General features: G+C 48.2%; 1 protein-coding gene across 4 annotated transcripts; it reads right to left on the minus strand.

Annotated features, from left to right (window-relative positions):
• Positions 1–16,534: 16,534 nt before the first annotated feature.
• ZNF516 (zinc finger protein 516) lies at positions 16,535–104,116 on the minus strand. Of its 4 annotated transcripts, none has more exons than XM_059706385.1 (6): positions 103,611–104,114; positions 63,226–65,120; positions 32,736–34,160; positions 26,612–26,716; positions 25,720–25,787; positions 16,535–20,635 (listed from the first exon to the last, which is right to left on the minus strand). In XM_059706385.1, exons 2-6 carry the CDS (start codon positions 64,943–64,945, stop codon positions 20,576–20,578), a joined length of 3,378 nt encoding a protein of 1,125 aa, XP_059562368.1. In that variant the 5' UTR covers positions 64,946–65,120; positions 103,611–104,114; the 3' UTR covers positions 16,535–20,575. The 4 variants fall into 4 exon arrangements, 3 of the variants coding, with proteins under 3 accessions (XP_059562368.1, XP_059562370.1, XP_059562369.1); XM_059706387.1 differs by lacking the exon at positions 103,611–104,114 and adding an exon at positions 103,206–103,314; XM_059706386.1 differs by lacking the exon at positions 103,611–104,114 and adding an exon at positions 100,009–100,113.
• Positions 104,117–144,179: the final 40,063 nt, after the last annotated feature.

The following is a 144,179-nucleotide window of genomic DNA, read 5'->3' on the forward strand; positions in this document are numbered from 1 at the left end:
TGACCAATCACCACGAGACAGTTCATCAGAAACCTCCGGACACGACCAGGACCCAGGAGAGTGTCTTGCCCTTAAATCTGGTGCGTGAGACCAAAGCAAGCTCAGGTCAAATGCTCTGAGCAACAAGAGGTAAAGAGGATGGACCCTTTACTAAGGCAAGCTGAGCTTACTCTGATTTTTTTAAGAAAAAACTATGAAAGACAGTCACGTGATGGGGGAAGAGGAGGGGAGATCTCCGTTATTTAATGTTGTTTTTTTGATCCAGCTGAAACCTGCGAAAATACCAGAACTTTCTGTGCATGGAAAGCAGCCTCCAGGAAAACAGGATCCCCTGGCAGGGCTTCTGAGCCGCTGAAACATCCCGTCCCCTGAAGAGACACAGATCTGACAGGCGAGAGGTCATGGACCGAGCGGGAGAGGTGGTCCCGGCGTTCCCGGGGAGTCCACACTCCCTGCCACGGAATGGGGTGGGTGCTTTAGGAAATGAAACACTCCCTTTAACGGCGTTGCACATGTTTGAGTTTCTGTCTCTTCCACTTGGAGCTCATTGGGAAGCCCCACCCCCCCACCCCCAAAAAAGAAAACAATGGAAAAGAAAAAACTGTTCCCTGCGATGAGTCCTCTACTCTCCATCTCCCTGAGTGGAAGCCAACCTCAGGAAGGCCTTCCTCTGTTTAAGGTGTAAATAGCAACGGGGTGCAGGCAGCTCCCCCTTTCCCACTCATTACTGTCACCCATTTGAAAAGAAAAAAGCAGAGGTCACTTATTAGAGGTTATTTTTTATGCAAAACACCCCATGTTAGCTGTCATTCAAAAGGAGTTCGTCTACACCCTCACTCGTATATTAATAGGGCTTCCGATCATAACCTTTTATGGCATTTGGAATTCCAGAACCTCTGATTAGTGCCATATTTACATATCCTTCCATTAAAATGCTCCTCCATAGGACGCATGAGGTTTTGTAAATTTGTTTGGCCTTTAGTCTAGACTCTGCCTGAACTCTGAATTCAAAGCACGGTGCATTGAACAGTATTACTTTGTTGGTGATAGTGTCCCATTCATGGGAGGCCAGTTAACCCTTTACCGATGGGCGAGGCTTTCACACGAGGGACAGTAATCAAGGGGGATCTTTCCAGTAACATTAATAGTGGCCACTTACCCAAGCTACCTCGGCCATCTGACCCCACATATATGTCCCCGTGTAAGGGAACTATTCCCGTTCAGTCAGCCCTGATCGAATGGCCTCAGTAGGACACGAAGTGGTGGAAATTTACTGGAACTGGGAAGGACACGCTGAATTACTGCATCGTCCCCTTCTAGGAGCAGGCCACCAGCCACGGGCGTCTCCATTTTGCATGAGTATCTCTTTATAATTTGCCAAATGACATTGTCCCACTGCCTGGGGTGTGGGCAGAGTCCTCACCTGGCCTGTGCATTAGCCAAGTGGGTAGATTGCCCCAGGCTGCCATCCTTCAGCGTTCGCATGTGGCCCAACAGGTCTGTCATCTCGATGCCAGTTTGCAGAGGGAATGTTTTAGATATAAAGTTGAAGCTAGAAAAGGTGTCTGTCACTATGGCAGAGGCCCACCAAAGAGCGGACTGCAGACTCCTCACTGGGATTCCTCTGCCAGTGAATCCAGGGGTTCTGAGACTTTGAGCATCATTTACAACACGTTTGCTGGAGTGGGGGGGGGGGGGTCAATGGAGAAATGGCATGTTAATTTTTTCTTTAAGCTACCCCCTCCACGCCAAATCATGAACATGGGATCCACCTTCCATGAGAAAAGTGCAGGACACGCTTTCTAAAAAATAGTTTCCTGTTTAACAGGTTGCTCTGCCTTTAAAATGTAATGTTCAGAGAGTTCATAAAAAACCACAGAGAGAAACTGAAACTTCCAAGAGGAATAGCTCAGTTTCTTCCAGTTTAACTCAAGCCTTTTTTAAATCATTTCCATCGATTCCATGGTGGTTTCATGCACAGGCTCTGGAATTACCCGACCAGCCACACTGATCCCAGGCTGATACCGCTCAGGACCTCAAATCTCAGACGTCCACTTGAAACGTAATGAAATATTAGGGCTTCACGTGATGTGTGTGTCATCACTCGACTTGTAACTTCTCTGCCACTCTCGGCCAGGAGATGGTGAACAAAAGCCTGCTGCTTTCATCTCGTTCCGTTACACTAAAAATGCAAAATTAAAGAAAAACGGGGAAAGTTTAATATCGCCAGGAGTGTGATTGATCACATTGTGTCACGTCGTGAGGTTTAATATTATACACTGAGTTTTATGTTACTCTCTTCTAATAGTGACATATTCAACATTTTCAGACTGCATATAATAATTTTATGGGGTGAAGTGGATATTATGAGATGATTATACTGTAGTGCTTTGTCAAATTCCTGTTTATTAAATACGAAAAAACTACAGTAACAATCAGAGGAAGCTCTGCCTCCAGTCGAGGGAAGAGGATAATCCTTTCCTGATCCGCACTCTGTGCTCAGCGCTCGCCGCCCACCTCAGGGAGCTGCGCCAGCGGCCGTGGCATCGGAGGGAAGTGCAGCAAAATTGTGCCGAGCAGTTTGAGTTGAAAATTACTTGGAAGTTTGTGTGAATATGTTCTACATTCTAAAGTATCCTTGGAATGGGATCTTCTCCCTCCCCCTTGTGAGATAAAAGTAATCAACACAGGTCCAGTCACGGGTTCCTAGACTGACTCCAGTGGGCCGACCAGGGTACCAAGATGTATTTGGGCTTGAAGAAGAGTTTATTTCTTCTTTACAGAAAACAATCTACCAAACAAAGAAAAAAAAAAGATGTTAGAAGTCAGAGCTTTGCTCAAAATCTTTGATGGATATTTTCTAAAGACTCAAACTGTTAGACTAACTTCTTGGGTGTACGGACTCCTCAAAATCCAACTATTGAAGCTTTCAAATGGCTACACTGAGTAATGATGAGGGGAAACAACTTGACATTTGTGCCCTGGCTTATGATCTTCAAAACCTGCTTCATCAGAAGCTTGGGCCCACCTCATTGGACTGCTGGGCTGCCCTGGAGGCCTGTGGTGTTCTTATGACTGCAGACTAGTTGGAGAGAGTGGGACACCACCTGTCCCCCCTTCACCATGGCTGACCTTTGCTCAACCCTCACCCTTCCACACCCCTGCCCAGTTAGCCTTTCTGGGGAAGACTTCCTGGAGAGGTTTGCTGATTCTAGTGACCCACCACCTCCTACCCTCCCATCCACACATCCCAACCTGTACTAATTGCAAGCCCGTTTGTCCACCGGCAGCCTTGGCTCCCTGAGTCAGAAAAACACCTTTCTGATCTTCATGTATGCAATCTCTTAATGAAGGGATGGGGCCACCACTACCTACAGGGGCCTGACACCCTGTCCCCACACAAGGACTGGTATGTGGTGGGTGCTCATTGAACTTGCCTGCAAAATAAATGGCAAAGTGGGCAAGGCTTCTGTGGTGGCATCGATTTGCAAGGACTTTTCTCGTTCGCAGTATTCGCGTTGTCTGAGATCTGGCCTGTCCCAGCTGTCCCAGTTGTGGAGTCTGATGCACCCAGCGCATTAGAACAGCAGACTCCAGGGCCAGACAGACCCAAGTTCAAATCCTAGTTCTGCCACTTCTTAATTGAGTGACATCTGGTAAGTTAACCTCTCTCAGCCTCAGAGTGGAGATGTTAATATCTCCAAATCTCCAAAGTGCAAATAATACCGTCATGCTGCCAAGGTTGTTGGTAGATATAAAGAAGATGTGTCTATGAAGAACACAACAATAGTGTTTAGACTAAAATAAGTCATTGAAATGCCACACACACACAAAAAAAGAGCAAGTGGGGGAGGAGGGAGGAAAAGCCAGCTTCGAACTCGGTGGGAGAGAAACGGTCAGAAGACATTTCACGATGCAGCTGCTCTATTGTTAATGCTACTATTTACAAGCATGTTAAGTGAGGAAGACATATACCGAACACAGACAATACATGGTCTCTATTTTTACTTAACAATTGCAAAGAAGTAAAGCAAGCCTCCTAGTGGTCTGACAGAGCATGGCGTTTCTGTGGGGTTGAGAGCAAATGCAGAATCGTGTTGCTGTTCCCGCTCCTTCCTGATGCAGGTGATTTATGTTTGCAAAGTTATCACATGCATCCTCCAAAAGTCCTGGGGAGTCTTAGAAAAAAGAGAAGATGTGCTGTTGCCTATATCTTTATCCCATAACTTAACATTTTTTTTCTTAAAACATCTGATTGCTAAAATGGCACCAGAAATGTCAAGAAATACACAAAATAATTACTAGTCTCAAAGAAATTACTAGAACTCCTCGTACGTATATATTTCAGACCTAAGTCCAAATCTGGGCTGAGAGACGGAAGAGGCAGGACTTCAATGGCTGGTTCCTGGTGTCCCTCTCGGGCAGTAGCGCCAGATAAGGCATCAGAATGCTGAGCAGGGCAGTCTCCTTCTACCCCACCATCCTTTCTGAGGACGTTCTGTGTCCAACCCCTGCAGGGGTGCTCTCTACATTGCTGCCTGTGATGGGTAGAGACGGAGGTTTATCTTGGCTCCTGCCCTATTGAAACCAAAGAAACATCATCTCATAAACGAGGGTGTTGGTAGGGAGCACTTGGTTGAATTTCAAATTGTCAAAAATTATAAAGCAGTCATTTTCCAAGTCATAGTACCACTGAGCTAATTGCAGGGACTATTTTATATTATGACATGGCACAACATGATGGTGGCACCGGGGCTTGTCAAAACAAATAAACCTTTTTTTTTTTCAATAAAATCTATTGCAGAGAACACTAAACAAATTACAGGGAGAGGCTCAGATCGCCAGCACCATGGGCAGTTGATACCTGGAGGAAAGAGTGGAAACTTGCAGGCACTGAGGAACACTTAACCGAGCACAATGAAAGGCTCTGTGAAGGGTGGAAGGGGAGGAGACGGCAGACGGAGATGTGCTCCTTGCTCCTTGGTTACCCAGATCCAAGGTGCGACAGAGATATGGAGAGGAGATCATTCGAGGGCTCCTGGGCTGGGCTCATTCAAGGTCACTAAAACGCACAGATTGGTTTACATTCCAAGCTGTTACCTTCTTGTTTTTAACCAGAGATGAGAGAATGGCCCAAAACCAGAACAGCAAATAGACAATACGTGATATCATCAATAAAAACAAAATTTAAAAGAAGGGGCCTGCTCTGCTCTGGCCGGCATGCTCAGTGGTGAGAGTGTCAGCCGCATACCAAAGGGTCTCGGGTTCAATTCCCAGTCAAGGGCACATACCAGGGTTGCAGTTTTGATCCCCAGCCCCAGTCAGGGTGAATGCAGAAGGCAACCAATCAATTGATGTGTCTCTCTCATATCGATGTTTCTCTCTCCCTCTCTCTCTCCCCTCCCTCCTTTCCACTCCCTCTAAAAAAATCAATGGAAAAAATATCCTCAGGTGAGGGTTAACCCCCCCAAAAAGGACCTGCTTTAAAAGGAAATGCATGAAATGTTTGGGGAGACATTTAGGAGGGCAAATGGGGCCACCACACTCAGAGCAGAGGCTGGTGAGCAGAGCCTTTCTCAGGGGCCAGTGGACAGGGGCTCAACAGCCTTTTAAAGGGTGGCCGTTTCAAATTCAGGTACAGACCGAAGAAGGGATGAAATATAAACCATATTATTTTTCAATGGAAAATAACCTCTAGGCCCATCCAAACAGATCGGGTTAAGTAAAGGACACACCCACACCCAGAAGGCTCTGCAACACTGCACAGGCACTGCAGGGGAGCATGGGTTGGCATGGAAGATGCTCACACAATAGATTTAAAAACAGTATAAAACGGTGTGCCAAATGGAACCCTTCAGAGGATATAACACATCCCGTTAGCTTAGTATCATGTCACATATAAAAACCCTTTGGAGTTAGAGTCCTAAAATGCTCACAATTACCCCTTCAGGTGGGATTACAGATTCAGAGCACTACTTTTCTTTTGGCTTACCTTCCTTTATTAACTTTTTTTAAAAAAACTAACATGTTTAGTCTAATATTAAAGAAAAGTCATTTGGAATAAAAATAAATAAATAAAGACACTAGTGCAAACTGAAAAAGAAGAAAGAAAACACTAAGGAGATCCCCAAACTCAGAGCAGAGGAGGCCAGAGGCAGAAAGGCGGCGGCTGTGGCTGCCGCTGTGGCTGTGGCTGTGGCTGTGGCTGTGGCTGTGGCTGTGGCTGTGGACGGGCTCCCTTCCTTCCATCGGTGATCAGCCTGTTCATGTGTTTCCAATGTGCAGAGCCAGCCCTGGCCACAGCCTCCTTCTCTGTTTCCAAACTTCATAGGAAACGCGGTGCCGAAGCGGCCACGGGGAGGCAGAGCTGCTCCACTTCCAGAGGCACATTGAGAGGGTTGAACTGTCCGTCGTTAGCTGGAGACACAGCACACAGAACACTCTCCATTGTTTCTTTCCCACCACTTCATTTAAAAGAACAGTGTTACTCAATCTAAAACTAGGCGACCGCCTATAGCACAGTAATTCATTAGACAGGCTAGCATTCACCATGGCGACATGGCTTTAAGGTAAACATGGTGTGAGACGCCAAAACCACCACATAAGGGTTCATGATTATGCTGTTTCTGGCGGGACAATGGAGATGCTTGGGTAAGTGATGCCAGGTGCTTTATCCACTCAGGACACTGAGTGACTTCCCCGGGGCCGGGGTGGTGCTTGAAGATGGGGCCCCTCCCCAGTGTGAGAGGTGTTCCTCTTCCGGGAACCCTGACGTAGCAGGTGAGGACAAGCAGAGGTTCCGGCCACGCGGGCAGGGGCTGGTGACAGCAGCTCCGCTCCGAGAACTCGGCTGCCTGGCGAGCTTCCTCTCATCACTCTTATACCTCATCAATATTAAGGCCATTTTGATGACATCTCCCCATGTGAAAGTCTTTCTTTCATTAACCTCATTTCTATGGTGAAGTTGAGTCAATTGAAAGCAGCCGGGTGTCATCTTGCTTCTCCGAACCAGATTACTGGAAATGCCCACTTTTTCTTTTTTTCCAAAAATCACTTGCACAGTTTGAGTGTTGCTGCCAAGACAAACCTATAAAAGGATCATTTTTCAAGAGAAAAAAGGGTTGAACTCTATAACAGTGACATGGGTTTCTTCCCGGGGAACTCCTCCCGAGCCTGCCCGCCCACTGCAGACCTGAGGGCAGCTCTGACCTAGATCCCCTTGTGGGGATGGTGCCTGTCTTTGTGTTGCTGTCTGCACCACTTATGTGTTCTTGTGTGTGTTAGCTGACAATCCCAACCCCTAAAAGCATTATCCCAGTTCCAGAGAGATGTCCTGCTCCAATCATGACACCAAATCACTCTCACGTGGGGGAAAAACAGAGAACGTATGACAACATGTGAAGGACACACATGGTTTTCATCCCAAGGTCTGAGGGCTGCACCAATGGCTTCAGCTACACACTTACTTTTTGGTTATTTCAGGTTGAGTTCAGGTGAATGCTTCACAAGGACACACTATCTCAAAAGAGTCATACACATCACCCATAGCATTTAGTCAAAACAGTTTCCTTCCCTATAGGTGGAGGATGGGAGATATGGACATGAATGTCAAACTATGCACACACATGTAACATGTCCATCTCCTGAGTGAGGTGTGCAGACAATGAGTTACCCTCTTCACTGAATCTTGGGTGCTGGCTATGCATGGGCCCCTAGAATCAACAGCACCTGCCAATCCAACCTGGCATAGCTGAGGTTTAAAGGTGATATCAGAGCAGAAACTTGAGAGAAGAGAACAGGGGAACCTGCCAGCCCTGCTCCAGGTCAAGGGGCTGTGTCAGCAAAGCCCCCGTCCCCACGTGTCCAGTTTTCAAAGCCATAAAACATATAGAAATACTCCACTGCCGCACCTCCCGGAGGCCTTGCAACAATCCAGGTGAGAGCTTAGTGAAGAGCGTGTAGTGAGTGCCAGAAAACACTCAATGTAGTTCCTCCATCTCCATGTGTTCACACGAATGCCCATGTGCCATGACATTGGAAGATGGAAAGCTCTGGAGATCCTCCCCTTAATGAAACTTCACGCTCTGGAAGTCCCACTGGCCTGCCCCTAACAAACACCTGGGTTGTTCAGCCAGTGTCATGGGTCCTCCTACATTAGGGTGAAACTCTTGGTGTGAGCAATAACAGAAACCAAGGCTTCTTTTCTTTCCATTTTCTTTTCTTTCCTTCTCCATTACAGAGCACTAAGGTGACATTTATGGGATGGAGACAGGGGCTGGAAGTCAGAGAAGATCCCACTTGGAAGTTTGCCTTTGGATGAGCCAGCAAAGGGCCAAGAGCAAGGTGTTTTGTCCTCAAATTGTTTGCCACCAGGGCGATGGTGATGGTGGTGATGGTGGTGATGGTGGTGGTGATGATGGTGATGGCGATGATGGTGATGATGATGATGGTGGTGGTGATGATTGGAGATGCTGGTGGTGGTGATGGTGATAGTGGTGGTGATGGTGGTGGTAATGATGATGGTGATGTGATGATGATGGTGATGGTACTGGTGATGGTGATGATAGTGATAGTGAAATTATCAGGGCCTTACCCCCTCCTGGACAGAATCTCTGCCTCTGGAGAAGATGGTCATAGAGGAGATAATTTAGAGGGGGAAAAAAGGACAAATCTACTCTAATAAATTTGCAGATCCATGAAAAATAAAAGATATAGACACCCTAGTGGAAAACAAATACAATAAACAATAAATGTATGCATATACACATATGCATGCATATATAAATATATATATATATGATATATAGTGGTAAGCACTATGGAGAAAAACAGAGTAGGTGAGTGAATAGGAATACTCTAGAGCAGTGGTTCTCAACCTTCTGGCCCTTTAAATACAGTTCCTCATGTTGTGACCCAACCATAAAATTATTTTCGTTGCTACTTCATAACTATAATGTTGCTACTGTTATGAATCGTAATGTAAATATCTGATATGCAGGATGGTCTTAGGCGACCCCTGTGAAAGAGTCGTTCGACCGCCAAAGGGGTCGTAACTCACAGGTTGAGAACCGCTGCTCTAGAGAATGAGGGATGGCTCCATTTTAGATAAGACAGTGTGGGGAGGCCCCTCAGAGGCAGGCATTTGAGCTGAGAGCTGAATGAAACGAGAGAACAAACTGAGCAAAGATCTAGGAAAGACAGTCCAAGAGGCACAAATGTCTTGTCAAGGATAATATTTTATCCACCACAGTACATAGCCCACTTCCCAGGACATTGATGATGTTGCATATTTTTTTACCAGAATAGAGAAAAATACAGGATTTAATGGGGCTTCAGAAATATTTTCAAGTGATAACCAAAAATAGTAGATGTCTTTCCCAAAATGAGCACTAGTTCTAGCACAAGTGAAATTAATTGTATTTGTAGATGGAGTCACTGTCAAGCTTTAATCTAGAAAAATACTTAAATTTGAAAATCTAGGAAGCCCTTATAGCTTACTCACCTACATTTGACTTGTTCTTCAAGAGCTGTTTTCCAGAATCTTCTCATTATTTTATTATGTAATAAAGTGGAGAAAACCCACGGTGTCTGGCGTCATTCACAACAGATGAATGGGCTTGCTCAGAAGAGGGGGCTGTGTCCTGCCCCCGGACCTTCCACCACGTGTCTGGGATTGTGGTCCTGGGATGCCAACTGTCCTTCCTGCCTTACCTTGGCCACGTTCTGAGAGACTTATAAGCTCTCACCTAGTCTGCCCTGCCCGGTCCCAGGTCGCTGACCAGAGCTGAGTGGCAGGCCCATCAGGAAAGGGCTGAGTTCATGTGCCGCACGCTCTTGGCCCTGCAGGAAGAGCAGACAAGCTGGGGCCTCACACTCCTGCCTGGTGCCGGAGATCTGATTCACAACAGTCAATTCTCATCTTCTCTCCTTTAAGGCAATTCATGAACTCACACATTCCCCATGAAACATTTCTAGAGTGACTATGATGGGATGAGCCCCAAAGCCTCGAGACAAGCCTGTCAGTTGCCCCCTCTGCCCCCTGGCCCCTGTCAGGCCAACACCAACTCTCCACCCAGTGGAGGGGATGCTAACCCAGCCCCCTGCGTGCTGTCATTCAAATCCGGGGATGGGAGGCCTGGAGCACTGCCTCCCGGCCTAGACCAGCTGGGCCCAGCTTTTGTCAAGGCTGGTCTTCAGAGAGCAAACCCCAGGCCAAGGGAAGGCAGTGCCTCTGTCTGCCTCCATTTCCCCTCACACTGTCCCTGGGCCATGTCTCAGCGGGCCACCCTCTCCTCTTCCAGTGTCTGCCCCTCCCAGACTCTCTAGCCTCCTCTCCGGGAGATACTCATCATTATGGACTGGATTGTGTCCCCCCAAATCTGTGTCCTCAAGCTATAATCCTCAGTGTAACTGTGTTTGAAGATGGAGCCCCTAGCCTGAACCCGGCAAGCCTGCTCCCCACTGCTGTGTGGCCTCACGTCCAAGGAGGGAGGAATGCCATCCCCGGTCCCGTGCCGAGGACTCCACACCCCTCGCACGCCTTCCCATGTCTTTACCTTGGTAGTCCCCGGCTGGAAGCAAGCCCGCACTGCCCGGCATGCAGCAGGTGCTCAATACATGTTTACTGACAAAAGTAATGAATGAGGTGAGTGAATTCAAAATTGGAGTCACTCTGCATTCACGTCTGGCCACTGTCTGCCATCTAGTGGCGGGAGAGAGTAAGTTCAGGATGGGAAGATTCTGGAGGAGACATCAGGGACAAAGCTCATCAGAGCCCAGGAGGTAGGCTGGGTCCTTCACCTCCAGGCTGCTTCCTGCAGTGGGAGTTCTGAGACCACCACTGTGTGGCCAGAGCTTGCACGTTATTGGGGAGTAAAAGGGAATGAATGGAAGAGAAACCGTGGTGTGAAATATGAGGGTGAGCTTTTGGGCCTCACGTCCAGGAGGGAGGAATGCCATCCCTTGTCCTGTGCCAAGGACTGCACACGCCTGAGGACTGTGCACTCCTGGTCGCGTCTACACTTCAGGGGACAATCTTAGGACTTTGCTTCTGACTTTGTTAGGAGCCAGACACACACCGAAGCTTTAACAAGGATCTAGGGTCAGTGTGTTTCATATTTCCTTAGGAAAGAACCCAGGGATAATTTGGGGAAAGTTGGAGTGAACTAAGAAAAATGAAGAGTGTGCAACTGAGGGAAAAGGTGAAGAGAATGCACTAGAAATGGCAAAGATGCCCAAAGTACAAAACCTGAAAGACAGACGTAACACTTAGTGGGTAATATTATAAAAATACAGTAAAGTTGCAGACCATAGTTTCCCTCCATATAAGGAGAATGTTGGAGGGCGTGGTCTCTCGGGGGGTTCCAACCTTCAAGTTTTATAACTGTCTGATTTTAAAACGAACTTAAGTAAATTGCTAGACAAAACCTCGATGTACATTTCATGGAAGGTATACAACTTCTAGATTTTTCCTTGTTTTCTTGCTTGCCATTGGAGGATCAAGGAACATAAGGGATGCTACATGCCTGTTATGTTTTTAAATATATATAACACTCAGAGATTGCACATTGGAGTATTTACATTGAAATGTCATGTCTGGAATTACTTAAAATATTCCAACTCAAAACAATCATAACAACAAAGTGAAAGTAACAACAAATGTGGCAAACTGTAATTGTTGAATCTGGATGAAGAGAAAGAGAGAGAGAGAGAGAGAGAGAGAGAGAGAGAGAGAGAGAGAGAGGAGAGAGAGAGAGAGAGAGATTTTCCATAGGAAAAAAGTTAGAATAAAATGTAGAATAAAAGGAAAAAATAATGATATTCAACTATAGGTCCTTGCTAACCTTAACACGAGGCATTTCCATGAAGTAGGTGGTGGTATGCAAAGCTGCCTGGGAAGGGAGAAAGCAATGGTGGGCCACTCTTTCAGAAAGGTTGACTTTGAACCACACGATGGGACACACTGATGGGAGACATCAGAGGACCCAAGGAAGGTGTGTCCATGGCGGCGTTTTGGGGACAAGGACGTCTCAAGCATGAAAGAAAGGACCAAACAGAGAAGGAATCTGGAGAAACTGGCTCAGGGACCCATGCGTTCAGGTTGCGACATGCCTGGAACTCACACCCAGGTCTTCAGGAATCCCAACCAGTATGTTAGTTCCTAACTAACAGAAGGTCAGCCAAGCGAAACGTTGATCCCTCTGACACAAGGGCTCAGAAGTCCCAGTAGTCTCCTGACGCAGTGGTGGTCCCTGCCCATCTCTTGGGCAGGGGCGGCAGCATCTACACCCCTCACCCCACAGGCCTCTGCTGTGATCCACAGGGTAAGGGGTGTCCAGGCATTCTGGAAGCGTAACATGTCACCCAGAGACCACCATGGCTACTGACCTGCTGGCCCTGTTTCAAAGCAGAACAAGAGCAGGGGGTGCTATCCCAGCACCCTCAATTCCAGTGGTGTGCCTGCAAGTTACTGGCTGTGTCTCTTTGGGTGAGCAGCCCTGCCCTCACCTTCTATACTTTTCACCTGTGATGTGAGTTAATAAGCCTCCTTTGAAGAGTGCTGTGAGGCGTGAGGGATAAAACAGCTGAGAACCTCTACCCCAGTTCCTGGCACCCAGGCAGCCCTTAGCTTCCTGTGGTTGTTCCAAATTCACCTCTCAAGACTGGATCCAGAGCAGTGGTTCTCAACCTTGGCTGCACATTAGAATCACCTGGGAATCTTTTTAAAATCCTAATTTCTGGGCCTCATCCTCCGGAAATTCTGTTTCTTTGTTATTAATCTGGCCCCACCCCATAAGAAAGAAACAGAATTTCCGGAGGATGAGGCCCAGAAATCAGGATTTTAAATAGATTCCCAGGTGATTCTAATGTGCAGCCAAGGTTGAGAACCACTGATCTAGAGCAGTGGTCGGCAAACCGCGGCTCGCAAGCCACATGCGGCTCTTTGGCCTCTTGAGTGTGGCTCTTCCACAAAATACCGACTTCTGCACATGGGCCACGAAGTTTCAATCGCACTGTATGTGTGCACCCGCACGTGGTATTTTGTGGAAGAGCCACACTCAAGGGGCCAAAGAGCCACATGTGGCTCACGAGCCGTGGTTTGCCAACCACAGATCTAGAGTAAGACACTTCACCCTGGTGGTTTTGGCTCAGTGGATAGAGCATCAGCCTGCAGACTGAAGGGTCCCGGGTTTGATTCTGGTCAAGGGCATATGCCAGGGTTGTGGTCTCGATCCCCACTAGGGGGCGTGCAGGAAGCAGCTGATTTATGATTCTCATCATTGATGATTCTCTCTCTCCCTCTCCCTTCCTCTCTGAAATCAAGTTTTAAAAATGTAAAAAACATGAGTAAGACACTTCACTGTACAGATCCTCTGTATGACCATGCCCTTCCTGTCTGCCTTAACTAAGAGGTTCCCCCTCACCCCTGGACTCTCCCCTCGGGCTTGCCTCTGGTTCTCTGAGGACAGGGCACACCACAGCTCAGGCAGGTGCACACACCTCTCCACAATGTAGCCACTAGGCAGATGCGGGGCTTTCTCGCGCTATCTTGCCTGTTGATACTCGCTGTTGGCCTCTGCCTGAAGCCTCACTTTGAGTTAGTGTCATCAAGGAATAATTGATCATGATTTCGGTCCCTTTCTTCTGTCAGATGTGACAACTCAAAATATGTTCTAAACGTGCCCCGGGGGTTTCCCAAAATACATTTCCTCAGGCTTTTCCTCACTAAAATGCACGTCAGTTTTCTCACCCAAATCAAGATCTTATAGAATATCTAAGCCAACCAAGGTTTGTTATCAGGTACAAATTTTATTTTAATTGCAAGTATTTACCCAAATCATTTTATAAAATAAAAGTGTTTCAAAAGTTTCAGGCAGGTGGCACCTGGGCTTGGTGACGCTGGGCACTTGGGTGATGTCATTGCACCCTTGACCTCTTTCCCCAGTGAGCACGATCCCTCCTCCAGCCACATCCCTGCAGCCTGCATCCATCTGAACGGGGACTCACTGTGATGTCTGCCTTGCTCCTCCACGGTGAGAGCACAAAGAGCAGGTTCCAGAAGTCTGTCCTCTTTCTATCCCAGGATCCAGGGCCATACTCAGCGAAGGCGGGCACCCAGAACTTGTTGAATGAATGAATAATGTCAGAAACTTTCTATACAATTTCTACAATTCAGAGAAGCCTGAAATCTTTGATCAGATGAGACCTGCATGCTCCTCTGGTTCCTAATGGCCCCCACGGGCAAGGACCCTGATACCAATTTCCTCTAAAATGAACTTGAGCTTCTGTGGGCCTCCCCAAGGTCAGGGAGCCGGTCAGTTCCAAGGGCAGCTCCTCCCATTGTTGCCTGGCCTGGGCCTCACTAATTCTGTGTGTGAAGCCCAAGGCAGCTGTGCCTTCCACCCACCAGCCGCAGTTCTGTGATGCAAACCTCCACAAGTTTCCACTTGCTGCTGCTTCTGGTAGACCTGCAAATACCCACCTGCTTGCCTGGCCCGTGTGGGGCCTCTCTTCCCTAAAAGGACCCCCTGTCCATGCCTGGCACCCTGTCCTGGGAACGTTCTCATTTGTCCTGGCCCCTCTTTCAATGTAATTCCAGGACCAGGCAGAACGTGACATAGGAGATGGTGAGGCATAAAGAGAAATGGACATGGCTGTTGTGACCTGAATATTGACAAGCCTGGGTACAAAAAAAGTGAGAGTCCTCTGGCCCTTTAAAAGCTGGATCTTCCCTGGCCAGGTAGTTGATTAGAGTGTCATCCCCATACACCAAGGTTTCCGGTTCGAGGCCCGGTCAGGGCACATACGTAAAACCAATGAATGCATAAATATGTGGAACAACAAATCTCTCTCTCTTTCTCTCTCTCTCTCTCTGCTCCCTTCCTCTCTCTTAAATAAATAAATAAACAATTTTTAAAAAATAAAAGCTGAAACTGTTGGCTCCCAAGCCAGGGGATTGTTCCAATGCCTGACTCTCAGCAGACGCCCCATGAAGAGGTAGCTTGGAGGAGCCTCTCTGTAAGATCTTCTCTTGAAAAAGCAGGGAAAGCAGAGAGCCCACTCCCCAAAATCCTCATTTCACTCCGCCTTAACTCTTCAGGTCAAGGACACGAGTGGAGGGCTGTGTGACTGTCCTACCCTCCGGGTTCCCGCAGGGGATCCCCAACCCAAGAGCCCACTTGGCCTGGGCACCCTCTGGGGGAGGGACAGGGACTCTTCACACAGGCAGAGGCCAGGGCACGTCACCTTTTCTATCAATGATTGTGCTTATCTCTTGAATAACAAGCCCCCTTTTAGAAAGGTAAGATGGATGCACACAATAGAACAGATGAGAAATGCCACTGTTGTTTTCCAACAAGACAGCAGAGGGGAAAGGCAGGGCTGTGTGGACTGACTCCCATGCGTGCAGGCCTGAGGTTTGGTGCATCAGGCCACGGCCAATCCCACGCTTGCATCCAGCACCATCCCTGACATCACAGCCACAGGGAGCTCTCAGCGCCACCTCCTCCTAATTCCCAACAGCCAGGGGCCCTCAGGGCCTGGCCACGCATCATGTGCTCACCATGGGGCCAGGAGGCACAGGGAGGAAGGAAACTGCCTTCTTGAAGGAGGGGCATGGTGCTTGTAGGACCCCAGGGACTGGGGGAGGTGTCTGCTGGGGCTTGAACACACGACCATCATGGGCCCACGTCACCTGAGAGCAATGCCCCGCGTCAGGTGACACACGGCGATTTGGGCAGGGATTCTGTTTTGTCACCCACATGCGATCAGGGCTGCAGACAAAGGGCGCGGTGTCTCCACTTCCTTTTTGGGAGAGAGGCTCTCAGTCCCAGGAGCAGTAGCCTCTCTCCCGACGAGGACAGCTGGTTCTGCGGTTCCCACGAGTGGCCGGCCTTCGGGCCACCCGCACTGTGGAGCGCGGAGGTGAGCTCAGTGCACCAGCCAGCTCAGGAGCAGACTGGGGCACAGGCCTGGCTGCTATCCACACCAAGCCCTCCGCTTCCTCCCCGGACACCGTGAAAGCCACATCCCAGTACTTACCTTTGCCCTTCTTTTCTCTGCCAGTTGAGACAGAGATTATACCTTTTAAATGCATTTTATCTATTTAAATGAAAGCTCGGTCAGTTCACCTGAGGCCTCCAAGTCCTGTTACTGCTCTCTACTCAGAGAGCCCTGGCAACCCCAGCCCAGCCCGCCCCAAGGTTTTGGTACTTTCTCCTTGGATTCAGTGTAAGAGCCGTGTGCGGGCTTTGTGTGGGGAATAAGGTGGCCTGGGGAAAATGAGAAACACAGAGTCGCCCTCCAAAAACTCTGTTTAAGCGTGTGTCTATCCTGGGGTCCACAGAAGACTTGAAGAAAGTGCTCCGGCCACCTTGGCACTCTTCTCGATGAACCAGTCTGTGAGTCATCCTGAAAAGGCGTCTGCCCAAAGAAAGACCACTGTCCCTTCAGTGCCTGTTCAGCCAACAACAACAACAAAACCACAGAGGAGTTAAGCCACCTCCTAAAGTAGGGGAAAAAGGTCTAACAAGTCTCAAGAACTCCAAGATGTTTTTATTGATTTCAAATTCCAATAGAATATGTTTTATCTAAATATTTTATCACACAACTGAAACATTGAACTTTTTTTTCAGAAATAGTTAAATACATCAATCTAGTTACAAATTCTAATATAAAGAGTACAAAATATAATGTTATAAATTGCCTTTAAAAAAAGAAGTACAAATTCTATGGTCTTTTGCATTTTACTGCCTCAAAGTATCATTAGCAAGACTGATGAAGAATGAACATTCTCCCCGTCACTGCCCACGGGCACGCGGGGCTCTGGGTGTGCGGGGACCCTCCCTTGACGCCCTGGCCTGTTGCTGTTTCCTTTCTTTGCTCAGTGAAGTAAATATTCTGCAATTAGAACTCGGCAAAGGCAAAATCAGCAAAGCAGCGCGTGCGCTCCCTGCAGGTAGACACCTTCAGAGGGGAAGGTACACTGGTTCAAAGACAAGGCCCCTCTCCTGGGCACAGGCCTGAAACCTCTGCGGTGGGGGCGGGGGACGGGGGAGGGGCTTTGTTTTCAAGAAGGAATGTGTCTGTGAAAGTGCGGGAAGTGCTCGGACAGGCTGCGGTCCCTTCTGTGATGCAGCCCGCACTCATCCTCAGAGCCACACTCTCTCTGTTGGAAGAAGGGACGCTCCCAGAGCCGGCCGGCGCCCTAGGGAGGTGCCACCTGCTCCCTGCAGCACCCGACAGTCCACCCTCATGGGTGCTGAGTGAGTTACTAGGCCCACCTGCCTTGGCATGGCTGTCTGTGGGACGTCGGAGGCCCTGTGGCAGAGCGGCCAGGCTGGGCAAGATCCACCTTCCTTCTCTCACCAGGTGGCCACAGGTGGATTCCCAGTGCAATCTCTGTGAAAACCTTCTCAGGAAACCAGTGTCTCTCTTGGTTCAAAAAATAAATAACTATTGGGGGGACCCCTTAAAGCACTTAATGCGTTCCAAAACCAAAATGGCCAAAAACCACGTGGGCCTGAAAATGCGTGTTGTGTTTTGACCAAGGTGGAAGCTGTCCACCTAAGATTGCTCTACGCACGCCCGGGAAGCAGGCGGAAAAGTGACCGAGCCGTGGACGTGCCCAAAAGCCAATTCTTCGGGCAACTGAAATGTTCATTCTTCAAATTAAGGAGGACGAGTGAGTAACCTGAAAGATCTCTATCAGCTCATCCATCTGTGTGTTATCTGAAGGCGACAATGAGTAGGAGACATGAACGGGAGAAGCAGAGCGAGTGGCAGCCACGCCAGGAGCCACTGGTGGCGCCGGGGACACACACGGAGAAGCTGCAAGTAGACAACCAAACCCTTTATTGTCCAAGTCACATTAGACGCCAACACTGTAAAATCCTGTGAAGAATCGAGGAAACAGCAGATCGGTAGAGGTAGTAGAAAAGGCTGGAACAGTCAGAGGTGACTTACAGGAGAGATCACGCGGAAATCATCGTTCGAAGGAAAGCAAATTGAAACACATTGGCTAAATAAATAAGAAAACATAAATCATATTAAATACTACGGCAGGGATGACAGGAAGGCATTCACAAACCAATACAATACTGATGATCAGTGGAAGAAGGAACCACAGTCAGGCTGGAAACGGTGTGTCTCAGAGGGGGGCGTCCTCAGGGGTCCCCTCCCGTCTCTGTCATTAAGTAGAAACCTCATTTCTGCTTAATGCTCACAATTATTTGCCCTGACTATGGTTTCACCCTCTGCCGACGCCCACCCCTCAGCCCGCCAGGCTCCCCAGAGAGGAGTCTCCGTGAAGACACGCCCAGCTCGGAGTGCCAGCTGGGCTCCTGGGTGCTGCTTCCTGACAGTAAGAAGGGACACGACGCCTCCATGTCACTTTGGGTACAGACTTTCTTTAATAACTAAAACTCAGAGAAACAGACCAGGACTAAGTCACTAGCCCCTGTGTGTTCCTAAACTGTCATCTTTCACTTTCAGCCAAGAAACGAAAAGCCAGAAAATGCAGAGATGGTCACTTTGGGAAAAGTATCGAAATGATCCAACAAAAGTCAACAGAAAGGCATTGTGGTTTCTAAGGTGAACAGAGGAATGTATCTGCTCAAAATAACTTTACAGAACAGTCGGTCACAGTCGCTTAACCGTATTTGCAAGGACATTCCCAATTACACCGACAAGACGGGTCATTCTGGTGCATATCCGGTGTAAGAATATCAGGAAAACCAAGTAAAAAATTAGATATACATACACACATATACATATGTGTATGTGCTGTATATATGTGCATATATATGCACATATACATATATATATATATAAACTAGCCAGTTACATTGCATCGTTTCCAAGTGTTGCAAAGTAACCTGAACCGTCAAGTAATTTAAATTCAGTAACAAGTAGAATCCAGAACCAAACACTAACTAATAACAATAACAACAATAATAATAATATAATAATTCAACAAATCATTAGAACAAAAAAAACCCCCACACTTTAGGGTATGTATGTGTGTGTGTGTTTGTGTGTGTTTAAACAACTCTTTGTATCAGAAGCCCATTTTCTACAAAAACTGCGCTAACCCATTACGGTATGAAGTAAACTGTCGCTCTCACCAGTATTAAAGGTTAAGGATAATTTCTGTACATGTAAAATTATTGCTTTTTTGAAAAATATATGTAGCATGCTCATTTTAATCCACTTCCTGCCTTTACAAAATTTCACAATTAAAAAAAACCTAGTAAAGCTTTTGCAAAAAATTTCACAGAACATTTTCATTCAAGGCAGCAGTAACTTTTGATAATGCATAAAATCCTATGTGCAAACGTCTGAAACTCTCAGAAAGGTTACCGTCATCACCCAAGTGTCACGGTACCAAGGAAAGAAACTATTTGTATCTGTGGACTAGGATCTTCACTGTGTACACTGCAGGATTTAAGATCCTCTGTTGGGGGCCTTAACCCCACCACGAAAACTTACATTTGCCTGACTGAGGAAGAGGTATATAGAGCCGCCCACCCCACCCAGGGGCCTGGGGACCTCCATGCTCTGGGAACGAGGACGCTCGCTCATCCTGTGGGGGGCACCAGGAGGGCACCAGGCCCGCGGAGAAACAGGCCTACTTGCTGGGGTGGGGCAGGGAGAGAGAGCAGAAGGTTCCAGAGCACCAGCTCAGGGTGATGGGCCCCCAAGTCTCCCAGGGCTCTCCTGCACGACCAAAATGGTCCAGACCTGGATGGCGTTAAGACGGGAAGCCTTCCTTTGTGAGCAGTTTGCAGAATGTAGCCCTGTTACAAGAGGTCCTGAGAATAAACAAAGAAGCCTGCTTTTCTTAGTGTTCAACTCGCTCTGTTCCAGAAGCAGAACAGAAACATCCCCATGGCCATGTCCCCACCCACACGCTGAGCACAGACGTGGGGGGAAGGAAAGGAGCAATGGGGATGCAGAGGGCCCCGGGGAGGCGGCCTAACCTAACGGTGGGACAGGGGGAGTTTGCCATCACCCCACCCCACCCAGCCTGGTACGCCACAGCACCTGCACGCCCCCTCCTTCCTGTCTCATTCACCACATAAATACCCACTAAGAGGGGAGAGGCCATAGCAGTAACACTGTCAGCTCAACCCCAGCCCCACCATCGCCCCACAGTCCTGCACACACGGCTTCACTCGGTCCCACACGCGCGAGCAGCTCTTTTCCAGTGTCTCCACTCGTTGTGAGCAGCACAGACGTGTGCTCCCGCTGTGCCTGCCAACGCCACCATCTATCACAGGAAGCGTGGGACCATGGTCGACGAGCACGCATACGTGTTCGGAACATCTGCATGGAGTTCTAGAGTTCAGCGTCTTTATTTATTCCTCAACGTCCGGCCAGGAGAGGCCTGGCCCTGCAGCTTCCGGGCCAGCACAGCGATCTAAGATGAGGGGTGGCGGGTGGGGAGGGCGGCCACTCTTCCTCCTCTTCCTCGCGCGGGCGGTCAGGATCTCTGCTGGGAGGCAGCTGGGACATCCAGGAGGGGACTGCGAACGGCTGTCATGGGCACCGGGGTTCGCTGGAGACGGGGTTCGCTTTAGGTGCCCTTTCTGAGAGGCACTGTCTGGACGGCATCTGGGTTAGAAAGGTCTCTCCCCTGGATGAGAAAAGGAGACAACAGAACAGCTCATTTCTGCCCTTTGGGTTTCTGAGTGCGTATTTCCTATGGATCTTCTTACCCACACCCAAGAACATAAACCATGACTTTTGCGGAGCAACCTCGGTGGGTTGGCAAAGACCCTGACTTTAGCTGTAGCTCCCTGCACACCAGAAGGATGCATTTTAAAATATGTCTTCACTGATCTTTAGAGAGAGAGGAAGTGAGGGGGGAAGGGAGAGAGACATTGATGAGAAACATCTATAGGCTGCCTCCTGCATGCCCCCTACTGGGCACAGAGCCCGAAACTCCGGCATGTGCCCTGACCACGAATCGAACCCAAAACCCAGGTATGTGCCCTGATCAGGAATGAAACCGGCAACCTTTCAGTGCACAGGACAATGCTCAACCAACTGAGCCACACCAGCCAGGGCTACAAACATTTGGTTTAGGAAGACTGCAGAACCTAGGTAAGCTGAGGAATGAGGCTGTTAAATTTAGCCCCCAAATCTAGATGCACAGGTGCCCATTTCTCTTTATAATTGAAGGGAGGTGCTCAAATAGCATCTCATTGTTTGAGAAAGTCGTTTTCACATGTTGATTCCCAAAAACTCACACTTTACTACTGAACATTGCAGTCCTACAGGGTTTTTAAGGCATGGATGGAATTCACCTGAGAAATCAGGCAAAGGGGGAAACACAGCTGTGGGACAGGAGTCAGAAACACAGGCACAAAGAGGACACGGGGTATTCTGAGCACGCACACAGAGTTTTGGGTTTTCCCTCCTATAAACAGTCATCAGAGAACGAGAAGAGTGCTTTTAGAGAAGCGGGTGTTTCTTCTGTCTTTGCAGTGTTGTTGAAAGAAATACGCCCTTTCTCTGAGGCATTTTAGTGTTCTAGGGATGGATGCTGACTTCTGGAACTCTATGAGGTCTGCTCCTCCCCTTCTGTCTTTATAAGGAAGGGACCCTGTCTGTGCTCACGTTGGGGGTTGACAGCACGCGTACAAGAAAGCCTGTCCCCCAGCACACACAGGGACCCCTCAGCCCTCAGAGGGTGGTCGGCCTTCAGAAGAGGCGCCCATTGGCACAGGTGGTGTCAGGCTGCCTAACAAGTCTGCACGCAGCACCTTACTGATCATGGCCTAGACCCAACAAGCCAGACACAGGCAGGGCTCCTGTCACTGTGGGTCACCTTGGATGACTCACCAGTGACCGTTGTGACGTTTGCAGTTTGTCATTCTTAGAGAAAAACGGCCCGTGTGTTTCAAGATGTTTGTTGGGTTTTATGACGAAGAAAACTGCAAAGACAAATGAACTGAATTCTGGAATTGGATCTGAGAATCCAACAGTGATACTGAAAAGAGATTGTGCCTACGTCCAAATACTCCAACCTATGTGAGTCCCATCATCCACATTATAATACCCGCCGCTGAAAACGAGACAAATTAGGTTGCCATTGTTTTCTCATTTCCTGTTATTTTGATTAATGAAATTATTTCCCCAGCTTAACTGTTTTAAAATAACACTTAGAATAATAAGAAATCATGTATTAATCATAGTCTTTAAACTTTAGCAAAGAATCTAAACCAATCAAAACTCCAGTTTTCACATTTTAGCAAAAACCAGTCTGGTCTTTTAAACCCCCAACCCAGGAGGTTGGGGAGAGAGGGTTAATTTTTTTCTTGGTTTTAAACTTTAATTTCTAATGTTTCACAACCAGTTATAATGAAAAAACCATTTCTCCACAACACTAAGAAACCCTTAGTTGTGTTTGTTTTTTTTCTAACATCCTAGGACAATGATACCCGCTTTGCAGCATATTATTTTCACAAAGGTTCTTTCTAATGATGACTACTGGTGATTATGAGAAATTAATCATGCTAAACATATGTCAAGTGACAACAGGCATAAACTGCTCCCCCATTTAGAAGTGTGCTTGAACTCTTAGCTACCTTTGTGAATAGAATTATCATCAAAACACAAGCACAGTGAGTGGCTTCATGCCCAAGAACTGGAAGAATTATCCCCACAGCTATGGATGCTTCACCATAAAGACAGCCCTCCCCTCCAGTGCCCAAGTCCTCTCACAACAGAGCAAAAGGATGAGACACCCAGAGAACAGACAGTGTGCCCACTAGCCACCCACCGGCAGCCCCACTACTGAATCCACAACTTGAACTTCCGTCTCAGTGACCCTCCCACACTGTCCATCAGAGGAGTGTGTTATGAAGCAATGACTACACTTCTGGGAGCCCCACATCAAGGGCGTGCTTGTAACCCAGCAGAGGCTTAACCAGAGGACGTACAGAAGAGAAATCACAGCGGAAACCACATCCAAAGGAAGTCCCTTCACCTCTCCTCGGAGCTCGTGTTCATTCTGATCTGGCTGACTTCTGTCAGTTTCTGCCCATGTGCCTGGACCTCCTGCCAGGACCCGTCTCACTGAGGTGCAGGTGTGTGAGGACCCATCTCAATTATCCAGCACAGAAGGCTCAGGTGTTAGGGCAAAGGCAGCTGTCCTCTGGGTGCCCATGTAATGATGACGCCTCCACCGACATGCGGTCTTCTGAACAGAGAGCCATGCAAGGAAACGACGTCTAAGCTGACAACACTGTTCCCAAACTAATCTTTCACTGTCCCCTCCCAATAAGGGGCAACTAGCTTACAGCCTGCAAAACAAAACAAGACCAAGCATGCTGCTAGGTTCTGACAGGCGAGGACACCCAGGAAAGCACAGCGGCATGGAGGGGAGTCCCAGCTCGTCCGGCAGCAGCGACGGGCACGCATACAGAGGGAAAGGTGTGCGTCCTCCTATTCACCCACACGCACGGCCCCCGAGGACTCACCCTGCACACGAGTCTCCCCCCTTAGTAAGGACGGTCATTCGTTTTCAGAATAACTGACAAGAGCTATGACTGAAGTGTGCCGGGCACGGCCCACTTTCTATGTTGGTTTTCACAGTAAGAATACAGGAAGTGTCCCTGTGGTCCTTATTGTATAGATGGCAGGCTCGGGCGAAGTTAACAGGCGGAAGGTCAGAGTTAGGGCCGACCCTGCCATCACCCCATCTCTCGGGTGACACTTCAATCCTGGCAGACACTGCAATTCCAAAGCAGGTTAAGGAAAATGGAATTTCCCTAAAGGACCAGAACAGGCAGTGATTAGCCAACAAAAGCTACTTCACACACAAGGACCCGAAGTGCTCTCAGAGCCGGGATCTCGAATGCGTCACTGAGCCAGCGAGCTGCCCGCACAGGAGGGGCGTGTGAACCCGGCTCGGCCTTCCCAACGGCGGCCTGAGCTGCCCCTGTCCTGAGCCCGAGGAGGACAGCTGATCATGAGGGCCTCCCACCAACAGTCCCTGCATCACTGTGGGCAGGAACCGGGAGGTCAGTGGGGAGTGAGTATAAAATAGCAGAACGGAGTTTATAGAGACAATGTAAATGCATCTTTTCTCCGTCAGAGTCCAGGGTGACTAACGCCGCTAAGAATTCTCAGCATAACTATAAGCAACACAGAAATGATTTAAAACACAGGCCGGGTGGTTGGCTTTACTGAGCTACTTCTCCCCATGACAGAAGCATTTTAAAGAGGCTCCCGCAGAATTAATAGGCAGCAAATAAATGGATGTGTGTTCCCGGAGACTCGCTGCGTTACTCCTATCTGCCTGGGCTCCCACCCCTGTCAAACATGCATCGAAAAGCCACATCTCGGGTGGATTTAATGGGTCGTCTGTGCACGCAGGAACCCTCTGGACTGACTCATGGTGTCATCTCAATATGTAATTCTCCAATTATGGCACGACCTCGCTGAGACGCAGCCACAGACGCAACGGTGCCTCTTGTCACCGGGGCTGATTTCTGTTAAAAAGGACAGTGCTTCGAGCCGAGGTCACATGTGTTGGGAAATCTTCTCATTCGGCATTCTGCAAGCTGTTATTTATTTCATAAGTTGTCACAGCATCATGAAATAACTGCTTGACATTCTAAAACTATAGTTTTATTAAAGAGAGAAAAGTCACTTAGTAAAACATGGTAACAAACGGGAAGGCATTTTGTCAATGACATGGGAAGACAGGCTTTGAACAACAATAGGAATTCTAAAAATGCAGAAATAAATTTAAAAACGGGAGTCCCTGGGCAGGTCATCCCTCATTCACAGAAGGTTCTGGTGAGGTCCTGTCACCTCTTGCCATTCTCTTCCAGTGGAGAAGACTAGAGGATGCCTGCAGTCCCTCTGACATCCCATCCCCGTCATCGTCAGCAAGCAGGATGCCTCCAATGATTGGGTTTGCCGGGGCAGGGGCAGGGCAACCTTCGTCCCTCTCACCACCTGATGGGGCTTGATGTTTATCTGAGGGCAAACACACTCCTGTGCATTCACAACGGGAGCGTCTGCAGTTTCAGAACGTCCTAAGGCAAGAATGTTACACAGAAAATGCTGGTGGGAGAACAAGAGGGAGGCAGTGACTTTCTGTAGGAGGACAACAAGGAAGGAGAGCTTTAAAACCACGTGCTCTCAGCCCAGGATGGCACAGGGGACCACCGATGACGATGTCGAGTGCGTCCCCACTGCAGAGCAAGGCACACAGTCCCATCACCGCTGGTTCCAAGAGTTCCGCAAACATGCTGTGCAGACACCGAGTGGTTCGCATACAAAAGCCACAGGAGCATGGTCACATATGCATGGACACGGATGTTTTTACACACCACGGCCGTGCGGTAGAGTGCGTGATGTAGAGGACACAGAGTAACACAAAAATGTGGGTCTTGAGAGAGGAGGCTAAGCATAATTTCTTCTCAAGAAAACATATAAAAGCAGCCGGGGTGAGAGAGTGTGAATGTCAAAGGTCTTGGGCCCCACCAGTCTCTCCCAGTTCCCACAGCCCCAACAAGACCTTGAGCGGCTGGAATGACACTCCCAGTTTCCAGTCCCCTGCGCTGGGCTGTCCTGCAGGCCTAGGCTCCACGTCCAAGCCCAGCAGGTGTCTGCACGTCTGTCCCGAGAGAGCACCTCGGCTCATGCTCCCGCGACCGTGCTGCAACCCAAACCTCCCCTCACGCCCGCCGGGAGACCTACTTGTTTGGGGGCATCGGTGGAGGTGGCGTGGACGTCAGCACCTCGGAGGCCGTTGGACTCAAACACCACTGTGGGAACAAGGGGAGTGTTAGCGGCAATCGGGGCCATTACAGATCAAGCGCTCCACACAAAAAGACACCAGCGCCAAGCCCAGGGCTGGGAAACACCAATTTACCATCACACTTCCGAAGGGACTGTGATGCTGCCGCCCGGGGCCACTGCCCTTTTTAATTCGGACGCGGCTGCTGAAGAAAGCCTCACTGACAACATTAATTACCAGCCTGTGGGAAGGGACCCTCCTCCTGCCTCACTTACCATTTGGCCCCTGTCATTTCACATCAGACCGGCTTACGTGTGATCCTTCACACTTCTGAGAATGGACCCTCCAGCCTCCCGCTCCCGGTGGGTGACACACGGCTTCTCAGCCTGACACGGTCTCGGGGCCGCGCGTTCCTATGGGCCCGGGGTCCGCATCCCTCCCGGGTGCCTCCAGAGGGTCCCAGCCACACCGTAGGGGCCCAGCGCCTGTCACACTGACAGCGGCTTTGATTTCCGTGGGTGCTGGTGGCAGCATAGCTCATTCGCATATTCATTTCTGGGGAGTCTACTCTCTAATTAAAACGAAACATTTGCAAACAGGCTGATCTCAAATTAAACCACATGGCACTTGATGCAAAGAAAAATCTGTTTCAGGAGAGTCTGGCGCACAGTCACAGAAGGGGATGCGTCACCCTCCCCCCCCTCCCCCCCCCCACAAGGACCTAGGTGTCCACATGTCAATGACGTGGGTGGGGGGGGGGAATGAACCCCTGCGGAGGACACCCACACCCCACAGGGACAAGGAAGGGAGGGGTGGAGGGACAGAGGGATGGAGGGACAGGGCGAGCCGTACCTGAGTGAGCCCGCATGTGTGCCCGCAGGTGGCTGGGCTGGTGGAAGCACTTCCCGCACTCCACGCAGACGAAGTCTCCTTGGCGGGCCTGCGTCCGGGGCGTCCCTGGGTGGCAGTGGCCAAGGGGTGCAGATGCGGAAGGGGAGAGTAAACCATCATTAGTCTGTCTGATGCGACCTGAGGGGAGCTACCTTCCTTGAGGCTCCTCTGACAGAGCCAGGCACAGGCAGGGCCCCGAGCGAGCATGAATTACAGCGAATTAAACTCACTCCCGTGATGAGCCCGAATCGGCGGCTGTCAGGTGTGCGGCTCCGAGCAGCTGGATGCTCGCCCAGCCTTCCCAGGCTCTGTCAGCGGCACACCAAGCAAATCGGAGTGACACTGGGTGGCCAGACCAGGCGCCGGAACTCAGAGGCAGCAAGGCCGGCCCCGGCCCCGGTCGATGGGCTGGGCCACGGGCCAGGGGCGAGCCATCAACACCTCACCCACTGGGCCCACACCTGTGTGTCCCACGCTGTCCCCACGGAGCCCACAGGGAACACCTGGGAATGAGGCCCTGGGCCGAAGCACAGGCCTCAAGTTCCCTTCTGATCCTAAACGCAGTCAGCTATGCTCGGAAAAGGGAGGCCGATATGCTCACTCATCTGAATACCTTTCCTGTTATGGTGTCTTGAAGAAAAGGCTAATTTTCACAGCATGGTGGCTCCACAGAGACTTCCCTGAGCTCAATGGTAACTCAGCTCAATGGAGGAACAAGACACGAAACTACTCACTAGAGTTACCTCTGAAGCAACACATTTTTAAATGAAGCTCAGTGAGCTGTTTATGGACTGAACGTGTGACATTTTAGTGTGACAGGGTCTCAGTCAAATCAGCAGAACCCACGTCACGATTCCCAAATCAGATGCCTCCACAGATAAAACAACACACAATCGTTGATACGTTACAGGTAGCGTTCATGGAGAGAAGAAGCAAAGAAAGGCACGAACCGGCTGGCAGACCTGTCTGATTTCTCACGTTGACAAGTCATTAACCCGAGCCTCAGAGAAATTCAAGAACTTGCCCACCCAGTTCTCAGTTCAGGAACGCAAAAAGCATAAGACACATCATAACCAACACTTGTCCCACTGTCATTAATGGAAAACCACTCACTAATGTTGGCAAGGGGCCCGTGCAACGTACAAGAAAAGCATGACTCAGCAACTTCAGCTGTCACCCGCGGGCTCCTCTTCCCAAGAGTTTTCAGCAAGCGCATGGGTGGAGGGAAAGCTCAGGAGGGCTGCCCCTTCTGAGCGAGGCCCTCCTGCAGGGGCTGGCACCCACGCCCCCACGTCTCCACTGAGTCTGAGTACACACATCCAGTGTGAAAATGGCTACGCTGCTGGCTTTGTGTTCAGGGACGCCTTTCCTTCCTTATTTGGGTCCAGGAAACTCTCAGCTCAAAAAGCACTCTGTTCCCCACTCCCTTCCACCACCCAGAGGCGCTCCCATGGAAACCTCCTCTGACGGTCACCGTGGCAGTCCCGTTTTTCCAGGTACTATCAGACTGCTTCCCATGCACAGTCCCTGCCTACACGAGACACCTGCTAACGATGGTGACAGACAGCACGGCACTTGTGTCTGAAGTCACATTCAAACACAAGTCATTATAACACTTTTTCCCTGAGGAAATCTCTCAGCTGGCTACTTCCTATCCAAACTACTCCTCTACTCACCATTCTTACTTCCTCAATTAAGGATGCATAGGCATGCGTGCACACACACACACGTTTCCCTGCGCGTTCTGCCAGAGCATTTTATCTTTACTTCGTAAAGAAACGACCCTTGCCCTTTGTGGTCAATAATATTATGCCAAAGCTACTGCAAAATTCTGAGTTAATCAAAAGGTTATGAACTTCGTTCGAATTGAAGCCCACCTGGTGGGCGGCAGTGCTAACACTTAACCCAGAAACCAGAGGTGTGCCAAGTGGAGTCAGAAGGGAGGAAGCGGCCTGGCCAGCCTTCCAGGGATGCTAACCCTCGTCAGATGCTCACCCTTGTCTGAAAGATTCAGGCCAAGGAAGCACAGTCTTTCAAATCATCATATTACTGCATCCCTGGTAGAAAGGATCATTTTTAAGGGCCAATAAGAAAGACCTTCCCTAGTATTCTACCAGCACTATGTCATTCCCGTTAGCTTTAGTTTTTTTATTCTAAAACCCATACTATCATATACCATTGGCTAGCCACAAGTCTGGAAACACAGATGATTTGTTATTTTATTACTATTCTATCAACAAACCATTCATGTTATAGTCACGTTTCCAGACTTGGCAGCCACTCTGTGGAACAATGTTTTTTCCGTTCGTAACAGGTGAGTCGGCGAGCCCGAGGGAAGGGACAGCGTCACTGCCTCATAGCGCCTGCCTCTTTTGGCAGCACTTCCAGACTATCATTTCTTCACAAGCATCTTCCACCTGAAACATGTGTGGGGAAAGGTCTCTGAGAACTGTCTTCCCTCCTGAAAACACCTGATGTCTTCGAGACCCCGCCTCAGAGCAACGTGCTGTGTGAATGGAAACGTCACTGAAAAAAAAATCACAGAATCTCACTGGCAGCGCCAACTGCATCACAGACACAACAATGCAGTCCTCCTCCCCTGGAAGATTCTCTCCCGAGGCTTTCTCTTCCCCGGCTGCAGGCGACGCTACAGGTGTAATCGATGGCCAGCACGCCAAGGGGTGACCTTCCCTCGCAGATGACACCCCAGGAGGAGACATAAAGCGAATGCATCAGGCGACAAAATAAGAGCCAGGGTGCCCACAGACTCAGAGAATAAACGTGATTTGGACTCGAGATGAATTAGGAGAGAACCCAGATTCAGGATGCAAGGGTCCACTGCCCACAGGTTCGAGGAGGAGCAGGCGCAGCCACAGTGGACAGCAAACCTCAGAAGGGGCGGTTACTGGCACGTGGAGCGACATGTCTGTGATGATGCCCCTGCCCGAGCTGCAGCAACAGGCAGTCTCCCTAACAAGGACATTCACACGCTGGTCACCCCAGGGGCCTCTCACCTCTCAGTCAGACCACACCCAGGCTCTGGGCTGCCTTCTGCAGCAACAAACACCTCCAGAGCTTCCTAAACAAACTTGCAAAGGAGGAAAGGAATCAGCGAAGTACATAGGTCAGACTGTGGGAACATGTCCAGCTTAGGGTGCTTGGGCGGGAGCGGGGCCCCAGGAGGGGATGACAGCCGTGGCAGGAGGCAGCGCACTACCATGGGAAGGGTTCAGGCGGGTTCTCATCTGCCCCCGAGTTGAGACCAGGGCCCAGCAGAGGAAAAGGTCACCTGGGGGAGGCGGGTCCCTCCTTACCGGGCGGCTGCTCACATGGCAGCCTGCAGAAGCGGATCTCGGCCCCTCCCCACGCTCAGGAAGCTCTGATGCTCCAACTGCACTTGTTAGTGGAGAAGCACTCAAGAGCTGAAAACACCTCCCCTGAGCGACCCCCATAAGAGCGAAGGGGAACACTCAGTCCTGGCTATGTCAGTGTGAATGTGAGAAGGGTGATCGTCCAGGAGAGCACAGGTGCTCTACGGAAGGTTGAGCACTTTTCACATTTAAAAAGTAAACACTTAATTTCTTTTTTTTTTTTAAGCCTTAGGACCAATTATATTTTTAAATTTTAAGGAGAAAGGAAACTATGTCAAGCTCCTTTGTATTTCTATCTCTGTCATTTGAAATTCTTAAAACCTTGACTTCAAACTCACTTCTTTTGGGGGGAAAACAATAAAAGCCACAAGCAGGCCGCCGGGCAGCACGGGAGACCTGAGGGTGGGTGTGGTGTGTTGGTGTGGGTCTGGGTCACCCGTGCAGCCGTGGGGCTGGAACTAACTCAACTGCAGGTCGGGTTACGGGGCAGAGGTCACTGAAACACTGCGAACGTGTCGCTCACGCGCCGTGAGGGTGCAGTAGGGGAAGGACTGGACCGGCACCCGCCGACTCTCCCCTGTCACCTGGGTCCAGAGCGTCTCACTTTCGGGTCCAAGAAAATTTGTATCTAAAGAACTGAGGCCAGTATCAGATCCCAAAGTCTGACCTGTGTACTTCTGATCCGTTACACAGCAAATGACCTGCACGAGTGGAAACTACGGCTGACTGTGTCAAGCTTGCTCGATGGAACTGAGACCGGAAAAAGTGCAGCACTGAGCTGTGTGGACGCTATTTCACCACCTACCAGGAGGCTTATGCCCAGGCACGTGTTGGGCACAGAGCACCTCTGCCAGGAGACAGGGTGAGAACCTTAACCAGGACCCACGGGGTCTCACTGCTTCTTACGAACACTCAGCATAAAGCCTCGCAACACCTCTGGGCGCCCAGGCCCTCGGCTCCACTCCGCAAAGTTCACAGGGAGTGCTGACTGTGATGTGAGCAGGACCCACATGGCTCAGTACTTTTCAGAATGGGAGCCGAGGCTGAATGCAATGCGAGCTCCACCAGACAGTCTCCAAGGCTGTGCAACGCCCTAGTTTTCTCCTAGTCGAGAAACACCCCATGTTTTCTCTAAGGGTCCACGTGAAGTAGAGCATCACCGGCCAGACCGAGGTGGCTCAGGTGCCTGGGCACCTGGGCTGGTCCCAAAGTCACAGGAGAAGAGCAGGAACTTAGACTGGCACGTGTCTGCCCAGCGCCATCACACAGTGGATTCGGGGTGCCTCTCTGCTGACATGACCTCACCAACCCTGAGCCCCATCCCCCAAAGTGCTTCCAGCTTAATGGGTGCTGAGGGGCCAGTTCTCAAAGGTCACAGAACTCGGGAATCTGCTTTAAGAAAGGGCAGGTGTGAAAAGAGAAAGTGCAGGTGCCAGATGGACACTTCTGTCCAAGCCGGTGAGGACCGCCCAAGGTGAGAACTCAGGGACAGACCCCACAGGGCTGGGTTTGTCTGGGTGGTTTTCCACGGAAACACTCAGATTTCCCAGGGTGCTTGGTGCGCAGTGAGCGTGACCTTCAACTCACGATCAAGGGCATCATACCCAAATGGGGCACGTGAAAACCTGCTGGCGATTCCTTGTTATTACTGCTAGGTGTCCACACTGAGGGACTGGCAGGAAAGGAAATGGGCATTTAAGGAATATTTTTTCCAGAACTAGCGAAAGTCCATTCCCCAAACTTTAGAAGGAACATTTCTAGTCTACAGAGGCTTTGCTTACTAACGCTGGCACACTGATCTATATAGATTATATATATTTTTTTTAATTATATACAGTCAAACCTCGGTTCTCGAATGTCTCCCATCTTGAACAATTCGGTTCTCGACCAAGTTGTTCACGGGGAAAATGTCTCGGCTGTTGAACAAAACTTCGGTTCTCGACCCAACAACCCTTTCATGCTAATACCTGTATGATCAGTCACGTGTCTCTCAAGCTACAAACAAAGGAGAGAATGCACAAGTTGAGTCAATTTACCGCTACACCTCACGTTATTAGCATCTCGGGAAATTGTGCTGTGAAATATTTTCAGGGTATTTTTGCTTTTGTGGCTGCTCATTATTATTATTAAATATATACAGTAAGTCACCGTGGGTCCTAACAAGGTTAGTGATAGCAGCAAAGGGAAAATAAAAGTTGTGAAAACAGTGATAGAGCTTCAAAGAGAAATAATTGCAAAGTATGATAGAAGCTAATTTTCCAGAGTAATAAGAATAAGAAAGGTTAAAACAGGGAATCATTTAAGGGTCTGGAACAGATTAATTTAATTTACAATATTTCCAATGGGGGAAAAAATGATTTGGTTTTGAACAAATTGCTTCTTGAACAGCCTTCCAGAATGAATTAAGTTTGAGAACCGAGGGTCCACTGTATACGTATAAGAATAAAACTTAACAAGGGACAATGAACATCTGTCGAAACTTTGCTTAAAATATCAAAGAGGTGAAGTGCCATGGAGGCGGCCTGCTCCTGTCAACATCAGCGTGGAGGAGGTGGAACTGTTTCCAAACGAACATCCCGGGAGGCAGCCCCAGGGCCACAGCCTAGGTGCTGCCAGCAGGCGGCACTCCCAGCCAGAGGGGCACTCCCAGCCGGAGGGCGGGGGGAGCCAGCTGGGGCCACAGCTGGGACGAAGGGAGGGACGGCACAGCTTACCTCTGTGCTCGGGCGCAGGGCCGCTGGCCCCCCAGCTCTGGCAGAGCGTGGCCAAGTCCTTTGGAATGTAGGTCTTAAAGATATTGAGGATGTCTAGGCGCTTCTCATGGCCCTCGGGCGCCGGCTCCTGCTTGACGGCCTGCGGGGTGGGCTGGGCCTGCGGGGCGGTGTTCCCTCTGGAGCCCTGGCTGGCCTTGGAGGGGGGCTCTCGGGGAGGTAGGGCGGGGCCCCCGTCGTCTTTCACCTGCAGCTGACCCTGAGGCTGAGGGCTCAGTTTGGCTTTCGGTGGGTCCGGGGCACTGTGCTTATTTGGGGGGCCCAGGCCGGCCCCCACAGGGGCGATGACATACTTGTCCCCCAGCCTGCTGGTGGCCGGGGGCTGGGAGCCCACCCGGGCAATGACAGTGGGTGTGGGGGTGGCACTTCTGCTGAAGCTACCGCCCGCCGCAGGCCCAGGTCTGGGGCCGGCCTCCTGCTTCGGCCTGGGCGGAGGCGGCTGGACCAGGGCGCTGTGCTGCTCCGGGCCATGGCCCGGTTTGGTCTGCCGAGGCCCCTCAGAGCCAGCTGCCCAGAGAGCGCAGGGGCCCCCCGGATGGCCCTCCCGGCTCTTAGGCATGCCAGTGGCCTTTGGGGTCCCACCCAGGGGCAAGGAGCTGCCTTTGGGCCCTGGCGCGCCACCCGGCACCTGGGTGCGCGTGAACCTAGCGATGGGCAGAGGCTGGCAGTCTTTGCCCCCAAGGGCGGGCGGGGGGCCGGTGCGTCCGCTCCGGACGAGGAAAACCAAGTTGTTTCTGATGCTCTTGTAGCCGTTGGGCTGCGTCCACTGGGGGGCCATGGAGCTGCAGCTGACGCGGTGCCAGATCCGCTTGTGCATCCACAGCACCTCGGGGTAGTAGGTCTTGTGGCTGCAGTAGGGACACGGGTACACGGCCAGCGCCGCCTGCAGCGAGGAGGCCAGCTCCTTGTGGCTGGGGTCGTCCCGGGTCGACCTCTCGCTCAGGTCCAGCGGGATCAGGTCTGGGGCCAGCGCCCTCCTGCCCCCAGAATACTCCTTATTGTGCAGATCACAGGGCTTCTCTTTGGGGTGGCCAGCCGGGCTCTCCGAGGATAGCTGCAGGGCTGCGCCTTCTGGAAAAGCCTGACCTGCATTCGAAGGGAAGTCTACGGCGTCCCTAAAGCCACGGACCTCCTGCTTGGGGTGGCACGCAGGCATCTTCAAGTCCACAGAAAACCGAGGCAGCTCCGGTCTCCTGGAGGTCTCCCTGCTGCGGTCCTCACGTGCGGACACGGGGGCTGCCGTTTCCGCGCGGGGCCCGCCGGGGTCCTGTCCGGGCAGGGTGCGTCCAAGGCTGTGACTCTGGCCTCCATTGGAGAGCAGGAGCTGAGCCACGTCTTCGGAAAAGCGGCGGCTGTGTGGCTTTGCCCCTGAGGATCAAATGTAAAACGTGAAGTTACCATTTCTCATCAGAACAGAACAAGGTACAGAAGCACAACCAGGCGCTGGGTGCGCAGAGGGTGCCCGGCTGGAATCAGAGCACTCCAGAGTCTGGCTGGCTCCCCACCGCACTCTGCAAGCAGCCAAGGAGCTGGCCACCACCAAGGGCGAGGTGACGTTTGGGGCGGGGCGTCTTTTTTTCAATTGATTTAAATGATTTAGGCGACTGTAGAGGAAAATAAAAGCTGGATATTTAGTTACCTGTAACAACAGAGTCACTCGTTAACAGGGTGACTAGTTCATCCAACACCAGGAAATGCACTTTCTTACACACAGACTTCCCAGGCTCTCCGAACTGGGGCTACTGGGGGCTGCAGGATCATCTCCAGCCAGCTGTGTTAAGGTAGGAAAACTCAGAGAGGCCAATATGCAATCCATGGCCACACTGCACAGCCTGAAAACAGCTTAGTCTGCCCAAGGGGTCCTAGCTGCCTCCGAAATTGGGCCAGGACAACTGGCCCGATCCCAAAAGGGTCCCTAGAACTCTCTCCTGTATGGTCCGACGTTCAAGTCCAAAACCTCGACACCAAAACTCTCCTGCACAGGCATGAAGGAAAGGGGAGAGTCAAGCCACTCATCCCCACCCTTCTGGGGAGACACCTGCACACGTCCCCAGCTCTCTGCACCTGGAGGGTCCTGCCTGGGCGCACGTGGGCCGCCTGGCTCTGCGCGAGGACTTGGTGTGACCAACCTCGTCTCTCCCCAGGTGGATGCTACATATTGCGAGATCATGGCTGAGCGTGGCTGGTCTGGCCTCAAAGCTGAAGTTTTACAATTTCTGCAGCATCGGACTTGACGATGAGCAAGTAGATTTAACGGGACTTGAGAAAAATCCCGTCTTAAGTTTGCACTGGTGCCCTGGGTTTATTTAACTCTAGGAGTCAACATTCTAGAAGGTGTAAGAAATGTTTCTGGGTCCCTTTAACCTGCATTCTTCCTCCCTGGGAAGAATGTCATCTCGTTGCTGCCAGTGGGATGGGGATGGGTTAAGATCAGGCGTTCTCTCGTGAGAAGCCCAGGACTGTCAGTTGTGACACAGGCTGTTTTGGAGATTTTAACACTCTCTTGGAATGTAGGGGTCTGCTAACACAGAATGCTCTTTAAGTATCTGAGTATATTCTTGGAGTTGAGACGTGGGTACCCCACGCTCTTCAGAAGGGATCCTCAGGAGAGCACCCTTCTCAGAGGCTGTGTCCTCGGAGCTGAGGCTCATTTCCAACCAGCAGGTAAGTAGCGAGCCACTCGCAAGCAATTCGAAAGGATTATGTCCACGTAAAACATAGTGTTACCTGTATGTTGTCATCAGCAGAAATGGCGAGGAGCCAAGTCAAGGAGGGATGCTTTCTGCGGCTCCAAAAAGCTCACAGTGTAGTCAAGCGCGCTCGTCTGTCACAAGTGGTACCCGTGACCACTCAGAAGGTGGGCAGCCCTGGCAAGCCCTACTGATAGAAGGGGCCTTCACCTGGAACTAAAGGGGGGACCATGCTGGCCTTGGATTAACTCAGGCTGCTGCTTGTTGTGTCAAATTCACTTTTAAATGTTCACAGAGCAGCGTCTGGGGCTGGGAAGCTGGTGTTTCCCATACGGAAGGACCATGGACTCACGGGGGTGCTGTTGGTGGAGCCTCCAAACTGAGCGGTGAGACCGGTGCCATCTGACAGTGCACTTCTGGGGGGTCTGCAAAGCCCCTCCCAAGTCCCAAGCATCATGCTCCCAGAAAGTATCATCAAACCTCACAGGCGAACTCCCAGTGCCTCTGATGGAGACACGGAGGAAGAAACGGACAGCAAACAACAGACGGAACACACCAAGTCCCCCGCGAGGCTAGGCAGACTGTTACCTAAGGAAACTGGTCACCCGAAGAAAGACTCCTCCCCAGCGGCCAGCTACCTCCAGGGGGACAATCAGGAATGGGGACTATGGGTAATCTGAGGTCAGAATGAGCGAGAGGGGACGGCACGGGGTAGCTATGTGCTTCTTCATACCAGGCGGCCCGCTTACCACTCCCAGGGCCCTTTCTCATGGAGGTTCTCTGGTCAACAGGGCTGGTGAACCTGACCTCAATAGCGGACTCTGGTCAACTCAGAGAAGCACCTGAGGCCTGCCCCCTGCTCTCCCCCCACCCCCGACACCTGCGAGCCAGCAGCCCCTAAGGCACTGGAATAAACCCGCAAGTGAGGGGCTGAGAAGGGCTGCGAAGGGCTGCCCTCGGCACCCGCAGGTCCAGGCAGGCGGAGAGGAGTGCTGCCCTGCTGGCCCCCAGGGGACAGGATTCACAGGATTCAGGGCCTCTGCTCCAGGTTCTTCCGTGCCATCTCCAGTTTTATTCACGGTCATTTCATCTGCAAGGTGGACTTCCCAAAGAACTCCGTACCACCACTATCACCACCGAAAAGCAGGCCAGGCCCCCACCCACCAGCACAGAAGGGTCCCCTCCCTGCAGGACCCCAGCCCCCACCGCCATCCAGCCCTTCCTGCTGGTCACCAAGCTCCACGAACACACAGCTGCCCCAGAGGCGGCACGCAGCAAACACTTTATTAGATCACAAGGAAGACGGCTAGGAGTTTGAGCCGTCTTCCTTGTGATCAGACAATGCACTTGATCTTCACCGGGAGGCTGAGTGACACCCTAAGAACAGAGGCTCAGGAAGCCCCGCCAGTCACTGTGGGCACAGGGCGCCTCGAGGACCTGCACTGCTGTCCGGGTGCTGAAGCAGGTGCCGAGCCCGCAGGAAGCATGCGTGTGTGTGACCCCATACACAGGCATCACATGCGTGCACATCACATGCACACTCGCACACACAGTCACTTTTCCATGGCTGCTCTCTCTTTGGCCCAATAGTTTCTGTGACTCACACACACACCTTAAATTACTCCATTTCTTTCTAAATAGGACCTTCCTGGATGTGGTTGTAGCACTGACCAGACCCACATCCCAAGGCTGAGGGTGCCAGGCTTACCTTGCACACGCATCTCACATTGGAACCCCCACCAGCCCCGGAGGTTCGGGGGTGAGTTAGGAGCTTTCAATGTTTGGAACCCCTGAGGCAGCATCTCCAATGCACAAGCACAGTGCTGCCCCTGAGATACTGATAGGGTGATTACGGCACCTGGCAGGGGGAAAAATCACTCCCCTTTCAATTTTTATTAACTTTTTTTATTGTGATGAAGCATAAAGGAGGTGGCGGGAGGGGGAGGGCTGGACCCAGTGACTCGGATTCTCCAGGGACTCACCTCCCAGGCTACCCGTGAGCACGGAGCCCCCAGGACTGCCCCCCACCCTCCAGGGAACACCACCTGGCCAGGGTCCTGCTCAGAGGACGCAGAGGGACGTGGGGACATGAACAGCCAGGGAACCCAAGGAGACACAGCAAGACCTGCCCACACCCCCTCTACCACCGCCCAGTAAGCGCAGGTCAAACACGTGTCTTTTTCCTCCAGGCCCTTCATCGCGTAACAGAACATGGAGCCATGCAGCTGGCTGTGCACCACACCGAAGGGCAGGCTGGCACACCCGCGTGAGAGGGCTACCACCTTCCTGCACTTTTCACCACCGCACTGGGCACTTAAGTCACACTGAATAGCAAGACAAGTAGCTTGCAGAAACTGTAACACAAGTCAAAACATATTTTGTCACTGACCTGCTGGGGAAGCAGATTAGATCAATTCCGTGTGTCTCGGTGTTCTGGTTTATAAACTAAGAATAGTTTCAAAATATTTTATCCCAGGTTTGGGGGGGGGGTACCTAAGAGCAGTACAAAAGTCCCTCATCGTACAGTGTGATTCTATTTATTGAAAGGGTCCTTCAGGGGACCTTCTGACCGCCTTGGGGACAAGACGGGACATGGCTGGATTTGGAACACCGAGGAGAACTGGGAGCTGAGCCAGGGCCCGCCCAGGATGGAAGGGGAGGAAGGTCCCTGAAGGGTGCCACACGGTCTGTCCTCCCACAGCCCGCCATCATTTTTATCAGTGGCCTTGAGGAAAACCTGGGACTGGACGAGCTACTCAGACCCAGAACTGACACTCAGCTCAGAGGGACAGCCAAACCTTCATCAAAGATCAAAGTTTTCAACCGGGAACAAAGGCTCAAAACTAACAAGATAAGGGAGAACAGAAAGTGCAGGAAGAGAAAGGTATGCATTAAAGCTGTGCTTGAAAAAGACTCTAGGCCAGTGGTTGGCAAACTGCAGCTCGCGAGTCACATGCGGCTCTATGGCCCCTTGAGTGTGGCCACGAAGTTTCAATCGCACTGTACGTGCGCAACCGCACGTGGTATTTTGTGGAAGAGCCACACTCAAGGGGCCACAGTTTGCCGACCACTGCTCTAGGCTCCTAGGGGACCACAAGCTCAGAGGGAGCTGCCGCAGCGCAGGGTTTTAGATGGAGCCAAAGCATCCTTAGCCACAGCCAGGGAAGCAAGAGCACCGATGAGCACACGTAGTCAGAAGAGCCCAGATGCAGCTCTGAGACACACACACACTGAGGACAGGAGAGATGAGGGGCAGGGTGTGTGGAACAGGTTGCCCTGGGGGGTGGGGGGGCACTTCTGGAAACCAAGTAATATGAAGAATGACCTGGCCAGTGTGGCTCAGTGGTTGAACATTGACCTATGAACCAAGAGGTCACAGTTCAATTCCCGGTCAGGGCACATGCCCGGGTTGTGGGCTTGATCCCCAATGTGGGACGTGCAGGAGGCAGCCGATTGATGATTATATCTCATTGATGTTTTTATCTCTTTCTCCCTCTCCCTTCCTCTCTGAAATCAATAAAGATATATCTTAAAAAAATATGAAGAATGACTGCAGGGACTTGAACTTTCCTCTGTAAAGGGGGCTGGACTGCCATGAACTTTGCCTTTCACTCAGGACAGGAGGGAAGGATGGATAGGTGGGTGGGTGGACGGAAGAATAAATGAGTGGTTCCTGGAGGGCAGCACCTGGCTGCACACCAGAGTCATCTGGAAAGAGCATGAACCATCAACGACAAGAATTTCCAAAATCGGTGCCTAGACCAAGAACCAACCTTTGGGGGAGACGCCTGCTCACTCGACTTTTCTAAAAAACTCTGGGCAATTCTACTTGTGGCCAAGACTGAGGGGTGCTGGGGTCGCTACAGGACAAATACTAGTAACTAGAGTCACCGAGATCAGGTTTCTGGCGAGGCTGCCAGGAGAAAGCACTGCGGCAGAGCCAGCGAGCCCTTGTCACCGAGCGGCACGGGGAAATGGGCATCAGCCCCCAGGAACAGGGCCGACCGTCCACATCGCTGCCTGAGGTGGTCTCAGTCCTCCATCGCTATGGCCTGAGAATGAGCAGAGAAGTGACCCCACAACCCGGGGTTTCACACGACGCCTGCAATGCCGTCATTTCTCTTCTGTGCAATTTGCTATGCGTCAGTGGTGTTGCAGGTAGGCGAGAGGGGTGGAAGGTGGAAACACTTTCTCTAAAAGTGCTTTGTCATTGCTTCACTGTGAGGAGCCCTCTGCAGCTGCAGCAGGCACTGCGTGGCCGGGCGCGCAGGCTGCAGGCGGTTCTGGGTGGGAGGAGGCATTTGGGTAAGAAGAGCCTCATTCCTACTCCTCGCTTATCACGACCTCACTCCGGACAACCAGCTAGCACACTTCAGTTTGTCTGTCGATTATTATATTGCTACAGTTGTTTGTCTCCTTTTTATCTATAATAATAAAAAGCATAATATGCTAATTAGACCGGACGTCTTCCTGACGAAGCCAGGGCTGTGAGAGAAGCCTGGGTCCCAGGTGCCTGCTGGTGGCCAGAGGGAAGCCCGGTCCCAGGTGCCAGAGCAAAGCCAGTGCCAACAGCCGGGGGAAGGAAGGCCTACTCTTGCACAAATTTTGTGCATCGGGCCTCTAGTGTTTATTATGCTTTCGTAGATTCCCAGTCTTTCGGTTAAAACATAAAAACTAAAAGCAGAAAGGAACTTCTCACGAATGCGGCACACCAAGCACCCAGCCATGAACCTTTATCTGACGGTGGGTCTTCCCGTCTCCAAACACCCTCAGTAGGCCCTTTACGTTCACCCTGTGGTCCATAGCAGCTCTGTGTCCGCTGTTCGCAGAAGCTCTGCAGAGACTGACGTCTCCTGCCCCAGGTTCCCCATCCCTTACCCGGGGTTGTAAACACACGTGATGAATTCTGACGTGAACTCGAGCCGCACCTCACAGGAGCTGGGCCTGCCACCATGACTCCAACACAATGACCGGGAAGGCGGGAGGGCACCCAGGCCAGGCCGCAGGGGAGGGCAGGCCAGGGACAGGTGGTGAGTGTGGGGCCAAAGGTCAGTGTGCTGAACCCAAAGGGCAAACAGCGAGCAACCAGGGACCGTGGAAAACACATGCTTTCCCCGCTCTCTTGGTTGGGAGCATGCCACTCAACCCCCCCAAACAATTATATTTTGACCCAAAAAGTCAGCTGAGGGCTCAGATATGACACCTCTGCACAGAGACCCACAGTGCAACAAAGGTGAGGTTCACCCTTTGTTCTCAGTCCCCAGGAGAATGAGGAGACAGGTCAGAAAGGGAAAGAGCAGCATATAAGGACACAGAGCTAGTTTCCAGATGACGTGCAAACAGTGTGGCAAAGTGGACTCAGCCAACAAGGCCCTGGGGTTGGCGACGATGACTCTTCACCCAGGAAGTGGCATTCGGGGCTGAAAGGATGCTCCAGGTCACGCAAGGAAACGCTCTCCTGGGAGGCACTGAAGCGGGTTCAGAGCACAGAGGAAGGCTTGGAGGGAGAGGCGAGGAGGAGAGGAGGAGGCGCCAGGAGAGTGCCGACCCCACATGGCATCGCCAACACCAGGCTTCCTGCAGGCTGAACTGCAGGAAACTTGGGGGAACTCGGGGGACACTGGCAAAGGGACGGTTCCCCTGGTCACGCTGCAGCAGATGGGGCGGGCCACCCACCACCTCCTGGGGCCCACGTTTCAGAGACAGGCCCTCGCTGCTTCCCCTTCCTCCTGCCGCTGCCACTGACCCCGCTGGGCTGCAGGTGGAGTCGGAAGTGATGCTTCCCCCAAGCCCTCCTGACACAGGGCAGCTTCCATTAGCGGCCTACGCTCTCCATTCACGTCCCCAGGGACCCTTTGCACTGATGACCCGAGTGACAGCTGGCTCAGGGCTCACAGCAAACCCACGTTCAGGTACTCAGTTCTCCAGCCAGAGGAGCTGTCACTACTGGACATCTTCACGCCATTCCCACTCTCTGAGAAAGGTGCACTGGATGAACTCCCTACCTAAAAAACTCTCGTAATTAGCAGCTACGGGATTAAAGAGAAATTTGAGATGTCAGCAGTTAATTCTGGTGATTGTGAATTTCTAGCCACTCATGTCAAATATGTCCTGTTATCAAAGCTTGACATGACAGCGAGAACGTTACAGCTTTAAGTAGTGTTTCTCTGAAAAGCCTTCCTTTGTAATTTTTCAGCTGTCTTAGAAGGGGTGACTGGTAACCAAAAGATACAGGCCAGAATAAAGGTCTGATGTCTCGAGAGAAATGAGAACAATAGGCATCAAGATTTAGTTCAGCAAAAGTTTCGGCTTCGATATCCAGGTGACTTTTCCATTAGTCCACGCTGAACCACACCGCCCGCCCCGGGCTGGCTGCATCTGGACGCTCCCCTCCTGGAAATAAAAGGAGCCAGCCGAACTCGGTATCTGCCCTATTTACACAGAGGGATGCCCCGGGAAGCATGCTCCCCAGGGACCTAGGTTCAGGGGCTCCTGGTCCCGGGGGTTCCAGCAGACAAGGAAGTCTGAGGCTCCCAGACCAGGCCCCACTGCCACCAAAGTGAAACTAGCAGCAGGGTCAGCAGAGGACAGCTTTGGTCTCCAGGGAGGATGGGAAAAAAATTGCTTCTCATAATCCAGTACCATAGTTCAGCCCTATGGTCAGAAAAATTCCTCTTAAAGGAGTGTCTTAAAGTTCCCTCACTCATGCATGCAATGGAAACTACAAAAATAATGCGGATCAAGTCTGAGCGATGAGGAAAGGAAGCTCCCTGGCTTAGGTGACGATATATACCATTCCATGCACAACACAAGCAACGTGAACCACAGTAACAACAAGAGTAAAGTCTAAGTCATAAGAAAAATGATGGGATCAGCACACTGTGAAAACTGAGTCATCCTACATTAAAATGCTTACACATGAACGAGTATTTTGTTCCCCAAGTTGTTCCGGCTATTTCTTGTGTATAATAGACTACAGTATACACGTTTCCATTTTAAGTAATTATCGTATTAACATCCCTTGCAAAGCTGTAACATACTTACACTCATAGAAACCTTTATGAATATTTCATCACTTTGGAAGTCATATTTTGATTTCTCAAGAAAAAAGTTACAAATTAAATACTGAATTTCTAACTAAACAAAGTAACCTTGTTACACAAGGAAACCTAACGTTTAAAATCTGGGAAAGACATTTTTCGGTGACTATAAAATCAACATTTTTAAAGGTTTAATCAAATACCCAGTTCTACTCACAGCTCTCTGTTACGAACAGTAGTTCGCCCGCCATCAAACACAGTCACATTCTAGAAGCCTAGAACTTACTAATTGCTTCCTCATTGACTGGACCATAAAACCACATCACCGGGGGCTGTCGGGGTTGTTTTCCAACTCTAACCCAGGCTGAGTGAAGGAACACAAGTCTACTTTGAACGCGACTGTAACGTTTTATACACACTCCTTCACCCCCAAAATCTAATAGCAAACTGTAATTTGGCTGTTTGGGGGGGGGGGGGGGGGAACCAAAGACATGTGAAAAGAAAAGGAAAACTTTTCAAACCATGCTTTGAAGGAGGAGTGGTTCCAGTTTGCACAGGTAGAGAGAGCAGTCAGACCTTAAGAGACCAGGGTCCCAGAAAGACTTGGGAAGAGAAGTTAACACGGTAAGTCTCCAGCGTGACAACGATGAGTTCACACACAACACAGCCAGCCATATGTGGTTTCAAAGTTTTTCTGCTTGCTTAATTATCCGAAAATACAAAGCCCAAATTCTGTGCATGTACATGGAAATTATAATGATCCTTTCAAAAAAAAAAAAAGAAGATGATTTACTAGTAGAGTGTTCAGATTTAAAGTCAGGCACGTGTCTGACTTGCAGAACAAAGGCCATTTCATGAGGACGGGTCTGTGCTCAGTGTGAGGGCAGCAGGCCTCCAGCCCAGCAGCGCTGGCGCCGGCGCCATGCTTAGCCTCGGCCACGAGGTGGCGCCTGCGCACAATGTATAACCCTCTCCTGCCTGGAGCTATGTGGGTGGTCCTGGATTCCAGAAAGGGGATGGAAGAGGCATCTACTTTTGAACAACAGGTATTTATTAGTGAAAGACAGGCACCAAGAACTTGCTTTACGACCCATTAATACAATCGCGCGTATTTCTTTTGAAACACAGCTTCAGGCCATGCATCATCAGAATGGCGGTTCATCAGAGAGTCTTATGTTCCTTCATCAATATTTTAAGAGGATTAAAACATGGAGAGCTTTAAATTAATAATATACACTGTACTGGAATTATCTGGCAAAAATCCGTTTAGCTAAAAATAACACATTCACATGCGTTAGACTTTGGGGACCGGCATTCTAGTACCTCCAAAAGTGCAAAACTGCGAAAATTTATTCAATTTAGGACTCTAGTCACTGCCTGAAAGCATTCTAGTGACTTCGTAATAACTAACTTTAACATGTTTTCCAGTAGGTATTTTTACATTGGCTCCAAAGTAGTTCCTCTCAAAGTTAAAACAGGTATGTTCCAGGGGTGTGGACACCGTGTCCAGTCTAAGAAGGCAGGCTCATTTAATGAAGAACACTGTCGTGGGGAGACTCAAGTCTGTAGGTCTGAGTCCTAGTTCCAGGGCCACGTCTGATCCCAAGACTAATAGGGGAAATCACCTCATCCAGTTATGCCAGCTGGGGGAGCGTCCCTTCATTCGACGAGTGAGGGCTGCCCCCGTGTGCCCGACACTGCCCGGTTCCAGCGATGCACATTACTAGCCCTCCTGGGGCTTCCAGGCAGAAAACCAGGAGTAATAACTTAAGACTGTGTGTGAGGAGGAGGGAGGGAAAGGGAAGCCATTTCTACAGCTGGCTCTTCCCTCCAGCCTGCCCGGTGGCAGACGACACAGACGGGGCACTTCACAGGGTGCACGAGACACGGCGTGTGAGGTGTGGTGTTTACATCCCTTCACAAACAGAACTTTGTCAAAACTGAAATTATCTTCATTCCTTGAGTATTTTCACGTGTATCTTCTATCAAGCGGACTGGATGGGCTAGCCACAGCCCTTCTGAGCATTCGCCAGAACTTGCTAACCCCATGCCCACAAAGTGAAAACTATTATTTAACAGCTAAATTAGATCAAAGGAGCATCCCACCCTGCCTCATCCGACAGCCTCTCCCTCTGTCAGGGCTCCCGGTGGGGAGAGCATGGCCGGTCCCAGCCCAGCACCGAGTTGCCTGTGGGTTGCAGAGCCCTCAGCAGAGCAGTGGCTGTAGGGCCTTGTGAGCCAGGTTGGCCACCACATATCTGGCCAGTAATCTCTCCCACAAAAGGAGGCCAGGCACAGGTATGTTACCGCCTTTTATGGGTGTAAACGTATAAATGAGAATAAAATATGTAGATTTTCTGTCTCTCCAACATGGTAAGTTCAAACTATTATAGAAATATTAAATCTCAAACGTTCCACTTCATCAGAGACACTTAGTGGAAAGAACTGCTTTATATATTTTACTTAATAATTTAAGCAACTCTTCTCCAACTCCATCACTAAATGTTTCTGTAACCTCAGGCACGCTGCCTAAGCCACATACTATGCTGAAGAGGATTATAATTACAGTATTCTTTATTAAATGCGAAAAAAACAAGCACATACCAGTATACATTCTCGTATGTGAATGTCTTCATCCCTTAGTTTTCTCTCTCTATCTAAAGAGACAATACATGTATCCCCTTTGCTGTGTATCTTCAGTTTTGCCCCTAATTTGTAGCTCTCCTCCAATTTATGCAGTTTTGAAAATCAAGACAGAAAAATCACAAGCCCCAAGGCCACAATGCCATTCGGAGGCTCGGAGCATCTCTGGAAAGCCCCCGCTACTGACGTGGGTTTTCTCAATCACTGAGTCATAGTTCTATTTTGAGAAGGAGTTGCAAAATCTTATTTCTGTGACTGTTTTCCAGGAGGCCTTGGCTAAGCAGGAGCTCTGCATCTATGAATTAGAGGTTTGTAAAGCTATGTGAAGGGTTTTCCAACAAATCCTATTAGCTGGCCTGAAAAGGAAGTGCCCTCAGCCCGGTCCCTCTGCCCCCTCTGGCCTGGCGTCCCTTCCCTGGCTGTCTAAGAAGGGCCTGCAGCTGGCCGGCCAGCCTGAAATAACTCAGGGCTGCAGCTATCTGGGGCAAAGGTGAGGACCACGGGGCCAGGAAACAACGGGTCAACATGGCCGAGTCTGAAGAGTGACAAAGAAAACCAGCATTTCTGAGACTGACTGAGGCAATTCCTGGACAGCGAGGACATCACAGGGCCTGTGCGTGTGCCAGGGTGCACATGTGGATACATACATGCGGGGGAGATGACGGCGGCCCTCCCAGGGGGTGGGGCGGCTCTCTGAGGACATATTTTGAGGGCACAGGACATCTCAGCCCCATCTGCTACTTGCTAAGGATGCCATCATGTTTGATACTAATTAATTTATTCACTCTTTAAATAAAACCTTTCAAGGCAGGGCAACGCCTCCTGCTGACTTCAGTGAGCAAAGCACACACCACTGTTCTCGCAGGGGGAGACGGGTGCTAATCAAATAACCAAGAACAAACGTGACCTCCCAGAGACGAAGGCAGCAGGCCCAGTGCCTACCAGAAGGTTCCGCCACACAGCCTCGCTCTGCCTGCTCCACCGTCCACGTCCAGGATACCTCCCCGCGACCCGTGTGATCTGAGCTCTGCCTGTGCCCCCACGTGAGGGGACAGTGCCTTCAGGGACAGGGGCCGGGCTCCTCCGAGCACACGGAGGTCGCTAAGGCAACAAGCAAGAGGCACAACTGCAGAACCGGAGGTGCCTGCAAAAGCCGCAGCTGCTGTTCCCTAAACTCAATTTCAAGAACAGCAACCACTTAGCGACTCTGACATCTTACACTGTCTTCTCTCCAACCAAAAAAACACCTGGATCAGGCTGCTGCGTCCCTGTCCCCCTTCGTTTCCCACACATGCTGGCAGCTCACGACTGCACACAGGACTGGACAGCAGGTCTGCTGGCTGTGGTGGCCGAGTTGCACCACAGGGCGGAGAGTCGTAAACCACATCTGAAAACAGACTGTGCTCACAACGTCGGCGATCCACGCTGCTGAGTCATCCTGCCACCACCTGGACATCACGGCCACGCTCACTGGCCACGCCAACCTGCGGCATCTCATCCCCCTCACTGTCCAAGTCTGCCTGTCTGTCCTTATGCTTCTCTCCTCACACAGACACGTGTGCACATGTGTGCACACAGTCCCACGTGTGCTATCTCAATGCAGTCACACACAGGAAGTCGCATGGGTGCGCACCCGTTTTGCACACACAGTCATGCACACAGACAATTTCCCACAAGAGAGCCACAGGATTTAGACAGGGAGGACCGTGGGATCAGTAGTGTCCAGCCAGATAATTACACACATGACCCAGAGTCCTGAGAACTCGCTCACTCTCCCACAGCCAATTTCAAAGTCCAGAATGTCAACCAAAGGAATACACCATCCTTTAGAAGGAGAAAATGTGTGTGTGTGTGTGTGTGTGTGTTAAGGCTATTTTTAAAAGCTGAGGGCATCCGTCCATACCCTTAAAAGTGACAAATCTCACAGGCCACATGCGCTGAGCAGCACACACATGGGTTCTATCTTTTCCTGTATTCAGACTTCTATGGACTGTATGATTATATAACACACCACACCAAATCTACATGTAGCTGCAAAAATGAAACGGTTATTATTTTTAGAATCTGGGAAAAACTGTATTAGTCACACGCAACAGTCACCGTGACTTCCACACCACAGCTCCGCTGTGAGGACACAGGCAGAGGACGAGCGGCTCTCTGCAAGCGCCAACCGCTTCTGCTCGGCCATGTCTGGCACACCACACCCTGCGAGCTCTGCCCAGCGTCCCAGACCCCACACAGAGCCCAGCCCTGGGCAGGAATCACACAGGTCCTCCCGGTAGAGAATCAGGTCACCAGGGCGAGGACTGACCTCTAACAAGGCAAAGCTGAGGGAGAATACGAAGGCATGTGTGACGCAGTACAGTTGCATGAGCCCAGGTATCCACATGCTGGCCACTTAACCCTGATGCAATACAGCAGCCCGCGCTCTGGCGTGGGCACCTAGCCACGCCCACTACGTTTCCATTTCCCACCACCCAGAGCCCTTTTCTGCACCATCACCCTAGGCGAGCGGTCGCCAACCTTTCAAACCTCACGGACCACCAGAGGTCCACGGACCACCGGCTGGCGACCACTGCCCTAGACAACAGCCAGTAGGCTTCATCATCGAGGGACTACAGCGTGAGATGGCCAAGGTCGGGGGAAGTGGAGGTCCGTCCATCCGTCTGGTCCGTGAGGCAGGCCCCCCAGCTCCAGGCCCCTGCGGTTTCTGAAGCTGAGTCCGGGACCCAAGCTCTCAGGAACCTGCCGCTGGGGAAGGAACCGTGTGCCGGGCCCTCCGCCGCCCAGGGAAGAGCGTTCCCACAGAGCTCACGGGAAACTACACCTGTCATTTCACCCGCACGGAGAACCGTGGGGACAGCACCAGGAGTGTGAGTAACACGTCCTGAGGGGAGTTCCTGCAGAGCTCCTGCCTCCGCTCAGTCCCCACACTCCGCTCCCAGGCGGGCACGGAAGGAAGGCTGACCCTTCACACCCACCCCACCGAAGAGGAGCAGCTTCACACAGTCACTTCGGCTCCAACATCCAATGAGCTCTGTTTGCAAATGAGTCCAGATCCTGGCGGCCACTGTCCTCAGTCACTGGGAAGGAAACCGGCTAACTCACAGGAACAGCCGCGAACGGCCCGTCCTTCCCCACAACATGCACGCTGTTCTGAAGACACGGCCAGAGGCCGGCCTGCACATGGAGCCACTCAATCTCCCTGGAGGGAGGGAAGACGCAGAAAAGAGCAACGGTCACTCAGGAACGAAGCCTCCGTGCAGCAGCTTTCTATGAAGTAATAAAAGCCTCAGAGCCGGGACGGGGCGCTCCTGGAGGAACCCGTCCACAGGAAGCACAGTCGTTTTTGCGTCACACTCCAGCACTGTCACACTCCAGCCCTGTCACACTCCAGCCCTGTCACACTCCAGCACTGTCACACTCCAGCCCTGTCACACTCCAGCACTGTCACACTCCAGCACTGTCACACTCCAGCACTGTCACACTCCAGCACTGTCACACTCCAGCACTGTCACACTCCAGCACTGTCACACTCAGGCCACGCGCGCTCCCTCACAGAAGCTGCTGGCGCTCCCCAGATCCGTCTCCATGTCACAACGTGTCCTCGGGCACAGCCGACGGGGGAACGTTGAACGTGCTTTATCCAACGTCAAAAGCCATGAATTTTCCCATTAATAACCCCAGTAGAAGGTCCACAAGCTATCCACACTTGCTGCTTTGGGCTTTTTGGCTTATACTCAGAGAGCTGATCCAGTTTCAAACCCTAAAACTCGATCCAAGCCCAAAGGCCAGATCAGGACATTGTGCGTTCAAGAAACAGACACCAGCAGTTCTCACAATACTCACCACTCGGACTTCACCTGCAGCATCTGAGGAGTAAATGGAAGGTCATCTTTCTTGAGTACAACCACACACCTGAACCGCCACAATCACTGAGACCAAGGTTTAAAGTCTCAGCTGAAGTATAACTCTGAGTCTTGAGTTTTGCAAAAAAAAAAAAAAAAAAATATATATATATATATATATATATATATATATATATATTTTTTTTTTTTTTTTAAATACTGCCTCCCTCCTGGGTTGGTTCTAGATCAGTGATGGTGAACCTTTTGAGCTCGGCGTGTCAGCATTTTGAAAAGCCCTAACTTAACTCTGGTGCCGTGTCACGTATAGAAATTTTTTGATATTTGCAACCATAGTAAAACAAAGATTTATATTTTTGATATTTATTTTATATATTTAAATGCCATTTAACAAAGAAAAATCAACCAAAAAAATGAGTTCACGTGTCACCTCTGACACGCGTGTCATAGGTTCGCCATCACTGTTCTAGATAAAAGAACACATACTCCCTCATTTTTCCACTCTCTGCCTCCAAATTAAAGGGGGAGAGCAGCTTTCATTCCAAATTACAGCTGTTGTTAATAATCAAACCAAGAGGAAAGAAAGGCAGGAATATCGAGCCGTTCTCATGCTTGGCAGACGTGGCCCGAAAGACCTCCATAAATAACGGAGAATATGGGGTCAGGCCGGTCCAGGACACAGAAATAAACAGACTCTGCGATCTCCTCAGCGCGCAGCCGTTGCAGGCTGCCATGGAGCTCCAAGATGCGACTTGGCCGCGCTCGCTGGGAGCTGCTTTGAACTCGCGGGCTTCCACTCATAACAGCTACTGACGGCACATCCGGTCCCTGGTCCCCAACTTCAAAGGGCAGGCTCTCGGCCCAGCCAGGCGGAGACCGGGACCCAACCCAGCCTCAACTGTTCACTCTCTGTGCCTCCCGGCACTCTCGGCATTTAATTAACCCAGGAAAACGCAGAAACCGAAGCCCGAAGGAGGACTCCGGGAACCTGGAGAAACTTTCAAAATCTGAAAACACTTCTGCCTTGACCGGATTTGAAAACATGCATGACATTCTGTCCTGATGAGTGCATTTGCAAGCAGAGCATCAATTTCTGGAACACTTGCTTTGTTAAAATATGCAAATAGGTGCCAGATCCAAGGACCATTTTTTTACTACCTTACCCTATCACATGAAGTAATCCTCCATAAAAACCTGCCTTAGAATTTACATCTGCTAAAGCTTTGCTACTTAAAGCCAAGAAGTAATAAAACTAGAAAGGATTTTTTTTTCCCCTTCCTTTTTGGATGTAATTAATTATATGAACATGGGAGCTTTCAATTAGAGAAAATACTGCATCGAAGATTTTATTATTCCTAATACCAGAAATACATAGTCCATTTTATGGAATTACTGCTGGGTGAGGTTCTGCATAAGTTTTGGAAATTTCTAACTTTATTTACATCATCTCAACCTCTGAAGAGAGTGATATTTAAATAGTCAAAGGAGGGCTTACCTATTAAATGTGAACTCCCATAGTTTTGCTAGTTACCAAGTGGCAAAGGTTCCTCAGTCTAGTGGTTGAATACAACTGCGCCCTTTTAGAATCAAAGGATGAGCAGTTTGTTGGTGAAATAAATGTGTCAGTAAGATCACAGTAGTTTTAAACTGCTCTTTCCCAATGCTGTAGGAGTCCCCAACACACTGTATCGCTGCTGGGGACAGCGTCTCTCACTAGAAGTCACCCAGATCACTACCTGACATTCACTGGCCTAAGGTATTTTTTAAAAAAGAGGATAAAAAAGACTGTTTCTTGGATTATCCTTACATGTGACAAAAGAAGGGTAGAAACCAAATCTTCTAGCAATAACTTCATTTAATGTAATTAACCTCCCTCTCCCCTTTGGGAACCTATAATGCAGTGAGTGCTAAGCTACAAGAAAAAGAACCATCACTGTAAAACGCAGGTCGCACATTTCCACGGATGCTAACTAGCCTTGACTGACGGGAACTGGCCCCAAACGACAGGGAGCAACAAGACTTGTCAGAAAGTACCTTGGCAGAGGTGGCTCGCCTCCAGACCACTTCCAGGTGAAGCTGGGACCTTCAACTGACGCACCAACACCGCATCTCCCAGTGACCCCAGGATGCGGAACCTGTTCCAATTACAGACCAATCCATGCCAGCAAACTTGAGATCTCGTTGCATGTTTTCAGGCTGGGGGAGTGGGAGGAGCCACTGTTTTTATGACTTTTCTGTCTGCGTGGTGGAATCCACGACTAATACGTCAGTAATTCTTCAACAGTTCAAGCACGGGACAAAGATTCCCAAGAGAACAGTGATTTGCCATGGATTTTTTTCGCACATATTTGCTTAGCAGTTTTTTAAACCAAAACTACATAAGGATAGGCCATCCAGAGGCAAAATCAATTTAGAACCAGAAGAAATGGGGCCACTGATTTCCTCAGACTGCTAGGGGAGGGGAGGTGGGCAGAACAAGTCCTAGAAAACCTCAGCCACAGATAGAGGATGTACCACTGAGATCACAAAACCTGTCTCTATGTCTGGGCAGCCCATATGTCAAGTACGATTCCTGGGACTTTTTTGATTTTGGATTAAGGAGCGAGGTCTATGCATGTGACATAATTTTAGTGGTTAGGACTGGAGTCTTTCATTCACACCTTAACTCTTACCAGACTCGGGGGGGCATTTGCCAATGTCCCAAATATCAGGGAGAAACTGTGGCCCTCTGAAACACCAGGGACACTGGCATCCAGCACAGAACAACACCAACCTAAGGGAGGCCAACAGCCTCCACTCGGAAACGCCACCCACAGAACTCCAAACAAGACAGAACTTTCCAAAGCGATCTCCTAGCACCTTGCATAGTTATTATGATACTAGAGGCCTGGTGCACCCATGCACCGATGGGGTCCTTCGGCCTGGCCTGTGGGGATCGGGCCAAAACCAGCTCTCCAACATCCCCCAAGGGGTCCCAGATTGCAAGAGGGCACAGGCCAGGCCAAGGGACCCCACCAGTGCACAATCAGGGCCAGGGAGGGACCATGGAAGGGCTCCAGGGTGTATTCGGCCCATCTCGCCCAGTCCCAATCGGCCAGACCCCAGCAGCAAGCTAACCACCGGTCAGAGCGTCTGCCCCCTGGTGGTCAGTGCGCATCATAACGACTGGTCGAACAGTCGAACAGTCAGACACTTAGCATTAAACTTTTATTATATAGGATTATTGATTATATTCCCTATGCTGAACTTTACATCTCCATGACTATTCTGAAGCTAATCCTATATAATAAAAGGGTAATGTGCAAATTGACCCTAACGTCAGAACAACCAGTCGCTATGACATGCATTGACCACCAGGGGGCAGATGCTCAATGCAGGAGCTGCCCCCTGGTGGTCAGTGAGCTTCCACAGGGCGAGTGCCGCTCAGCCAGAAGCCAGCTCATGGCTGGCCAGCAAAGCGATGGTGGTGGGAGCCTCTCCCACCTCTGCAACAGCCCTAAGGATGTCCAACTAAGCTGTTAGTCCAGCTGTGGGCAAACTACGGCCCGCGGGCCGGATCCGGCCCGTTTGAAATGAATAAAACTAAAAAAAAAAAAAAAAAAAAAAAAGACCGTACCCTTTTATGTAATGATGTTTACTTTGGATTTATATTAGTTCACACAAACACTCCATCCATGCTTTTGTTCCGGCCCTCGGGTCCAGTTTAAGAACCCATTGTGGCCCTCGAGTCAAAAAGTTTGCCCACCCCTGTGTTAGTCAGACATCCCCCAAGGGCTCCTGGGCTGCCAGAGGGATGTCTGACTGCCAGTTTAGGCCTGATCCCCCAGGGAGCAGGCCTAAGCCGGCAGGTGGACATCCCCTGAGGGGTCCAGAACTGCAAGAGGGCACAGGCCAGGCTGAGGGACCCCCTGGAATGCACGAATTTTCCTGCACCGGGCCTCTAGTATAAAATAATACTGAATGTCAACTGTAGTTGGAAAGTAAAATATTAAAAAATAAAATCTGTATCAGCTGAAATGATGGCATGTAGTTAGTTCAAGCATCAAAGTTAACACAATAATTGTGTTCATTTACCAAGTTTAAGTTACTCATTAACAATTCCTAAAACATTTTGCACAAGACAGGCCTTTCCTCTCCAGTGACTGTCATCTGTGTCCGGGAGGCCATCCCTATAGCATCATCCTCCAGGACCCGCTTCAGAGACCGAAAGGAAACGTCAAGGTCAAGGTCCTCGGTGCTGTACAGAGCGCTCAAGTATCTCACACCACCCTGATACACTGTGTACAACTTAGAAAACGCTGAGTTATTTTTTAATCGAGCAACCAAACTAAAGGTAGTTTTTTATTCTTCTGAATCTCTTTTTCCACAGCACTGACCCTCAACAGAGTCTATATATGGACTTCAAGTTTTAGCAAATAAAACTAGAAAAAAAGAAACTCCACCAAAAGTTCCCCCTTTTCTTCCTCAGCTAATTGTTCTTGTAACGCTCACAGTGTGAGAGAACCAGAATCTCCCGTAGGCAGTAAATACACCAAGGACTGCTCAACAGGCTATAATCATCCAACCATAGACAGGCAACAAGACCAGACACTTCCACGTGCCTGAAGTGACATAAGCTTCCCACAGAGGCCTAACCGCGGAAACCCTTCCCTGAGAAAATATAGGATAGCCAGGTGATCTGAATTTCAGAAGCATCACAAATAATTTTGGGGGCATAAGTATGTCTCAAATATTACGAGACATACTTGTATTATTTATACACAAAGATATACACACCCCTATGTTCATTTCAGCATTATTCACAGTGGCCAAGAGTAGTTGGGAGCAGCCAAAGTGCCCAATCATAGAAGGCTAGATAAAGAAGATGTGGTTCATATACACAATGGAGTACTACACGGCCAGAAGAAAGGATGAAATAGCGTCATTTACAACAACATGGATGGACCTTGAGAACATTATGCGAAGTGAAATAAGTCAAACAGAAAAAGCTAAGAACTATATGATTTCACTCATATGTGGGATATAAAACTGAAAATTATGAACACAAACAGCAGTATAGTGGTTGCCAGAGGGAAGGAGGGTGGGGGAAGAAAGGGGTCCTAATATGAGGTGACAGGAGATTTGACTTTGGGTGGTGGGCACGTGGTCCTTATATGCAGATGTTGCAAATTAGTAATCCACACATGAAACCTATATGTTCATGCTGAGTGATGTCACCCCAATAAAATTAAAAAATAAAATGTAAAAAATTAATTAATTAAATAAATAAAAAGAAAGAAAGAAACAGGACTCATTGTTTACTCATTTGACAGGAATCCTGTACTGTTATTTACCAAATCGGGCAACTCTATAACTTGTTCTCAACTAAAATAAACACATTATTTGGATGAATTATGTCAAACAAAGGAACTGAGAAGTGACAGGGCACAGGGCTGTGAGGATGACAATGGCAACTCCAGGTGACCCTTCCTGGTGCTCCTGGGTCCAGGGGCCTCGGTCTGAGATTCTGTCTCTGGCCTTGGGACAGACGGCAGGAAGGAAAAGACCAGGCCCTCATCTCCACTGTAGCCGTGCACAGCTAGCTCACAGGTGTGTGGCACAGCTCTGAAAATGACAAACATCTACAGCAATACACCCTCCTCCCCAAAGAGCAGATCTTTAAGTTCTAAGAGAAAGATCTTTAACTTAAGAAAAAAAATCATGGAATTCTGACCCAGAATGGGAAACCAGTCCAGCCTGGGCGATCTTCTCTCTTCCTAACTTTCGAGCACATGCCCTTTCGTCACAGGGGCTCCTAAACAATCTCAGGAATCTGATTCTCGGTGGTGTGTGGGTGATCACCGTGGAAACTGCAGACTCTTCCTCCTGGTGAAGCACAACCTGTGCAGAAGCTTCCGGTTCAGCCTCCAAAATTCCCAAGTCAGAACTCTGTGACGGAGTCCCTCACCCTGGCATTCAAGAACTTTGCAAGTCATCTTCAGATGACATATATTTAACTGCATTTCTGGGGATACTGCTGACCCTGCTCTGTCAGTCGAGAAGGTTTTAGGGGTTTGTGCCTTGTTTCCAATCTCCATAGCCCTGCTCTGCCCTACCAAACATCATCATTTCTCAAAAAACAAAACAAAACAAGAAAACAGTGCCCAGGAACATTTCTTAGAAATTTTCAATCTACCCCCCGCCCCGGCTAGTCTAATACCAAAATAGTCTGTATAAATCCTATCTCATGAATCATGCAGCAATCATTGCTTAACCAATAATAATAATAATAATAATAATAATAATAATACAGGCGAGTTTTAAATCAAGGGAACCACAGTAACTAGACATCACGTTGGAAACCCGACCATCATTTAGGAATCAAACATGATGTTCTCCAACAGTCAGTCCAGTGAATGAATTGCTCCAATAATGCTAACATTGGACTCGGTCACTGGACTGGGTAACGATTATGGAGGCACCATTCTCTAGCAGGTTTCAGATATGAGAGGCAGGCACGCAGGGAATTTTCTAGAGGATGGTCAAGGCATCGGAGGGTCCCGCTGAATTATTGTTTCAAATTATACATTTCAATAGCCAACTGCATTTTTAGATGAAAACAGTACTTCTAGTACATTTGGAATGCAGTTTGTTCACCGTGCTGAAAGTCATTATTCTGCAGTCAGGAGAAAGAACATGAGTAATACTCTGATCTGCACATTTTTACGGGAACATATTTGGCAGCTAGCAGTCAGCCCAAATGTCTTACTAATCTGTGAGAATTCTTCCCTCAAATCAAAGGCTGCCTGTGTGAATACACCAGGATACTGGACACCACTGTGCTGACCATGCACACAGAATCTGGCAGCAGTGGAAGTATGGCCTTCTAATTTTTAACCCAGAGAAGAATACACCTCTTGCCTTTTTACTGCTAGTGAAATCTGAATCTAAAACCACAATCACTTTTAACATGCAGAGCTTATGCAAATTGTATGCAAATACTGGCTCCAGAGTTAGCCTACAGAGGTTTCATGAAAAACTGGCCTCAGATTCTGTCCAGCACACAGGACATTAAGAACCAAAAAAGAAAATAACCCTAGACTTCCAAGCGAAAAATTTAAAACATGTGCCAGAGATGCATACACAACAAAAACACCCAGCTAATAAAACCTAAGTGCTTGAAGAGTCTAAACTTACTAAATAATTCAGTGCACCCCCTGGGAGCAAGCAGGCCACGGTGGAGGCAAATGAAACAGCAGCCCACTGAGCAGAGCCTCTGACCCCAGAACACCAGGCTTGTGGGTGGGCATCCCAACTCGAGAGCAGCGGGGCGGGTTTCCTTCCGAGCTCCTGGACCTGGACCCTGCACTCCCACTCGCAGTGGGCTCGGCCCTGGTAGGGACGGGGGGGCCTGTTTTCCCAGCAGCCTGAGAATTCAGTTCCGGGCCACAGGTCACCTGGACCAGGGGCTGGAAGGGTCTCTGCAGTTTCTCCCCACTGCACAGAAGGCCTCCCTCTGGAGAGGACAGTCCGAGGGCCCCCTGGTGACATGGCACAAGACAAATGCCCCAAAACTGCAACAGACATACATGTCCCAGGAACAGAGAGGGCCGCTAAAAACGTCCTCAATCTGATTGAGGTACGTCGCTGAGGTCGACCCCTTCCAACTCTCCCATCCACACTCGTCTTGTATACTTGTTTCCTCTATCTCCTTTCTGAAAACCGACTTCTGCGCATGGGCCACGAAGTTTCAATCGCACTGTACGTGCGCGCCCGCACATGGTATTTTGTGGAAGAGCCACACTCAAGGGGCCAAAGAGCCACATGTGGCTCGCGAGCCGCGGTTTGCCGACCACTGCTCTAGGGTGACAAGGCAGAGGAAAGGATCGGCCAAGACAGCGGGAGAGGTGTCCAGTATGTGTGCCATGGAGACAGGATGCTCAGGTCACACAGAGGGCAAGTGGAGCATTCCAGAGAGGATACTGGAGGACAGTGAAGGTGCCGCAGGGGAGATGGGAGGGGTATCAGGGCCCCGGCTGTGTTCCTAGAAGGGCCCCCGTAAGGAGCCAGAACTCTCTCTTGCAGCCTGACAGTGTCTGGGCTTCAACAATACTGGCATGGCCTGAAGCAGATGCAGCCAGATGTGCCACATCCCAGGTACAGAGGAACAGACAGAATCACAGACAGGGCAGTGGTGGGAATATGGGTGAGAGTGACATGTGTCCGTCCAGAACAGCTCTGAGACAAGGCATCATCTTAGGGGCAATGCACCGGGAGGGGCCCCAGCTGCATAGACCAGATGTGAGCCCACGTCCACTGCAGGGTCTCTTCTTCCTCCAGGGCTGACCCTCAACCCCCCTCACCCCCCGATGGTATGCAGCCCATGGTTCAAAAGCGAGATCAGAGCAACTCGCTCTGCAGACACCCCCTGACCGGGCGCAATCCGCCCCTTCACAGGTAAGGTCACTCCTCTTGGGACTGGGGTGAAAGACCCAAACTCAGCTCTTTCTATTCACTATTGATGGATAAAATCTACAAAGAGGAGTACTGACGTTTCATGTCAGGAGCAACAAGTTCAAGTCCGAACTGGAGAAGGTCAAGTGCTCCTCTCCACACATAATAGCAAAGGTGACACTTAAAGGTGACACTCAGGGAAGGAGCTAAAATCACGGCCCCATCACCCATACTGCACACTGGGGAAAACGAAGTCTAGCAGGGCGTGGAGACGGACACAAAGGAATTCTGTATGTGAGCAAAGGCGGGAACGTTGTCACATCAAATAAGGCTCTGTCAACACAGCACACGTGTTTTATTGGAATCCAGGAAAACCATTAATTTCACCTTTAGAGAATGGCCACTCGGAGTCTCCCACAAGCAGCCTCCGGGACAGGATGACACCAGTACCCACCACGCAGAAGACCAGCTTTTGCAGAGCAAGCTGAGCTGCCTCCATCCCATCCTGCCCATGGATAGCATGAGAGCAAACGGGATCTGGACCAGCCTGTGACCATATGCCTCTACCCTCCAGTGACAAACGGGTACAGGAGCCCTTTCCCAGGCCGGGAATTGGACCCTGTGGACCTGTTCTGGTTCTAACTCTAGTGTCAGAAAGAGTGCCTACTGGATGCCCAGGATGCCAGGCACACACAGGAACACGTTAACAACAACCCCTTCAATGAGCACCATGGCCCCCACACTGTCACCATGGCAACTGGACACTCACAGGGCTGAAGAACTTACTGAAGACTCACTGCAAAAAAAAAGAATTACAACCTAGGCATCCACGCTCACGTGCCTTCCATCAACCACACTGTCCTTCGGAAATAAATACACCACTCGCTTTTGGGCAAATTATAAGGTTTCCCTGTGCCTCAGTTTCCTCACTGGTAAAATGGGAGGGGCATAACAAACATCTTGGAGTTTGCATCTCCCACATTAAATATTCTATGATTCTACTATATTGTGTCAAAAAAATTACAAGAGCCCTAGCCAGTTGCTCGCCCAGTGGTTAGAGCTCAGTGAACTGGAGGGTTGCAGGTTCGATTCCGGTCAAGGGCACGTACTTCAGTTGCAGACTCAATCCCCAGGCCCAGTAAGGGCACATGTGGGAGGCAAAGAATGGATGTGTCTCTCTCATATCAATGTTTCTCTCTGTCTCTCCCTCTCCCTCCCACTCTCTCTAAAAATCAATGGAAAAAATATCCTTGCGTGAGGATTAACAACAACAAAAATTACAAGAGAGAGAGAAAAAAATAAATGAAGTGTTTGAATTTTGCTAACATACCAAAATGTTTGCATGGTGTTTGTTTTACAGTTCTGAGTGCGCACATCCCATATGTGCCTCCTGGTGACAGGGAGAAAAATCCCAAAGCATAATCTCTAGAGTCTGATGTCTTTCACAGAATAATAAATTCATTCTGGAATGGCAGGGAACATGGTGTTCTGTTCAAGCAAATACTAGATTGCATGCCATGCATAGATGATCAGCATTGGAGAATCGGGATACAGTGAAGCACACTGTTCCCATCATAACTCAATTTTCCTGGGTAATTCAGAGCATCCAGGCTATGGCAGCGCCACATAAACAGTCGTCACCGGGCCTGTGTGCTTACGATGCTGACAGAGAGCCATTTCTGGTTGCTAAGATGCCGACTAAACCACCGGGCATTCTGCACTCCACAGTCAAGTACATCTGAGTGTTTTTCTTAAGAAATTTCTCTGCATTTGATAATGAATAAGAATTAAATATGAAGGTTTTCTACTCTTACTTCATCTATTCCCAACAAAATCAGTTCCTCAGTTTTCAGGGAAGTGTGAAACCATGAACACTGTCGTCACCAGTTACTTTTAGCTAGATTCATTCTAAATCCTCTTACAATGGGTGGACATACAGAAACATGTCCCCTAAGCTGTTCTGGTGACTGTCCATGCTACACAGAGATAAACAACAGTAGCTGTTCAACCTCTGTGCTGGCTGCATGACCCACCCTGGTCCTCCCCACTGGCCAGCGCACAATTGGGGACAAGTGGCCAGTCATAGAGCATGAACTCAGCTAACATTTTATAACCAAAGACTGGATCTTCTTTCAGTTAAGATGGTGCAGGAGTGTAGCCTGGAGGGAGGCAGCTGGCAGAGAAATAGGAAAATGCAGTAACCTCATTTCTCCCTTTAATTATCTTTCCTTCCCTTGACATACTGTCTATTTCTGAAACTATCTCCTTCATTGCTCCAACTGCATTTGATACTGTGGCCCTAGTTCTATTGTGCCATCTAGCTTGGCATCTTGTTCGGTCGAAAACAGTCACACAATGTCATCTAAAACTTGGGGGTTTACTATCAATTAAGTAACGGTGATTATTAAAAGATATATACAGAGGCGAACTCAATAGAGTATGAATTTGATGGGATGGGAGAGGTTAGAATAAGAAATGGTGCAAACCTGGGGTATTCACATAAATTTTAGCAGAAATGATAGGCAATTAAATCGTAGAGACGGGCTCTTGGGCGTTTTGCATTGATACAGGTTCAACACCTATGATGGCCCCCAGCACCAGGCAGGGCCGTTGGAAGGTGCTTCTCACCATGGCACCAGCTCTATCTAAGGGCACAGGTTCCGCGTGAGGTGGCCTTCCATCGTCCCTAAATCATCCATCCCCATGCTTTCTGGGCCTGATGGAATAGTCACTGTCCCCGGCAATGACCGCTAAGAACCTGATTCTGCTCTGTTTGAAAATGTTGATTTTTATAAACTTAAATTATATGCCTTCGCAAATGCTCCTCTTCCCTAATGAACAAAATTAATTTGTGTGAACTCCAAAAGTATACTTTCTACCTGGGCCCGGCCATTTTCTCAATGGAGTATTTCAATCTAGTTCAATAACATGTTTTATGTTCAATAACATGTTTTATGTTATTGAACCTCATTCCCAACTTTGCTCTTCTTATTAGAACTTGGTGATGAGAACTGCTGGGACCAGTCTTAAGTGAACACAAAAGCAATGTGACAATGGGAGCTCTCAGAAGGTCTAGGCAGCAACACTCAACAGATGGGGAGTATCTCATGGAAAAATATGTTTCTTTTAATCACTCTAATAGAGCAAATTAGCCCCAGATGCAAAGGCAATATTCCAATCCATTCCTGGATGTCAAAAAAAAAAATCTCTGGGTAAAAGCATGGCACAATGCACCATGGGGATCACTGGAAGGCTTGCAAAGATCAGAATGTCGATGTCAACTCTTGCCCCCACTGGCCAGGCTCGCTCCTGTGAAGACCACTGTGATCTTGGCTCTCCATTTCTCCATGTTCGCTCTCACAATCTTAACCAGTCGTCCCATCAAAGTTCTATGAGAATTTAAAGTCACTGAGATGTTTTAAAATCTAAGTGATCTTTTAGTAACAGGAAAGAAGAGCATTTCCCAAAGTTATTTGCATTTTTTTAGAAAAAAACAAACAAACACAAACTACAGATCATAATAGAGAATCCAAAATACCCATCTCCTTTTTCAGAGTAGCTTCTTCAGAGGCCTGAGCCAAACTCTGCAAGTGAGAGGGTTTGGTGAGTATTAAGTCCACATGGCACACATCTCTCTCCTAGAGGGCATCCACAAATCAGCAGTTTAATGCTACACTCAACCACCGAAGGGCACCAGGATTGAAAAGTTGGGGGTTTTAGGAGGAGAGATACTGTCCTCTGGGGTTACATGCAGACCTGCACTGTTCTTCACCATTTTACGCCTCTGTCATGCCATACATTTTTTTTTCAAGCTCTCAATAAGCTACAATATTCTGTTCATTCTACTGTCAACATGTTAAATTCAACTACCATCTATAATCTCGTTATAGAATCAAATGTCTCAAAAAATAGATTATGTACAGAGAAAATATATATCATCTTAGTAAGAAGCAAATGATAATCTTTAAAATTTAGTGAACCAGAGAAAAAGAATCATTTCTAATAGTGAAAATAATTTGACCTTTCCAACATCTTGCTCCTAAAAGCACTACCGAATTAGCTTATGATTAATTATTTGACTGCTATCATAACAGGTGGGGATCAGGCCTAAAAGCTTTCCAAGCATTCAAAATATCTGTCTTCAAAGTAAAAAATAAATAAGATTTAGGTCTAGCCTAATATTTTACCCATGCTCCAAAAAGTAGCCATAGTGTTATTACTAGAATGTGACCAAGTAAAACCTCTAGTTGTAAAAATTTTAAAAAGGGAACACCACAAATTAAAATGCCACCCAGGGGTCACAATTGGGTTCACCAGTTTTCTATTGTTTTGTGTTTTGTGTGTGTGTGTGTGTAACTGATAGAAGAATTAAAAAAAAAAATCTCAGGAAACAAGCAACACATTTTCAGAGAACAATGTATTCTCCTGCTCCTTCCAGGGCTAATGACTAAGCAGTGAGTGGGAAATGTGGGTCAATGCATAATGTATTATTATCCACTTACCTGTATATACACTTATACATGGTGTTTTCCTCCCTACAAAACATAAATAGCCCTGCGGAAGCGACCGGGTTTCCATCATCCCTGACCTTTCAGGTAAAGGCAACATCCATTATCCAGTTTTCAGGGAGAAGGAAAAAAACATTCCTGGCTATCTTTAGAAAGCGGCAAGTTCTGGAACTTGTAAAAATTACCCAAAACACAAATAATGAAGAAAGTATCAAAACTTTTAAGATTTATAAAAAGTAGGAAAATGATGAAAACAAAGTTAGCCAAGCATCTTTAAATGTTTACATAGCTGCTATTTGGAAAGTAACCCTTGCCAATTAGCTGCCTCTGAACCCATAGGGTTACCTGAATCCAGGGAGATTAATTATAACTGTAAACTGATTTGAAGTTACTCTTTTACTTGGCTGCCTGGTGCAGGGAAGAAGAGTCGTGGCGGAACATGCGTGTGCATGCATGTGTGTGCCCCCACGGGTCCCACCTTCTGTGCCTGCTCCTGTGTGCTCACTCCCATATGCACACTGTGGTGAGCGAACTAGGTCTGGGATTGCACAGGGAGAAAAGAGCACGCTCTCTGAGTAGCCTGCCACTTGTGGTCTGTCAAATGACTGAGGTCCCAGAGAGACTATCAATGCAGCGGGTCAAAGGTGTTCATTTATGCAAACACATATGGGCAATGAGCAAAATGGAGTCAGAAGGGGAGCACCAGGCACCTGCATCTGCACCATCAGCCAGAGTTCAGGGACACCCTGCTGGCCTACCTGAGCCCAGACTACCTGTGCATGAGGTGCCTGGTAAAGGGCTACCTGGGCACAGGGTTTTTTTTGGTGCAGGACATTGAACTACCTGGCTCTGGGGCTGCTGGGCCTGAGACACCTGGGTTCAGAGCTACCTAAACCCCAAACATATTGGCATGGATACTTGGGCATCAGGTCTATCTGGGCTCCTGAACTACCTGAGCCTGAGCCCCCTGGCTACATGGCTACGAGGCCTGGACCTCCTGGGTTCAGAAATACCTTGGGAAGAACTATTGGGGCACAGGGCTATCTGGGTACAAAACACTGGGCCAGGCAGATCTGGGCTCAGAGATACCTGGGATGGGGTCACCTGGGCAAGGGGCCACCTGGATACACATCACATGGGTATGGGGTTACCTGAGCTAGGAATACTGGGCCTGGGCCACCTGGGTGCAGGACTACCTGAGCCGAGACTACCTGGGCATGGGAAAACCTGGCAGCACAGGCGCATCCACTCACCTGGTGCAGGGTCTGTGGCACCCTCCTCTCCGCTCTCATCAGCACCCTCCTCTGCCAGGCCAGAGCCTGGGGAGTCAGTGGCTGCGCAGGCCGATCCAGGGCTGCTGGGCTGTGAGACCGAATCGCCCTCGCTGAGTGAGCCGCAGCGGGCGCGGGGCACGCGGTCCCCTGCACCCTCCTGGTCCCTGCGGGCACGGCGGTGCACCCGAGAGTGCAGCACCATCTGGTGGTAGGTGCGGAAGATCTTGCCGCACTCGAAGCACTCGGAGGACTTGCCTTGGCCGGCTGGGGTGGCAGCCCGGCGGCTGGGGCGTGAGGCGGGCCTAGGGTCCAGGGACCCGGGTGCAAGGTCCCCTGGTGCGCCTGCCCTCTTTCGTGGGGGGCCCTGCGCACCAGGCTCCAGCTCACGCTTGCGCTTCTCCTGGCTCACCAGGATGTACTCGCGCCGCTCCTTGTCAAAGGCCACATCCCCAGCCAGCGCCTCGTCCCATGTCCCATACTTGAGGTACTCGGCCGGCTCGACCACCTTGCCCCGGGTGGCCAGCTGCCAGGCCTGGTAGCTGTTGACCGGGTCCAGCTCGGCCACCCGCTGCCCGGTCTGTCCGTGGGCTGGTGCACCGGTCCCAACGGGGCACAAGTTCAGGCACTGGAGGAAGAGCTGCTGGGAGTCCGCAGGGCCGAGTTCGCCCTCCCCGCTCAGGGCCCGAGTTCTGCCCGCCTCCACCCTGCGGTGGACTGCGTTGTGGGCATTCAAGCTGTCCAGGTTTGTAAACAGGTTCCCGCACTTGGTGCAGACTTCATAGAGGGCCAGGCCGGCCACGATCGCCTCCTCCTGCACCACGTTGTTGATGGTGGCGATGGGGTCCAGCTCGCTCTTGGGCCTGTTCTTGCTCCCCGCCTTGGGGCCATGCGCCTTCATGTGGTTTTTCAGGAACCACGGCTCTTTGAACCTCCGGCCACAGATGTGGCAGCCGTGGTCGAAGGAGCCCCTGTGCTTCTTCATGTGCGCCTTCAGGAACCAGGTCTGGCTAAAGGCCTGGCCGCACACCTCGCACGGGAACTCCCCAGGCGGCAGCTCCGGCTTGCCGTTCACCACGCAGGCCTCCCCACTGGGCACCTGCGCGGTGATGTGGTCCTTCTCGATGTGGCTCAGCAGCGACTCCTCCCTCAGCGTCACGTAGCTGCACAGCCGGCACTTAAAGGGCTTGTGTGCCCGGTGCACGTGACGCTCCAGGTCCTTCTTGCGCTCGAACTTGCTCTTGCAGAAGGAGCACTGGGCCCCTGCGCCGCCGTCCTCCGCAGAGCATGCGGCCCCCTCCGCCTCCTTCCTGCTGCTCCTCAGCAGGATCTTGCTGTTGTCCAGCTGCGTGGCGCCATTCAGGATCCTGTTGCAGGCCGAAGTGCTTTTCGTGGGGCTGGTGCAGCCGTCCAGGCCCTCGGACACCCGCGTCTCGCCGGCCTCGGGCTCGTGGCCCTGGATCAGAGTCCCCGTGCGGTGGCTGCGAATGTGGATCTTGAGGTTGCCCTTCTGGGAAGCCCTGTGGTCACAGTAGGGGCACTTGTAGGGCTTCTCGCCCGTGTGCTTGCGCATGTGCTGCGACAGGGAGCTCTGGAAGGGAAAGCTTTTGCCGCAAATGCAGCAGCTGTGGCTCAGGGCCTTATCCCCGGCCACCTCGGGGCCCCTGCGCAGCTCCATCTCGGCCTCCTGGTGACGATCCATCTCAAGGACACGGGCAAGCTCAGCCAGGGTGGCAGGGCTCTCTGTCAGGCAGGCCTGCAGGACAAGGTCTTATCTCTCCATGTTCAGAGGAGCCTCCTGCTTCCCAGCTGCAGACGCGCCTGCCACCACAATGTGCATGTCCTACCTGGAGCACATGGTGGAGGGCAGCGAGCACCTGGAACAGAAAAGACACAGCGAAGAGCTTAGGAAGGAGGTGTGCAGGGGAACAGAGACCCGGTCACATCCACCAATGGATCCACATGGTCCTTAAAAACATCAATCCAATCCAAATTAAAGAAATGAGGCACCAACAAAAATTCAAACAGATGTATAAGCAGCTACTCTCCTTTCAAAGATCAACAATCAAGCAATTAATTATTGATAATGATCGTGTTAAATAATTAAAACAAACCAATGTAAATGATTATGCACTAAAATAATTTTTATCAGAAAGGTATAAAATCTTTAAGAAAAGACTGGTGAGAGTTTGTGGGCGTGAGACGCAGCTATAAAAGAGGAGAGCGTGGGAATAAGGAGCAAAGTGAGATGAGGGGGGAACGATGGCAAAGATGGGAGGCAGAGCTCCTGCTGGGCCGTGCAGCTGTGAACAGCACTTACAAAGGTGTGCAGACGGTAAGGAAACGAGTCTTCAGTTAAGAACTTGGATGATAGAGTAAAAGAGAAGCAACGCAGTGCAGAAAGGGAACCCTCAGCTGCTTCAAGGTCTGTGCCCTGAACCAACTACCCCAGGACTGGGTGGCCGATGCTGGCTACCCCACGGATACCACCCCCGGTGTGTGTGACCACAAGAGCATTTCCAGAGCAGCATTCGGTCCTTGCTGCCTCTTAAAGCCCAAACTCTTCAGCCCACCTTACAAAGTTCTTGCCATCCTGGTCCTGTCCTTTTTCCCCTGCACTCCTACCCCCGCTGTATCCCCAAAACCACCCGAAACTCTGGCCGCAGGGCTGAGTCCTAGGTGCAGAAAACCCTGCTGACTACAGGAGGTTGGGCAGCATCCCCACTTCTCCACAAGTCAGACCCCGCAGTGCCCTCCCGGGGAGGCCAGGTCCACCTCTCCCTGGTGACAGCAGATGTATCATCACTGTCACCTTCATGCCCATCTGCCTTCCAGAGAATGACGGACAGGCCCTGGTCTGAGCCGCTCCTCCAGGCACCTGGGCGTGTCCAGCACCCTGTGCACAATCCAAGGCGCACAGTGGGCAAGCCTCTACACTGTGGGAAACCCAACCAAACACCTGTACACCACCAATGGGCCCAAGACAGTCCACACTGAAAAGCAACCATGTGCCATAAAAACAGGAATTTCCTTCTGACTTGTGATAAGCAGAATGCAGACAAATAATGCACCAATTAGAATGCACGTGGGAGATACCGCATCTTTCAGGACAGAGTTCTGACAGGTTAGCTAGGGACGGAGGGCCCACCTGGCTCCCCTGGAACAGGGCTGGTTCTCCTCCTGCATTGAAGGAGGCCCACTCAGCAGCCCCTCCCGATGCACACAGTCCACTGATGATGTTTTTTGCAAACCTTTTAGCAATCAGTTAAAACGTAATTCTCTGCCACTGGCTCGCTTCAGTGGCCAAATCAACAGACCTCTGTGGCCATTCTTTTAGTTGTCAGCAAAAATTGCCGTTAAGACACAGTCATCCTTTCTTTTCCAAAAAAGAACAAGACCACTGTCCTCGGAACTTTGCACTTAAACATGGGCCCGGGGCAGCCACCCCAGTGACAGGGTCATGGGGACATTATCAGCCCTCCTGGCACTAAGGGCTTTGCTGTCCTATTTTTATAAGCCCCTCAGTCTCTGGGAGCCGGGGGGAGGAGGGGTCTCAAATACTTTCTCCCCATTTACCGTGGCCCCTGTGAGGCGTGACTCGCACTCCCAAACCTTCAGGTAACACAGACACTACGAGGAGGGCTGGGGGTAGAGAGCCAATGCACATCCATGTGTCTTAGCTGACATGCGACAAGTCACCACAGACATGCGCAAAGCACAAAGCACAGCCCCGCTGACCACATATTTTGCCCATAATGAATCAGAGTTCTGTTGTTACTGTCTGACACACTCTTCCCAAGGCTGTCACTGGGAACTTGCCAGAAGAGACTGTAATTTCATTGTTTAGGCATAAAAATGGCTTGCTGATTAGGGTTTTAAAATAGATTTCCAATGGATGTTCCCGTGTGTGTGTGTGTGTGTGTGTGTGTGTGTGTATGTGTGTGTGTTTCTCCAGAGATGAATAAAGAGTTGGAAGCTACTTTTTGAAAATGGCTTATGTAATTTTCAAAATAGATTTTATTTTGAAAAAGTTAATATTTATAAAAATTGAAAAAATTAAAATGTTTACTAAAGAAACTAAAAACGTAACATAAGAATGTTATGTGTGTTCATAACATAAGAATGCATTCTAATGGGCATGGGGAGGGGTTTAGGGGGACAGAACATAAAAGTCATGAAAATAACATGTTTAAGAAATCAGCATGTGAGCGCACAAAGAAAGGCAGCGGCAGGTCTGTGTGCGTATGTCAGGCCGCCGCCCTACCTGGAGACTTCCCTTCTTGGACTGCAGAGCACAATTGAAATAAAGAGACTTTCCCAAGACTGCTAACACTTAATGTAGGTAAATTTAATCTGTGGGTAACTGTTTCAACTAAAAAAAAAAAAACCCTTCTGTAAGTGAGGACCCTGGGAACGGCATCTTCGGCCTCAGCCCAGAGAGGTCACTTCCTGCAGGAGCACGCCCAGGTGACCCACTGCACGGGGACTGCTTCCCACACCTGTCCTAGGAACTCCTGTGAGAGCCAGTCCCGCAAAGCTAAGACCTGAGACACACACCACAGGGAGAAGCACTGTAACGTCGCCAGAGGGCCTATAGGAACCCTACGCAGCCTCTATCAACGTCTGATCCCCACAGGACCTGAGGCCCAGTGCTGCCTGCAGCCTCACACTGAACAACAGGGTTCATCACAATCCCTGAGGGCCTACTGTGCGACAGGTGACGTCTGGGAATTTAACAACCAACGGTGACTAAGAAACAGGCTTAGCTTCGAGGAACCCAAAAGTCAGAAAGGACACACAGTGGGAAAAGAGGATACTGGCGGTGCCCCAGCTGGGCAAGTGGAAGTTTCCGGAAGGGTAGAGAGGGAAGTGATGACCTGCATTGGCAAAGCCTGGCTGGTCCTCTCAGGGGAGTCCAGGGGAGTCTAGGAATAGATGGTCTCAGCTAAACTTTAGGGGTGAGAAGGACTGCCCAGTCCCGAGGACCCAACCCCAAACACTCAAGGTCTTCCCCAGCACTAACCTCTGTCTCCCAGCATCCCATAATAACATTCATCCTGCTCGCTGTATCTCCAATTCAGCCTTGAATCCACACCCCCTCCCATCTCAGCCAAAACTACAGTTCCAGAATGCATGTCTGGACAGCCTGAGACAGCAACCTGCACAGGTGTTCACACCTTTCAGATGAGGCCACACTCCCTACCTGGGCTTAAAGGGCTGTATCCTGCACCGAGGACACATGTCCCCTGGCCCCCCAGTTCATGACCTCGTGTCCTGCCCACACCCCAGCAGAACACACACTCACAGTACCTCTGGGCCCTGCCACACATCAGTCACTGACCTGCTCAGGGGCCTCACTTGAGCCCCTTTTAGCATGAGACTGAGTCGGGCCCCTGGAGTGGCCCTGCCCAGCACTCTACAGGGTCCAGCCCTATCTCAGCACACATCTGGACACATTACTATTCCCACTTCTTTAATCCCTCACACACTCGTATGTGAGACAATATATTTTGTGAGGGCAGGCCCACAAAATATCGAGCTTTCTCCCCACTAAATCCCATACCCTAGCACAGAACCAATCACACAGTGGGCCTCACAGTGCTGGGAAAGAAGGTCTCGACCTTGAGCCTCAAGGTCAGATACAACTGAGCTGGACTCCCATTCTGCCACTCACTTGGATCAACTGTGTGACCTTGAACAAGTGTCTTAACCTCTCTGCTCCCCAGCCCATCTCTTCATCTTTAAATGGGAATGATGGTCATGGTATCCATATTATAGTATTTTGTGAGGTTTAAATTAATGCAAGCAAGGTAGAGTGTTTAACACACAGTAAATGTTCCAGGTATTATAATTAGTTAATTATTATAGAATAAATGAATGAAATGTCAATTCAGTACCCAAAGATACATTGTCACTGGCAATGACAATATTTGATTTGATCAATTCAAAAGGGCAAACTAAGAGCTTAGGAAGCGAGCACAGAAACACTCTCCAGTAACACCTGGGCCCACAGCTTCACAAACGGTTTCAACACAAGGACCAAGTCTTCCACCAGCAGCTGCGGTCATCACAGCAGGCCCAGCTCCAGAACCTGCAGAAAAACTAACTTCACCGTGGACTGGACGGGACAGCAGACGATACTGAGAGCTACCATGACTTCTGTCCGGTCTCTCATGCCAGGTCGCTAATGTGGGAAAATGGGCTCGTTTTTTGGAGGCCTGTGATGAAGTAGTTTACAGACAGTTCATCAAAAGAGAGAAAGCAAATTGCTGCCTCTCCCAGTCGGGGGTGTGCACGTCTATTACTCTTTCTATTTTACTCTGCGGATTGTTGTCAACATTTTACACACACACACACACACACACACACACACACACACACACAAAATGATTCACATTTGGGACCCCAGTAACACAATCGAGTAACACAATTGAGAACCCCTGTGGGCCCCTTCTCCCACCTCTCCCCATCCACCACCTCTACAGCACCCCTAACCCCTCCCCAACTTACCCCACTCCCCCCACCCCCTACCCCTTCCCCTCCTCCACCCCTCTCTCTTCCCTCCCCAACTTGTCCTACCCCTCCTCCACTACTCCCCCATCCCTCCCACACCCACTTCCCCCTCTCCCTTCAGAGGCCCCCAGGAAGCTCAGAGGGCTCTAAGCAATGCAGTTAGAAAGTACCTTCTGTTCATTGGAGTGTGTGAAATTCAAAGAAAGTAAAAGCATCTGAGTAATAAGTAACTGTTTAAAAGCAAAGCAGGATTTTATTTTAGGAGATGGCTTGCTGACGTCTCAGGCTCGCCCAGAGACATCAAGGAAGCCACCCCGAGCTCCAGAGCTGCAGACAGCGCAGTGTGACTACCACCCGCCAAACTGGACCAGCCATGCTCACAGGGGCCTTCACTGGGATCCCTTCCATGGCTTCCCAAGGCAAAAACCAGCAATGCTGTTGAGGGTTTTCTTCCATATTTTAAACCACCATTTTCCAACCAGTTAAATATGATATTATCAGAAGACAAGGTAAATATCCTCTATTTTTAAACAGTAAGCATATTTTTGAATCTACACAAAATCTTGCCATCTTCTGCTCTGTAAACTAAACCAACACAAAGCCAAAGCCGACGGATTTTGTACTGATTTCCCCAAAACTATCAAAGCCAATTCTATCAAAATGTTATCCAGGGAACCAGAAGGCTGATTTTCAAATAACCTCTAACATTCAGAGTAATTTTCATTGCAAAGCCACTCTGCAAGTTTCCTGAAAGCAACCCAAGCAGAACTAGTAGACACAGCGGGGGGGGGGGGGGGGGGTGCGGGCAGGAGGGGTCCGTCGGAACAGGGGATGGCGCAGTTCTGCACCAAGTTCACTACTTTTCCGTTTAGGGAGCAAACCCGAAGCTCCTGTGGTTTTCCAAAGAGCTCTCCAGGTGGGTATTTTTTAGTTCCAGTTCATTAATGAACCATAGCATGATAGTAGGAAATAGTTTGGGTTTCCTCGAAGCTGTGTGGTCACTTCCCTTCTCTCCCCCTCTGGTCACCTGCTGGGGGACAATGGGCAGACTTGGCAAAGTCTGAGCCAGAGGCAGTGGGCCTGGGGACCTGTCCTCTCCAGAGCACTGGTAATAGGAGCAGTTGTGAAATGCAGGGAATGGGGGAGGTAGGGAGAGTGATGCCCTTATAGAGAAAACTGCTCACAGCACACAAGCAGAGGGCTCAGGACAGGGACAGGGGGTGTTATGGCTGCAAAGGCAAGCAACAGAATAAGAAGAGAAGTCTCCAGCTCGGCCTGGTGCATTTCTGAAGGGGACTCTGGCCACAGGGCATGCCCAGTGCTGGGGGCCCAGTGTGCTTAGTATACTGGGCGTTTGTTCTTCTGCAGACAATGAAGCGAGCTTTACTGGTTACACTGTAGTATTATGAGCCATGAATTAAAATACATCATTAACATCCTGCACCAGCTTATCAACTGCTGAGACAAAAAGCCTATTCTCTGAACAAATGGGGAGAAATTCCAGAACAACAATGAGGAGTTCCTCTCCCCACACACCAATCTGCCCGAGATTAACAATTCCAGGCTTATAGTCCCCAGACCAGGGTCCCAGTGGCTCCATGAAGTGAGGCTTTCACTGCCCGGAGAGTAAGGATCCTGATGACAGGGCCTTGAGGCCGCCTCGCTCAGACCAATCAATAATCCATTATGAGCAAACTACATTTCCACTCCAATAAGAAGAAATGAATAAAAGGCTACCAGATTCCCCCGCATTCACCTCCCCCAGAGAAGAAAAGGACACAAACCCAGTATCCCGGGGCCCAAGGACACACACTGCCCAGAACGGCCTCACCTCCCAGCTCCCAGAGAACAACGTGCTCCGCATTTCTGCCAAAAACACTGTAAGGGTGAGTCTCACACACTTTCTGTTCAGGACAAGAGGTACTGGGGAGGAACCATGGACAGGACGGTGACAAAGTTCCATTTTCTCAAACAAAAGGTCTCCTTTAAATTATTTGACACTGCCAAGTAAATCAGAGCAAACCTCACATTAGTCCCCAAGTGTAACGGTGACCCCTGTCCACCATCAGGTTTGATTACCCAAACTCCCTGACCACGTACGCAAGACTGGCCTCGGTGCTGCGAGCCTCGGACCACAGCTTTGGACTCAGCGCTCACTTAACAGCAAACACGCCTGGGTGACCTCAATGTGATCCTGCAGGCGGACTACCCTTTATGAAGCTGTTGACCACCATCTGTCAAGAACCCAAAGAAATTCCTGGCTCAGAAGAGAAAGGCTCCATCTTCACCTCCAGATAGAAGGTACAAACAGAAGGACGTTTATGGATAGGAAGAAGGTAGACCAATATATTTCCAAAGGAAAATATAAATGAGCATTCACACAGCAGCTGTCCTAATGCCCTTTTATTAAATACAAAGACTGGCAGTCCAGTCTGACCTTAACGGAGAAAAAAAAAAAGGCAGATGCGTGCACAATATAGTTACTATTCACTTTCAGAAAGTCCAAGAACAGACCAGGGAGGATGTGGGCATACGCTTTCCCCAGATGTTAACAACATCCTGAAAAATCCCGTTACGGAATTAGGGAGACTTTAATAAAGAGCTGTCCATGTGAAAATAAAGGAGGGGATTTTTATATCAAAAGGAGTGTCCTTGTACTTGCTTTTCTTTTGCTCTTCAAAATTAATGCCTCGTGTCACCTACTTTTCGCTATTTCCCATCCTGTTAAGCAGCGACTTTATCACAAAAGGGAAGGACCCAGAGCTTACTTCCTCATGTTCTGCAGCAACTGTCCTGTTAGGGCACCCTGGCCGGCCAGGAGAGGGGGCACCTGGTGGGACCCCTGCTCCCTGGAGGGAAGGCAGGGCTAGTGCTATGATCTTGGCAACGGTCCTATTAAAAGCCCCATTTCCCAGAAGCTGCATCTCCCCCAAACTGGGCAGCTCCAACGAAGACTGTCGTCACGGAGGCTGGCTGTTCAGCTTTTCACACAAACAGAGAACACATCCCTGGCTGCTCCCTCCATGAACCACAAAAGCAGCGAGTTTCTAGTTTTGACTCTTTTACGTCCTGCACCAAGATGATGACAGCCACCAGCCACATTCCGACTGAAAATTTGGGGGACACCAGTGAAAACGAAGGTGGGTAAATTTCTATTTTTAAAAACAAGCGTGGAAGGCCAGAGGCCTCAGATAAGCTTCAGGGGGGGGGAAATCCCATTGAAAAGTGGCTGCGAGGTTTTTTCTGGCCCTAAACCCAAAAGTGCTGAAACTATCACCAATTCAGTATCTAATATAATTTTTTTTTTAATTTCTTAAATTACCAGCAGTGAAAACAATCAATCATGTATGGAGACACTCACTATATTTCCTCACTATGCAACACTTCCTGGTCTACTGGACAAATCTTTTTGAAATTCCCATTAGCTGACTGCAAAACATATTTTAACTGAAATTTGTTTCTATAAGTAAACTGTATTTTATTCCATGTAAGCAAAGCAAAAGGCTGTATTGGCCCCTCACACAGGCACGCTGACCTATTTTCCAGCCTCTTATCCAAAACCAACGTTTCTCTCCCACTATAAGAAAACAGACTGCAATTAATACCAATCTCACATTATCTCTTTCTTCTGTGCGTTTTGTCAAAGAGCCTAGAAGTCCCCACCATCAAATGAAAGAAAGAATTGTGCCTGCGAATACAGAGAGAGATAATTATGTGCAGGAAGCCATAAACCGTTGTTAAACATTACCTCCCCAGTATACTGTTTGGCGCAGAACTCGGCCCCCAAGACCCCTTCATCAGGAGCACGCAGGGGAAACGCAAACACATCAATAACCAATCTCACTGAATTCTAACCAACGGCTCATACACACTTTCTGTAAAGACACCCTGAATTGAGTCTATTTTCACTGAAAGGCAAACCGTGCAAGAAATTATTCAAGATGTTGTTTGCCACTGTACAAACACCAAACAATACTTTAAGATGATCAAAAGCATACAAGGTCACAAACCTTCCCCAGATGCCTTCCTTCATACAAAGTGTACAGCATGCATACACTTTAGCCAGTTTAAATTTTCCAGACCCACTACCGCCAGTGACCACTGCAACGTGACCCAGTTTATCACTAATGCACGCAGCACCTTTGAAAGCCGCTGGGCTGTGCGCCTCCGAAGGACAGTGATCTATCAGAGCCTGTTTACGAAGAGCGGTTCCCCACAGAACATGATGTCACGTTGCCCCAGGATTTATGCGGCCTGCCTGCCTAACAATGTATTTTCAGGCACCGTCAGTGACCCATCGCTGCCAGTCCTGACTTCTGAAGATAACAGACCGCCTATACTTTTCTCCAAAGGAACAAAACAGAATCAACAAGCAAAATTCCACTCTCATTCCCTATAGTCATGGTTTTGTGTTACTCAGCCATCCACGTTAAGATAATGCTACTACACCGGAAGTGATCCTGCAGAAACGAGAAGGGACTTTTCCTAAACGAAAGCATCTTACCCAGCAACAGCTTCTGGTAAAAGTAAACATAAAATACAATGAGGCACGTTGTTGAATTTCAAAGCTTCCACCCCACCCCTGGTCCTCGAAGAGGACAAATAAGGACCCTGAAGCTTCCGATCTGCCAGCCAGCCCAGGCTGGACTGTCTGGGGACAGAGTGTGCGCTTAACGAGCTCAGCACGTCCGGTGGCCACCAGAGTGAGAGCAGCAGCAGCCACGCCAGGTGCCGCAAACATTTTCCAAAGACCCGAAGACCATGGCCCGGATCAAGCAACTACCTCTGCGTCATCCGTTCAGTTCCAGCTACGTCCATACTGACGATGAGAGTCGGAATGGTGGTGGGTATGCACTGTGAGCGGCTCACTCTGTCACTGCTGTCCCTTTCCTCGCTCGCGCTCTTCTCATACCCGCCCCCCAAGCACACAGCACACATCCAAATCCAGGTCCCCTTTCCCAGGTCTGTTCAAGGCAAATGCAGGGAGCAGATTGCCAGGCACTGCAGGCAGGCAGAGGGCGGTTCCCAAAGGCGGCAGTGCTTGTGCACACGTGTGCATGTACAGGCATGTGCATAACCCAGGGGTGGGCAAACTTTTTGACTCAAGGGCCACAATGGGTTCTTAAACTGGACCGGAGGGCCAGAACAAAAGCATGGATGGAGTGTTTGTGTGAACTAATATAAATTCAAAGTAAACATCAGCGCGCATTGGTGGTTCAGTGGTAGAATTCTCAAAGTAAACATCATTACATAAAAGGGTACGGTCTTTTTTCTTTTTAGTTTTATTCATTTCAAACGGGCCGGATCCGGCCCGCGGGCCGTAGTTTGCCTACAGCTGGCATAACCCAAAAACCCACTCGCTCAGAAACACACCACACATGGAAGGGAGCACTGTGTCCGGTTCCAACACCACCCCGGATAAAACACACCCTCCTCCTAGAAACACCAGCTTCCTAAAGGTTCCAGTACGTGGGCCACTGGCCCTCTGGGCCCCGCATACAGCATCCCTGCCCATGACCTGCCCATTGTGGACTCAGAGCATGCTCGGAGCGCCTTGCTGAACCCAGCCAGGACTGATAGTGTCCACTGTATTGTCTAAGGACAGCTGTCCATCCTTCCAGAAACAGGGTCACTCGTCACCAATAATGCACACAGGCACCCCATGAACCAGCTCAGGAAGGGCCTGCAGGTCAAGCTGGTGACCCCTGGAAATAGCAGCCCATCTGCCCCACTCGGGACCCTCCCTTTCGTCTGCACAGTCTCGGGGACCTAACGGGCAAAACCACCTTCCGTCCTCCCTCAGCATGTTCTAGCACTGACTTCCCTCGGGTCTGAAATAACACCGTCAGGACGCTCCACACACACACGACCTGTCATCGCCCTCTACAGCAGTGGTTCTCAACCTTCCTAATGCCGCGACCCTTTAATACAGTTGCTCATGTTGTGGTGACCCCCAACCATAAAATTATTTTCATTGCTACTTCATAACTGTAATTTTGCTACTGTTATGAATAGTAATGTAAATATCTGATATGTAGGATGTATTTTTATTGTTACAAATTGAACATAATTAAAGCACAGTGATTAATCACAAGAACAATATATAATTATATATGTGTTTTCTGATGGTCTTAGGCGACCCCTGTGAAAGGGTCGTTCGATCCCCCAAAAAGGTCGTGACCCACAGGTTGAGAACCATTGCTCTACAGCATTCTGGCCTCGGGCCGAGAGGATGTCACTGGGCAACAACCTGGCTTCATAGGGCTGCAGAACACCAAGCAGGGCTGGACGCTGTGCGGGACAGCAACAGTTTTCTCGGAGGGCAGGGGCTGTATCGAACAGGGAGGTCCTGGCAACTGCAGTCCTGTGTTGTCTAAGATGAGGACGGTGGGAGCAAAGTGCCGAGACCCCAGCAGATGACCACATTCGAGTGAATAAAGACATGGGGAAGGGGGCCCTGCCACCAGTCCCCAAAAATGAAATCACGTCCAAATCACTAGAGCCCCCTCTGTTCACGACCATCGGTGTAAGGCAAAGAACGAGTCCACTAACAACTGTGAGGTGATAATACCCAGACAAAGCCACCCTGAGCTTCTGTGCAGGTCATACCGGCCGTGAACATGACCCTCCCAGAAAGCAGGTGGCAAACTGCGCCCAAATGTTGAATGATGTTGAACTTCCATTTAGAAGTTACCAACTGCACTGCGACCTCCCAGTAAAAGGGCTGCACCCTAAGTACAAAATCACATCGGGGTCACAAGTGCGATCAGAACATCGCCATCAGCCAAGCAGGGAGGACCATGACCCTCTGGAGCCCAAATCCACATCCTGAAATGGGAGGCAAGGTTTCTGGCAGCTGGGCAGGTCGGCTGCTAGCCAGTAACAAAAACTGGGGCCCGATCGGACGGACTGCTTTTCTCTCCTTTGAATAAGCCTAGCAGAGCTCATGAAACACAGTGGATGGTCACCGTTATTACTCGGGCGAGAGTTTCCAGATTCGCATAACCAGTCTACCGTGTCTGGGCACAGCCCAAGAAAGAGATCTCTAAAAAAAGCTACGGGGAAAGAAAGAGACACACGTCCCCAACCACAAGCCCATGTGTCTCCTTGTTCACCAGGGATGTTTATTCCTGTGTTTTTCTGAAAGTAACAAAGAGGCAAGAATTGATTTTACAACCTACTGAACTTGTTGCGCCAGTGATGGTTCACGAGGACCACAGAACCAGGCACAGGCTGCGTTTCTAAGGGGACCCAGTCCCAAACATCAACGGGACAGCATCCTCCAGGGAACAGGCTGTGCTTTCCCACCTCTCTGTCCATTAAAAAAAGGACCATCCATGTGGCACGCGTGGGCGAGTGGACAAGGCTTCTGAGGCCTTCTCACCACAAAGAGGACCAAGGGGCCAGTGCCCCCGATGCCTGGGCCACACCTCCTCTGAGAAGCCCGAGGTCACCCCATGTAATGTGGCGAGTTCCCGGTGGGCTCACCTGGGCACCTGCACCTGCAAATGCAGGTGCCAACCTCATCCCTGCAGGTGATTCTCTGTCCCTATTGCTCTGACTCTAAAGTCAAGTGATTGTCACCAAATTTGGAGATGAAATATATAAGCTTTCTTTTTTGACCCTAGTTAGCATCAAAATAGCTTTCACATTAGTATCAAATTTAATGTTTTCCTTCCGGTTTCTATATTTGTTTTGAACGTGTTTTTGTCACCAAGGAACAGTTTTCCACACGACGTGACCACCATGACCTGCCCAGGCCGGGTGCTGGGAGGGGCCACACATACAGCAAGGCCACCGGCCGTTTCTCTAGCTCAGAGACTCCTTCCTTCCAAGGAAAGTCAAACCATCCCACCACTGTAACCGAATGACAATGCACACCACTGCAGGAGGAGAAGGCTGCACCACGTTCCTCTCCGTATAAGGAGCTGCGAGCCCAACACGCTCCAGCTTCCAGAATGTCCGCTGAGGTAGGAACTCAGAAGCCACACACAACTGGCAATACGCGGTATGCAGACAGGCTAGTGACCTCGCTCCTGAAAGACCTGCCCAACACACACCAAAACCTTTCCCTCTGCCCCTCTACCCGCACAGAGAGACCCACACACACACACACACAGGAAGGAGGGAACACTCAGAGGTTTGTGATCCATGGGCCCTGTCCCCAGGCAGCACCTCCATCCAGAAGGGACAGGGTGCTCCCTGCATCTCTGCAGCCCTCTGCCCAAAATCACTACAGAGGCGGGCGGGAGTGTGTGTGGGGGGGGGGGGGGAGGGGGGGACAACAGCATTAGTTTTACTTATATGCAAACTCATACCCTTCCACCAGCTCCTTCCCAGATAATAAAAATGAAAGTGCAAGCTCAGATCTGCTGACACAGCCGTCTCGTCTCTCAGGGGAAAGTTCCAAGGAGCTGGCTCTAATTCCCTCCATGACCCTGGGAGCTCATGAAAAGGGGGAACAGGGGGCCTCACAACGAATGTTCTTGTTCAGTTTTTTTTTTCTATTCATCATCCATCTCCACGAAACCCTTCTCCAGCTATGCCCGGAAAAGTGACCCTGCCCCAAGGTCAAGGGAAAACTGTTTTAACTCGATGCTTCCACCCCAGGTCTGCAATACTAACAGGAAGGCGTTCTCATGGAACCTGACCTGACCTTCCGGTGAACGTGTAAATGAGTAACAAGACCCTCCAGGTGTGTCCCCCTCAAAGCTGCTACGCTCAGGACCAGGGAGAACTCCACCCACCCCACCCCACCCCACCCCACCCAAGTCTGAAATGAGCAAAGTTCATATTTAAGTAATCACTTTTTCAAGAAAAGTTTGCTAATTATTTTCCTTTAAGAAAAAAGCAAATGGATGCGAATGCACCAGGCCTTTCTGGGGCTATGGAGATGTTTTACATTTTGTTTTGTGTTGTTGTTTTTTGGGTTGGTTGGTTGGTTGGTTTCTTTATTAAATTTATGGGGGGGTCACATTGGTTAATAAGATCATATAGGTTTCAAGTGTGCATTCTATGATACATGATCTGTCTATCGCATTGTGTGCCCACCACCCAAAGTCGAGATGTCTTCAGCATAAATAGAAGCACCCAGAGGACAGCTACGAGCAAAAACCTACAAAGTGAGTGCCTGCAGACAGGGGCTTCTCGTCCTATCTGTGAGTGACAGCCAACAGCAGCACAGACTCTGGAGGCAGCGAAGTAAGTACCAAGTCATCACCAGAGAGCGTGACCTGCTTCTCCACCCGGTCTCTCCCCCTCCCGTTCTTCAGCCCGCCCTCGAGGGTGACTGCAGCACGGCCCACAGCCCCGAGTGGGGACGAGAACTCCTGCAGTGATGCTGAACCCCAGCCCACACGCACCTGCCAACAGACCCTGCAGTGTCCGCAGACACCAGGTGCTCCCCGTGAAGGGGGAGGTCCCGGATCTGCCGTGACAACAGGAAAGCCAGAGCTGGCTCTGATGGACCGAAAGGTTGACAGAGACAGGGAACCCGCTTCCCACTTTCACAGAAATATGCTTCTTTATCTCAAACTAGAGATACCAAAATGAAGACTGGCCATGCCCTTCCACGCTGGTGATCTGGGCAGACCCAGGCCCACTGACTGGGAAAACCATCCATCACCGGAGCTGTTTTTGCAGCAAAAACTCTCACAGGAGCACAAACAGCAAGGTGGGCAGTGCTCCCATTAATGCTATGGGTGAGCCCTCAAGGCAAAGGAGAGCCCTGGGTATACAGACTGTCTTCTCGCCGCTGCACATATCCGCGTGCCTCTGAATCAGAGAGATCCGGAAGCGTGGACGTGCAGCACTGACGAAGAACATGTATTGGAAGGGACTTGAGGTCGGGAAGCGCAGTCGCAACACCGACTTCCTAGGCTGATTTTAAAGGCAGTTAAAGTCCATTCTTGAATAGTTTTGTGTGTTCTTTTAAATGAAGTTTTAGCGTTTCCACATGTTTCGTCCCGTATGCCTGAATATAAATAACTGATGTCAAATTAGGGTGTGCTAACGCTGCCCTGGCTGGAAGACAGCCTTTCCCTTCTCCCAGCAAAACGTAAAATTAGCAACCACGGCGCAGGGCTGAAGTCACCCGCCCGAAATTATACCCAAACTTATTATTATTAAGGACCTACTGTCCTGTTTTATATATATATATATAACTAAGAAAGCTCATTATGTCTTTATATGTAGTGGGCTTTTTAAAAGTAAGTTGTAGTAAAGGTCTATGAATGCGTGTGTTATACAGAGTGGACAGTGAAAAGAAAGTACTCATGATGTTAGGTCACAGGTTTTCCCTTCTGCGCTGAAATAACCAAGACCCTCGTCAGAGTTTCCACGGCTGCATCGCGGGGAGAGTGCCTTCTTTCAGTGTGAGAAGAAATTCAGTAACATTCCTGGGCCGGGCCAAGGGAGGAGATCCACACTGTGGATAAAAGGGATTATGGGAACTTTAGTCTCCTGACCAGACAGAAACTCTAATATGTTTTAACATAAAATTTCATGTTGGGATTAAACAGAGCCTTCACTTGATATTTTTACCTTGTGCCATTCCCAGCCCAGAACTCTGAAAGGTTAAGTCACACTGTACTCAGAACCTCAGACAGCTGCCCAATGTTTCTCTCAACGAATGTTCATTCATTATAAACACCAACATAGGCACTGACTTATACACTTAAAAGTCATCACAATGGCAAATTTTATGTTGGATATATTTTACCTCAATAAAAATTCAAAGTAAAATTCTATAGGTTTTAAATGTTTGCGATCATTTCAAATACTTTAACACTGTACCACCTTTTAAAAAAAGTCATAACACAAAATATAAATGAATACTACTTACAGGCTTCATTAGGTAAATAACCCAATATGAAAAGTACATGATATACGTTACTCTATTTTTTTTAAGGGGGAGTGGGGGGAGAGGGAGAGAGAGGGGGGGGGAGAGAAACATTGAGCCCGCAACCTGGGCACATGCCCTGACCGGGAATCGAACTGGTGACCTCTTGGTTCATGGGTCGACGCTCAACCACTGAAGCACACCAGCCGGGTGAAATATGTTACTCATGAAACAGTATAACCCAAATGCGGTCGTTAGACTTCTATGTGACCAAGGCCATCACTGGAATCCGAAACCGTTAAAAAAAATTTCCTTCTCTAGATGAGGCAGCCAATTTTCTTGTGCCAAATTCAGAGCAGCCTGTTGGTGGATTACCCTGTTCCACTTCGTGCTCTCTGCTATGAGTTCTCTGGGCCAAAAAACTTACAGAAAATGTCCCTTCCTGTGCTACCCCCCCCACCCCCACATTTAACTTAGCTCTTGATCCAAATCAAAAGTTTGGAGAATATCATTCTAACCCGTAGCTGTAAGGAAGAGGTCCAGAAAGGGTACCTTTCTGTCCAGCACAACCCTGCTTAACAGGGTTCCTCCTTTCGCACTAGCTGCTCCACAAATTCCAACTTCAAGGTATTTTAGATGCAGCGTTTACGTGACACTGTGGTGTGGGCTCCAAGGAGCCCTTTCTTTTATAACCCAGCTCTGGTACACCCCAGTGCTTCCCGGCTGGGAATCCCACACCAACCCCACTGTGCTCTCTGCTGTATCCTGAGACTTTTAATCCATTTCATTTTTTGTTACAAACATTTTACAACCACCCTCGGGCCAAACGCAGGGAATTCTGACTTAATTCATATTAAGGTTGTCCGATCTATGATTTTTCTGTCAGCCCCTCCTCTTGCAAGGCTTACCCTGCCCTTGAAAATGTTTCCATCAAGTTCGAGAAAACTGATTTTTTAAATTCCTTCCATATTCCTTTCTCCTCCTAAGCAGTCTTCCTTCCTTAAACGTATTTTTGTAAGCCGCTTAATTAAGAGACACCTTTCAGATGTTTTATTCTACTCACATCAAAGATACCGATTTCCATTATTCCTCACCATATCCACTGGCCAGAAGAAATAGGAAACAGAGTTAGAAATACTATTACTATTAAAAACATGCAAAGAACAATTTTATCAATAGGCAGGATGTATCATCAGTTCACGGTTACGACATTCAGCAAACCCTCAACCTTCTGCACTCAGGAGGGCACTGCCACTCGGGGCCCCGCCCCCCGGAAGGTGACAAGGCTGAGCTGCTTCCACGTGCCCCCGACACCCTCACACGGGGTGCTTCCCATCCTGGCCCTGTTCCCTGAACTACAGGAGGGGCCGCAACTCTGCAGGCTGAATTCTTTTCCCCTGACTTTTCCAGGTGAGACCCAAGTGCCTGTTCTGGGCAGCCAGAAAGGACCTGTCCCTTCCCACGGCCACAGTTCCATGGGAGCCACACCAAGTGTTGCTGGGGCCCGGGCAGCCTGGGCCACCGAGGCTGGAACATTCCATGCCAGGTGGTCAGGCCTCTTTGCACAAAGAATCGGCGGCCTCACTGGATTGTGTTATGTCTTTGACAGGAGATCCCACCCCTAGCAGACGCTCTGAGATCCTGGTTCAGCCCTGGTGACAGCTGGCTGGGTGACACTGCTGCTCTGGAAGCACATCCGGGTCTTGGTGGCACCTCTGCCCGGTGCCCCCACACTCACCATGTCCACATGCGCCTGCCCTCAGCCCTTGGGCTACGTCCCACAACCTGCAGCCCCTCTCAGGGACCCGACACCACGCTGGACCCCTCCATCTCTCACCGTGTCTAGGACATCACCTTTCCATGTGACCCAGCCCTTGGTCCCTCTTCTCCTGTCTCATGGCCACTCATCCAGGGGCAAGCACCACCCTCCCCCTGGACCACCTCCCCCGAACAGCCCCTTCTCAGTCACTCACTGGGAGCCCCCACTGTAGACCCTGAAGGGACCCCAGAACATGCACCTCAACTCTGCTGAGAGAATATCCCACCCGGAGTCCTTACCACATCTACAGTCCTGATGACCTGTCCTGGTGACCTCACAGACATCAGCCCTCACCTGCCTGCCACCCTGCACACACACACACACACACACACACACACACACACACACACCAAACTTCTGCTCTTGGGCTGGGACCATTTCCATCACCCGGATGCTTGCGCAGCACCTCCCGGCTCAGGGGGCTGATTGTCCACATGACTAGTGTCCTCACGAACTCATCCTTTCATCCTCCCAATCTATGTGAAAAGGTCATCAGGTCACTGCAAGAGGACTCAAAGAAAGCACAGCAAAAAAGTAAAAATTTAAGCATCTGGCAACAATCATTAAACCCAGTAAACAAAGTAAGCATAAACTGAGTAAAATCCACATACCCGTGCTGTACATGTAAAATAAACATATTATCACAGTTCTTGTAATTAAATATCTATAATGTAAAATAATAATTTAACCATAGTAGGCTAAAACAACCTTCAAAAAAGGAATTACAGTTGGGGAGACAGATGAAGACAGAAGAAGATGGTAACAGAAGGGCACTAATTTCTTCATCTTCCTTAAAGAGGAAGCTGGCTTAGAGTTACTGAAGTTGATAAATTGTGAAACACAGATTAAGCAAAAGTTATAAATATAATCACTAGAGGAACTATAAACATTAGACTGTCTACGGACCTTCTTGATTTCAAAAATTAAAAGAGAGGAGGCAAGTCAGAGACTTATAAGTAGGGGGGAAAAGGGAGAAAGAGTAAAAAAAGATAAAAGGTGTGTTTTTTAATTAGAAAAGAAGACAAAATAAGTCTTTTAGCATTAATATAAATTGACTATATTTATTTATTTATTTATTAAAAGAGACTCTGTGATAGGGTAAAAACTAAATCCAACTATGTCTTTTCTACAAAAGATACCTAAAACTAAGGAACTCAGAAAAGCTGGACCTGCAGACAAAATAAAGCAGGAAAATATTAATAAAAGCAATAGTGAAAGTAAAAATACCATTAACAGTTTAATGCATGGTTTTTAAAAGGCATTAAAATTACACAGTGTAATTATTAAGGGTAAAAAGGAGAAATCACAAATAAGGTTAATTGTCTTAATCCTTTATGTCCAATAACACAGAATAAAATCCATAAAACAAGCAAACCAGTGACCACATGGAAAGATCAGCAGAGAGGAAATGGCCTGGGAGAAGTGAAGCACCTCCCTCAAACCTGAGAAATTAAAAAGGCAAAAATATAGAAGACTCGGATTAAAAAGGAAGGTTTATGTCACAGCTAAGTATCAAACCCCCAAACTGGGCAACGACCACAATGATAGCCTCTTGAAAAGGTCATCAGAAAAAACAAACAAACTGATTAATAAAATCAGTAACTGGTTCTTTGATAACTCAATGAGATAAATAGCTGACCTGATGAAAAAAAAGCATAGATGGGGGGGAATTAGATTTACTGACCACCTACAGAAGGAAAATTAAAAGAATATATTTTTCAAAACTTTGGGTTAAGAAATTGGATAATATGGATGAAAGAAATGACTGATTTTCTGGTAAAATATAAATGTCCCAAATTTACTCAGGAATTGACAGAAAAAGTAAGCAGACCAAGAAGCATGTGAGAAATGGATGCCTCCACCCGCTCAAATGCACAAAGATCACTGACATTCAGACACCTTTTGAGAAATGGCTCAGATATAGGCAGTCTGAGTATTTCTGGAGCACAAAGAATTTACATATGACATAAGATACAAAACGATAAACATAAGGCAACAAACATAAAACGCAAGGCAATTATCCTAACAAACCAAATGTTTTTAAAAAGCAACAAATCAAGAAAAACTGAGTAGAAAAGTTGACCAAATAAATGAGCAGGTGATTCACCAGAAAAATAAAATGATCAGGAAACATAAGAATTGATCGACACCACTTGAAGATTTTTAAATACAGTGAGATAGTTTCCCGCTCAAGCTCGCTAAGTCATAAGAGACTAATAACACCAAGTGGTGACAAAAACAAGGCCATCACTCACATGGACTGGTGCTGGGTTTGTAAAATGTCATTTTGATATCTTAGTTGGGAAATTTGACAAGAATTATCAATTAAAATGCCCCTTCATTCCAAAAAATTCAATTTCTCCTAAAGAAATATTCCCACAAGAGCACAATATTGTATCACAGTCCATGAACTATGCCTTCCGCACACAAGGACAACTGCTAACAAGATAAATGTCCTCCAACCCCCTAACGGGGCAGAATAAATACAGGGCAGCTTCCTCTGGTCGATGTCAGCTCCAGGGTGCTGGCCCACTCCCCTGCTGGCTGCTCACAGCCAAAATTTTCCTGATGCATTGGAACTGGGCCACACTGAGGCTGTGTCCAAGCAAGTGCCCTCAACACATCCCTTAAAGAGAGTAAGTTGTGCTTGGCCAGTGTGGCTCAGTGGTTGTGTCAACCCATGAACCAAGAGGTCACCAGTTCTATTCCCCATCAGGGCACACACCTGGGTTGTGGGCTCAATCCCCAGTAGACAGCATGCAGGAGGCAGCTGATTGATGATTCTCTCTCATCATTGATGTTTCTATCTCTCTCCCTCTCCCTTTCTCTCTCTGAAAACAATAAAAACATATTTTCAAAAAAGAGAGTAAGGTGTGATGGCATGACACATGAGCCTTTCATTTTTTAAAGTGCAGAAACATTTTTATTTTTTAAACTTTATATATATTGAAAATCTTAGTAGTAGTCATTAAGTTAATGTATTTAAATGCCGAATATGGTGATTCGCATATCGCAGGCACTCAATACACAGTAGCTTGCATAAAATAAAACTAATCCATGTTGTGAAATGTCAAACAAGTTCTTTGATTCCAAAATGCAATTTCCTGTTTAGATTGTAAATATCTTTATGGCAATGATGAAGACTCTATAGTCCATGAACTATGCCTTCTGTATAATTATCTGAAAAGAGAGTTCAATTCAGGCAGAGCTCCCCGAAGTATCTGGCTATACCTACATTACTCAGACAAACGCTGGTGAAAATGAAGCGATGGATGTGTCCATCACTTACTGTTCCACCCACCCTCCCCAGCCCCCTTTGTGATCCTAAAGGGGAAGTGTGGTATCTTAGACTGTTTGTGAACTTCTACAGAACTTACTTTTGAAAACCTGTGTATATGCCTTACAAGGTAATACTCGTGCCTGTCTTTATCCCCTGCCACAAGAGAACAGACATCGGGTACCTGTTGTCAATGTTTAATTCTGATTCAATAATTACATTGTATAGCTTCCCATAATTCCCTGGAATAATGACATTTGGCTCAACTCCTTGCCAGCAAACAGAGTTCCACAGAAAAAAACAAAGTAGACATCACAGGGGTGGGGGAAGGAGCTGGCTTGTTTCAGCACTAAGATTCCTGTCATTTAAAACCAGGACACCACCCATATTATTAGCATGGACTTTAGACATCTCAAAGTGAATTAAGCAAAGTGACTTTCAAATGAATATGAAAGAAATAAATTCTGACCAGGGTGACTCAATGTAAACCTGCAGTTCCGTGTCTCTTTTCCACGAACCTCCAAAACCAGCCAAGGTCTGTGTAAAAAAGGGTTGTTTTCACCAGGACACTTTAATTTACTGTGATACCCAAGTGCCATCCGACAAGCAGAACCTCAGGCAACTGAGCACCTATAAATTTCACATGACGGGGTAGAAACCTAAGTTCCCCGCCCCCCGCCCCCATGGATGGCCAATAGGGGGTAACTGGCGATGGAGGCTTAAATCATGTTCAAGATAAAGGCCCACTTATGGAATCTAATTGGGTGAGACAAGTAGGATTTGCAAAACTCTCCGAAGAATTTTAGGTCACACACTAACCACGATCCCTACATCGAAGGCTCGCGTTTCTCCTTCAAACATAAATATCCATTTGCCTGTGTTCGCACACGTCCAAAGCACCGTTTGCTGAGCCACTGAAACTTTCAAGGATAAGCAGCACTCTTTATCACAGCTGAACAATGCCGATTTGGACTTTGCTATTACACCTGAACGCTGGTCGATCTTATTAAAAAATAAAAATCTGATAAGTTTCCTGTGAACATTGATACGGCAATTCCACAGGCAAGACAGTAAACAGAATTCTGGTCGGTTTCAACACCCGTCCACTATCAGAAGGAGCATTTCAGGGTAAGAAATGGAACTTGAACTTGACCCTCAATCACAATAATAAACATGTTGAGCTGAACGTCTAGATTTACAGGCAGGAAGAATAGGTGAGCCACGGCGTTGCCACAAAGAACAGGACCAGCCCCCGAATGAGGAAGCGGCTTAACTGTGTCTCACCTTGAAAATGGGACAAAACCGAACCACCAAACACACCAGCAGCCCTGAGCCACATGAGGACAAAGACTAGCTTAGCTCTGTCTCCTAAAACCAGGGCAGCGTGTGGTGCCTACCTTGAGGCACATATTAAATATACCAACACAACATGCTTCTCTTACAATTTTACACTAATGAATCTTTTCCCTTCCACCTGGCTTCCAGGCCACCCTAAACACACTCCCAGCACCCACAAAATAGTCCACTGTTACGCCCTTGAGGCAGAACCCATTACGTTCCTCTGTGTATCTCACTATAATACCTAGCAGCCCAGGAATAATACAGGAATCATACACAAAAAATACTGTGGATGTGAACGAAAACTCACTACAATGCATTCAGCCCTCATCTCCTTAAAATGAGCATCCTCTTGCCCAGCTGGAGTGGCTCAGTGGTTGAGCAGACCTACGAACCATGAGATCACCGTTAATTCCCTGCAGGGCACATGCCCAGGTTGTGGGCTTGATCCCCAGGAAGGGGCATGCAGGTGGCAGCCAATCAATGATTCTCTCTCATCATTGATGTTTCTCTATCTCCCACTCTCCCTTCCTCTCTAAAATCAATAAAAATATTTTTTTAAAAAGAAGCATCCTCTCAAAGGAGGTATGTTTGCTTTGACAAAGTTACTAACTTCCCTCCCTTCTGAGAAACAGCTTTTCTGAGCCATTACCATTACCCATTGTGTGTGGGGGTGGGGGTGGGGGGGGGAGGATCTTCATTTTTGTTATTATTCCTGTTATTATATTTAAATGACCTACTTAGAAAGGACTGATGGAACACATCTGTCCCAGATCCTTTCTGAGGAGGGGCAGTTTTGCCTTCCACGCTGCCCTCCTAAGTAAAAACCCCAACCGCAAGCCCTTCCTGGGCTGTCACTCAGAGTTGGAAGCGAACTACGACCCCCACGTCTCAGATCTCTGGGACCTGAGTGGAGAAACGCCAGCGGCACATTCATCCATGAATGTGGGAGGTGGGCCCCAGCCTCCATCATCTCACTCAAGTCCTCAGTTACTATTCCGCCACCACAACCACCACGTACAAAACAAGAAGTCAGGTCTGCCTGGCTCTCCCGGCGCGTATACCTTACGCCCAAGCCAACTGAACAGCGCCTACATTCTGTCAATTGGCTTTTTACACCGTGAGGTGAACCAAACTATAAATAACATCTAGCTCATTCAATTAGATCATAATCCTCATCTCTCCTATAACAAACAAGATGATATTTTTTAACTTGCAAAAATTAGAAATAACCAAATTTTGATTCTGGATGTTAGAATGATCACTGGATGAGACAGAATAAACTCAAACCATCCGACTTTGTTTTCCGAAACTCTCGGGGTAAGGGCCTCTGTCTGTAACTAGTTAGTTGCGAAGGACTCTGGTTCCTTTCCCCGGGTGCACGCTTGCCACCATCACTGGCCCTCAGGGAAGGCCTGGCCCATTTCTACAGGAAGGGGTGAAGAGCACAGACTCCAGGACATGCCCAGAAGCACCATGACTGCAGGCTGGGTTCCACCTCACTCAGTTCCTCTCTGCCTACCCCAGGCCCAGAGTTAGGCTCATTACCCGGTGCTGTATTGGAGGCGGCTCTGGCCTCAGGGAACTCGGAGAAAATCCTAGACAGGATGGGTCTTTTATCCAAGAGCACCCTCGGTCAACCTCCCTGGGCCTCCCAGGGGCAGACGTGCTAAGAGTGGACCCCAGCCTCCTGCCCAGTGCCCCACACTGCCACCACGGGCTCCTGGCACAGACCTCAGAGTGGTAAAAGGAACTTTTTCCCTTTAATTGCTAGGATTCGACTGAGATAGCTCCAAAGTAACATTGTTTCCCTCAAAATCCTTGTTTAAAAATAGCTGAACTTGGGGAATGGAGATTTCTGCCTCAACCCCGGCACCTGGCCGCAGGCTACAGAGGGGGCTTCCCAAACTGGGCCTGTCATTCTCCCCCCCCCCCGCCCCCCAACAGCTGCACCCACCTCTGGGGCCAACGGCACAAAGTCCGAATGGGGGCGGCTGTAAAATACATGCGATTTCACAGACTTAGTATGAAAAAGAACAAAAAACATCTTGGTAATAATTGGCATGTCATCTACATGTGCCAGTAAAGTTTTGGATCTATTGGGTTAAATAAAACATATTAGCATCACTTTTACCCACTTCTTTAACTTTTTTTCACGTGGTCACTGAAAAAATCTCCCATGACAGGTGCCTCGTATTTCCATGGGGCAGCACAGCCCCAGCGGGACAGCAAACTGCAGCTGTGGGCCAAACCCTGCCCGACACCTGTCTCTGTAAAGCTTGTCAGCTACAAATGGTTTGTACGTTCTTAAGTGGTTGGAACAAATCGAAAGAACAATATTTTGCGACACGTGAAATAATATGAAATTCAAGTTTGAGTCCATAAATGCAGTGCATCTAGTTGCTGCTGTTGGGTCGGGCTGTTCCTCCTGAGCTACAAGCCACAGCTAGGTGGTGCCCACAGAGACGAGGACTCGCAAGGCCCAAATACTCTCAGGCCCCTTACAGGAATAGTCTGTGACCCCTGCCCTAGAGTTTTAGAAATACAGACCCCGGGTTCAGGATCCTAGAGAGTGGACCCTCCCGAAGCGACCAGGAGAGAGAGGCAGAGGGTCAGGGAACCAGGGTAGGGCCAAGTCCCTCCAGTGGGCTGGAAGGCTAGATGGTTCCCTGCTTCAAACTCTCAGACTCCCCCTCCCACCCCCCCACCCTCAACATCTCTCTTTCTTGATGGATTACTCAAAACCTTGGCTTGTCTTCAGAGCAGACATGGCCATATACTGATTGGGTCCCCGCTCAGGGAACACTACACGCCAGCTCCCAGCTCCTCCAGGGGATTCAGCGGGATCCCAGGCGCCCAGCGAGGAAGGGGCAAGAGAGGGAACGCTGGTCTTCCATCATGTGATACAACGCCAGGGGGCTCAGACCGAGACACAAATAACTCGACACGTTTGAACAAGTGTGAGGAAGCCCACAAATTCGGGGCGACTGCCCAAAGAACGGGCCACTCAGGCAACCCAGCTATGGCACTGTGACCAGGTTGCTGAACTGTGTGGGTTCCCAGTGTTCCCATGGGTGAGAGGGACTAATGTGACTCCCTACCCTCTTAACTGGAATGATGCCCAGAAACAGGGAACATAAAGAAAGGCAGGCATCTGACCAGTGTTTGTGGACAGGGAGTGAGCTTCACAGAGTCATGTGGGACTGGCTATTGAGGCATTCGCCAAGGTTGAGTCCTATAGTAAGTCATCAGTAAAAAAAGTTAAACCTGTAACATAATGGGAAACTGTCATGCTCAATAACTTGGGTCATACTGCCATGGAGAGTCAAAAACTAGCTCTCCATGTCTCGCATTTTGCTCGTTTGCCGGTGGTTCTTTGTATCCAAATTGCCACCTTTTGAAAGGCCGCTGTGGCATGGGACTTGAGAATACTGTTGAAGACGTTGTCTATATAAAAATATGTATAAAATCAGCCGGTATAAAAATCAATGTAAAAAGTTTCCTTATGGTTACAAGCTTATAAAAGGCTTTTCTTTCATGGGATCACTGGTGAGTTTTACCCTTCTCATCAGTGCAGCATATAAATGGTCATGTTTCACTCTTGCTTTAATTGCCAGAAATTCAGATTCCAAATTTTGGTTCAAGTACACCCCCTGAAGGGGACATTATGATCTGGATATGTCCTATTTTCCCTTCGTTGTGACCTGTTAGTCCATTTTCTTCTTGGTTTTCATTTTTGTTTTACTGTCTATTTAACGTGTAACCTCTGCACCTCATGTCCTTTATGGAATGAGACGGGTACGCAGAAGCCAACTGCTGCGACCCACATGCAAATAGCAAGATTTCAATTCCCAGAACTCAAGTGAGCCTGCGAAAACCCTCACACACATCATTCTCACACAGGATGAAGGCCAGAGTCTTACACTGATGGCACCAATCTGGGCAATTCTTAGCTTACACTTGGTCATCCAAGAGTTTGAGAAATTTCTGGAAAGGTAGCAAATTACCTAGGATGTAATTTCAGATAAATAATGAAAACGTTCTCCATACTAGCTTCTTCAGAAAGGGGAAAGCATTCTAAATTTGGGTCTCAGCTTACTAGTTTTTCCTCTTCAGAGAAAACCTAGAATGTCAGCCACGTTTGCTCACACGGAGAATGCAAAAGGAGACAGGTTTTCTATGGGCCTCCGGCTGAGTGAAGAAAACCTCACTGCACCTGGCCCGGCTCCATGTCCCGGGAGCCAGCTGAGGGGACTGTCTGTCTGCCAGAGCCCATCCAGCAACCAGGAGCAGACCAGATGCCAATCAGCCAGCGCAGGGTTTCCCAAGAAAACTTGTATCCGAGCCCCCTGCTGAGCTAGAGCGCTGTGCAAACAGCTTCGGGGTCTTCGGTGACCTGGTCTGTCCTTGCAGTCTCCTTTGAATGGGACCATACATCCAGTTTTCACGCGGACACGATATCCTCGTTGAGAGATGCAAAACTTTAGTCAACATTTCTCCTCTCTGGAGCTCTAGCTAAGCATTAGAAGTGAAATAGATATGGGGACAGTACAATGTCCCCTTTCTAAATGCCCGATCACTGGCCAGGTCTGCATACTACAAAATGACCAGCTCTTAACAAGCTCATTTTTTTTTTTGACTCATTGATTTTAGAGAGCAAGAGGGAAGGAAGGAGAGAGAGAGAGAGAGAGAAACATCAGTTTGTTGTTCTGCTTATTTATGCATTCATTGGTTGATTCTTGTATGTGCCCTAACTGGGGATCGAACACACAACCTTGGCATATCAGGACGATGATCTAACCAACGGAGCTACCCAGCCAGGGCAACAACCTGGTCTTGAATGTGGACTGTTACCTCACCTGACTTCGTGTGTTCAGCCTAGTGTAAACTTTGGGGGAATCAAGAAAGCTGGCTTGGAGCCCTGTCCATCACTGAGTCACTAAATCCTTTATTTCAGTACCTGTAAAATGTCAGGATTTACCCAAAAACCAACTCTCAGTTTCCTGCCCATTATAACATATATATAGAACTCAATATTAAGCTTCTAAAACAGTGGTTCTCAAACCTTCCTAATGCCGCGACCCTTTAATACAGTTCCTCATGTTGTGGTGACCCCCCAACCATAAAATTATTTTCGTTGCTACTTCATAACTGTAATTTTGCTACTGTTATGAGTCGTAATGTAAGTATCTGATATGCAGGATGTATTTTCATTGTTACAAATTGAACATAATTAAAGCATAGTGATTAATCACAAAAACAATATGTAATTATATATGTGTTTTCCGATGGTCTTAGGCAACCCCTGTGAAAGGGTCGTTCGACCCCCAAAGGGGTCGCGACCCACAGGTTGAAAACCGCTGTTCTAAAACAAACCCAAATCGGCCCTAGCCAGTTTGGCTCAATGGATAGAGCGCCAGCCTGCGGACTGAAGGGTCCCAGGTTCCATTCTGGTCAAGGGCACAAGCTGGGGTTGCAAGCTCGATCCCCAGTAGGGGGCGTGCAAGAGACAGCCAATCAAAGATTCTCTCTCATGTTTCTATCTCTCTCTCCCTCTCCCTTCCTCTCTGAAATCAATAAAAATATATTTTAAAAATAAAACAAACCCAAATTGAAATAACTTAAATTCACAAAGAAAGGTAAATAATCATGAAAGTCAATGTTTTCCTTCCCAGTCATTCCACAGAATCAATATAATAATCCTAATCGATATGAAATCCATAGTCAGTCGTTCCACAGAATCTATTTAATACTCCTAACCGATATGAAATCCATACTCTGGGCCACATGTACTCTGATCCGGGCAAGGGGGTAATGTAAGCCACCACTTTGGAACCATCCAAAAGGTGCTTGTGCGGCCCAAAGGATCTAATGCATTTTCCTAAATGGTTGACAATTTCCAGGGACAGTTGGTAGACCTACCATAAAGACAGCCTGAAATGCACACTGGCACCTGTCCCTTCACAGGTTGTAAATCGTCTCCCACAGGCACATAAAATTTCAAATTCTTACTGCAATAAATTCCCTTTTTAACCAATTCCTACAGATATTGAAAAATGTGTAGCTAGGAAAATTAACCTTCCCATCTAAAGTTCAAATTCTAAGCAAGTCATAATCTTTCATCAACCTAGAAAATAACTGATCAGCCAATCTTCCCATAAAACCATCAATAGATTCTGCTTTTTTGTCACCAGGATAATTTACTGGGGACAATTTTAATCCTACCACAAATCCCAGGACTCCACAGAATTGTCCCCAAGTTTACGTGGCTACGGCAAGTACTTTCACATTCAAGATTCACTTATTAAGGGTCATATTCTCTAAGCTGGCTTCAGGAATGAGATCATCTTTCTTGCCTCTTCCTTTAAAAAGCCATTTTTGGAACAAGAAAGCCATGTGAGCACCTGGGCCATGCTGTACTACTTAACCACAATCATGGGAATCTAACGATGCTTGGCGTTACAAAGGGACAAATTATCACCATTATGCTAATGGTCACACTAACGACAGAGAAAGCTTTGGTGTGATGAATCTAAATCTGCCGGGATATAATTACCAATGTCAATGGTGATATTTTCTCAAATGGCACAAAAGTGTTCTCTCCATGTCACTGATAATGTCAATATAAATTATGCATCAACAAAAGCAGTGCTCCTGCCCATGGCTGCAGTTCTCTGTGCCACCCAAGCCCCCCTTTCTGTGCATGGAGGCCCTGCTGTGGGCACTCACAGGGATGAATACAAATATGTTTACTTTTTTTCCTTAAAATGGCACAATTCAAGCTAACAAGAGAGATACCTAGAGACACATGAGCATGTGTTAGCATTGTTAGCATGTATTGACATGGGTTCGCATGGGTTCGTATGGGTGGGCATGTGTTAGCATGGGTAGCAAGGCCACAGTCCTGCAGGATGCTAAAAATGAAGGCGGAATCTTCTACAATGCTCTGTATTCACTGATTCCCAAGATAGGGCTGAAGAAGCCGCCCCTTGTGAATTAAATACAAGTCAATCCAAAAAGCAAACGTAACACCATGTGTGAACAAAACAAATCCCTAAGTAGACACATTACAGATCTGCCTCCAGATCAGCGGTTGCCAACCTTTTGGACCTCATGGACCACCAGTGGTCCGCAGACCACTGGTTGGCAACCGCTGCTCTAGATAGTTCCAGAACAGCACCACAAAAGTTTGCACTATGAAACAGGATCGCAGGTACAGAATAGTCACAGGATGTAGAGTACCGCACAGGGAATAGAGTCAGTAATATTGAAACAACTGGTATGGTGTCAGATGGGCACAAGACATATCAGGACGATCACTTAGTAAGTTATATAATGTCTAATCGCTGGGTTGTACACCTGACATTAATATAATATTGTATGTCACCTATAACTGAAAAATAAAAGATTAAAAACTATGAAATAGGATCTGCTCACTGACTCATCCATCCATTTTAAAAAAATAGCCATGTCTTTAAGGAAAAAAACACACGTATTTTTAAGCTCTAGGTTAAAATCATTGGAGTAATCAGGAAGGAAGTAGTTATTGAAGGTCCCTCCTTACCAACCCAGCCTCAGCCTATTTGCAATCAGCAGATTGCAAATTTTAACTCACATTGGGCTCCATGCTTTCTGGAATTAACTCAGTCAACATTTAATGTTCAACTATTTCCCACAAAGATTAATGCAGGAACAAAAACAGTGAGACCAGCTCACTACCGCTGAATATAAGCTAAAGAAACTGCTAAAGCCAGGAACAGCCTCTCACACAACTTTCAATGCACCCTGCACTGTACATTTCAAAGAACATTCTCGAATACTGAAATAAATCAAGGCAAGCGCAGTGCCGAGTCAGCCTGAGCCACGTAGGTTAAATAGTGCCATATGGCAGAGACAGACACATGTTGCCCTTTTCTGAAACAAAGGGAAAAATTCCTAAACAAACACCCTTTCCTTTGACAGGGAAGAGTGAAGAGGAAAGGGTTTGTCAAGGGTTACTAAATAATGTTGAAAAAAATTTTACTAATTCTTAGCCATTAAGAAAAAACTACAGCGTTTTAACATACAACCTAAATTTCTAAGTCTCCCTTTCACAGGGCGCTGAAAGCCAACACCACATGTCGCCTGCACTCACTATCCCCTAAATGAGCAAGAAAATAGGAGGACAGCTGTATCCCAGGGCTGAGCTGACATCAGCAATTCCCTGGGGTGCCACACGGTGAGAGACAAGTCTACCTGCTTCTGAAGGAATAGAACACCAGATTCATTCTGTCTTGAAAACATACTAATATCTCACCCTATTCTCACCACTCCATCAAGGAACTATCTAAACTTCACCATCATGTACAGGGTGGGGCAAAAATAGGTTTACAGTTGTGAGTACACAAAACACAGTTTATTCTTGGATTATTATGTGCTATTATTTTCCCTACAAACAACTGTAAACCTATTTTTGCCCCACTCTGTATAATGCCTTTTTCTTAAAGTGGGTTTGAGAACTTAGCAACTAAATTGCTGAACACACACACACACACACACACACACACACACACACCAGGGGAAAAAATCAACCAGAATGAAGTAAACAGAAAAATGTATCTATATCTGACATAGCTGCTTTTTAAACTATTTATTTTTCTATTCCCCTGTGTAGTGTTCTGCTCATTACAGATATTCATATGTTTGCATGCTGAAAACAGCTGCATTTCTAATTATTGCTGCTTTGTCATTTTCGGTGCCATTGGAAGTGAAGCCTAAATGCCCGATCTTTTTTGAAAAATGACTTTTAAGAAAAGTGCAGAGCCATAGAATCACACTGCCTTACCAGTCGAATGCAGGCCACTAGAAAACATCTCATTTTGTACATAAATATGACAGCCAGGCGAGCTTCGGAAAGAAAAGCTTCAGCTGCTCAAATCACGTGTAGCCAGATTCGAGGGACAAAGACTACACAAACGGACAGTTACAACTGCTCCTTTCCCTGCTCAGACACACTTGATAGACCTGAGCCGCTCTCGGATCTCCAACACAAGCGGTGCATTCGCGGCGCCCTTATATGTACCCTTCCTACAGCCAAGTCATGCCCCTAAAATGGTCCTCTGCTGAAAAAAATTAATTCTAAATAAAGATGCTTTTTAAAGAAGTAGATGAGATTTCAAATGCATAAAGTTTTTCCATAGTCTTCTCATAAGGTTAATTTTAATAAATTCTTCATAAACATTTGATGTGATTCCTTCCTTAAAATGGTTTGTGATAATTTGCCAATATTCCTGAAAACTGTAAGATAACTCATAGCTAGAGTCCAGTGATAAAGAGGACTCCCCCTGTAAATCACTCCCCCACCTCTGGTGAGTGGGGAGGGGGTATGATCTCACCTTACTCAGGGCAGAGGTCATCCCTCCATCAAAGAGAACTGTCCACCTCCTGCACCCCAAACTCACTTGTCCTTGAGGCCAAAAAAGACTGAGGTCAAGGCCTGATTCTGGAAAATGCTGTCACTCCCAAGACACATTCAGTCCTTAACAAGCTGCTGCCAACACACTCGCTGTTGGCCATTGGATAGAAAGGTTGGGGGGTGAGAGCCCCAGGGAGGGGAGGAGGGAGAAGAGGACCAGTCACTTGGGTTAGCTCATGCTCCCAGTTAGCACCAAGCCCAACACAGAAAGAAGTCAAGTAATTGCTGCTCCCCAAACTTTCTGGCGAAGTGCACAAAGCTCGTGGATTCAAATCAGTCGTCCACACTTCCATCTGCCTCCTAGAAGCTGCATCCCATCATCCGTCTCCATGCCACATGGACATATCTTCCAACCAGCTCCTGGTCAGGCTTCAGAACACACCCACATCCCAACACTGCAATTCACTTGAAAAATGCAAACCCACATGACATGCAGTTTCCACCAGAGTAAGGGTCTGGGAGCTAAAGACAGTAATGCAATTAATTATTCACATTTAGATATTAATAATTCTGGAAGCGACCAAAGGTGCCACGTGGTAAGCCAGCCCAGGCAGCTCTAAGTGATGGGTGCTAGTTGGGCGGCAGGTGAGCCCACAATGAAGGAGAAACATGCTTTGGGGCCGGACCAGCACACACCAGGCCCCCCAGGGTGCCCAAGGGCCCAAAGGTATTGTCTGGACTATATTCACTAAGAGGAGGGCTCATCAGACTCTCCCACAGCCTCCGGGACTCTTGAGGAGGAGGGGTCAGGAAAGCCAAGAGATGCAGTTTTGAAAGGACTAATTGTGTCAGATTAGCTCTATACACATTTACTGCTGTAAATGTTTACACATTTACAACGGTAAGATGTCTGCCTTTGAAGAAGGAATGCTACTTCTGCATTTAAGTATTTATAATGCAAATATCTCATCAAATAAATTTAACATTCTTCTGCTTTCTTCCATTAGTTCTATGACTTCTGCTTAAATCTATGCCTATCACCTAGTGTAGATGTCTCCAGCTGAACTGGACTTCAAGTGCCAATGAAAAAGTTGTTTGTTTCCTTCCCGTGCAATAGAGAAGCCTTATTCACTCAGAAATCTAGTTACACTATAAGCAAAATTCCATTTTTAATTATATAATTAACACACGCCCTTTTCGCCAATGAAAATAGAATAAAAACCAAAACAGAGTACTGTCCTGAACATTTAAAGCAAGCATATTATATCAGGAAAGCGCACTGGTTTGGACAAGCTCCTTCCTGCTGAACGTAATCAGCTTATATTTCAGTTTCCTATTTCCATGGCATTAAGGTATAATGCCGCTGAAACTCTAAACACAACCTCCAGTCAGACTTGCAGCCACTCCCTCCCAATTTTAAAAAGATTCCTTCTGATAACATATAAATAAGAGCAATATATATCCTGAAATCAAATAAATAAAAATCCACAACAACCCAATAAATTGAGTACTGGTTTTTCAAGAACAATCCATGACTAAGCCCTACTTACATTTGCAGGTCACATTATCATTCATTTGGTAAGGCCGAAAACCATCTGTTAAAGTACACCTCATTTTGAGGCATTCTTTTTAAGAAGCCTCCTTTCCTTGTTCAGCTAATCTTAACATCAAATGCTTTACCTACAAGACTCAAATATCCAAAAGTAGGAACAAGTCAGATAAGTAAAGGTGAAACTGAATTTGTAGACGTGGAGACAACATACTTTCAACATTGACCTCTTTCCACAATCATCTCTTATTCTATTCACTGAAGGCTGGTTTCTGGGACAACATCTTGTAAAGTTAGAAACGCGGGCCTTCAGACTGATTAATCTCTAAATTAGTCAGGCAACTTTAAAAGTTGTTTACAAATAAGTGGGATTAACTCCTGTCGTATAAAGTATTCCCAGATCATCAGTGACACATTCCAAAGTTAAAGTTCTTGAGCCAGTGCATTTCAGTACAGTAAGTCTTTGGGAAGATGACTCAGAAACAGAAACAAGCAAAATGCCTGCCTTTGGACTGTTGAATCCTGTCCCTACCAAATATGCATTTAGCTGTTTGGTTTCACTTCGGAGAGGCATTCCCAGGCCTCCTGGTTAGCTCTATCACACACCCAGGGGATTATTATTTGTTTAGAATGTTAAAGTGCCCTGAATGTTTCAGTGTATGCAAATTAGCAAGTTTAAGAAAACAAAGTCCTAGAAATGAACTAAGAAAAATGTGAGTCACACTGTTTGCATCTCAGCACATCCAAATTCTAATTCCATTCCCCAAAGACTTGAGCCTTGCCCAGAGCTCAGTTTCTCCCAGGGCCCATTCAAGATGGCATGGCCGGCTCTCTTGTGAAACCAAAGATGTCCTCCCTGTAATCCAACTCTCAGACCCAGGCACCACCCCCAGCTCCGCTCAACTCTCTCCAATTTTACCAAGAGGGGAAAACTCTCCATTCACACGCAGCAGTAGCATGTGGTATGTGGCATGTTTAATTCTGGCTGGTCTATGTAAATATAAATAACAAGTGATTTCGATGCCACAAAGAATGCAAGAGAAAATGAAGGAGGAACAAACAAATGATAAAATGAGCTTTTAACGCGGCAGGAGAAAGTAGCCTATTGAATAGTACACATGCCTCCTTCCTTAAAGTAGCACTTACATTCCTCAACCAAAATACCCCAATCATATTCAGGGGGCGGCTTGGAAAATAATCTGGAGAAGATCCTGTTGGGGGAAAAGCCAGCCCTGCTTCGATGTTGGTCAGTTCTTTAAGGGTATTTACTACACAGCCACGGCGTGAAGATAGATCCATTTTTAAATCATCTTTAATCAGGACTGGAGACTTAATGGCAGGTTCACGGGGGAAACTAATGTTTAATTAAGACCACTGTCTAAAGTTCCTTTTGTGACTTGCTGTTAGGTCAGCACAGTGCACGGCCCAGGGTCCCGAAGCCCTGCCCTTTGTTACACGGTGGACCCCGCTGGCAGGCTCGGCCCACGCCCACGGGCACATCGGGCACATCTGGGCTTCCAAGGCGGTCCCTGGTCCACCCGGCTTCTCGCGCGCCCAGCTGGGTCAGGTCGCCCGGCAGGACACACACCCACGCGCAATGGCCCCTCGCCGGGTGCCCGGGTCGGTGAGCCCCAGCGCCTTCCACCCAAACCTGAGCGGGGTCCCGGGCCCCAGACCAAATCAGGTGTGAACACTTATGTAATCGTCCTGGGGGCCACGCCTTTCCCACCGCCCCACCTCCGCCAGAACAAAGTGAAGTTTAAAATAGAAACCAATTACCTGGTCTCCCTGGCGCCTGGGCCCCGGAGCGCGGTCCCTGCAGCCGCGCAAACCCCCGGGCCTGGCGCAGACCCCCGCCCTCCCCCCGCAACGGACCCCGAGCCAGGGCTGGCCTCGACTCCCCAGCCCCGCGAAGACCCCCACCCCGCCCCCACAGGCCCCCACTCCCCAGCCGTCCCACTCCCTGACCCCTGCCCCTCCCCCCATCCTCCAGCCCTCTCCCTCCCCAGCTGGTCCCCCTCCGACCCGCACGGACCCCCGTCTTTGTTACGGTGCGAAGTTGGGCCGTGGGTCCCCGTCTCTTTCACTTCTTGGGTTACAGTGCAGGCGTGTGACGTCCGCTCCACATGACGGGGGCGGGGGGCGGGGGGCGGGCGCCGGGGGGCGGGGGCGCGGGCCGGGCCCTCCCCCACCTCTATCCCAGCCGCCCCGCCCACGGCCCGCCCCCAGGAAGCCCAGCAACAAGCCGCCGCCGCCCCCGCCCCCGGGGCGGGCAGGTAAGTCCCCCCGCCCCCGCCCCGCCCCCAGCCTCCCCAGCGGCGCCCCAGACCCAGCGCCGAAACGCTTAGAGATACAGAAATAGGAATGATTTAATCCCGCGACACCTCCCCCTTGCTGCCCATTCCTCAACCCGCGAGCTCACTGGGAGGGCGGGAGGCAGAATGGGATCCAGCTCCGCCTTGGGGGGCGGAAATGGCCCGAGTTGGAGGCGCAGGGCCGGACACCGCCTCTTAACCGAGTTAGGTTCTTGCAGGGGGAGAACAAAGGTCGCCTGGGGTCGCCCGTAGGCCCTCGGGGTGACCTCGGTCCGGCCCGGCAGCCGGGACACGGGTCTCTCCCAGGGATCTCCCAGCAGGGGTCTCTGGGCAGGGAGGGGGCACACATGGGTCCTTAACCCCTGCACTGCATCATCACCATCCATCCAGGAGTGAGGCAGCCCAGCAACTCCAACAGTGACAGATGCTACAAGGCCAGGTCTGGTCCACACGCTTCCACACACATCACTGCCAACATTCCCAGGGAAGCTGGTGCCAGATCATGCCCATACGCAGCGTGGGGCAGCCCGTGACGCTCCCCGCCCGTGAATGCGCCCATCGCCCGTGCTCCGCACTCATAACGCGGCGAGCCACAGAACTTTCACTGACCATGAGCAGATCACATTCTAGAATTTGCCAAGGACTAAGTATCAACTTCCAGAAATAAAATTTGAAGTTGAAAGGTACATGCTGCCTTCATTTTAGTGCGGAGTTAGCAGCAGTTTCAGCAATTCTCGTTCTCTGCACTTTGAGCCGGGCGAGTGGGCTCCATCACCCGCACCCCAAGAGCGCTGGGGCGCGCCTGCCGCGTGGGAACGAGACCAAAGGAGCCGATTCCCCAGTTGTTGAGAAGCATAATCACATCACTCCTCTTTTCTTTCCCCTTCTCCAGGTTTCGACTGGAATCCGAAAGCGCCTCTTATGTCCATTCTTTACAGAAGGACACTCAGAGGAGGCAGGGTCTCCATTTGAACTGCAGTGTGCCCATTTAGCTGCACAGACTGGAATGAAAGTGTGTCCACGTCTACAGCACACAGCTGTGCAAATCAGGAGCCTGCGGATGCGCGGGGCTAAGTGGGACTTAACAGTGTGCAGACACATGGCGCATGCACGCGCGCGCGCGCACACACACACACTCACACCCCAAATTACCTCCGGGATGGAAAAAGCCGCTACGGATTGGCCAACAGAGCCGTCATTCTCACTCAGGGGGCAGGGAAACTTTACAAGGCTGTTTCCTTCCCCCCACCCCCCACCCCCGCATTTCATTTAATGGTAAAAGAACAGCAGAGCTCTGAAAGTTAGCCATCTGTGGGGAGAGTTTTCCTCCTTTAACGAGGGGGGCATCAGACAATATCCACTTAAGTATATTTTGTACTTCCACAATGGATGAAAAGGGAAATTAGCAATCCGGGGAGGGGGCGAAGAGAGAGCTCAGAGTAAGGAGAAAGGAGGGTCCTCCCGGAGGGGTGGACGCAGGGTGAAGAGCTGTTCTCAACATTCAAAAGGAACTTTGACCTTTCACTGATCTCGAAATAAAAAATGGTTTTTCATAGGTCAGATTATAAAAAACACCGGTCCTAATTTAAGAATTCATTCTTTTAATTTTATTTAAGTATGCGCCAGCAATCGTGTTTCCTTAAGAACTGACCTATTTTGGGCTGGAGATAAATGATCATGTTAACAGATGTTAATCTTGTAATCTGTTTTTCCTGTAAGCACTTTACATACCCGGGTTTCAGACCTTAAAAATATCTTTTCCAAAAAGACCTGACGTCACAATTCACTCCCTGAAAAATGACTCCCCCTCTCCCGTGTTTTTTGCAATGATTTCAAAGACATTAAATCTTTTTCACTTTATAAACGCCGATTTGTTCTGCCTCAACTCCCACAGGCTTTTATTTGCATTTCAAATTCCACAGGTTACACCAGTCGCCTTTTCAAAAAAAAAAAAAATGTAAACCAACAATGAAGCAGCAAATGGCTTTTTGTGCATCTGGATTAAATAAGGCACAGAATGAATATATTTTAAAAGGGGCCTCAGCAAGTTAATCTTTGCACACCCGGAGACCAAGTCATTCTTTACCAACAAGCCCAGCGGAATGAGTAACATACAAACACAGCCCAGAAGCTCCCGTCTGCTGCAGGCAGCTTATTAAGGCTGATAATAAATGGGGCTGACTTACAGACCCACATTTTCTGGTAAAAGGCTGGGTCTCGCTGGTTCCTAACCGCAGGGTCTACTGCCTTCCCAGCCCACTGGGGCTGATTGTCACCGCACCAACCTTCCTCCTGTTTTAAATAACCAACGCTCTGGCTTTTAGCGAACTTATCCATACAAAGTTTCTTTAAAACTTAACGAGACGGTTTAATCTAAAAACACTGGTCGTAGCTATTCAGTATGCTAGTTCTCTCTGGAAATAGCAGACTAAGCGCTTTTCCAACCCCCTCCCCCCCCCCAACACACACACATCCACAGCATTCTTTTCTTGGATATACCCGGGTATATATACATTGAGATCAGTAACTTCCCCACCCTCACCCTCACCTCCCCACCACCACCACCACAACCACCACAGATCCTGCCCCAGCCTGGCTGGGTGCCTCTCCGAGGAGTCCTAGCCATCCGGACCCCTCTCCCCACCCCTGTCCGAGTCATTGCGGGAACCCTCGCCCCCGCCCCCGCCCCCACCCCTGCCCTAACTTCCCTATCAGGCTCTCACTTCTTTAATGTTAGGATCACTTATATGCTCCCAGCTAATGGGCAGGCAAACAGGGCAGGGGAGAGGGCAAACAACCCCCCCTCACGCTAACACTTCCCCAAGGCGGCAGCGCTCGGTACCCACCGCATCGATCCCATCAGCCAAACCCTTAATAATTGAAGCGGCTCCTCGGGCCCCGCAGCCCCATCACTCACCTTCATTAACCAGAGCGTTTTACTTTAAAGTAAGGCAATTTGCTCTTTGTCTCCTAATGGATGGAGAGCGCATCCAAGCTCCCCTCCTCCCGCGTCGCCTTTGACGAAGTGTACAAAGCCAGAGCCTCTTCCGCGCTCCCACCCCGGCCCCCACCCCGCCCCTCCACTGCGGTAAAAACCACCTCCCGGCGCTCGCCTCGCCGCCTGAAGTTGCATCTTCCCTCTCCTGGAATTGCGGAGCCCAGCAACTACCAGCAGGGAAAGCCTAGCCGCCCTCTCAGCTCCCGGGAGCCCCTCCCCGGCGCCCCCCAACAGCGGCGCACACAGAGGTCCCAGGAGCTTCCAGGCCCCGGCCCTGCGCCTCCCGCCCCCGCGGGCCCGCGGCGCCCCCACCGCGGTCCCTACCTTGGCGGGGAGGCGGCGGCCCGGGGAGGAGGACGCGCACGCTCCGCGCCTCTGAAGGTGAAGCCGAGCGCCCGAGGCGCGGAGCCGAGCGCTGCACTAGACCGACCGCGCCAGCTGCGCCCGGGCGCGGGGGACACGCGAGGGCGCGCGGTGCCCGCCACGCGCCCGTTCCCCTCCCCGCGCTGCCCGTTCGCGCCCCGGACGCGCCCGCCCAGCGGGGACTCCGAAACCGGCCGGGCTCGGGGAGCTGCGCGGCGCGGGGAGGAGGCCAGGCCCCCGCGGCCCGGCGCAGGCCCCAGGCTTCCCCCAGCCCCGGAATGGTCTGCCCTGTAGGAAACGCACACGCTTCACTATTGTCTCATCAGCACAAAGTTCTGCCACACTGCGGGGAAAGTCTGGAGGCTCGCGATGACTCAGAAGCAGCTCATTCTTTCCCTAATAGTCCTGAATCACGATTCCAGCGGCTCGTCGTCGCCCCTTCCTTCCAAGGACTCCGCTGCCGCAGCTCCAGTTATGAGAAGCTGTTTACGCGCACACACAGATCCGCACACACGCACGCATCCATACGTGCAGACGTGTCGGGGATGCATCTCAGCTGGCTTGAGCACCTGAGCGCTGAGCCTCGAGTCCAGAGCGATTCTTGGGGCTCCTTCGGGAGGTCTCAGTGCATGTGCATTACAAACAGCCTGGGGCGGGGGGCGGGGGCGGTGCGTTTACTCAACTTCCTGGCAAATGCTTTTGGGGGCATTCAGACGCTGAGTATCAATGCATTAAGTCCTGAACCAACATCAAAGGGTCAGTCTGGAAAGACTTCAGGACGCGGATTCTGCTGTAAGGCAATTTTAAAATGACTATGTGTTTTGTTTGTTTGTTTGATTATCCTTGAAAAGTTCTCTAATTTTTCTGTTTTTCAAACTTCGTTTCTTCACACCAACTACTCTCCCTGGACCGGTACTTAATTGCAATAAGTTGAGTCTGGGAACAAAAATCCCAATTTGACTCCCCCAAAAAAAGCATTATTGGTACGCGGGGGGTTGGGGAGGGGGAGTGAGGGGAGCGCCCCCGCCTCAGTGGTGGTGCAGCCTGGAGTTATAGCCGGGGCAGGGGGGGAGGGTGGGGGGGGGTGGGGAGGGGGAGTGAGGGGAGCGCCCCCGCCTCAGTGGTGGTACAGCCTGGAGCTATAGCCTGGGCGGGGCGCGGGGGGCGTCCTCTCCCACCGCTCCTGGCCATATTGTTCTCCCCTCGTGATAACTCCGCAGTGGAGATGGATTCCGTCCAAGACACCGACTTCGCCCTGCTCCACCAGCCGCGCTGCAGCCCATGTGTTACCTTCCGCGGTGGCATTTCTCCGTGCCCTAATGTGCGCTAACACTCACTGCAGCTGCAGCTCAGGGCCTCTCCAACTTAGGGCATTTACAACAGAAACTACTACAGACAGCTCACAGGGAGGAGCTTGTTCCTGCAGAGCCGGACTCAGACACAAGGGCCATTCTGCGTCTGTACTGTGTGCGCGCGCGTGCATGCTTGTGATGTGTGTGTGTGTTTCAATGAGGGAGGGGGCAAGAGGGAGGAGAACCTTGGAGAGAAAGATCCAGAATCCTAACACGTAAGCTCTCTTGGTGATCCGTGATCTGCACTGCTCTGGAGAGCCCGCTTGCCTTGGACAATTGTTGCTGATTCCAGCGTGACCACCTCAGTAGATGTATTCCTTCCCCCCCCCCCCCCCCCCCGTGGATGTATTCTTGAACAATCAGATTTAAGTCTGATTCACAGTAATGTATTCAAGTGCCCACAATTTATTACAATACACAGTACAAATACACAAATAAAAGTATCCTCTAATTCAACTAACGACAAGTATATAAATGGTATATATAGACATAGATATATGATGTTATCAACCACAGAAATTAAAATTGGAATACTTGACATATTAATAGCTTTTTTAGTATTTTCAAGTGGATTTGAGTTTATGGTAAAAATCTATACTCATTTGCAAACTTGGGTCTATTGAAAACTACAGTATTGCATGAGTAACTTTCATGTGTTGAACATTGACAAGTTAGATCAACAAAAGGGCGAGCAACTTCCAAACTCCTCCATATAAAATGGTGATTTCTGTGACTTGCCTCCTTTCTCCAGGCTTTGAATCACCTGCATGTGATTTCACTCAGGGCTATGGCTCTTCTACAGTAATATTGTGCTTTTAGAAAATTTCCTTCCTCCCATGGTTCTCTACGATGCATACAGAATCTGAGAAGGTAATATGAGAGATGGGCAAGAGTTACATTCTGGAAAATGGCAGCTGCAGGGCCAGCCGGCTTTGTTATTGAGAGAGCACCTTTCATGACAAGCAAAATGTGCTGAACATTGTTTGTACACAAAGTCACTGCTCATTGTTCACTTGTCAGTGCACCATCCGTAGCATGTTCCAGGCGAAAATTGATATAAAAACAAAATATGTAAAAGGGTTCCCATACTATTCCTGTATTATGTTTAACCTTGCCAAAATTTCAACTGCTTAATATCTTCAGACGTTTAAAGTAACCACTCAAGATTAAGGACACTTTCTAGACAAATGACAAATTCCTGAAACCTCCCAGAGGTTCTCCTATTTTAAAATATTTAGGTAAATTACAATATTTGGGTGGAGAAAAGTCAGCAATATTAATGGATTAATGGTTGAATAAATATTTGGCTGTTTGTAAATTTATAACTTTACAATAATTCTGGTTCATGAAACAGATGGAGAAGAAAACACATATTCCCTTGTTATTGTCTAATGCATTCTTTGTTCAGCATTTGAGACTCTGCTTGTTCGAGCTAAGGAAAATGGCCTTTTAGTGAAACAGTGTTCAGTGGCCTGTCTGTATAACTTAGGCGGTAGTGTGATGGGTGGCCGTTTAGATAAGAAAGGTTCTTAAGAGGTTCCTTTCAAGAATAGCTACAGTAAAAAGCAAACAAGAAGAATCCTCCCTCAAAAATAAAGGCCTGTTCTTTCTGAAAGCTGGAAGTGAAACTTTCTGAACTATAGTATGAACTCCAAGACAAACTAAAGCATATTTATTAAATATGCATGCTCAAAAATGTAAGTGCACTACTGATTAGTAAATATTTAATGTTAATTCTATCTCCATATAAATATGAGGATTTTCTAAATTATACCTGAGAAAGGAGAATGATATTTGCTAAGTCTAGGAATAATCTTTAGCTCCCTGAACTAACTTAAATTATAGATTTCAGAGTGGATTAGGGACAAATTTGATTTAAACGGTCAACCTGTTTTTTCTAGGTAAAGAGTTTTGTAGGAGCAGTACAGCTGCTGACTGCCTTTCCATTGTTTAGTGTAAGTAACCATGTCACTATGACATGGAAACTGGCTGTTTCATCACTAACGGTTTCAAAAATATTACCCCAATGCTAATGTGCTGTCCTTCCCTAAAATCCTTCCTTTTCACAGAATTTGGACACTCAGAGAATACGCTGTATTGAGATGATGGAGGAAGGGACACAGTACATTTTCAACATAAAAATCCCCTGAGAAGACAGGAGACAAAGTTGTGGTTATATTTCAAATAGTCCTCTACAAAACAGTTTCAAGACTGCTTGAATCTGAATTTCACTAATAGGATGTTCTTAATCTCAGTGTAGGAAACTCTCTCAGCTCTGTTTCCTAAATTTTCATTCTGTTGAGGGTGATGAGTACTCTAGTCATGAAGTAGGTAATATACATTTTCTTATAAACACATGCACACAAACTTAGCTCTAGTGCAGTGGTTCTCAACCTTCCTAATGCTGCGACCCCTTAATACAGTTTCTCATGTTGTGGTGACCCCCAATTTCATTGTTACAAATTGAACATAATTAAAGCATAGTGATAAATCACAAAAACAATATGTAATTATATATGTGTTTTCCAATGGTCTTAGGCGACCCCTGTGAAAGGGTCGTTCGACCCCTAAAGGGGTCGCGACCCACAGGTTGAGAACCGCTGCCCTAGTGGGCTCTGCACCCAGGTTCTCCCATGTCTGACCCGGCAACTCTCTCCCATGTAGGATAATTTAAGGTCAAATTGGCTGAGCTTTAGGCTTGTTTGGTCATGGTGAGGACCTCCATGTTGCTTGAAACACTTTTATGAAGATTTCTTCTCTCCACGGTGTCTGAGTTTGAAGATGCTTCAACAGGCAGCTGTACCTCAAGTTTTAAACAGTTTAATAATCAGCAAAGCATCCCTTCGAGATCGCGTGCAAACATACCCACCCACGAGTGTGACACAAGAGAATGCCTTACTCATTTTTCCTCATGGCCGAAAATTGAACAACTTTCCCAGGAAACCAGCCTTTTTAACAATTGTCCTTGCTTTCTGCTCAGAGGACACCTCCACAAGGGCCCGCAGTACATTATTATGGCAATGTACACAAATTTTCTTTCACTGATGGCTCTGCTTCTATTTTTTATTAGTAGCAAAGATAACCGAGTAAGTGTAGATTCGCAAGTGAGGCAAAAGTGTTGTAGAAACTATATGAACAGTCCACATTGTCTCACCATTTGCAGTTTTAGGTAACTCCATCAGGCCTTCACAGTAGGTAGAGGGTCCTTGGATCTGTTCTTAATTTCAGCCGGAATAAAAGTCTTAGCAACAGCTGGCTGCAGAATAGCTCACAGAGAATTCCACAGATGTGTTCATTCTGGTCAGAAGAATAAAGGAACGAGGAGGTAGAACAGAATTCTTTTAAGGAGAAACACATTCAAGGAGGAACTGTATTTGAAAGATTTCCCCAGGAGGGAAGAGGGGGGTCTGTTTACTACCTTTTCCTATAATCCTACAGTATGCTAATTACTTAATCACCGAGTTGTGACCTATTAACATCCCATGTTCTCACAGCAGCAAAACCATTGACTTTTTCTGCCCCCAAATCTCATGCTGTTTCACCATGCATAACCAATTGGTGACCTGTGCAGACAATGCTAACTTTGCTAAGAGAACAGAAATTAAAATTAGGGAACCAGCAAATACCTCCTTCCCTGTGGGTGGGTGGGACACATTAGTAATGAAACTGAGGGCAGGGGCAGGGGGGACACTCAAAGACCTTTTCGTGAGGTCAAACTTGAACATCACTTAGTACCATTGGAAGTAGAATTTGGCATTTAGAAGTTTCTATGGTGTCAGAATCAGAACAGTAGGGAAAGACATGATCAGGATATGGAGGAAGGGGTTGTCATAATTAAGGAGTCAAGATGTTTTCTTGAGGGAGAGTAGGCACTTTTTTTGGTGACAACTTTATTGTGGTGAAATATTCATAACATGAAATTGGCTATTTTTATAATTTTAAACATATAGTTCCGTAATGTTAAGTATATTCAGTGTTGTGCAACCATTATCACCACCATCTCCAAAGTCTTTCCATCCCGTAGAACTGAACTCATACCTATTGAACTCCATTCCCTTTCTCCCAGCCCCAGGCCACCACCCTCTACCTCTGTCTTTATGAATTTGCTCCAGGGAACCCGTATAAGTGGGATCAGACAGTATTTGTCCTGTTGTGTCTGCTCATTTCACTCAGCATGTTTTCTAAGTTCATCCCTGCTGTAGTGTGTAGTGAGGTTTGATTTGGCCTCGAGGTTATAGATAATGGAGGCAATAACTTTGCCAAATAAATTAAGGAAGTGAGTGTAATCTCAACAAAAACAACCTCAAGAATTTGTCTTCTGTTACCTAGGATGACCTTGTTACCCGGCTGTCTTTGCTTGTCCCTGCCTCCATATAAATAAGTTTCAGAAGAAAATGAAGAAAGCCCATCTTCCCAAAAGGAGACAAGGGCAGCAAGATGGCAGGGAGCAGACCAGAAGCTGGCTTTGAATTAAGTACTCTCTGGCCAGTATTTTCATAGCTTATTTATGACTTTTAACCAGACTGTTTCCCCCAACATTGGAAGAAGCATATTAAAATCAGAAAAATAAAAATTGAAATAAATAAAAAGGCATGGGGAATTGGATGTATGAACCTCATAAGGTGGGTTAATTCATGTGGCTGGGCACTCAGATGACCCCACGCTTCTGGCCCATGGAAAAAGCCCTGGTTAAGAGAATTTATCTTCCTGGGGACAGAACTAGCACAGGTGTGCGTCCCTGGGACCCCACTGCTGTGCTATGGGCAGGCCTTCAATTGTAGAATGGATGGAGGGGGTTTATAAAGAGATATCAAACTGGTTGTCTCTTTCAAAAATTCCATTTTCGGTGGGCCATGATGGGATTTCTGAGAAAGACAAACAGTTTGAGCTGCCGAGCCCCTAAAAGGTGCACTTGTGTGTGCTGTTGTTTTGCTTTTTATTTTTAAAGCCAGATATGAAGGAGCTTTGCAAATAGAAAACAATGCCATTTTTATTGCTACTTTTTTATTTAGAAAAATTATTTGATTTGATTTGATTTTTTCCATCACCATTTATCCCCTCTATTCCCTCTTCTACCTCCACCCGCCCTCCCCGCCAACACACACACACACCTACAATCACCATACTGTTGTCCATTTCCATGAGTTCCCTTTTTTCTTTTCTTTTTTTTGGGGGGGACGGGGGGTATGTAATTGTGACAAGTGGGGAATGTGGGAAAACAATATTAGATTGCAAAAACATTCAATAGAATGAAAAAATTTAAATATTTCACATAGGCAGTCACTATTTAAAGCTAACCAAATTTTAAAATTCTAATATTTCATACCTATGCCTCATTCGTTCATTCATTCCACATATATTGCTCCACACCAGGCCCTAGGTTAAGTGCTAATTTTAAAAGTAAGGCAGGCACGTGCCAGGGGCAGGGTGTGAAGCCTGCAGCCCAGGGTGCAACCCCCTGGACCACATCGCCAGCCCAGAACACCACAGCCTCAGTTGAATGAAGATGATTTTATACACGGACAAAAAGCCTAGTCCAAGTTTTCTCATAACAGGTCCAGGAACGTGAACTCCTGCATCCAGTTATCAACTGTGTGGTGTTGGTCTTCCCTGAGCAAGTCACATCCTCCAACTTTCACATTTGTCACTTACCACAAAGCACTGTCCGTTTTCTGTCCCCATGATATGTGGTACATATTTGTGCAGGAAACCCTGCTAACTGGTGGATAGAGAATCTTTATGAATATCTTTTTTTACTTTCTCAAAGGATTTGAACTGGTTTTAAAAACATATAAAATACAAAAGGGACAGCACAGCAGCGGGAGGAATTAGTCAGAAAAAGTAAGAGAAGAAAGTAAAGAAGTCAGGGTCACGAAGAAGTTTGAGACAAGTGCACACTGATGCACAGCCAGCGGTGCTGTGTTGTTAGAGGTGCTGGAATTTCCTCTGAGCTTCCTAGCATCCAAGGCAAAGAGGGAAACTATTCTTTACCGGATTTGCTCTATCTATAAAATGAAAAGTGCATCCTTCCAAAGAAAAGCATGATGTCCCAGTATTGCTATCTAAGTGAAATTTCTCCTACAATTTCTAAAAAAAAAAAAGGGGGGGGGGGAGACTGTGGAAAGTAATGCATTATATTCCCAACAATATTTTTACCAAACAAACACATTCGAACAGTATACCTCACTGTGATTTAGAGGCAAACTATCAGCCTAGAATTTAGTAAGCATTTATATTAATTACCATATCTACAAAGTAGGAATCACAGTTATTATGAACAAGAAAAATGAAAAGGTGAAATTACTTAAAATTGTTTTAATAGTATTTTTTGTATGGGAAAACAAAGTACTTTTTTATTGATTGATTTGAGGGAGAGAGGGAAAAAAAACATTGATTTATTGTTCCATTTATTTATGCATTCATTGATAGATTCTGTGTGTGCCCTACTGGATATCGAACCCACAACCTTGGCATACGACACTCTAACCAACTGAGCTACCCAGCCAGGGCCTTGTAAGTTCTTTTCTTAATATACAGGTTCTCCCTCGCCATATAATTGCTGATGTAATCAAATTATAAAATGATGTGTTAATTTAATACATTGTTTAAAAATATCTGAAGGCATCAGAAATGTTATCCCAATTTGTATTGGCGCTCTTAAAATGAGGGCATTTCTAGAACCATTCATATTTTTGTCGTTGGTTTGAAGAAATGTGTTTGTTTACATGGGATGCCATTGGCATGGTCCACCTTGTCATATCTCGTGGTCACACCCCAAAATCACAGGTGTCAGAGCTGCATTCAAGACCCCATCTGTGTTCCCAGTGCCGGTGTGAACGGTCACTGTGATTCAGCTCCATTCTCGAGGTCACTGACCCTCCCGGTCCGGGTCGGGTCAGCACCTGTTTTGCCCTGAGAAACTGCAAAGCTAACCAGCCTCCTGCCACCGGTGAGACCTCCGATAGCCTGGGTCTGCAGAAACTTCTGGGGTGTGGACGGCGAGGTGTCCTAGAGACACCAACCTCGGAGGTTCGAGACGGCACTTCTGCTTCTTTATTTCCTACGGTTCACACCCTTTGGCTTTGTAGAAAGTCGCTCTGTGAAATAAATACAGAAAGGCTGTGTTATACTGTAAGCTACAATGCAGTACAGTCGTCCATTAAGCATCAAACTCTGTTTAAACAAAGTGCATGGATGAATGAGAGCAAGGAAATTCGGAGCAGAGAGCCGCCACTCCGGCCTCCGTGTGGACGTAGGGCCCACGGGAAGAGCCGGTAATATTGTCTTCATATTGTTTGTATAATTTGCTTCTGAGTAAATGAAAGGTATTGGTCAAAATAAAGGAATCCTTAAACTGAAGTCGTTTCCTGCATGCCCCCCTTTTCCCACAGCATAAACACCCCAAACTTGCAGGAGGGAGAAACAATGTCCCACTTTCTGTCCCCTCCCCCACACCTCTTTTATTTTTCTTTCATTTCAGTCACTGTTTATCCAGTTGTTTATTTTGGAACTTAACCTAAATGGAGCAGAGAAGTGACTGTTAGGCAAACTGATAAGTTTCCATTCTAGGCCTTACGTTTGTTAGGAAATAGTTCACTGATATTTGTAATAGTAGGAAACATTTCCTCGCAACAATACAAAAAGCCCCATTTTAAAAAGCCCTACTTGTGAAGCATTATGTGGAGGACTGTTACGTTTTCAAAGCCCAGAAATACCATCTTATTTCCAAAGACAATGGCGTGCTCACATGTACCCTCATGTTAAAATGTCAGATGGGCGGTTCTCGGGGTCAGTGAGAGCACAGAAAGGATTTCAGGGCCGAGCTCTGCTCTGGAAGGACTATGGCAGCATCATTTCCATGGAGGAGTATTCCCCCCTCCTCAACTCCTCATTTTTGTGCAGAACTGCTTCACCCCCTCGCCCTGCAGAATTATGGGGAAGTTAATGGTGCAAACATCCCACTCATCCAAGCCACTGGGGTTTGATTAACTAAACAGAGTAAACACCGGACAGCTGTGTAAGGGGGCTGGGGAAGATGAGTTATCTAATGCCCTGAGAAAACATAGAAACCACGTAAAAAACAAATTATGTTCTGTGGAGACGGCACAAATCATTCTCTCCAAACTGTGATGGGAGTTTCGTCTGATCAGGATGCACTCGTAAAACTGCTCCCCTCTTTTGTGTGTGGAGAACCTATTGTCTAAGTCAAAGATAACGTAGAGAATGCCATGGATGTGAAGGCAGGAACAATGATAGGTGATCATTTACATGTCAAAACACACACACACACACACACACACACACACACACTAAAATGAGTGCATTAATGGTGAAATGTCAACTCTCCCAGTGACCAAGGCACAGTTGTTTGTGTCTGTGTGTCCCCACACCAGCTGGGATCAGAACAGAGGACCATTGTATCCTTTCTGAAATAGGAGTAGAGGGATTGTCCTGTAGAATTGTAATAATTACACACACTACATCTCAAAGTGCTTCCTCATTTACTTTATTTTAGTTCTGCTCACAACACAAAGTGAAATGGCTCAGAATTACTAACTCCATTTAAAAATGTTAAACCAGAGCAAAGTTGTTTCCTGGATGGTGTGGTCAGTGAGAAGCGGAGTCATTTTGAATTCAGCGTGTTTTTAAGAATTGTGCATCTAAGGGTATATAGTTCCTGAAATCCAGCGGCCCCTTGTACCACAAGGAGTTGCCTCTGGCAGTGTGATGTTCACACTACCTGTCATCAAATTTCAAGGCAACTGGCAGCCACCATAATGTCTTCAGCAAGAAAAGGACGTGCTCAGATAGGTTTTTTTTTTTTTAATATATTTTATTGATTTTTTACAGAGAGGAAGGGAGAGGGATAGAGAGTCGGAAACATTGATCAGCTGCCTCCTGCACACCCCCCACCGGGGACGTGCCCGCAACCAAGATACACGCCCCTGACCGGAATCAAACCTGGGACCCCCCAGTCCGCAGGCCAACGCTCCATCCACTGAGCCAAACCGGCCAGGGCGCTCAGATAGGTTTTTGAAGAGTCCTCTGGTTTCGTGGGAGAAGGGCATGGTGTCAGAGAAATCAGCTGGGAGGGAAGGTACACTGAGCCTGCAGACCAGACTCCTGCATACCACTGGCTGGTCCGACGGGAGGGCAGCACCCATGGAGACTGAGAGGGCAAGGCAGGCCAACCGGGCTCTGCCCCTTCAAGGTGGGGCAGTTCACCTGGAGAAGACAGAGTGGCCCAGGGTGTCAGGTACGGCTGCACATCCATCGGACTCAGTAACAGGCTGTTGTGGGACCTCAGGAGAGAAGCTTCAGAGGAAAAGGGGATCAACTGTGGGGAACAGTGACGCTAGTCTGAGCTTCAGTCCCTACTTGGGAGGGTCTCAGGTGAAGGAGAGGTCTTCCTGTCCTTGCTGTTTGTTTGAAGGCAGGAGAGTTGGTGGGCACGTTTACTGATTCGCGGGTTCAGACAAAATGGAAAAGACAGAAGATGCTGGGAATGACCGCCAGTCCTCTGGGAGACCACCCTCAGCCCTTTGTGCTCAACATACGAATCCGTTCATGCTCAGGGTGCTCCTTAGTGGACATTTGGGGAGCACGAGCCCATGTGAGCGGAGCAGGACTGGACCAGGGGTTGCAAGGCCCATTCTGAGTGCTCTGGGAGTCTTAAGTTATTGGGACCTGTCCCAGCAGCTGCCCTCCTGTCCTCTGATGCTAATTCTAGGCAATAGATCTTGCTTTAGGTCTGCTGCCTCACTTATGAAAGTCCTCTCAGACTATAGAATTGGAACCTTATATTTTCTTCTGTATTTTCACCAATCTTGGAGCCTGGCATTCTTCCGTGCCTCAGACTAAAAGAAATTGGAACTAAAGAATAAATTTAAAAAGAAAAGGGACAGAAGAAACAGGTGACGAAAGAAACCAGAAAAACATATTGCTACATTTTGATCAGTGTTAGTTGTAAAAGTTTTTTGGGTTTTGTCTTGTTTTCATTGATTTCAGAGAGGAAGGGACAGGGAGAGAGATATATAAACATCAATGATGAGAGAGAATCATTGATCGGCTGCCTCCTGCACCCCCCCCAATAGGGGTCGAGCCCACAACCTGGGCATGTGTCCTGACCGGAATTAAACTGTGACCTCCTGGTTCATAAGTTGATGCTCAACCACTGAGCCATGCCAGCCGACATAAAAGTTTAATAATAGCTATCAGGAATAGTATTCCCCCTAAATGCCAAGACCAAGGGAGACAGAAAAAGCCTTGTCAGATTCTTGCTGTGCTGGGTGGAAGGGAGAGGAGTTTATTACACTGGGTATTGGCAGAAGGAATATATGTGTTCAAAATGCATGAGTAAAAACTAGGGAAAAAATCACAAAAAAAAAATTTGTTAAAAACTAACAAAAATGTGTTTAAAAAGCAGTAAATGGAAAATAGCACACTGCAAAAGGAATTAAGACATATTAGGAATGAAAATAAATGAGAAATGGGCCTAAGCCTGGGTTTAAAACTGAGCTATATTACCCTAACTGGTTTGGCTCAGTGGATAGAGCGTCGGCCTGCGGACTGAAAGGTCCCAGGTTTGATTCTGGTCAAGGGGCATGTATCTTGGTTGCTGGGACATCCCCAGTCGGAGGTGTGCAGCTGATCGATGTTTCTAACTCTATCCCTCTCTCTTCCTCTCTGCAAAAAACCAATAAAATATATTTTTTTAAAAAACTGCGCTATATTCATACATGAATAGTGTGTGACAGCTGTGGTACCATTCCTACTTCTGACCCACATTCTCTTCCTTTTACACTTCATTAAAATCATCTAAAAGCCACATTAAAAATGATGGGGTCTTTTCAACAAATGATGGTGGGACAAGTGGATCTGCACATTCAAAAGAATGCAGTTGGACCCCTTCCTCACAACATACCCCAAAATCAACTCACAACATACCCCAAAGTCAACTCAAAATAGACCACAGACCTACGTGTGAGGGCAAAATATAAAATTCTTAGAAGAAAATAATTAGCAAATCATCACAAACATGGTTTAGGCAGAGACTTCTTGGCCATCACACCAAAAGCACAAAAGAAAGCAGATTAATTTGATCCAATCTAAATGAAAAACTTCTGTGCTTCAAAGGACACTTTCAAGAAAGTGAAAAGGACTCATAGAATGGGAGAAAGTATTTGCAAATCATATGTCATCTCTGATAAGGGACTTCTATCTGGTATACCGAAGGAACTTCCACAATTCTTACAAATAATTTAAAAACAAATAACCCTCTTTTAAAAATGGGCAAAGGATATGACTAGAAGATAAAGGATCCAAAGAAGGTATGCAAATGGCCAATAAACACATGAAAAGACACTCAACATCATTAACCATTAGGGAACTGCAAATCAAAACCACAGTAAGATGCCATGTCATAGCCACTGGGATGGTTAGAATCAAAAGATAGATAATAACACGTGTTGGCAAGGAGGTGGTGAACTCCTTATACATTGCTGGTGGGAATGTCAAATGATGCAGCCACTTTGGGAAACAGGCAGCTCCTCAAAAGATTAAACATAGAGTTACCATGTGACCAAGAAATTCCAGTCCCAGCTAAACAACCAAGAGAAGTAAAAACATACACCCACATACAAACTTATACTTGGATATTCATAGCAACATTATTCATAAGAGCCTCAAAGTAGAAACACCCAGACGTCCACCCACTGGTGAATGGAGAACCATTCAGCCCTAAAGAGGGGTGAAGTACTGGTACACGTTACGGCATGGATGAGCCTCTGAGAGCAGTATGCTGTTGTATGATTGTATTTACATGACATGTCCAGAACAGAAAATCTATAGAGACACAAAGCAGATGAGTGGTTGCCAGGGGCAGGAAAACTTGGGGGAAGTGGGGAGTGACTGCTCACGGATAAAAATGTTTTGGTACAAAATAGAGGTGATGGTTGCACAATATTGTGTATATGCTCAACACCATTAAACTGTACAGTTCAGCTAGGTGAGTTGTATGGTATGTAAATTATATCTCAGGAAAACTGTTGTTTTTAAAAATGGCAGTCATGAACAACGGTCTTTGTCTGTTATGCACAAAAGGGAATGTACTGGCCTGAAAGACAATGCTTGTCCCTAGGTATTCAATTATATTACAAGTGATTTTTTCTCAAGTCTGCCCAACTCCCTAGGCATTTGGTCATTTGTAAAGGACCAATGTCACAGCTGTGAAGAGGGACAGCATGGCATCTGGAGGAAAGAAATGGGAGGAATGGCTCCTCACCCGGACTTTGCCACGAGTGGCTCTGTGACCTTTGGCAAGTAACTCAACTTCTCTGAGCATTAGATAGTGCATCTGAGAAATGAGAGGCCAGAACTAAATAAATTCTCCCACAGTAGAATTCTATGATTCAGATTTAAAGTATCATGTGTAAGTATAAAAATAATTATGAAAACAAAAAATATTGCATTTATTTATTTTTTTAAAATATGGAACAAAATGTGTATCGTGGTTGTCTTGTGTGATGGGGGATCAGTGTTTTATTTTTACCCCCGTTTAGTTCTCACTTCTTCCATCACAAGAGCATATTTAACTTCACACATGAAAAAAAACCATCATTTAACAAACCGTTGTATTGCATAGGTTAAAATGTGATAATTTGTTTGAAATACTTCTGTTAAATCTATAAATACAGATGTCAGGCATTTGTAATTTTCCCGTGATGAGTGAAGATACTTGAAACTCCTTGGTGTTTTCAAAGTTGGAAATCTTCTCTACAGAATTAAGTTTTCTTTATGTAAACATGTTCTTGGTTTTCAAGTTGAATATAGTCCTTGGCACACAGCTGTGATTCTCATAAAGTATGGGCATGGGCTAACGTCATTCACACAGACACCTCGGGCATAGTCAGAAAAATACTTAATCCTATCGTTTCAGAGGCACCACCTGGTTACTTACACTAATGGCAAGACAATAGCTGTGGTGAAATCATTTACAATACACCTGCAGTAATGTTGCTATGAAGGAAGCAGTAAAACAGTGAAGATCTCCTTTTAGTTCAGATTTCCAAACCAGGAAACTATGATCCACATGAGACAGAAAGCATGTTCATTTAATAGAAAAGGTTTTCTTTAACTCAAGTATTTTGAGTGTGTACATTTGAAATTACATCATATCACTATGAGCTTAAAACTCACACTGTGTATTTTAAGAAGTGAATGAGAAGGCCTAAAAGTTGTTAAATATGGTGAGTGTCATGGTGGACTGGGGGGAAGGCATCACACATCTGCCCACATGTGCCTCCATGTGTTTGCTTATTATGACTGGGAAACTGATCTAGAGTTCATAGTGGACCTCAGAACACCGCAGGCAATGGGGCCAAAGTGGCTTTTCCTCTGGGAGACAACAGCCCCTTGCAACGCACAGCGGCCCGGGGTAAACACAGGTCCATTTTTGTCCGTACTCTAAAATGTCCTTGTGTTTGCCAATTATTTCTGCACCTCAGAACCCATCAAGAGGGGATGAAGAAATGAAGAATGGCACATGTGAAGTGAGGAGCAGCCCCTTTTGGCTGGCTTCTCAGGGGTTGCCTTTGTTATTTAAATGTCCTGTTGTGTAAGCCGGAGGACAGGAAGTGAGTTGTGCAAACCTCACAACAGCAGCCCCCAAGAGGTCCAGATAAGCAGATGTGCCTAGCATTCGGGGAATGGATACAAATTTCGTTTTCTGAAAACGCTAGAAAGTAACTCCCTTTTCTCTGGGAACAACACTCACTATTTCCATGGGAGCTTTGACAATGCTGCGTAACTATTTTCGATTAATCTTCGCACTCTCGCCTGCAACAGCAGACTTTAATGGTTGAGCTGGTGCTTTATTTGTGTTTCTTTCAAAACACTGAAATCTTGTCTTAACAGTGAGAGAGAGGGGAGGAATAAAGGAGCAATGGGGATACTTTGCATTGTCCGGGCAGCTCTGCTGAGTTTCCAGGCCTTTGGGAGTCTGGGCTCAGGGCAGGGAGAGGAGGATCCTCTTACCGGGTCCCACCCACCGGCTGGCTCTCCTTCCAAAGGCGGGGCAGGCGCGCTGGCTGCCTCTGCTGGGCGCCCTCACTCAGCCTGGCTGAGAAAGCTCCTTCCTCTTTTCAAGTCAGAGCCAGGAGAGCCCTTTCAGAGTCTCTCTTTTTCCATTTACACGTCCGTGATCGTGGTTTGGACTTCAGATTTTAGAAATCGACACATTTTCCTAATGGAGGAGTGTAAAGGAATCCCTTGCAAGATAGAAACACCCCAGGACTTTGCTTCCCCACGCTTGTGCCTGGATAAGGAAAAACAGACCAAAGGTAGTGTGTTGACACAGAATTTAAACTGGGGCTCCAGGTCTCCCAGATTGATCGCAAAACTCCTCTTCTGCTTGTCCCTGTGAGCCCCTGAGCTGCAGAACAGGAAGTGGAGAGGCGTTTCCAGGAGTTTCTGAACTGCTTGGAGGGGGAGTGAAGAATGAGCACCAGCAGGCCTTCTGCCCCTCCCCCACGGGCCAAGGACATAAGTTCCACTTTCTGCCAGGAAACTGAGCACAGCCCCATGGACACCAGGTTTATCTCTGCTCTGAGGCTCAGTGTGATAGACAATCGTGTCCCTGACTTTCACACACGTGGGCGACTGAAGCACCAACAAACGGACACATTTTCTTTCAAGTTGCTCCTGGAAAGATCCCCAAATTCTGATGAAATTTAGAAGAATATAAAATCAAATATGTGTATGTGCGTGGGAGGGGATTGGCTACATTTTGCTCTCATGTTCTCAGGAGGACAGCGTGCACTTAGCACATCATCAGTGCATAAACAACTTTACTGAAGACTACTACATTCTATTTTTTATTTTATTTTTTAAAATATATTTTCGTTGATTTCAGAGAGGAAAGGAGAGGGAGAGAAAGATAGAAACATCAATGAAGAGAATCACTGATTGGCTGCCTCCTGCACGCCCCCAACGGAGGATTGAGCCCACAACCAGGGCATGTGCCCTTGACCGAAACTGAACCTGGGACCCTTCAGTCCACAGGCCAATGCTCTATCCACTGAGCCAAACCAGCTAGGGCAAAGACTACTACATTTTAAAAGTCGGTTTAAGAGTTGAGGAAGAGGTGCCAATGTACTACTTGAGCACAAAATCAACAACCTAATTTCTTGTCACTGGTTCACCTTTGCTTTTCCTTCACTTTTTTGATATGGTGTTAGGAGATTGGGAGATTGTTGTTCTGAAAGCAGTGTGTACATTGATGAGCAAACCATTTCAAATAGCTGTTTGTATGAAACTTGAAGTGAATCAGCTTAAGGAGGACATTGTTGGCACTGGGGTGGCAAGTTGCCCACCCTTTCAAGTGTTATTGTCAAATCCCAGCTCTCAGAGCTTAATGACCAGGCCTGTAGAGCTCAGGAAGCCGTCTTGACAGAAATTACACTTTGGTCCTAAATACACCTTTTTTATTTATGTGATTTGCTGGTTTCTCCGAATTAGGTAAATTGTGCCTGGTCATACTGATTTATGCTGGAGGCATTGAAAACATCATTGGGCGAGCTCTGTGTTGGGCGTCTTAGCTGGATCTCTGTTCCCCGGGTTTTCTCAAACACTGAAGAGGACAAATCAGTGCTCCTTTGGCCACTTGAAACCTTGTCTTGATTTTGGTGCAATGAAACTAGACATTGCAACAATTAAAATGTGCGTGTCTTCATATATATACTCATAATTAGATTTTAATAACGTTCTCCTGGTTAGAACTCTACCTTAGTTACAGTCTGTTCTAGGACTTTTACCCTTAGCTTAATCTGGTAACAATTTGGTTCTTGAAGCCTGATGTAGTGATCTCTCGTTTAGATACAGGAATTATCTGCCTGGTCATTCCTGGGCTTTGCCTCAGAACAGTCTAGTTTATCCCTAGATCTGTCAGATTCCAGGAAACAATAGCTTCTGGCATTTATAGAGTTAAAATTAGGATTAATGTTCAGCTTTTAATGTGCAAATTAAGTATTCAGCTGGAGTGTAGTCAACTTCCCTTTTACCCATCTTATTTAACCCAAATTCTCTCTTATTTAACCCAAATAAGAGGTGCAGGTTGTCTGACCTCACCAGACCCCTGTCCCATTAGAATGACGTTTCTCACTAGATTTGGGGGATAAAACAGGAAATCACAAGGAAGACGACTTGGAGCAATGGCATATTTGTGGCTCCCCTGAAATGCCCTCAAGACTTCAGAGCCAGTAAATGATTAACTTTGAAAGCTGCAAGGCCCATGTCTCAGCCTGGAAAGTACAGAATCTGACACCCAGCCAAGCAGGGCCCAGCCTCCCACAGCAGAACACGGCTTCCGGCTTCCGTGTCCTGGAGGGAAAGGGCATCCTCAGACTGTTCTGAGTAAGACTGGAAAAGATGCTCTTCCCTGAAAACCTCACCATAAGTTACCTGCTTTCCTTAAGCACCTAATGACACTGTGTGCAGACCGTCACAATTACATAACAGTTCCACGTACGGCAACCTACCGAGAGGCCATTCATGTACTCCAAATTATACGGTTAAAGACCAGACATATTCTGGAAACTGGAAGAGGCATTTTAAGCTATGATGCTTGAAAGAGATGTGCGTCTGTTGTCTCTGCCACATGAGGGGACACTTGTTTTACAAAAGGTATTTCATTGTGATGACAAGTTTCGTGGCTGACATTTCTCCTGCTGACGTCCCTTTCTTTCTTGAAAAAAAAAGATTATTTGCCATTTTCAAACAACTCCTTCCTGCCATTTTGGCAGGATTTGGGTTTCTCGGACCCATTTCTTTTGTTTAATGTACAGGATTGCTTCTCAAGGCTTTGTGTTTTTTAATTGCCACATTGTTTAAATGATTTTTTTGGTCTTCATACCTGGGGGTTCCTGGTCACCTTGTTGTAGAAGCAGAAAGGAGAGCGCTCACGGAGGCCTTGTGAAGGGCACGCTATCGGGTACACACACCTGTCACACCTGCAAGGGACCAGCCACCATGCAGCACATCCCGTGTCAGCTGCACACCTTGAACTTGCACCCAGCAAAGCTTTGGGGTGTCTCCTCCCCCAGGCTACAGGCACCAGGACAAGGATAGCTAAGCCACTGGGCACTTTGGTCAGAACAAACTGCTACTAAATGGTTCCCGTAGGATTTCTTTTGTCATTTGCACCACAATGCCAATTCAAGCAGATACCACTGATTTCGGAGAATCCCAAGCAACATATTGTGAATAGCCTTCGAGAAATCTAAGCCACAGATAAATCAACCTCAGGGATCCTCTTTTCCAGGTGCTTGGACATAGGCCATGGGAGGCAAAGGTTTTATGGAAGTGTGTTTTTACGTGAACATAGCATTCCCCAAGAGTGACATGCAATGATCAACACTGAGACAGACATGTGAACCTTCTTAGTACATCCTTGACTTTTAGCGGTAAAACGTGAGGGAGGGTCTGAGCAGAGTCAGATCTGTGTTGCTTAACCATTCAGCCAGAGTTGTCTGTGTGCAGACTCCGGATTTGGGGAGTGGGGGAAAGTGGGGGATGAGAAGAGGTTTGTGCAAGTCCTGTGGCCCTTAGAAGGCCCTTTTTTTCTCAGGGTTCAGAGCCTTGGCCTTCCCTACTGAATGGGGACGCCTTTCTACTCACAGGCCTGCTCCTGCCCAGGTGGCACCTGCACCAGGCGCAGCCCAAGTGGGGTCCTGGCTTGTCCAGGAGGTCGGAGCGCTCAGTCTGCCATTTGAAAGCAAGCAGAGCACGCCATTCCTAGGACATCCTGTCTGTGAACGCTGATCTGAGAGGCCACCTCTGGAGGCCACTGCCCAAATGAAATGCTTCCCAGAAATCCTCATTCCTGTCATCAAGAGCAATTCCTTCATAAGGCCTGTGATGGGCAACGCTTATGGCGTATCCATTTTCTACTTCATCCTATATTCTTATTTTCTGTATACATATCTTACACAGGAAAGCAGCATAGAGACGGGGTTTTCCTAGTTGCTAGGAAACAGGTGTGTACCGTGTATCCATGAAGATTTGGTAACTATCAGTAATTTCAATGGCCTTTCTGCATCTCTCACCTGCACTGATAGGACAGGTCGTCAAGACATTTCTGACACATTTCTGTTGAGGGCTCCTTTCTTATAGGCATGTCAGTTTTGCACCATCGAAAGCCCTGACTTGGTTTGGGAGAAGTCAATATTTTAAAAGGCCATTTCCCCCAGACAATAACCAGGTTTGACATCTAGGCTCAGCATCTTGATTAGGGCAAACCCACAGGCTCCCCACGGAGAGGGAAAGACTCACTGGAAAGAGTGAACTCACTGTGTTCAATTCAGAAAAGGAAAATGAAGTTGACTTTAGTGTTTTCTGTTTGTTTGTTTGTTTTTACTGTGATTTCTGTAACCTAGAAACAACTTCTAAGGGAAGTTAAAGTCACTTTAGTTCTTTAACATAAATGGGAAATGGTAGTAAAAGCAATTTTCAGGCATGAGAAGAATTGCTGTAAAAAAAATCTCTAATACCTATAATCCTATGGGATACATTCCAAAAAATACACACCTATTGTCAAGATGAAGTGGCCAATTAATATTATGTTAAAACATCATTGAAAGTGGCTGATCCTCTTCAGCCAGGGTTTTGTTGGTGTGACAGCTTGGGGCTGGGGTTTACAACCTTAAATCAAACAGGAATAGAAAGTTGATAAGACCACAGGAATATGCACACATGGGGCATAAAGTGACAATTCACACAGGGTTCAATTGCTTTTTGCAGAAAAAAGTGACAAAGACACGTTGCAAAAATTGGACAGGAAGATAGCTATAATTCCCCAACTAACGGTGTCGTTCATCAGTTGTGCTCAGTTTATCTTTACCCAGGTAACAAAATAAGTGATGAATACTGAGATGTCACCATATAATTTTTGCATTTAGAAAATCTTTGTAGATTGCCCATCTAAAAACAATCACTGACGTCTTTAAATGAAAATGTCCATTTATTTCCTCATCAAATATTAATGTGTTCCATTTTTTTTTACGTCCCCTTAGAGACTAATCAGCGATCCTTTAGCCTAAATCAAATGCATCACGAGAAACAAATACAAACAAAGGACATAGTGGTATTGAGAAAAGCAAAACTTAGGAGCCTCTTCTCAGATGGTCGCATTGGCCATTCCATGATTTTAGAAACCATAGAAAGAACCGTGCACCAATTAACTTATTATTTTTTGAAAGAATTGACTTGCGAGTGGCTGCCTCAGAGTTCCTGAAAGCTGATTACTGTTCAGCCCACATAGGATAGCATGGAGTATCTCCCCTCCCTACCTCTAAGCCCCCTCCTAGCTAGGGCCCCAGGCTCCCCCCACCGCCCAGTCCTCACTGGGGGCTCTGCCCTCTACTGTTCATGATTCACCAAGACCAAGATGATGGGGGCTCAGGATAGCGTGTTTGCAGAAGGAGCACTAACCCTCGCAGGTCCCCAACCCCCGCCTAGCGCATTGGAGGGGTGGGTATTGATCTGAGTCACAGGCTGTGTCCCTGAAGAGTCACATGTTCATTGTGTCTTTAAAAGAACCACCCTGTCAGCGTCCCTGTGCTGTTGGCCCTGCTACCTGTAACTTGACTGCTCGGAAAGGAGAACTTCAGAACTTTGGGAACCACTTCCTGGCACCCTATCACCAGGCCAATTTGTTTAGTTAGTAATTCTACCTGGCAGGGACTTTCTCCTGGCTAGGTCACTGTGCTGTCACAGGCTGCATCGCCATGGCGATGGGAAAACAGGAGGCAGAAAGGGGCAGGGCCCAGGCTCAGAGCAGCCTTGCTGGAAGGGGGCTGCTTTCTGTGTGGGTGAAGGGCTGTTGGGTCTCAGAGATCAAACGAGGTCTGACGGGGCTGTTGGAATGGGAGATCTTTACCATGCTTCATATAAATACAAACGTGTCTAAAAAGAGAAACCGAAACCTTAAAAGGCATGTAGATGGCGGTTAGTAAATATAAACACATCGGAACCCGGCAGGCTGCTAAAATTAACTGCCACTTTCAAAAGCCCTGTTACCTTGGATAGGGATAAATCAAGGCGGTAACACTCTCCACTGAAACTGAGAAAAACAAGTCAATTGACAACATTGATTAGAAATGCTTTGCAATACCTTATGGCTATAGATGCTCGGGCTGTCGTGTGAACGTTGGAAATGTCTGGTTACATTTTTTAGCTACATAATGTTTGGCTACGAAGAGCATTGATTTCATACTATTCATAATACGGTTAACTTAGTGCCCAGTGGGCAGCATTAATTTGACACATTGTGGGGTGGGGTTCTGAACTCTGTTTAGAGAGAGTAGCTTTGTGTTTGGGGGGATCCATTAGAGCACAATAAATGAGCCTCCAGAAAGAGTGATATGATGGGAAATGACTTCTATTCAGTGAACACAATTATTAGTGCTAATTGGGGTCAGGTGAAGCATGAATAACTGAAATGCATAGATAATTCAAAAACCTCTATTTAACCAATATCTTCAAACTTCTTCCCCATCAAACCAATTACCAGAGGAGCTAACCGGTAGAAAAATGGATTAAATTGACTTTCACTCCCCAAAGATTCTTGTGATGATGTCTTTTCATTGATGGATTCAGAACAAGAGCCCAGGATTGACTAAGCTACAGACCGCCCTCAACGATCAAAAGGAAAAGATTATATCCCAAAATCTGTTTGTAAATCAGGTCTTTGAAACTCAGAGTGATGTGGTTGGGTTCCAAGGCAGCCAGAGGGACTCACTGGTGACCTGATGACACGGGAAATATATTTTGAGTTCTAAGTCCCATAGTCAGTCTCAATCCCCTTTGAATCCTAAGCCCTGTCCTCCAAATCCTAAATCTCTCTGAGCCCTACAACGAAGGTTATTTTTTTTAACTAAAGTAAAATTCACATAATGTAAAATTAACTGTTTTAAAGTGAACAATGCAGTGACATTTAGTGTCTTCATAATATGGTGTCACCTCCATCTCCCTTCTAAACATTTTCATAGCCCCCTCCCCCCCCAAAAAAAAAACTGCCTTGGGACCCATTAGCAGTCCCTTCCTGTTCTCCCAACCCCTCAGCCCCTGGCATCCACTAATCCACTTCCTGTCTCTATGGATTTGCTGTTCTGGACATGTCAGTAAGTGGAATCACGCATGCGGTGGCTTGTGTCTGTCTTCCCTCACTAACAATATACTTAAGGTGTCCCCGTGCAGAATCACTGGTTAGTGCTTCATTCCCATTTATTGCCAACAGCATTCCATTGTTGGGTTGTCCCGCATTCATTGGTCCATCCAGTGGTGGAGGGACACTGGTGTTTCCATCTCCTGGCTGAGTGACTAATGCCTCTATCACACCTAGGATTCCATCCTGCTGGTCTGTGGTCGGAGAGGAAAGAAGACGTGGCATGGATAAGGAATGCACAGAAGCTTGGGACGCAGGGAGCTGTGGTGGAGTGGGGAGACTCAGTCCACGTGAACCGGGCCACGGCTCAGCCAGGTGCTGGTATCTGGGGCAGGCAGGGCACCTCCCATGAGAGATGCTGTTGGCAAGGGACATTTAGAAGTGTCAAAAGAGGGGGGTGGGACTCAAGACAGGGCACATGGTGAAGAAAGGGGCAGGGGTGCAGGAAGACTGGGACATCTTCAGAGAATACTTAGAGCCCCTGGAGGCCGTGGGGGCACAACAGGGAGCAGGAACCTCCCCAGATGAGAGTCCTGTGGTCTCTAGACTGACCCACCAAAATCTCTGGCAAATCTTCTTGGTCTGTGCCCCACTTTTCTAAAAGCACAGGTGCCAGAAAACCCTATCACCTGAGTTGAGTGTCCCATGCTCATAAAATCCACACCTCATGGCCCACTCCTGCCTTAAAGCGGCAGCATGTCCGTATAGGGCCCACACTCACTTCCTCTGAACCAGGGCACCTTCCACAATTGCCAATCAAGCTGTCCCCTGTGCCCATGGCAACCAGTTGGTGATTTCAGTAACTTCTGTAGATCAGTGGTCCTCATAACTGACCTGCATGAGTGACATGATCTCTGGCTGGGTAACTTGGTACATGTCTATGTGTGTTATATATGCACATGTATACACATATATGCATATGGATATACACATAAGTACATGTATGCAATTTTATGAATTATATATTTAATTCCATAAAGTTCATTATCATTCAATAAATAAAATTTGTCGACCATCCAATCATATCAACACGTTAATGTTTTGTTTCTCCATATTTCCTTTCAGTTCTTGTAGAACATGAAGTTTTATATTCTGCCTTTTCCTCTATTTCATTACTTTTCTCAGTGTTTCTAATTTACGCATATATGACAGCCCCTGTGCTGGGAGACTTGAAAAGATGGCTGGTCACGGTGGGGACCATGCTCATCTGATCAAGGGTCCAGTCAGCGGGATGAGTCAGGAAAGGCCCTGGTGACAGTGTCCGCCCAGAATGGTGCGCCTGCCCCTCTAGTGGAAGGAGTCAGGGTCTCCAGTGTCATCAGGACCAAGCCGGCGGGCAGCCTGAGGAGCACCCAGGGGAGGGAAGGGCTCTTCTGTGTCTGCCTCCTCTTCCATTTTCTTGGTGACAAAGTGGACACAGACCTGTTAGCTCTGTTGCTGCAGGTGGGTGAGATCCCAACCCAAGATGGATATGTTTTCCAGGCGCACAGAGCAGGGTCCTGGCTCGCCGAGACCAGGGTCCTGGCTCGCCGAGACCCAGAGCCTCCAGTTGCTTGTGACACCTTAAGTCTCCCTGCTTCAGGATTGGAGAGGGACAGCTCACTTGGACAGTGGGGTCCCCCTCTGAGATCCGCTGGTCTGGAGGCAGGCTGCGAGGTCCGACCTGAGCAAGACAAGCAGGACCTTGGAGGCATGAATGGGAGCCCGGGAGGCTCTGACTTAGGACTTCATAGACTTCTGTATTTGAAATCTTATCAAACTTGTGACAATAGATTTCTTCTGTATTTGAATTTTTTATGAGAATATATTGCTTGGGAAATGGTATTTTTAATTATATATTTTTTTAAAAAACCCAACTAATAGTCTTACCTTCAAGGAGATTAATGATACTCTCTGGGCCAGGGGTCCTCAAACTTTTTAAACAGGGGGCCAGTTCACTGCCCCTCAGACATTCCACACATGCGCACTGCGGTCCCGGGACGAGTTGGCTGCTAAGCAGGACAAGCAGCGGCGGCAAAAACACCCGGCGGGCTGGATAAATGTTTTCGGCGGGCCGCATGTGGCCCGCGGGCCGTAGTTTGAGGACCTCTGCTCTCTGGGCTCTGAGCAATGGTCTCTCCTTTCCATTTCTTAGGACCAAGTGGATGACCTAGCCATATATTTGAGAAATTATAGATGGTGATCATACATGAACTTGGGTTAGTCTTGGATAAATCAAATAAAAGTTTTTAAGAATTAAAACAAGCCAATCTGACTCACCTTTAACAATAGGCATAATTGTTATTCATTTGCCTAATAATCAGGCTATGAAGGTAAACAGAGTAGCTAACTAATAGGTATTTTTTTCTTTTCTTTTAGTTAATCCTCACCCGATAATATTTTCCCATTGATTTTGAGAGTGGAAGGGACAGGGGAGAGACACACAGAGAGAAACATTGATGTGAGAGAAACACAGGAATTGGCTGCCTCCCATAGGAGCCCTGACCAGGGTCAGGGATCGAGCCTGCAACCAAGGTACCTGCCCTTGACTGGAATTGAACCCAGCACACTTCAGTCTGAGGGCCGATGCTCTATCCACTGAGTCAAGTCAGCCAGGGCTTACTTAGTTTTCTTGCTCATCAAACATTGCAATATAACCCCCATTTTATAGATGAAGAAATAGCCCTGGCCGGTGTAGCATGGTTGGTTGGAGCATCATCCCATGCATGGAAAGGTTGCCAGTTTGATTCCTGGTGAGGGCACATACCTGGGTAGCAGGTTTGATCCCCTAAGGAAATTGATTGATCTTTTTCTCTCATATCAATCATGTTTTCTCTCTCTTTCTCTTTCTCTTTCTCTTTCTCTCTCTCTCTCTCTCTCTCTCTCTCTCTCTCTCTCTCTCTGTCTCTCTCTTTCTCTCTCTCTCTCTCTCTCTCTCTCTCTCTCTCTCTCTCTCTCTCTCTCTCTTTATCTCCATCTCTATTTTTCCTTCTTTCTAAATCAGTAAAACAAATTCTCTGGTGAGGATTACAAAGAAATAAATAGTCTCTTGTCCAATGCCCAATGCTAGCATTTGAACAGTAGGATTGAAGGCAAGCATCTCATTCTCCAGAGCGAGCCCTTTTCCCTTGAGGTGACCCATCCCCAGCTGTGCCCAGATCTTGGCTGACCCAAGTGTTGGTGGCAAGAGTGGCCATGCCTTGGACAGTTAGGATCTTCTGCCCGGACAGCCTGCCCACCCTGCCCTCATTTCCCTCTGTCCAAGTCTGGCCCATCATTCAGGTCTGGTCCAAATGCCCGCTCCTTGTTTTCTTAAACAATGTGTCAGTTGGTGGTTGTATTCCTTTAAGAAAATGGCATCAAATAAATAAGTGGGTGATTAATATGATGTCATATGAGCAAAGCCGTGGTAATTATTGATGTCTGTACTAATTTCAAATAGTCAAATTATGCTCCATGTCACCACATTTTTAGGACTGAAAAGTACTCAGAGATCATTAATCCAACATCATTTTTAAGATATGGAAATTGAGCCTCCAAGAGGTTAATCACACACCCAGGACCGGAACTCCAATTTCCTGATTTCCAATTCAGTCCTTTCCCTTCTTATAGACTATGTAGCCTGAATGAGCAGAGCCAGCGCTCAGTCGGCTGTGAATGTAAAAAGATAAGAAACCACAGTTGTGCTGGAGCATAAATAAGTCCTAAATGAAAATATCAGCTGTGAAAATATCAGACTTGTACTGATGGTGTTGCTCTTACACTTTCGGATGAATCTACTCACCTAGGGTTGACAGGGAAGGTTCATTTCTGTCTGGTCTCTGAGCGGTGGGCTGCCTGCCTTCCAGGCCCGAATCAACCTGGCCCCACGCACCCCATACAGAAAAGTGGCAGAAAAGGTTGATTTGGGCTCTTTGCATAACATCTGATTTCTATCTCTGGAAGGAGCACCTGAAGATGCTAGAGGGGAGAGTGGGACTGTGGGGCAGACTGTGACCTCCCTGCTTTGGAAATGTTCTCTTGGTTGAATTGAAGTCTGAGCATGACAGTCTTGGTCCTGCATTTGTGGGGGGATGTCCCAAGTTGTAAGCACCCCCACCCCCAGGCAATGACCAACCCACTGGGCTCTCTGACCCCTTGGCTGAAGGAAGACAAATTTCCTCCCTTTGAGAGGTGCACTCTAAGGTCTCTGGGCTCCAGCAGAACTTTGTGCAATGACACAGCCTGTTGCCTTGGCGGCCCACCCTCTCCCAGAGTTGGAGAAATCCCGTAAGGCACGTCAAAAGGATGGGGCGATTGGCCCCCAAAAAGTCACAAAAATCACAGTGTCAGGCTCAGAGGTGTGGCTTCATTGTGTGCAGAATTCCAGGGAAGGCAGATGGGTGTCAGTGCCAGTGACACAGTGACACAGCAGGGAAAAGCCTGAGGTATTGCTAGCTCCTCAAGACGCCCACTGCTCTGCGTTTCCATTCATCAGAGCAGACATATTTTATTGGTGGATATCATCTCTTTGACTGGGCAGGTCTTCTGAGCAGGTGCGGCACCTCTTGTTTTATCTTTGACTCTCTGGACTGCTGCCCAGAGACACTTGTGAATGTTTATTGAATGAATGAATGAGTGAATCTGCGTGGGTTCTAACTAGGACTACACTTCATGGAGATGCAGAGGCACCTATGCAAATAGATTGAGTGGCATCGCCTGTCAGCAATTTGTGAAAGCACGTTATTAAGCACTCCGTTAGTTGGATGAAAGGCTTATTCTAACTGGCATGTGCTTTTGAGATGCGGGGTGGAGTGGGTGGGCCGGCCTTGGAAGTTATTACAGCAGCCAGTGAGTCTGGGCCCCAGGGGAGGGGACAGGAGGGATTTGGGGCTGAAATAAATGTAAGGTTAGGACTTTAGGAGAGAAGAAAGTTAGAGGGGTGCATCTCCCACAAAGCTCCCCAACTCTTTCAGGAAGCCCTGGGCCTCCAAGGAGGACGGATCTTGACTCCCCGTCACAGGTCGAGTGTGTGAGCATTTGCTGTTCCACTTACTCTCTTTAAAGAAGTCACCCCCAAACCGCCTCTCAGCCTGGTGTGCAGAACACTCAGTAAATGGTGAAAAGCAGCCACGTGTGAGCAGCATGGCTTTGCAAGCACCCGCTCACTCGCCAGCCCACAGTGTATGTTGGGTCACGAGCCTCCTCTCCTGGGTCCTCTGTTTCCTTGTGGGTCAGATGGTGACAGTCATGCCTACCTCACAGGTTCCACCAACTTCCAAGACCCTTCTGAAGTGACTCCAAGTCTAAACAACTGAGCGCTCCATCACCCGAGACCTGGTGGGGAGGGGATGCGCGCACGCCCGTGCCTATGTAGGGAGTTACTGTGAATCCTGCTATTTAAGTATTGAGGCAATGTTCTTGAATAGTTAAACGTGAGTCATAAAAACCATTTAAGGAAGAAATCAATGGTGCTATGACAACCCCTGAGTTAAAGGAGCCTGTATGGGAAACAAAGGGACGATGTGCCCATTTTTTTCTGGAGGAAGCGGTGTTAATTATCAGACTCGGGAGCAATCCTAACACACTTGGGAGACACACCTCAGAGCATGCGCTGTGCTTTTCTGTTTCCGGCCCTGTGAATGACTGGGTCATCTGAACTGAACCGGGGACAGTTTGCTGTCCAATGGCTTAACCCATCCCCCTTGAGTCCCACTGCTCATCATCCTGCAACACAGCATGCCTCCCTGGCAACTTTGGACCCCTAGCCATGGAACAAGCCAGGGACTGTTCCCGTGGAAGGCCTCACCCCACAGGTGAGATCGATTGCAGGCCCACTCCCTGCTCTGTCTGCCCTGCACGTGTCCCGTGGAAGGCCTCACCTCACAGGTGAGATCCATCACAGTCCACTCTCTGCTCTGTCTGCCCTGCACGTGTCCCGTGGAAGGCCTCACCCCACAGGTGAGATCGATCATAGGTCCACTCTCTGCTCTGTCTGCCCTGCACGTGTCCCATGGAAGGCCTCACCCCACAGGTGAGATCCATCATAGTCCACTCTCTGCTCTGTCTGCCCTGCACGTGTCCCGTGGAAGGCCTCACCCCACAGGTGAGATTGATCATAGGTCCACTCTCTGCTCTGTCTGCCCTGCACGTGTCCCGTGGAAGGCCTCACCCCACAGGTGAGATCGATCATAGGTCCACTCTCTGCTCTGTCTGCCCTGCACGTGTCCCGTGGAAGGCCTCACCCCACAGGTGAGATCCATCACAGGCCCACTCTCTGCATGGTCTGCCCTGCACGTGTCTCCATAAAAGGCCTCACCCCCAGAGTTGAGGTCTTTCCTCCCTTCTCTGCAGGATTTGGGTGGAAGGCGCCCACCGCAGGCTCCGTTTCCCTCCTACAACCTGGTGTCCCTCGGTTTTGTCTAATGAGCACAATCTTTTGTGACACACAATGAAGAGAGCTGGGGTAAGTGGGGGTCATGTGGCAATGCTGGGGCCTGTTTGCTTTGTAATCTAGTCCCATGTCAAAGGAGGAACGATGGAACACTGACCTGTGGTCATTCTGCAACTCTGGGACCTGCAGACCCATGGGACTCCATTGGAATGGTATGACTCCTTTTCTCCGTGTCCCCAGGGGTCCAGGTGCTGCACTGAATGAGTGACCAGCCTGCTGTCCCAGACCACAATAGATTGTCCCTTTAGGGCAGGAAATAAGGGCTCCCTATATCATTTATCCTAGTCATATACCCCAAAAAGTCACGTTTGCCTCCAAATTAACTGCTGGGTAAAAGAGAACATCTCACACGGGGCGCCCTCTGTTTTCTTTAGTTATCACAGTCTCGACAATAGAGACTTCCAAGGAAACAGACATTGCCTGGCAGGGACTCAGAGCCCTGCTTCAAGAGCGCCTTCCAGATGGAGAAGGTTGGGCTGCTGTCCCTACTCTGCTGACGCCTGTGCTCTTCCCGACAAAAATAAACGAGCAAGTGTGCTCCTCTGAGTTTGGTCCCTTAATTGTCGAGGTTAATTGGACAGACTCAGGACGATTCAAAGACGTGGCCAGCTCAGGAGGGCAGGGACGGAGGGATGGTTGTGCTGTCTGTTGAGTTGCTTTGTTTTATTTTTTAAGGCTTGAGTGTGAATCTGATTATTGCGCTGCGCCACCCCCCCCAACCTTTTCCTTCAGAGAGCCTTGTTTTACAGGGGCTTTCACGCTGTCATTAACAGTGAAGCCCGCTCTTCTAACAATGGACCGGGGAGGAAGGCTGGGAAGGAAGGGGTTTACTTGCAATAATTATGAGGCTGCCACAGAAATCAGAAGATCGGGCATACAGGGTTCTATTTTATTCTCTCCGCACTTGAGTCTCAAGTACGCCTCGTATAACTACGCAATTAATCTTGCCACGTAGAGACTGGCCAGAATTCTAACCCGTAGGAAGACACACCTCCCTGGAATCCTGCGTGATGTTACTATAAAATGCACGCGGAGGGAGGGGATTTAAATTATCGAGTCGCTGTGGTGGGTTTTTACTGCTTTCAGGCATCCAATGTGCATTTATTGAGTCTCCTTGCCCTACGGCCCTGGGGGAGAGAAGAGCATAGAAAACAGCGTCTGCTCAGGCTTGTCCCATGTTTTCCTCCGCTAGCCTGTCTGTAAGGCTCTTCCAAGGACGGTTCCCACAGCCTCCTCCAGAAATTCAAACGCTGAACTGCTAGGACATGCCTTCCTGCAGCTTTCTAGAAATCTCTCTTGCTGTTTACTCTTCTCTGTTCTGACCTCTCTTTGCAATGACACTTATCAAAGAGCAAGGTTCCCTCATTTGCCACGGACACCAGCGATGCATTGTCTCATGCATCTCATCTTTTAATAGGTATTGGGAGAAACTGATTTAAACCTTTACACCCCCTATTAATTACACACTTGAGATTTCAATAGTTGGTGAGCCAAAACGTCACTAATAGGCGGTAACAGGGGAGAGAGAGACCACAGAGCCATTGTAAATTTATGGAAAGCTACGTATATGGAAGAGATGACCTAGCATGTGTACACAAAGGGTAAAAATGTTAGCTTGTGTCATGGTGCCAGCTGGGGAGTTCAGCATGGCACCCAGCCTCCCGAGGGTGGCCGGGGCCGCGGGGACAAAACCCCAAGGTTTTGTCCAAAGGCTTCACAACCGCAGGGTGGGTGCTTCTGAGACGATAAATAGCAACTTTTTTTTTTTTAAACTTTTACTTTAATGGGCAAATAATCCTTACATCTGCGAGGATGATGTTTGAGAGCAAACCAAATCCTGTTCATAATGTGTCAAAGCCCCTTATAACAACGCAGGGTCTAAGTCATAAACTCGTCACTTGTTTTACACCCAGGCTCTCCCCAGCATGTCTTAGCAGGCACATCAAGTCTTCGTTTGTCGCTCAGCATGTCTACAGTGAGTGAACCATATGAGAAAGTGTCTTCATGTTGATTTATGAGGAGCCCTTGAAGTGGAGACACACATAGTGTTTGACCTCAGATGCGCAGGGTTGAGCTCATTTTCCTCCTCAGTTAGTGGCACAGTGTCACCCTTGGGCTTTCTGGGCCGCCGCCTCCTTTGTCATTCATGAGTGACCGTGTTTCCTTATTTCCATTTATCCTCATCCCATCCCTGCTCCCCACCCCACTGTTGCCAACCACGTGAATGTGTTTAATGTGTTACTTTTTGTCCGCATCATCTTAAACTATCATTTTGTGTGCGAGTGTTCTTAATAAAGGTTGATAGTGGTAGTCTAGCCCATTTTGTTCTGCTTGCCATTTTGCTCACTCAGGACTGTGCCCACTCTGATAACGTCCACAGGTCATCTGGGGCTTCCAGCTGCTGGGAGTACCCACAGCACCACGTGTCTCCAGAACTACCTACCCATTCTTCCAGTGGGCACCCAGATTGGGTCCAAACTTCTGCTGCTAAAATGACACCCACCCAGGTAAATATCCTTGTGCGTAATGAACACCTCCAGGTTGCTCCCCTGTGAGGATGTGGGAGCATTTCTGAAGCAAACTAAAGAGGTGGGCTCCTCCTGATTCCCCCTGGAAGTCTGCTCTTGTCTCTGAATTTGTGTGACAAGGCAAGTTGACTCGTCACCTTCCTAGGCAGTTTGTAAGATGAGCACATCTCCAATCTGGATATAGAAAGCTCCAAACCACAGATTTTTTCCTTCAGTTCACTTTTTTCTTCTTTAAAAATTAAATATATATATATATAATTGATTTCAGAGAGAAAAGGAGAGGGAGAGAGAGATAGAAACATCAATGATGATTTTGATCAGCTGCCTACTGCATACCCCCTACTGGGAATAGAGCCCACAACCCAGGCATGTGCCCTGACCGGGAATTGAACCATGACCTCCTGGTTCATAGGTCAATGCTCAATCACTGAGCCACCTGGCTGGGCAGTTCACTCTTTCTAGCACTGGTTCTCAACATGTGGGTCGCGACCCCTTTGGCGGTCGAATGACCCTTTCACAGGGGTCGCCTAAGACCAGCCTGCATATCAGATATTTACATTACGATTCATAACAGTAGCAACATTACAGTTATGAAGTAGCAACGAAAATAATTTTATGGTTGGGTCACAACATGAGGAACTGTATTTAAAGGGCCAGAAGGTTGAGAACCACTGAGCAATGCCTGGCATGTGGGGATGTTCTGCAAAGATGTGCTGACTTTAACCCTGGTCAGCATCAGTGAGTTCCACGTGTGGTTGGTTTGGGGTAAGCTTGGCCAGAGTCCAGTTCCTGGAAGAACCGAGCATGGACCATGGTGTCCTACCCAGCAGACTACGAGGCTGGCCTGTGTCTCAGCCAACTTGGGGCCAGTTCCCCACTGGGTTGGTGTGTTTCTGGGAAAGGCTGGTTCTAGGCTCCATCTTCCTTGCCAGTCCCTTCCTGGGGCCAAGTCTCTGGGAACCAGCCAATATCTGGGGCTCACTTCCCACTCGCTATGGACTGAATGGTGGTGTCCCCCAAATTCATATGTTGAGTCCCCAACATATATGTGGCTATATTTGGGGGCAGGGCTGCTCTGGTCAGGTGGGTGGCTTTATAAGAGGAGAAGTCACTATAGCCCTCTCAAAAGGCCGTGTGAGGACACAGTGGGAAGGTGGTGTCTATAGCAGATGATGCTTCACTGGGAACCCAGTTGGCTGGCACCTTGATCTGGGACTTCCAGCCTCTGGAAGGGGAGCAGTAAATGTCTGCTGTCCATGGCAGTTGTCATGGCAGCCAGAGCAGCCTGGCAGCCTTGTTCCCTGCGCCCCTGTTCTGCCCACACCCAGGATGCTGGTTCTGTTGGACACTGTGTTCCCCTTGTCCTGTAGGGACTCCAGGTCCCACCTCCCGCCTGGGCATGCCATTTCCCATCGCCTGAGCTAGGTTCTGTGAGGTGTCTGCTTCAGGTCCTGTCCCTGAGGACAGGTGGACAGTGCTGTTCTGAGACAGGACAGATGTGCTGTGGCGTCCTGAAGGCGCCTGGATATGGCAGGTGCGGCCGGGAGCGAGGAGGCCTCGTGCTGCCCTGTGCACAGGAAGACCCACAGGTGCTTATTGGCTTACATTGAACCCACTGGTGTTAGCCACACAGCTGAGTCGTCTTGATCTGAGCCAACTTACTTTGTAGGAAAAGGTTAGTTGTGTGGAAGTGAGAAGCCAATAGCCAGTGGTCGGCAAACTCGTTAGTCAACAGAGCCAAATATCAACAGTACAACGATTGAAATTTATTTTGAGAGCCAAATTTTTTAAACTTAAACTATATAGGTAGGTGCATTGTTATTAACTTAATTAGGGTACTCCTAAGACTTAGGAAGAGTCACACTCAAGGGGCCAAAGAGCCACATGTGGCTCGCGAGCCGCAGTTTGCCGACCACAGCAGAGACAACAGAAATGACAGGACACCTCAGGCACCATGTGCCACTGTGAGCAGCCTTTGTCCTGCAGTGTAACTTTGTGGTCAGGTCTCCACACTGTATGTCCATCATAGTGTGAATGTTTTCATTTTAATATATTTTTATTGACTTCAGAGAGAGAGAGGGAAAGACGTCAATGATGAGAATCATTGACTGGACACTTCCTGCACACCCCACACTCAGGGAGCCCGAAACCCAAGCATATGCCCTGAGCAGGAATTGAACCGCCACCTCCTTGTTCATAGGTCAACGCTCAACCACTGAGACACACTCACTGAGCAATGTTTTCATTTCAAATGATTGATGACTATGTAAAAATTCTTTTGTGGGGCTAAAGCATCAGGAGAGAATTCTGTCCAGAATATTTCCTTAAAATCCTTACAAAATGTGAATTTATAGCTAGACATTTAGAATGGATATAACTGAGAAAACAGGGTGTCACCTCGTGGAGGTTTAATTTTCTCTAAAGCTTCTGGGGTGTCCTGGCTGGTGTTCTCAGTGGTTTGTGTCTGCCCACAGACCAAAGGGTCACAGGGTCAATTCCCAGTCAAGGGCATGCACCTGGCTTGCAGGTTTGATCCCTGGCCCCGGTTGGGGTGATGCTGGAGGCATACAATAGATGTGTCTCTCTCACATTGATATTTCTCTCTTTCCTCTCCCTCCACCTTCCACTCTCTAAAAATCAATGGAAAACAAGATCCCTGTGTGAGGATTAACAAAAGATAAAAAATAAAATAAAGCTTGAGGGATTTCAGGTGTGGTGACCTGGGTTCAGGTTCCTCCTGCCTGGCTTGAGTCCTTTAACTTGTCTAAACCTAAGTCTCCTCTTCAGCAAAATGAGAATGTGACCCCTACCTGGGGACACAAGAAAGAATTCCTATGACGATGGGCACTGACATGCCGGGCGGCAGGAATGGGAGCTGTGGGTGAGGATCAACTCTCCAGGCTGGACCCCCGCTATGGGGTGAGGGGTAAATGAGTCAGTACTTGTGTCTATTGTCCTTTATCTTTCTCAACGGTGAAAATGACAGGTTTTTTCCCCCACAAGCAATGAAAAAGCCACTTGTCATTGATATGTAGTAGCTTAGTATTTTAAAGGAAACTGTTGTGATAGTTGTTGAAGTTAGAAGACTCTGCATTAGCATTCACCTGTGCCACATTTCCTAGCTCTTACCTTGGGCAAAGTACTCAGGCCCTCGGTCCATTTCTGCATCGGTACCATGTAACATGGACCCCAGCGGACCTATTTGGCAGGTTTCTGTGGGGAATGGAAGAGGTCACTTTTCTGGTGCCCAGCAAGCACTGGGTCTGTGGTCTTAGTTCTTCCCCTGCTCAGAGCTGCCGACTCCTGTGGGCTTCTCCTGCCTCCCTAGATGCTGGGTGTCAGGAAGGCGTTTGTCTTGCAGAGCTGGAATCCTGCCTTCTAAATTTTCCAAAGCATTTGCAACTTTAGGAAACAAAAGGTACGTTTTAGCTAGAACCATAGGTCAATGTCTCTAACCTTGAAAAAACAATTTGCTGATTCATTGTGTTTGCAGAATACAGACATTTAATATTTTTGTGATAAAGACTTCTTTACTCATTTAATTAAAGCGTGTTCACAGTTGCTTTGGGTCTGCCCCTCTGTCTTCCCGTGGTTTCTAGGGGATTCCTGTTCTTGGGGGGAATTGCTGTGCGCAGACAACATTTCTGAGATGTTTTTCCGCTTGAGTTTGACTTGAGGATATTTATGGCCTGGACTCAGGTTTCAGCTACTGGGGGAGTGGGGGGGAGGGAGGGGAAAAAGTGGTTCAGCCAATCGGGAGGTGGGTTTGCTTAGACGTTTGCATATCCCCACCCACTTTCCTGCAGTGCCTTGGCTGGTGAAATGCATCTTTGGGGGGGATGTCACAGCTTTGGTTGAGGTTTGCTTTCTTCTGTAGCTGTTAGAACAATCTTGGCGATGGCTATTTCATGTGTGCATGTGGTGCTCAGATGGGTAGAGCTGCCAGAATGCTGTGAAATCTTGCCCATCGTGGGACTGTACCTGAGGGAGATGAGCAATAACAATGAATGCTGTGCGATTGGATTACTTTGCTCATTAACACACTGACTTATGGCTTGTTTTTCTTTGGCTCAACGTGCCATTAGTACCTACAAAAAGGCAAACGTGTGTGAGAATGCTTCCAAAGCAAAATCCATTTTTGCAAAGGTAATGATGCTTTAAAATTGGAAACAGTGCAACTCAGGCAAAAAGAACCTTTAACATGACTGAACTATTTTTCTTTCCAGCTTTTCTGGCTACTAAAGTTTTTCTCAATGTGTTATCAGATTGGTTCCATGATTTAAAAATAGTTCTAACACAGGAAAAAGTTAACAAGTCTCATATTTTAGGTTTCGCAATGCCGCCGGATCATCTTCCACTATTCCAGATGTTGGCTGGCTTGGCGCAGGCAGGCTTATGGTTTCAAGTGGATCCTACATTAAAATTTGCTCCAAATCCCTGAAAATGCCCGGCTGAGCGAGGGATTCGCGTTTTATACAGGAACGCTGCGCGCATGTGTGCCTGGGCTTGGGCCCTGCAGAACTCAGGGGATTCATACCTGTGAGATGGAGACTTTTTAAATGGCATGTTGATGTTTATGTAAACGAAGCTGTGTTCGTAAAAACTAGAAGAAAGCGCTGGAATATAGTTCTAATTTGTGCCAGAGCCACCCCGGCAGGCAGCTGGAAGCTGTCCAGAGGGCTGCCCGCACTCATTTCTCTGCCTGCAGGAATGTACCTCTATGCGAAAATGCCAGGAAGAAAAATCTGTTGTTCAGCTCCCGGTGTGAATGGATTTCTGAACAGGCCAAGGACCTATGTGCACTCACATTCCTTGGCCCTGCCTCTTAGGGAGGACAGGAAGGGGTGTGAGTGCCATTGACGGTTTCTAAATGACAGAAGGCAGGAGGACGCTCTTCTCAGGACCTCCGGTGGAGCTGAGGTGGCGCTGGTCTGGACTGTTCAGTGCAGGCCTGCCTGTCAGCAGTTGGCTGGGAATTCCGTGTGCAGGTCAAGTGAGTGTGGCTCACATCCTGTGAGAGTAAAGCGGGCAGCCTGCTCTCTGAGGCCGAGTTCACAGCAGGGAAAGGGGCCAGCAGACCAGCATGGAGAGGGGGAGAGTGTATCTGGGGTTGAGGGGACGTGCATCCTTCTCTGTCTCCTCCCCCTCCACCGGCTCCAAGAGGAGGCTTTTCTCTTTCCTTTTCTGTCCTTGCCTGTGCTGTTCGTCATGTCTCCTGTGGCTGTCCCTGGAAGAGGTCCTGGTACCGCTACCTGGAGGTGGACAGGGGTATTCCCCCCTCTGGGCCTGGCAATCCTTAGGTGCCCGAGTGCAGAGAGAGCTGAAACACTGATTTCCACTTCTGTATCTGTCTCTGGCTGCTGTGACAGAGCACCCAGGCCAGGTGGCTTAAACGACTGCAATCTATTCTCTCCTGGCTCTGGAGGCTGGGAGCCTGAGGTCAGGTGTGGGCAGGGCTGATTCCTTCTGAGGCTGTGAGGAGACTGCTGCCGGCCTGGCTCCTGGGTGCTGGTGGTCGCTGGCGGTGTGTGGTGTTCCTGGGCTTGTAGACGCATCACCCTGATCCCTGCTTCCATCTTCACAGGTCCTTCTCTCTCTCTCTCTCTCTCTCTCTCTCTCTCTCTCTCTCTCTCTCTCTCTCTCTCTCTGTCTCTGTCTCTGTCTCTGTCTCTCTCTGTCAAAAATTTCCCCTTTTATAAGGACCCAGTCATATTGGATTAGGGTCCATCCTGATGACCTCATCTTTACCTACTCCCTGCAAAATCTTATTTCCAAATGAGGTCCATTCACAGGTCCTGGGGGTAAGGACTCTTTGGGGACACAATTCAACCTGGAGTAACCATTGGGGTCAGTACTCTGGGCCTGGCCCACCTGTAGGGCCCTGCAACACAGGGAATTCGTCACTTGGGTCGTGAGCAGAAGGGAATGCACAGTGGCTGAGTCCCCCGTTCTGATGCGTGATCTGTGGGGTGGGGCAGCTCTGCGTGAGCATATATGTAACTACACGGAGTATGGCCCTCACTTTCTCCCCAGAACCAGAAGGGCTTTAATGAAATTCTTTGAGGAGGATGGTAACCGAGCCCTGTAGATGGATCCAACTGCGCCCACCTTACCTGTGCTGTTTGGGGTCTCGGTGGAAGAGGAGGGGGCTGTGGCCTTTATAAAGGGCACAGACTTCTAAGAGCCCCACCAGTGCAACTGAGTGCAGCTGCAGGAAGGCTTGTGGGCTGAACAGCAGGGTAAGAGCCACGTGGCAGGAACAAGAGGCCGAGATGAGGTTCCCGAGTGCGGTCAGGTCCCAGTAGCATCTGGGCTCCAAGCACTGTAGTGGAATTTGGAATATTGAAAGTATAGAAACTGCATACTGTTATGCAAGCATATTATAAATTAGAGTATAACATTGATAAAAAAAAAAAACAAAACACAAAAACAAGTGTAGGCATAAAATATGTACGTGTAGATGCGGCATTCTTCTTTCTGGGTTGGAGAGACCAGAGGGAGTTTGGTGATGCTTGCACATCCCTGTCCTTCGCAACTGGGGTAAAAGGTAACAGGCATGGGACAGAGACATCTGATTCCTAACAAACTACCTTCTGACTGTTCCCTTAAGGGGGTGGCACTTTCTCAGCTAGAAAGCATTGGGCTTCCCATGCCCTGGGACGTGTGCTGGGCAGGCTTGGCTGCGGGTTTGCCTGTGGATTCCTGCGCTGCCTCTGTACCTGGGGCTTGTCGCAGCCCATCCTGCAGGGGAAATCCAGGATCCTGCTGGTGTTCAGAAATGACACAGCATTTTTGTTCTGGTGGCAGGTTAGTTGAGGGGAAAATTGAAGACGGACTTAAGGTCTACACAGCACTGAAGTTTTTTGTTGTTGATGTTATGTTTTGTCTTAAGAATATATTGGGGGAATAGACGATAAACATTTTATATGTATTTTAGATTAATGGGGATCATGAAAAAAAAGAGGGGCTTGGGCTGACAGAGCTTCCAGCTCGTTCCTGGTAGGTCCACTTGGCCCACGCCCATTTCCCCAGTGAGGGCGAAGCTGTGGGTTGGACAGAGGCCTCCGCCTGCCTCGTTGGCCTCCGGGGTAAACCAGGTCACAGAGGTGGCAGGGGATGGTGTGAAGGAGGCTCTTAACAGAATTAGCATGAAGGAACCTTCTGTAAGGCACTTGTAATTAGTTTCCTGTTTCCTGAGCCTTGATCTGTGGAAAGAGGGGCAAGGCCAGCCGATCTGGAGGCCCATCATAAACGTTTCTGCAGTGCTGCAATGAAAACTTCCCTGCCCACGGGAGGGCTCTCTTCTGTGTCCAGTCCTCAACTCTGGCTTAGTGCATTAGAAGGAGATTGTCTGTCACCCCAGCTCCACACTAGGACACCACAGACTGGGCAGCATGCTAGAGGCTGGAAGGCCATGCTCAGGGTGCTGGTGGATTTGGAGTCTGGCGAGTGCCCGTTTTCTGGTTCACAGATGGCCCCCTTCTGTCTTCACCTGCTGGAGAGAAAGCCAGTTCTGGCTCCTCCTCTCCTCACAGAGACACTAGTCCCAGCATGTGGGCCCCACCCTTGGGGCCCAGTCGCCTCCTGATTCTGTCACACTGGGGGCTAGGGCTCAGTATATGAATTTGGGGGGACACATTTAGTGCAGAGCCAGAGTCACGGGACCTGAGTATGAGTCGGCTGCAGGATGGGCAGTGTGCCGACCAGCCAGCATGGGGTGCACTGCCACTTCGGGCTCAGCACCCTGGGTCTTAACATAAAAGGAATCCCTGGTACCTTTGCCTGCAACAGAGAAAGGCTGTGGGATCAAATGAGGGGAAATGAGTGGACACATACTGTTGTTTGAGATAAATGCACTCCCTTCCCCACGTGTCTCAGGCTGGGCCGACCAAAACTGGATTGAGCTTTGTACGCTGGGAGTTAGGAAGCCATGCTTTTGGAGAGAACCTGTAATGAGGGAAGTGCACTGAGTTGAAATGCAGTTACAGCTAAGGCCTCTGCTGGTTCCATGGGGAATCCTGGACCTGAGATGGCCCTTCCAGTGATCATAGGGAGCTGAGGGCTGGTCTGCACCCCCCATGCTCTGTCCAGGGAGAAGAGGTGGCCTCGTTCGTCCCCAGGAGTGAGGCCACAGATCTGCAGAGGTCAATGTTAAATAAAACTATCCCCTAGAAATTTGGGATTTCACAAGTCACTGAAAGTGATCTCAGGGAACTGCTCCGGACACTCCCATGGCCACACCTCTGGTTACAACCAGAAACTACAGAGCTGCCCTCACTGAGGATCATGACCCGATAGCATCAAAAGACCTGCATTTGCACACCCAGCGATTAAAGGGGCCTTTCAGGAAAATAAAGCAGCCCTCCACAGTTCTGCAAAAACAACTTTTGTGGGATAGTGCTGAAGTCAAAAGGTGTCTGATCCTGCCATCATACCCTTTTCTTCCAAAAAGTGTTTCAGAAAAGCAATTATGCTAGAAGCATTTGCTGTGGAGTCTAAGGATTATTGCATAATTGTAATGATAGACTACATTTTGCATAAGATACATTAAAATAATTTTAGTTACATAATCTGGTTTCACTTCAGAAAAAAAACTCTTTTTTTTTTTTTTTTTTTACTATTTACTAGGAAATTTTCATTCTTTTCTAAGTGGCTGTTCTTTAGCCTTTTCCTGGGAACAGGTGTCCTTAGATGACATTGATCTCCAGCCTCTGAGGACAGCAACTGCTGTGACATTTAGGTAAGAATGTGGGACACACCACGGATGTTTTAGTTCTCTTGTCCTGTCGTCATCGTTGTTGTCTAGATAGGCCAAACTTTTCCCGGCACCAAGGATGGGGTATCGACAGTTCCTTCAGCCGAAGATCAGAGACAAAGGCCTCAGGGTCAGCAGTTTCCACGGGGAAATCTAGGCACTGGAAGGGCCAAATATTGATGCCTAACATTTTGGAATTTTAATACCAGCTTAGATTTTGATATTTCCTCAGTTGTTCCATCAAAGAAATGGTGGATGTGTCA

This window comes from Myotis daubentonii, chromosome 8 (assembly GCF_963259705.1).
Source record: "Myotis daubentonii chromosome 8, mMyoDau2.1, whole genome shotgun sequence".
NCBI lineage: Eukaryota > Metazoa > Chordata > Mammalia > Chiroptera > Vespertilionidae > Myotis > Myotis daubentonii.

What these genes read in the sequence shown, in the direction of transcription:
- ZNF516 (XM_059706385.1), bottom strand. Translation starts at nt 64,945, where the DNA reads ATGGATCGTCACCAGGAGGCCGAGATGGAGCTGCGCAGGGGCCCCGAG. An exon ending in TGCCACAGACCCTGCACCAG is followed by an intron (nt 34,161 to 63,225) that starts GTGAGTGGATGC and finishes TTTGATCCTCAG; the next exon opens with GGGCAAAGCCACACAGCCGC. An exon ending in CCCTGCGCCCGAGCACAGAG is followed by an intron (nt 26,717 to 32,735) that starts GTAAGCTGTGCC and finishes ACTGCCACCCAG; the next exon opens with GGACGCCCCGGACGCAGGCC.